Source organism: Argiope bruennichi, chromosome 4, assembly GCF_947563725.1.
Source record: "Argiope bruennichi chromosome 4, qqArgBrue1.1, whole genome shotgun sequence".
Taxonomy (NCBI): Eukaryota; Metazoa; Arthropoda; class Arachnida; order Araneae; family Araneidae; genus Argiope; species Argiope bruennichi.
The window spans coordinates 109,321,263-109,457,140 of record NC_079154.1 but is presented as its reverse complement, the minus strand read 5'-3'; the positions used below and the strand labels follow the sequence as shown (position 1 = coordinate 109,457,140).

The 135,878-nt window shown below is 29.4% G+C and overlaps 6 protein-coding genes across 7 annotated transcripts; 4 read left to right on the top strand and 2 right to left on the bottom strand.

The window, feature by feature from the left end:
- The first annotated feature begins 43,848 nt into the window (after positions 1–43,848).
- Positions 43,849–59,261, top strand: LOC129965921 (BTB/POZ domain-containing adapter for CUL3-mediated RhoA degradation protein 3-like). The gene is made up of 6 exons (XM_056080207.1): positions 43,849–44,106; positions 45,544–45,760; positions 47,376–47,635; positions 53,513–53,565; positions 55,328–55,526; positions 56,955–59,261. The coding sequence occupies exons 2-6, from the start codon at positions 45,595–45,597 to the stop codon at positions 57,189–57,191; spliced, it is 915 nt and encodes a 304-aa protein (XP_055936182.1). The 5' UTR covers positions 43,849–44,106; positions 45,544–45,594; the 3' UTR covers positions 57,192–59,261.
- A 2,954-nt stretch (positions 59,262–62,215) lies between these two features.
- On the bottom strand, positions 62,216–64,551 carry LOC129967107 (DET1 homolog). Its single transcript, XM_056081782.1, has one exon. The coding sequence runs from the start codon at positions 64,346–64,348 to the stop codon at positions 62,555–62,557; it is 1,794 nt and encodes a 597-aa protein (XP_055937757.1). The 5' UTR covers positions 64,349–64,551; the 3' UTR covers positions 62,216–62,554.
- A 14,043-nt stretch (positions 64,552–78,594) lies between these two features.
- LOC129966706 (uncharacterized) lies at positions 78,595–83,467 on the bottom strand. Its single transcript, XM_056081228.1, has 5 exons — positions 83,347–83,467; positions 82,775–82,895; positions 81,866–81,933; positions 79,575–81,513; positions 78,595–78,880 (listed from the first exon to the last, which is right to left on the bottom strand). Exon 4 carries the CDS (start codon positions 81,023–81,025, stop codon positions 80,042–80,044), a length of 984 nt encoding a protein of 327 aa, XP_055937203.1. The 5' UTR covers positions 81,026–81,513; positions 81,866–81,933; positions 82,775–82,895; positions 83,347–83,467; the 3' UTR covers positions 78,595–78,880; positions 79,575–80,041.
- A 106-nt stretch (positions 83,468–83,573) lies between these two features.
- LOC129966704 (protein slit-like) lies at positions 83,574–111,363 on the top strand. Of its 2 annotated transcripts, none has more exons than XR_008784290.1 (3): positions 83,574–83,731; positions 108,419–108,558; positions 111,121–111,363. XR_008784290.1 is itself a non-coding variant. In XM_056081226.1 (3 exons), the coding sequence occupies exons 1-3, from the start codon at positions 106,578–106,580 to the stop codon at positions 111,267–111,269; spliced, it is 966 nt and encodes a 321-aa protein (XP_055937201.1). In that variant the 5' UTR covers positions 106,259–106,577; the 3' UTR covers positions 111,270–111,363. The 2 variants fall into 2 exon arrangements, 1 of the variants encoding a protein (XP_055937201.1); XM_056081226.1 differs by lacking the exon at positions 83,574–83,731 and adding an exon at positions 106,259–107,254.
- On the top strand, positions 83,713–88,020 carry LOC129966705 (elongator complex protein 6-like). The gene is made up of 2 exons (XM_056081227.1): positions 83,713–84,729; positions 87,896–88,020. The coding sequence occupies exons 1-2, from the start codon at positions 84,046–84,048 to the stop codon at positions 87,998–88,000; spliced, it is 789 nt and encodes a 262-aa protein (XP_055937202.1). The 5' UTR covers positions 83,713–84,045; the 3' UTR covers positions 88,001–88,020.
- Positions 111,364–122,066: 10,703 nt separating the features above from the next.
- On the top strand, positions 122,067–129,280 carry LOC129967014 (phospholipase A2 inhibitor beta-like). The gene is made up of 3 exons (XM_056081644.1): positions 122,067–123,022; positions 127,011–127,153; positions 129,070–129,280. Exons 1-3 carry the CDS (start codon positions 122,352–122,354, stop codon positions 129,222–129,224), a joined length of 969 nt encoding a protein of 322 aa, XP_055937619.1. The 5' UTR covers positions 122,067–122,351; the 3' UTR covers positions 129,225–129,280.
- Positions 129,281–135,878: the final 6,598 nt, after the last annotated feature.

The window sequence follows — 135,878 nt, the reverse complement described above, 5'->3', positions numbered from 1 at the left end:
GTAAAATTTTAAATACGGTGACAATCTGGTCTAAAAGCACAATGCTAAGAATACGAATGAATTCTGCGCATGTGCGTGAACTAGACTCGTAAAATTTCGAATAAATATAGAAATATTTTGATATTAAATTCTATTTTTGACGTATATGATTTGGAATTATTCAATTTATTTCTAGGAATGATGGATAAAACTGGCTAAAATAAATTTAAAAAAAAACAAAAAATATATAAAAATATTTGTCCGCTTCGAGCCTCGATCTGAGGACCTGCAAAACTAAGCGCACCACTCTACCGATCTAGCCACCAAGTCTCGTAATCCGAGAGATTCTGAAGGGTCTAAGAGTCTCATTACGATTCTACAGTAAAATTTTAAATACGGTGACAATCTGGTCTAAAAGCACAATGCTAAGAATACGAATGAATTCTGCGCATGTGCGTGAACTAGACTCGTAAAATTTCGAATAAATATAGAAATATTTTGATATTAAATTCTATTTTTGACGTATATAATTTGGAATTATTCAATTTATTTCTAGGAATGATGGATAATTCTGGCTAAAATAAATTTAAAAAAAAAACAAAAATATATAAAAATATTTGTCCGGTTCGAGCCTCGATCTGAGGACCTGCAAAACTAAGCGCAACACTCTACCTATTTAGCCACTAAGTCTCGTAATCCGAGAGATTCTGAAGGGTCTAAGAGTCTCGTTACGATTCTACAGTAAAATTTTAAATACGTTGACAATCTGGTCTATAAGCACAATGCTAAGTATTCGAATGAATTCTGCGCATGTGCGTGATCTAGACTCGTAAAATTTCGAATAAATATAGAAATATTTTGATATTAAATTCTATTTTTAACGTATATGATTTGGAACTATTCAATTTATTTCTAGTAATGATGGATAAAACTGGCTAAAATAAATTTTAAAAAAAAGAAGAAAAATATATAAAAATATTTGTCCGCTTCGAACCTCGAACTGAAAACCTGCAAAACTAAGCGCAACACTCTACCAATTTAGCCACCAAGTCTCGTAACCCGAGGGCTTCTGAAGGGTCTAATAGTCTCATTACGATTCGCCAGTAAAATTTTAAATACGGTGACAATCTGGTCTAAAAGCACAATGCTAAGAATACGAATGAATTCTGCGCATGTGCGTGAACTAGACTCGTAAAATTTCGAATAAATATAGAAATATTTTGATATTAAATTCTATTTTTGACGTATATGATTTGGAATTATTCAATTTATTTCTAGGAATGATGGATAAAACTGGCTAAAATAAATTTAAAAAAAAACAAAAATATATAAAAATATTTGTCCGCTTCGAGCCTCGATCTGAGGACCTGCAAAACTAAGCGCACCACTCTACCGATCTAGCCACCAAGTCTCGTAATCCGAGAGATTCTGAAGGGTCTAAGAGTCTCATTACGATTCTACAGTAAAATTTTAAATACGGTGACAATCTGGTCTAAAAGCACAATGCTAAGAATACGAATGAATTCTGCGCATGTGCGTGAACTAGACTCGTAAAATTTCGAATAAATATAGAAATATTTTGATATTAAATTCTATTTTTGACGTATATGATTTGGAATTATTCAATTTATTTCTAGGAATGATGGATAATTCTGGCTAAAATAAATTAAAAAAAAAAACAAAAATATATAAAAATATTTGTCCGGTTCGAGCCTCGATCTGAGGACCTGCAAAACGAAGCGCAACACTCTACCTATTTAGCCACTAAGTCTCGTAATCCGAGAGATTCTGAAGGGTCTAAGAGTCTCGTTACGATTCTACAGTAAAATTTTAAATACGTTGACAATCTGGTCTATAAGCACAATGCTAAGTATTCGAATGAATTCTGCGCATGTGCGTGATCTAGACTCGTAAAATTTCGAATAAATATAGAAATATTTTGATATTAAATTCTATTTTTAACGTATATGATTTGGAACTATTCAATTTATTTCTAGGAATGATGGATAAAACTGGCTAAAATAAATTTTAAAAAAAAGAAGAAAAATATATAAAAATATTTGTCCGCTTCGAGCCTCGATCTGAGGACCTGCAAAACTAAGCGCAACACTCTACCTATTTAGCCACCAAGTCTCGTAATCCGAGAGATTCTGAAGGGTCTAAGAGTCTCATTACGATTCTACAGTAAAATTTTAAATACGTTGACAATCTGGTCTATAAGCACAATGCTAAGTATTCGAATGAATTCTGCGCATGTGCGTGATCTAGACTCGTAAAATTTCGAATAAATATAGAAATATTTTGATATTAAATTCTATTTTTGACGTATATGATTTGGAATTATTCAATTTATTTCTAGTAATGATGGATAAAACTGGCTAAAATAAATTTTAAAAAAAACAAAAATATATAAAAATATTTGTCCGGTTCGAGCCTCGATCTGAGGACCTGCAAAACTAAGCGCAACACTCTACCAATCTAGCCACCAAGTCTCGCAACCCGAGAGCTTCTGAAGGGTCTAGGAGTCTCGTTACGATTCGCCAGTAAAATTTTAAATACGGTGACAATCTGGTCTATAAGCACAATGCTAAGAATACGAATGAATTCTGCGCATGTGCGTGAACTAGACTTGTAAAATTTCGAATAAATAGAGAAATATTTTGATATTAAATTCTATTTTTGACGTATATGATTTGGAAATATTCAATTTATTTCTAGGAATGATGGATAAAACTGCCTAAAATAAATTTTAAAAAAAAGAAGAAAAATATATAAAAATATTTGTCCGCTTCGAACCTCGAACTCAAAACCTGCAAAACTAAGCGCAACACTCTACCAATTTAGCCACCAAGTATCGCAATCCGAGCGCTTCTGAAGGGTCTAAGAGTCTCATTACGATTCTACAGTAAAATTTTAAATACGTTGACAATCTGGTCTATAAGCACAATGCTAAGTATTCGAATGAATTCTGCGCATGTGCGTGATCTAGACTCGTAAAAGTTCGAATAAATATAGAAAAATTTTGATATTAAATTCTATTTTTGACGTATATGATTTGGAAGTATTCAATTTATTTCTAGGAATGATGGATAATTCTGGCTAAAATAAATTTAAAAAAAACAAACAAAAATATATAAAAATATTTGTCCGGTTCGAGCCTCGATCTGAGGACCTGCAAAACTAAGCGCAACACTCTACCTATTTAGCCACTAAGTCTCGTAATCCGAGAGATTCTGAAGGGTCTAAGAGTCTCGTTACTATTCTACAGTAAAATTTTAAATACGTTGACAATCTGGTCTATAAGCACAATGCTAAGTATTCGAATGAATTCTGCGCATGTGCGTGATCTAGACTCGTAAAATTTCGAATAAATATAGAAATATTTTGATATTAAATTCTATTTTTAACGTATATGATTTGGAACTATTCAATTTATTTCTAGGAATGATGGATAAAACTGGCTAAAATAAATTTTAAAAAAAAGAAGAAAAATATATAAAAATATTTGTCCGCTTCGAGCCTCGATCTGAGGACCTGCAAAACTAAGCGCAACACTCTACCTATTTAGCCACTAAGTCTCGTAATCCGAGAGATTCTGAAGGGTCTAAGAGTCTCGTTACGATTCTACAGTAAAATTTTAAATACGTTGACAATCTGGTCTATAAGCACAATGCTAAGTATTCGAATGAATTCTGCGCATGTGCGTGATCTAGACTCGTAAAATTTCGAATAAATATAGAAATATTTTGATATTAAATTCTATTTTTAACGTATATGATTTGGAACTATTCAATTTATTTCTAGGAATGATGGATAAAACTGGCTAAAATAAATTTTAAAAAAAAGAAGAAAAATATATAAAAATATTTGTCCGCTTCGAGCCTCGATCTGAGGACCTGCAAAACTAAGCGCAACACTCTACCTATTTAGCCACCAAGTCTCGTAATCCGAGAGATTCTGAAGGGTCTAAGAGTCTCATTACGATTCTACAGTAAAATTTTAAATACGTTGACAATCTGGTCTATAAGCACAATGCTAAGTATTCGAATGAATTCTGCGCATGTGCGTGATCTAGACTCGTAAAATTTCGAATAAATATAGAAATATTTTGATATTAAATTCTATTTTTGACGTATATGATTTGGAATTATTCAATTTATTTCTAGTAATGATGGATAAAACTGGCTAAAATAAATTTTAAAAAAAAACAAAAATATATAAAAATATTTGTCCGGTTCGAGCCTCGATCTGAGGACCTGCAAAACTAAGCGCAACACTCTACCAATCTAGCCACCAAGTCTCGCAACCCGAGAGCTTCTGAAGGGTCTAGGAGTCTCGTTACGATTCGCCAGTAAAATTTTAAATACGGTGACAATCTGGTCTATAAGCACAATGCTAAGAATACGAATGAATTCTGCGCATGTGCGTGAACTAGACTTGTAAAATTTCGAATAAATAGAGAAATATTTTGATATTAAATTCTATTTTTGACGTATATGATTTGGAAATATTCAATTTATTTCTAGGAATGATGGATAAAACTGCCTAAAATAAATTTTAAAAAAAAGAAGAAAAATATATAAAAATATTTGTCCGCTTCGAACCTCGAACTGAAAACCTGCAAAACTAAGCGCAACACTCTACCAATTTAGCCACCAAGTATCGCAATCCGAGCGCTTCTGAAGGGTCTAAGAGTCTCATTACGATTCTACAGTAAAATTTTAAATACGTTGACAATCTGGTCTATAAGCACAATGCTAAGTATTCGAATGAATTCTGCGCATGTGCGTGATCTAGACTCGTAAAAGTTCGAATAAATATAGAAAAATTTTGATATTAAATTCTATTTTTGACGTATATGATTTGGAAGTATTCAATTTATTTCTAGGAATGATGGATAATTCTGGCTAAAATAAATTTAAAAAAAACAAACAAAAATATATAAAAATATTTGTCCGGTTCGAGCCTCGATCTGAGGACCTGCAAAACTAAGCGCAACACTCTACCTATTTAGCCACTAAGTCTCGTAATCCGAGAGATTCTGAAGGGTCTAAGAGTCTCGTTACTATTCTACAGTAAAATTTTAAATACGTTGACAATCTGGTCTATAAGCACAATGCTAAGTATTCGAATGAATTCTGCGCATGTGCGTGATCTAGACTCGTAAAATTTCGAATAAATATAGAAATATTTTGATATTAAATTCTATTTTTAACGTATATGATTTGGAACTATTCAATTTATTTCTAGGAATGATGGATAAAACTGGCTAAAATAAATTTTAAAAAAAAGAAGAAAAATATATAAAAATATTTGTCCGCTTCGAGCCTCGATCTGAGGACCTGCAAAACTAAGCGCAACACTCTACCTATTTAGCCACCAAGTCTCGTAATCCGAGAGATTCTGAAGGGTTTAAGAGTCTCATTACGATTCTACAGTAAAATTTTAAATACGTTGACAATCTGGTCTATAAGCACAATGCTAAGTATTCGAATGAATTCTGCGCATGTGCGTGATCTAGACTCGTAAAATTTCGAATAAATATAGAAATATTTTGATATTAAATTCTATTTTTGACGTATATGATTTGGAATTATTCAATTTATTTCTAGTAATGATGGATAAAACTGGCTAAAATAAATTTAAAAAAAGAAGAAAAATATATAAAAATATTTGTCCGCTTCAAGTCTCGAACTGAAGACCTGCAAAATTAAGAGCAACACTCTACCAATCTAGCCACCAAGTCTCGCAACCCGAGAGCTTCTGAAGGGTCTAGGAGTCTCATTACGATTCGCCAGTAAAATTTTAAATACGGTGACAATCTGGTCTATAAGCACAATGCTAAGAATACGAATGAATTCTGAGCATGTGCGTGAACTAGACTTGTAAAATTTCGAATAAATAGAGAAATATTTTGATATTAAATTCTATTTTTGACGTATATGATTTGGAACTATTCAATTTATTTCTAGGAATGATGGATAAAACTGCCTAAAATAAATTTTAAAAAAAGCAAAAATATATAAAAATATTTGTCCGCTTCGAGCCTCGAACTGAGGACCTGCAAAACTAAGCGCACCACTCTACCGATCTAGCCACCAAGTCTCGTAATCCGAGAGATTCTGAAGGGTCTAAGAGTCTCATTACGATTCTACAGTAAAATTTTAAATACGGTGACAATCTTGTCTATAAGCACAATGCTAAGAATACGAATGAATTCTGCGCATGTGCGTGAACTAGACTCGTAAAATTTCGAATAAATATAGAAATATTTTGATATTAAATTCTATTTTTGACGTATATGATTCGGAATTATTCAATTTATTTCTAGGAATGATGGATAAAACTGGCTAAAATAAATTTAAAAAAAAGAAAAATATATAAAAATATTTGTCCGCTTCGAGCCTCGAACTGAAGATATGCAAAAATAAGCGCAACACTCTACCAATCTAGCCACCAAGTCTCGTAACCCGAGAGCTTCTGAACAGTCTAATAGTCTCATTACGATTCGCCAGTAAAATTTTAAATACGATGACAATCTGGTCTAAAAGCACAATGCTAAGAATAAGAATGAATTCTGCGCATGTGCGTAAAATTTCGAATAAATATAGAAATATTTTGATATTAAATTCTATTTTTGACGTATATGATTTGGAAGTATTCAATTTATTTCTAGGAATGATGGATAATTCTGGCTAAAATAAATTTAAAAAAAAAACAAAAATATATAAAAATATTTGTCCGGTTCGAGCCTCGATCTGAGGACCTGCAAAACTAAGCGCAGCACTCTACCGATCTAGCCACCAAGTCTCGTAATCCGAGAGATTCTGAAGGGTCTAAGAGTCTCATTACGATTCTACAGTAAAATTTTAAATACGGTTACAATCTGGTCTATAAGCACAATGTTAAGAATACGAATGAATTCTTCGCATGTGCTTGAACTAGACTCGTAAAATTTCGATTAAATATAGAAATATTTTGATATTAAATTCTATTTTTGACGTATATGATTTAGAACTATTCAATTTATTTCTAGGAATGATGGATAAAACTGGCTAAAATAAATTTAAAAAAAAAGAAGAAAAATATATAAAAATATTTGTCCGCTTCGAGCCTCGAACTGAAGACCTGCAAAACTAAGCGCAACACTCTACCAATTTAGCCACCAAGTATCGCAATCCGAGCGCTTCTGAAGGGTCTAAGAGTCTCATTACGATTCGCCAGTAAAATTTTAAATACGGAGACAATCTGGTCTAAAAGCACAATGCTAAGAATACGAATGAATTCTTCGCATGTGCGTGAACTAGACTCGTAAAATTTCGAATAAATATAGAAATATTTTGATATTAAATTCTATTTTTGACGTATATGATTTGGAATTATTCAATTTATTTCTAGGAATGATGGATAAAATTTGCTAAAATAAATTTTAAAAAAAAGAAGAAAAATATATAAAAATATTTGTCCGCTTCGAGCCTCGAACTGAAGATCTGCAAAACTAAGCGCAACACTCTACCAATTTAGCCACCAAGTCTCGTAACCCGAGGGCTTCTGAAGGGTCTAAGAGTCTCATTACGATTCGCCAGTAAAATTTTAAATACGGTGACAATCTGGTCTAAAAGCACAATGCTAAGAATACGAATGAATTCTTCGCATGTGCGTGAACTAGACTCGTAAAATTTCGAATAAATATAGAAATATTTTGATATTAAATTCTATTTTTGACGTATATGATTTGGAATTATTCAATTTATTTCTAGTAATGAAGGATAAAAATGGCTAAAATAAATTTTTAAAAAAAAGAAAAATATATAAAAATATTTGCCGGCTTCGAGCCTCGATGTGAGGACCTGCAAAACTAAGCGCAACACTCTACCTATTTAGCCACCAAGTCTCGTAATCCGAGAGATTCTGAAGGGTCTAAGAGTCGCATTACGATTCTACAGTAAAATTTTAAATACGTTCACAATCTGGTCTATAAGCACAATGCTAAGTATACGAATGAATTCTGCGCATGTGCGTGAACTAGACTCGTAAAGTTTCGAATAAATATAGAAATATTTTGATATTAAATTCTATTTTTGACGTATATGATTTGGAACTATTCAATGTATTTCTAGGAATGATAGATAAAACTGGCTAAAATAAATTTTAAAAAAAAGAAGAAAAATATATAAAAATATTTGTCCGCTTCGAGCCTCGAACTGAGTACCTGCAAAACTAAGCGCAACACTCTACCTATTTAGCCACCAAGTCTCGTAATCCGAGAGATTCTGAAGGGTCTAAGAGTCTCATTACGATTCTACAGTAAAATTTTAAATACGTTGACAATCTGGTCTATAAGCACAATGCTAAGTATTCGAATGAATTCTGCGCATGTGCGTGATCTAGACTCGTAAAATTTCGAACAAATATAGAAATATTTTGATATTAAATTCTATTTTTGACGTATATGATTTGGAAGTATTCAATTTATTTCTAGGAATGATGGATAATTCTGGCTAAAATAAATTTAAAAAAAAAACAAAAATATATAAAAATATTTGTCCGGTTCGAGCCTCGATCTGAGGACCTGCAAAACTAAGCGCAACACTCTACCTATTTAGCCACCAAGTCTCGTAATCCGAGAGATTCTGAAGGGTCTAAGAGTCTCATTACGATTCTACAGTAAAATTTTAAATACGTTGACAATCTGGTCTATAAGCACAATGCTAATTATTCGAATGAATTCTGCGCATGTGCGTGATCTAGACTCGTAAAATTTCGAATAAATATAGAAATATTTTGATATTAAATTCTATTTTTAACGTATATGATTTGGAACTATTCAATTTATTTCTAGGAATGATGGATAAAACTGGCTAAAATAAATTTTAAAAAAAAGAAGAAAAATATATAAAAATATTTGTCCGCTTCGAGCCTCGATCTGAGGACCTGCAAAACTAAGCGCAACACTCTACCTATTTAGCCACCAAGTCTCGTAATCCGAGAGATTCTGAAGGGTCTAAGAGTCTCATTACGATTCTACAGTAAAATTTTAAATACGTTGACAATCTGGTCTATAAGCACAATGCTAAGTATTCGAATGAATTCTGCGCATGTGCGTGATCTAGACTCGTAAAATTTCGAATAAATATAGAAATATTTTGATATTAAATTCTATTTTTGACGTATATGATTTGGAATTATTCAATTTATTTCTAGTAATGATGGATAAAACTGGCTAAAATAAATTTAAAAAAAAGAAGAAAAATATATAAAAATATTTGTCCGCTTCAAGTCTCGAACTGAAGACCTGCAAAATTAAGAGCAACACTCTACCAATCTAGCCACCAAGTCTCGCAACCCGAGAGCTTCTGAAGGGTCTAGGAGTCTCATTACGATTCGCCAGTAAAATTTTAAATACGGTGACAATCTGGTCTATAAGCACAATGCTAAGAATACGAATGAATTCTGCGCATGTGCGTGAACTAGACTTGTAAAATTTCGAATAAATAGAGAAATATTTTGATATTATATTCTATTTTTGACGTATATGATTTGGAACTATTCAATTTATTTCTAGGAATGATGGATAAAACTGCCTAAAATAAATTTTAAAAAAAAGAAGAAAAATATATAAAAATATTTGTCCGCTTCGAACCTCGAACTGAAAACCTGCAAAACTAAGCGCAACACTCTACCAATTTAGCCACCAAGTCTCGTAACCCGAGGGGTTCTGAAGGGTCTAATAGTCTCATTACGATTCTACAGTAAAATTTTAAATACGGTGACAATCTGGTCTAAAAGCACAATGCTAAGAATACGAATGAAGTCTGCGCATGTGCGTGAACTAGACTCGTAAAATTTCGAATAAATATAGAAATATTTTGATATTGAATTCTATTTTTGACGTATATGATTTGGAATTATTCAATTTATTTCTAGGAATGATGGATAAAACTGGCTAAAATAAATTTTAAAAAAAGCAAAAATATATAAAAATATTTGTCCGCTTCGAGCCTCGAACTGAGGACCTGCAAAACTAAGCGCACCACTCTACCGATCTAGCCACCAAGTCTCGTAATCCGAGAGATTCTGAAGGGTCTAAGAGTCTCATTACGATTCTACAGTAAAATTTTAAATACGGTGACAATCTTGTCTATAAGCACAATGCTAAGAATACGAATGAATTCTGCGCATGTGCGTGAACTAGACTCGTAAAATTTCGAATAAATATAGAAATATTTTGATATTAAATTCTATTTTTGACGTATATGATTCGGAATTATTCAATTTATTTCTAGGAATGATGGATAAAACTGGCTAAAATAAATTTAAAAAAAAGAAAAATATATAAAAATATTTGTCCGCTTCGAGCCTCGAACTGAGGACCTGCAAAACTAAGCGCAACACTCTACACATCTAGCCACCAAGTCTCGTAATCCGAGAGCTTCTGAAGGGTCTAAGAGTCTCATTGCGATTCTACGGTAAAATTTTAAATACGGTGACAATCTGGTCTATAAGCACAATGCTAAGAATACGAATGAATTCTGCGCATGTGCGTGAACTAGACTCGTAAACTTTCGAATAAATATAGAAATATTTTGATATTAAATTCTATTTTTGTCGTATATGATTTGGAACTATTCAATTTATTTCTAGGAATGATGGATAAAACTGGCTAAAATAAATTTAAAAAAAAAGAAGAAAAATATATAAAAATATTTGTCCGCTTCGAGCCTCGAACTGAAGATATGCAAAAATAAGCGCAACACTCTACCAATCTAGCCACCAAGTCTCGTAACCCGAGAGCTTCTGAACAGTCTAATAGTCTCATTACAATTCGCCAGTAAAATTTTAAATACGGCTACAATCTGGTCTAAAAGCACAATGCTAAGAATACGAATGAATTCTTCGCATGTGCGTGAACTAGACTCGTAAAATTTCGAATAAATATAGAAATATTTTGATATTAAATTCTATTTTTGACGTATATGATTTGGAATTATTCAATTTATTTCTAGGAATGATGGATAAAATTTGCTAAAATAAATTTTTAAAAAAAGAAGAAAAATATATAAAAATATTTGTCCGCTTCGAGCCTCGATCTGAGGACCTGCAAAACTAAGCGCAACACTATACCTATTTAGCCACCAAGTCTCGCAATCCGAGAGATTCTGAAGGGTCTAAGAGTCGCATTACGATTCTACAGTAAAATTTTAAATACGTTCACAATCTGGTCTATAAGCACAATGCTAAGCATACGAATGAATTCTGCGCATGTGCGTGAACTAGACTCGTAAAGTTTCGAATAAATATAGAAATATTTTGATATTAAATTCTATTTTTGACGTATATGATTTGGAACTATTCAATGTATTTCTAGGAATGATAGATAAAACTGGCTAAAATAAATTTTAAAAAAAAGAAGAAAAATATATAAAAATATTTGTCCGCTTCGAGCCTCGAACTGAGTACCTGCAAAACTAAGCGCAACACTCTACCTATTTAGCCACCAAGTCTCGTAATCCGAGAGATTCTGAAGGGTCTAAGAGTCTCATTACGATTCTACAGTAAAATTTTAAATACGTTGACAATCTGGTCTATAAGCACAATGCTAAGTATTCGAATGAATTCTGCGCATGTGCGTGATCTAGACTCGTAAAATTTCGAACAAATATAGAAATATTTTGATATTAAATTCTATTTTTGACGTATATGATTTGGAATTATTCAATTTATTTCTAGTAATGATGGATAAAAATGGCTAAAATAAATTTTTAAAAAAAAGAAAAATATATAAAAATATTTGCCGGCTTCGAGCCTCGATCTGAGGACCTGCAAAACTAAGCGCAACACTATACCTATTTAGCCACCAAGTCTCGCAATCCGAGAGATTCTGAAGGGTCTAAGAGTCGCATTACGATTCTACAGTAAAATTTTAAATACGTTCACAATCTGGTCTATAAGCACAATGCTAAGCATACGAATGAATTCTGCGCATGTGCGTGAACTAGACTCGTAAAGTTTCGAATAAATATAGAAATATTTTGATATTAAATTCTATTTTTGACGTATATGATTTGGAACTATTCAATGTATTTCTAGGAATGATAGATAAAACTGGCTAAAATAAATTTTAAAAAAAAGAAGAAAAATATATAAAAATATTTGTCCGCTTCGAGCCTCGAACTGAGTACCTGCAAAACTAAGCGCAACACTCTACCTATTTAGCCACCAAGTCTCGTAATCCGAGAGATTCTGAAGGGTCTAAGAGTCTCATTACGATTCTACAGTAAAATTTTAAATACGTTGACAATCTGGTCTATAAGCACAATGCTAAGTATTCGAATGAATTCTGCGCATGTGCGTGATCTAGACTCGTAAAATTTCGAACAAATATAGAAATATTTTGATATTAAATTCTATTTTTGACGTATATGATTTGGAAGTATTCAATTTATTTCTAGGAATGATGGATAATTCTGGCTAAAATAAATTTAAAAAAAAAAACAAAAATATATAAAAATATTTGTCCGGTTCGAGCCTCGATCTGAGGACCTGCAAAACTAAGCGCAACACTCTACCTATTTAGCCACCAAGTCTCGTAATCCGAGAGATTCTGAAGGGTCTAAGAGTCTCATTACGATTCTACAGTAAAATTTTAAATACGTTGACAATCTAGTCTATAAGCACAATGCTAAGTTTTCGAATGAATTCTGCGCATGTGCGTGATCTAGACTCGTAAAATTTCGAATAAATATAGAAATATTTTGATATTAAATTCTATTTTTAACGTATATGATTTGGAACTATTCAATTTATTTCTAGGAATGATGGATAAAACTGGCTAAAATAAATTTTAAAAAAAAGAAGAAAAATATATAAAAATATTTGTCCGCTTCGAGCCTCGATCTGAGGACCTGCAAAACTAAGCGCAACACTCTACCTATTTAGCCACCAAGTCTCGTAATCCGAGAGATTCTGAAGGGTCTAAGAGTCTCATTACGATTCTACAGTAAAATTTTAAATACGTTGACAATCTGGTCTATAAGCTCAATGCTAAGTATTCGAATGAATTCTGCGCATGTGCGTGATCTAGAATCGTAAAATTTCGAATAAATATAGAAATATTTTGATATTAAATTCTATTTTTGACGTATATGATTTGGAAGTATTCAATTTATTTCTAGGAATGATGGATAATTCTGGCTAAAATAAATTTAAAAAAAAAAAACAAAAATATATAAAAATATTTGTCCGGTTCGAGCCTCGATCTGAGGACCTGCAAAACTAAGCGCAACACTCTACCTATTTAGCCACCAAGTCTCGTAATCCGAGAGATTCTGAAGGGTCTAAGAGTCTCATTACGATTCTACAGTAAAATTTTAAATACGTTGACAATCTGGTCTATAAGCACAATGCTAAGTATTCGAATGAATTCTGCGCATGTGCGTGATCTAGACTCGTAAAATTTCGAATAAATATAGAAATATTTTGATATTAAATTCTATTTTTAACGTATATGATTTGGAACTATTCAATTTATTTCTAGGAATGATGGATAAAACTGGCTAAAATAAATTTAAAAAAAAAGAAGAAAAATATATAAAAATATTTGTCCGCTTCGAGCCTCGATCTGAGGACCTGCAAAACTAAGCGCAACACTCTACCTATTTAGCCACCAAGTCTCGTAATCCGAGAGATTCTGAAGGGTCTAAGAGTCTCATTACGATTCTACAGTAAAATTTTAAATACGTTGACAATCTGGTCTATAAGCACAATGCTAAGTATTCGAATGAATTCTGCGCATGTGCGTGATCTAGACTCGTAAAATTTCGAATAAATATAGAAATATTTTGATATTAAATTCTATTTTTGACGTATATGATTTGGAAGTATTCAATTTATTTCTAGGAATGATGGATAATTCTGGCTAAAATAAATTTAAAAAAAAAAATATATAAAAATATTTGTCCGGTTCGAGCCTCGATCTGAGGACCTGCAAAACTAAGCGCAACACTCTACCTATTTAGCCACTAAGTCTCGTAATCCGAGAGATTCTGAAGGGTCTAAGAGTCTCATTACGATTCTACAGTAAAATTTTAAATACGTTGACAATCTGGTCTATAAGCACAATGCTAAGTATTCGAATGAATTCTGCGCATGTGCGTGATCTAGACTCGTAAAATTTCGAATAAATATAGAAATATTTTGATATTAAATTCTATTTTTAACGTATATGATTTGGAACTATTCAATTTATTTCTAGGAATGATGGATAAAACTGGCTAAAATAAATTTTAAAAAAAAGAAGAAAAATATATAAAAATATTTGTCTGCTTCGAGCCTCGATCTGAGGACCTGCAAAACTAAGCGCAACACTCTACCTATTTAGCCACCAAGTCTCGTAATCCGAGAGATTCTGAAGGGTCTATGAGTCTCATTACGATTCTACAGTAAAATTTTAAATACGTTGACAATCTGGTCTATAAGCACAATGCTAAGTATTCGAATGAATTCTGCGCATGTGCGTGATCTAGACTCGTAAAATTTCGAATAAATATAGAAATATTTTGATATTAAATTCTATTTTTGACGTATATGATTTGGAAGTATTCAATTTATTTCTAGGAATGATGGATAATTCTGGCTAAAATAAATTTTAAAAAAAGAAGAAAAATATATAAAAATATTTGTCCGCTTCGAGCCTCGATCTGAGGACCTGCAAAACTAAGCGCAACACTCTACCTATTTAGCCACCAAGTCTCGTAATCCGAGAGATTCTGAAGGGTCTAAGAGTCTCATTACGATTCTACAGTAAAATTTTAAATACGTTGACAATCTGGTCTATAAGCACAATGCTAAGTATTCGAATGAATTCTGCGCATGTGCGTGATCTAGACTCGTAAAATTTCGAATAAATATAGAAATATTTTGATATTAAATTCTATTTTTAACGTATATGATTTGGAACTATTCAATTTATTTCTAGGAATGATGGATAAAACTGGCTAAAATAAATTTTAAAAAAAAGAAGAAAAATATATAAAAATATTTGTCCGCTTCGAGCCTCGATCTGAGGACCTGCAAAACTAAGCGCAACACTCTACCTAGTTAGCCACCAAGTCTCGTAATCCGAGAGATTCTGAAGGGTCTAAGAGTCTCATTACGATTCTACAGTAAAATTTTAAATACGTTGACAATCTGGTCTATAAGCACAATGCTAAGTATTCGAATGAATTCTGCGCATGTGCGTGATCTAGACTCGTAAAATTTCGAATAAATATAGAAATATTTTGATATTAAATTCTATTTTTGACGTATATGATTTGGAAGTATTCAATTTATTTCTAGGAATGATGGATAATTCTGGCTAAAATAAATTTAAAAAAAAAAACAAAAATATATAAAAATATTTGTCCGGTTCGAGCCTCGATCTGAGGACCTGCAAAACTAAGCGGAACACTCTACCTATTTAGCCACCAAGTCTCGTAATCCGAGAGATTCTGAAGGGTCTAAGAGTCTCATTACGATTCTACAGTAAAATTTTAAATACGTTGACAATCTGGTCTATAAGCACAATGCTAAGTATTCGAATGAATTCTGCGCATGTGCGTGATCTAGACTCGTAAAATTTCGAATAAATATAGAAATATTTTGATATTAAATTCTATTTTTAACGTATATGATTTGGAACTATTCAATTTATTTCTAGGAATGATGGATAAAACTGGCTAAAATAAATTTAAAAAAAAAGAAGAAAAATATATAAAAATATTTGTCCGCTTCGAGCCTCGATCTGAGGACCTGCAAAACTAAGCGCAACACTCTACCTATTTAGCCACCAAGTCTCGTAATCCGAGAGATTCTGAAGGGTCTAAGAGTCTCATTACGATTCTACAGTAAAATTTTAAATACGTTGACAATCTGGTCTATAAGCACAATGCTAAGTATTCGAAAGAATTCTGCGCATGTGCGTGATCTAGACTCGTAAAATTTCGAATAAATATAGAAATATTTTGATATTAAATTCTATTTTTGACGTATATGATTTGGAAGTATTCAATTTATTTCTAAGAATGATGGATAATTCTGGCTAAAATAAATTTTAAAAAAAAAAAAAATATATAAAAATATTTGTCCGGTTCGAGCCTCGATCTGAGGACCTGCAAAACTAAGCGCAGCACTCTACCGATCTAGCCACCAAGTCTCGTAATCCGAGAGATTCTGAATGGTCTGAGAGTCTCATTATGATTCTACAGTAAAATTTTAAATACGGTGACAATCTGGTCTAAAAGCACAATGCTAAGAATAAGAATGAATTCTGCGCATGTGCGTAAAATTTCGAATAAATATAGAAATATTTTGATATTAAATTCTATTTTTGACGTATATGATTTGGAATTATTCAATTTATTTCTAGGAATGATGGATAAAACTAGCTAAAATAAATTTAAAAAAAAAAGAAAAATATATAAAAATATTTGTCCGCTTCGAGCCTCGAACTGAGTACCTGCAAAACTAAGCGCAACACTCTACCTATTTAGCCACCAAGTCTCGTAATCCGAGAGATTCTGAAGGGTCTAAGAGTCTCATTACGATTCTACAGTAAAATTTTAAATACGTTGACAATCTGGTCTATAAGCACAATGCTAAGTATTCGAATGAATTCTGCGCATGTGCGTGATCTAGACTCGTAAAATTTCGAATAAATATAGAAATATTTTGATATTAAATTCTATTTTTGACGTATATGATTTGGAAGTATTCAATTTATTTCTAGGAATAATGGATAATTCTGGCTAAAATAAATTTAAAAAAAAAAACAAAAATATATAAAAATATTTGTCCGGTTCGAGCCTCGATCTGAGGACCTGCAACACTCTACCTATTTAGCCATCAAGTCTCGTAATCCGAGAGATTCTGAAGGGTCTAAGAGTCTCATTACGATTCTACAGTAAAATTTTAAATACGTTGACAATCTGGTCTATAAGCACAATGCTAAGTATTCGAATGAATTCTGCGCATGTGCGTGATCTAGACTCGTAAAATTTCGAATAAATATAGAAATATTTTGATATTAAATTCTATTTTTGACATATATGATTTGGAAGTATTCAATTTATTTCTAGGAATGATGGATAATTCTGGCTAAAATAAATTTAAAAAAAAAACAAAAATATATAAAAATATTTGTCCGGTTCGAGCCTCGATCTGAGGACCTGCAAAACTAAGCGCAGCACTCTACCGATCTAGCCACCAAGTCTCGTAATCCGAGAGATTCTGAAGGGTCTAAGAGTCTCATTACGATTCGCCAGTAAAATTTTAAATACGGTGACAATCTGGTCTATAAGCACAATGCTAAGTATTCGAATGAATTCTGCGCATGTGCGTGATCTAGACTCGTAAAATTTCGAATAAATATAGAAATATTTTGATATTAAATTCTATTTTTAACGTATATGATTTGGAACTATTCAATTTATTTCTAGGAATGATGGATAAAACTGGCTAAAATAAATTTAAAAAAAAGAAGAAAAATATATAAAAAATATTTGTCCGCTTCGAGCCTCGATCTGAGGACCTGCAAAACTAAGCGCAACACTCTACCTATTTAGCCACCAAGTCTCGTAATCCGAGAGATTCTGAAGGGTCTAAGAGTCTCATTACGATTCTACAGTAAAATTTTAAATACGTTGACAATCTGGTCTATAAGCACAATGCTAAGTATTCGAATGAATTCTGCGCATGTGCGTGATCTAGACTCGTAAAATTTCGAATAAATATAGAAATATTTTGATATTAAATTCTATTTTTGACATATATGATTTGGAAGTATTCAATTTATTTCTAGGAATGATGGATAATTCTGGCTAAAATAAATTTAAAAAAAAAAAACAAAAATATATAAAAATATTTGTCCGGTTCGAGCCTCGATCTGAGGACCTGCAAAACTAAGCGCAGCACTCTACCGATCTAGCCACCAAGTCTCGTAATCCGAGAGATTCTGAAGGGTCTAAGAGTCTCATTACGATTCTACAGTAAAATTTTAAATACGTTGACAATCTGGTCTATAAGCACAATGCTAAGTATTCGAATGAATTCTGCGCATGTGCGTGATCTAGACTCGTAAAATTTCGAATAAATATAGAAATATTTTGATATTAAATTCTATTTTTAACGTATATGATTTGGAACTATTCAATTTATTTCTAGGAATGATGGATAAAACTGGCTAAAATAAATTTAAAAAAAAAGAAGAAAAATATATAAAAAATATTTGTCCGCTTCGAGCCTCGATCTGAGGACCTGCAAAACTAAGCGCAACACTCTACCTATTTAGCCACCAAGTCTCGTAATCCGAGAGATTCTGAAGGGTCTAAGAGTCTCATTACGATTCTACAGTAAAATTTTAAATACGTTGACAATCTGGTCTATAAGCACAATGCTAAGTATTCGAATGAATTCTGCGCATGTGCGTGATCTAGACTCGTAAAATTTCGAATAAATATAGAAATATTTTGATATTAAATTCTATTTTTAACGTATATGATTTGGAACTATTCAATTTATTTCTAGGAATGATGGATAAAACTAGCTAAAATAAATTTAAAAAAAAAGAAAAATATATAAAAATATTTGTCCGCTTCGAGCCTCGATCTGAGGACCTGCAAAACTAAGCGCAACACTCTACCTATTTAGCCACCAAGTCTCGTAATCCGAGAGATTCTGAAGGGTCTAAGAGTCTCATTACGATTCTACAGTAAAATTTTAAATACGTTGACAATCTGGTCTATAAGCACAATGCTAAGTATTCGAATGAATTCTGCGCATGTGCGTGATCTAGACTCGTAAAATTTCGAATAAATATAGAAATATTTTGATATTAAATTCTATTTTTGACGTATATGATTTGGAAGTATTCAATTTATTTCTAGGAATGATGGATAATTCTGGCTAAAATAAATTTAAAAAAAAAGAAAGATATATAAAAATATTTGTCCGGTTCGAGCCTCGATCTGAGGACCTGCAAAACTAAGCGCAACACTCTACCTATTTAGCCACCAAGTCTCGTAATCCGAGAGATTCTGAAGGGTCTAAGAGTCTCATTACGATTCTACAGTAAAATTTTAAATACGTTGACAATCTGGTCTATAAGCACAATGCTAAGTATTCGAATGAATTCTGCGCATGTGCGTGATCTAGACTCGTAAAATTTCGAATAAATATAGAAATATTTTGATATTAAATTCTATTTTTAACGTATATGATTTGGAACTATTCAATTTATTTCTAGGAATGATGGATAAAACTAGCTAAAATAAATTTAAAAAAAAAGAAAAATATATAAAAATATTTGTCCGCTTCGAGCCTCGATCTGAGGACCTGCAAAACTAAGCGCAACACTCTACCTATTTAGCCACCAAGTCTCGTAATCCGAGAGATTCTGAAGGGTCTAAGAGTCTCATTACGATTCTACAGTAAAATTTTAAATACGTTGACAATCTGGTCTATAAGCACAATGCTAAGTATTCGAATGAATTCTGCGCATGTGCGTCATCTAGACTCGTAAAATTTCGAATAAATATAGAAATATTTTGATATTAAATTCTATTTTTGACGTATATGATTTGGAATTATTCAATTTATTTCTAGTAATGATGGATAAAAATGGCTAAAATAAATTTTTTAAAAAAAGAAAAATATATAAAAATATTTGCCGGCTTCGAGCCTCGATCTGAGGACCTGCAAAACTAAGCGCAGCACTCTACCGATCTAGCCACCAAGTCTCGTAATCCGAGAGATTCTGAAGGGTCTAAGAGTCTCATTACGATTCGCCAGTAAAATTTTCAATACGGTGACAATCTGGTCTAAAAGCACAATGCTAAGAATAAGAATGAATTCTGCGCATGTGCGTAAAATTTCGAATAAATATAGAAATATTTTGATATTAAATTCTATTTTTGACGTATATGATTTGGAATTATTCAATTTATTTCTAGGAATGATGGATAAAACTAGCTAAAATAAATTTAAAAAAAAAAGAAAAATATATAAAAATATTTGTCCGCTTCGAGCCTCGAACTGAGTACCTGCAAAACTAAGCGCAACACTCTACACATCTAGCCACCAAGTCTCGTAATCCGAGAGCTTCTGAAGGGTCTAAGAGTCTCATTGCGATTCTACGGTAAAATTTTAAATACGGTGACAATCTGGTCTATAAGCACAATGCTAAGAATACGAATGAATTCTGCGCATGTGCGTGAACTAGACTCGTAAACTTTCGAATAAATATAGAAATATTTTGATATTAAATTCTATTTTTGTCGTATATGATTTGGAACTATTCAATTTATTTCTAGGAATGATGGATAAAACTGGCTAAAATAAATTTAAAAAAAAAGAAGAAAAATATATAAAAATATTTGTCCGCTTCGAGCCTCGAACTGAAGATATGCAAAAATAAGCGCAACACTCTACCAATCTAGCCACCAAGTCTCGTAACCCGAGAGCTTCTGAACAGTCTAATAGTCTCATTACAATTCGCCAGTAAAATTTTAAATACGGTTACAATCTGGTCTAAAAGCACAATGCTAAGAATACGAATGAATTCTTCGCATGTGCGTGAACTAGACTCGTAAAATTTCGAATAAATATAGAAATATTTTGATATTAAATTCTATTTTTGACGTATATGATTTGGAATTATTCAATTTATTTCTAGGAATGATGGATAAAATTTGCTAAAATAAATTTTTAAAAAAAGAAGAAAAATATATAAAAATATTTGTCCGCTTCGAGCCTCGAACTGAAGATCTGCAAAACTAAGCGCAACACTCTACCAATTTAGCCACCAAGTCTCGAAACCCGAGGGCTTCTGAAGGGTCTAAGAGTCTCATTACGATTCGCCAGTAAAATTTTAAATACGGTGACAATCTGGTCTAAAAGCACAATGCTAAGAATACGAATGAATTCTTCGCATGTGCGTGAACTAGACTCGTAAAATTTCGAATAAATATAGAAATATTTTGATATTAAATTCTATTTTTGACGTATATGATTTGGAATTATTCAATTTATTTCTAGTAATGATGGATAAAAATGGCTAAAATAAATTTTTTAAAAAAAGAAAAATATATAAAAATATTTGCCGGCTTCGAGCCTCGATCTGAGGACCTGCAAAACTAAGCGCAACACTCTACCTATTTAGCCACCAAGTCTCGCAATCCGAGAGATTCTGAAGGGTCTAAGAGTCGCATTACGATTCTACAGTAAAATTTTAAATACGTTCACAATCTGGTCTATAAGCACAATGCTAAGTATACGAATGAATTCTGCGCATGTGCGTGAACTAGACTCGTAAAGTTTCGAATAAATATAGAAATATTTTGATATTAAATTCTATTTTTGACGTATATGATTTGGAACTATTCAATGTATTTCTAGGAATGATAGATAAAACTGGCTAAAATAAATTTTAAAAAAAAGAAGAAAAATATATAAAAATATTTGTCCGCTTCGAGCCTCGAACTGAGTACCTGCAAAACTAAGCGCAACACTCTACCTATTTAGCCACCAAGTCTCGTAATCCGAGAGATTCTGAAGGGTCTAAGAGTCTCATTACGATTCTACAGTAAAATTTTAAATACGTTGACAATCTGGTCTATAAGCGCAATGCTAAGTATTCGAATGAATTCTGCGCATGCGCGTGATCTAGACTCGTAAAATTTCGAACAAATATAGAAATATTTTGATATTAAATTCTATTTTTGACGTATATGATTTGGAAGTATTCAATTTATTTCTAGGAATGATGGATAATTCTGGCTAAAATAAATTTAAAAAAAAAACAAAAATATATAAAAATATTTGTCCGGTTCGAGCCTCGATCTGAGGACCTGCAAAACTAAGCGCAACAATATACCTATTTAGCCACCAAGTCTCGTAATCCGAGAGATTCTGAAGGGTCTAAGAGTCTCATTACGATTCTACAGTAAAATTTTAAATACGTTGACAATCTAGTCTATAAGCACAATGCTAAGTTTTCGAATGAATTCTGCGCATGTGCGTGATCTAGACTCGTAAAATTTCGAATAAATATAGAAATATTTTGATATTAAATTCTATTTTTAACGTATATGATTTGGAACTATTCAATTTATTTCTAGGATTGATGGATAAAACTGGCTAAAATAAATTTTAAAAAAAAGAAGAAAAATATATAAAAATATTTGTCCGCTTCGAGCCTCGATCTGAGGACCTGCAAAACTAAGCGCAACACTCTACCTATTTAGCCACCAAGTCTCGTAATCCGAGAGATTCTGAAGGGTCTAAGAGTCTCATTACGATTCTACAGTAAAATTTTAAATACGTTGACAATCTGGTCTATAAGCTCAATGCTAAGTATTCGAATGAATTCTGCGCATGTGCGTGATCTAGACTCGTAAAATTTCGAATAAATATAGAAATATTTTGATATTAAATTCTATTTTTGACGTATATGATTTGGAAGTATTCAATTTATTTCTAGGAATGATGGATAATTCTGGCTAAAATAAATTTAAAAAAAAAAAACAAAAATATATAAAAATATTTGTCCGGTTCGAGCCTCGATCTGAGGACCTGCAAAACTAAGCGCAACACTCTACCTATTTAGCCACCAAGTCTCGTAATCCGAGAGATTCTGAAGGGTCTAAGAGTCTCATTACGATTCTACAGTAAAATTTTAAATACGTTGACAATCTGGTCTATAAGCACAATGCTAAGTATTCGAATGAATTCTGCGCATGTGCGTGATCTAGACTCGTAAAATTTCGAATAAATATAGAAATATTTTGATATTAAATTCTATTTTTGACGTATATGATTTGGAAGTATTCAATTTATTTCTAGGAATAATGGATAATTCTGGCTAAAATAAATTTAAAAAAAAAACAAAAATATATAAAAATATTTGTCCGGTTCGAGCCTCGATCTGAGGACCTGCAACACTCTACCTATTTAGCCACCAAGTCTCGTAATCCGAGAGATTCTGAAGGGTCTAAGAGTCTCATTACGATTCTACAGTAAAATTTTAAATACGTTGACAATCTGGTCTATAAGCACAATGCTAAGTATTCGAATGAATTCTGCGCATGTGCGTGATCTAGACTCGTAAAATATCGAATAAATATAGAAATATTTTGATATTAAATTCTATTTTTGACATATATGATTTGGAAGTATTCAATTTATTTCTAGGAATGATGGATAATTCTGGCTAAAATAAATTTAAAAAAAAAAACAAAAATATATAAAAATATTTGTCCGGTTCGAGCCTCGATCTGAGGACCTGCAAAACTAAGCGCAGCACTCTACCGATCTAGCCACCAAGTCTCGTAATCCGAGAGATTCTGAAGGGTCTAAGAGTCTCATTACGATTCGCCAGTAAAATTTTAAATACGGTGACAATCTGGTCTAAAAGCACAATGCTAAGAATAAGAATGAATTCTGCGCATGTGCGTAAAATTTCGAATAAATATAGAAATATTTTGATATTAAATTCTATTTTTGACGTATATGATTTGGAAGTATTCAATTTATTTCTAGGAATGATGGATAATTCTGGCTAAAATAAATTTTAAAAAAAGAAGAAAAATATATAAAAATATTTGTCCGCTTCGAGCCTCGATCTGAGGACCTGCAAAACTAAGCGCAACACTCTACCTATTTAGCCACCAAGTCTCGTAATCCGAGAGATTCTGAAGGGTCTAAGAGTCTCATTACGATTCTACAGTAAAATTTTAAATACGTTGACAATCTGGTCTATAAGCACAATGCTAAGTATTCGAATGAATTCTGCGCATGTGCGTGATCTAGACTCGTAAAATTTCGAATAAATATAGAAATATTTTGATATTAAATTCTATTTTTAACGTATATGATTTGGAACTATTCAATTTATTTCTAGGAATGATGGATAAAACTGGCTAAAATAAATTTTAAAAAAAAGAAGAAAAATATATAAAAATATTTGTCCGCTTCGAGCCTCGATCTGAGGACCTGCAAAACTAAGCGCAACACTCTACCTAGTTAGCCACCAAGTCTCGTAATCCGAGAGATTCTGAAGGGTCTAAGAGTCTCATTACGATTCTACAGTAAAATTTTAAATACGTTGACAATCTGGTCTATAAGCACAATGCTAAGTATTCGAATGAATTCTGCGCATGTGCGTGATCTAGACTCGTAAAATTTCGAATAAATATAGAAATATTTTGATATTAAATTCTATTTTTGACGTATATGATTTGGAAGTATTCAATTTATTTCTAGGAATGATGGATAATTCTGGCTAAAATAAATTTAAAAAAAAAAACAAAAATATATAAAAATATTTGTCCGGTTCGAGCCTCGATCTGAGGACCTGCAAAACTAAGCGGAACACTCTACCTATTTAGCCACCAAGTCTCGTAATCCGAGAGATTCTGAAGGGTCTAAGAGTCTCATTACGATTCTACAGTAAAATTTTAAATACGTTGACAATCTGGTCTATAAGCACAATGCTAAGTATTCGAATGAATTCTGCGCATGTGCGTGATCTAGACTCGTAAAATTTCGAATAAATATAGAAATATTTTGATATTAAATTCTATTTTTGACGTATATGATTTGGAAGTATTCAATTTATTTCTAGGAATGATGGATAATTCTGGCTAAAATAAATTTAAAAAAAAAAACAAAAATATATAAAAATATTTGTCCGGTTCGAGCCTCGATCTGAGGACCTGCAAAACTAAGCGCAGCACTCTACCGATCTAGCCACCAAGTCTCGTAATCCGAGAGATTCTGAAGGGTCTAAGAGTCTCATTACGATTCGCCAGCAAAATTTTAAATACGGTGACAATCTGGTCTAAAAGCACAATGCTAAGAATAAGAATGAATTCTGCGCATGTGCGTAAAATTTCGAATAAATATAGAAATATTTTGATATTAAATTCTATTTTTGACGTATATGATTTGGAAGTATTCAATTTATTTCTAGGAATGATGGATAATTCTGGCTAAAATAAATTTAAAAAAAAAAACAAAAATATATAAAAATATTGGTCCGGTTCGAGCCTCGATCTGAGGACCTGCAAAACTAAGCGGAACACTCTACCTATTTAGCCACCAAGTCTCGTAATCCGAGAGATTCTGAAGGGTCTAAGAGTCTCATTACGATTCTACAGTAAAATTTTAAATACGTTGACAATCTGGTCTATAAGCACAATGCTAAGTATTCGAATGAATTCTCCGCATGTGCATGATCTAGACTCGTAAAATTTCGAATAAATATAGAAATATTTTGATATTAAATTCTATTTTTAACGTATATGATTTGGAACTATTCAATTTATTTCTAGGAATGATGGATAAAACTGGCTAAAATAAATTTAAAAAAAAGAAGAAAAATATATAAAAAATATTTGTCCGCTTCGAGCCTCGATCTGAGGACCTGCAAAACTAAGCGCAACACTCTACCTATTTAGCCACCAAGTCTCGTAATCCGAGAGATTCTGAAGGGTCTAAGAGTCTCATTACGATTCTACAGTAAAATTTTAAATACGTTGACAATCTGGTCTATAAGCACAATGCTAAGTATTCGAATGAATTCTGCGCATGTGCGTGATCTAGACTCGTAAAATTTCGAATAAATATAGAAATATTTTGATATTAAATTCTATTTTTGACATATATGATTTGGAAGTATTCAATTTATTTCTAGGAATGATGGATAATTCTGGCTAAAATAAATTTAAAAAACAAAAACAAAAATATATAAAAATATTTGTCCGGTTCGAGCCTCGATCTGAGGACCTGCAAAACTAAGCGCAGCACTCTACCGATCTAGCCACCAAGTCTCGTAATCCGAGAGATTCTGAAGGGTCTAAGAGTCTCATTACGATTCGCCAGTAAAATTTTAAATACGGTGACAATCTGGTCTAAAAGCACAATGCTAAGAATAAGAATGAATTCTGCGCATGTGCGTAAAATTTCGAATAAATATAGAAATATTTTGATATTAAATTCTATTTTTGACGTATATGATTTGGAAGTATTCAATTTATTTCTAGGAATGATGGATAATTCTGGCTAAAATAAATTTAAAAAAAAAAAAAAATATATAAAAATATTTGTCCGGTTCGAGCCTCGATCTGAGGACCTGCAAAACTAAGCGGAACACTCTACCTATTTAGCCACCAAGTCTCGTAATCCGAGAGATTCTGAAGGGTCTAAGAGTCTCATTACGATTCTACAGTAAAATTTTAAATACGTTGACAATCTGGTCTATAAGCACAATGCTAAGTATTCGAATGAATTCTGCGCATGTGCGTGATCTAGACTCGTAAAATTTCGAATAAATATAGAAATATTTTGATATTAAATTCTATTTTTAACAAATATGATTTGGAACTATTCAATTTATTTCTAGGAATGATGGATAAAACTGGCTAAAATAAATTTAAAAAAAAAGAAGAAAAATATATAAAAAATATTTGTCCGCTTCGAGCCTCGATCTGAGGACCTGCAAAACTAAGCGCAACACTCTACCTATTTAGCCACCAAGTCTCGTAATCCGAGAGATTCTGAAGGGTCTAAGAGTCTCATTACGATTCTACAGTAAAATTTTAAATACGTTGACAATCTGGTCTATAAGCACAATGCTAAGTATTCGAATGAATTCTGCGCATGTGCGTGATCTAGACTCGTAAAATTTCGAATAAATATAGAAATATTTTGATATTAAATTCTATTTTTGACGTATATGATTTGGAAGTATTCAATTTATTTCTAAGAATGATGGATAATTCTGGCTAAAATAAATTTAAAAAAAAAAACAAAAATATATAAAAATATTTGTCCGGTTCGAGCCTCGATCTGAGGACCTGCAAAACTAAGCGCAGCACTCTACCGATCTAGCCACCAAGTCTCGTAATCCGAGAGATTCTGAAGGGTCTAAGAGTCTCATTATGATTCTACAGTAAAATTTTAAATACGGTGACAATCTGGTCTAAAAGCACAATGCTAAGAATAAGAATGAATTCTGCGCATGTGCGTAAAATTTCGAATAAATATAGAAATATTTTGATATTAAATTCTATTTTTGACGTATATGATTTGGAATTTTTCAATTTATTTATAGGAATGATGGATAAAACTAGCTAAAATAAATTTAAAAAAAAAGAAAAATATATAAAAATATTTGTCCGCTTCGAGCCTCGAACTGAGTACCTGCAAAACTAAGCGCAACACTCTACCTATTTAGCCACCAAGTCTCGTAATCCGAGAGATTCTGAAGGGTCTAAGAGTCTCATTACGATTCTACAGTAAAATTTTAAATACGTTGACAATCTGGTCTATAAGCACAATGCTAAGTATTCGAATGAATTCTGCGCATGTGCGTGATCTAGACTCGTAAAATTTCGAATAAATATAGAAATATTTTGATATTAAATTCTATTTTTGACGTATATGATTTGGAAGTATTCAATTTATTTCTAGGAATGATGGATAATTCTGGCTAAAATAAATTTAAAAAAAAAAACAAAAATATATAAAAATATTTGTCCGGTTCGAGCCTCGATCTGAGGACCTGCAAAACTAAGCGCAACACTCTACCTATTTAGCCACCAAGTCTCGTAATCCGAGAGATTCTGAAGGGTCTAAGAGTCTCATTACGATTCTACAGTAAAATTTTAAATACGTTGACAATCTGGTCTATAAGCACAATGCTAAGTATTCGAATGAATTCTGCGCATGTGCGTGATCTAGACTCGTAAAATTTCGAATAAATATAGAAATATTTTGATATTAAATTCTATTTTTGACATATATGATTTGGAAGTATTCAATTTATTTATAGGAATGATGGATAATTCTGGCTAAAATAAATTAAAAAAAAAAACAAAAATATATAAAAAATATTTGTCCGGTTCGAGCCTCGATCTGAGGACCTGCAAAACTAAGCGCAGCACTCTACCGATCTAGCCACCAAGTCTCGTAATCCGAGAGATTCTGAAGGGTCTAAGAGTCTCATTACGATTCGCCAGTAAAATTTTAAATACGGTGACAATCTGGTCTAAAAGCACAATGCTAAGAATAAGAATGAATTCTGCGCATGTGCGTAAAATTTCGAATAAATATAGAAATATTTTGATATTAAATTCTATTTTTGACGTATATGATTTGGAATTATTCAATTTATTTTTAGGAATAATGGATAAAACTAGCTAAAATAAATTTAAAAAAAAACAAAAATATATAAAAATATTTGTCCGCTTCGAGCCTCGAACTGAGTACCTGCAAAACTAAGCGCAACACTCTACCTATTTAGCCACCAAGTCTCGTAATCCGAGAGATTCTGAAGGGTCTAAGAGTCTCATTACGATTCTACAGTAAAATTTTAAATACGTTGACAATCTGGTCTATAAGCACAATGCTAAGTATTCGAATGAATTCTGCGCATGTGCGTGATCTAGACTCGTAAAATTTCGAATAAATATAGAAATATTTTGATATTAAATTCTATTTTTGACGTATATGATTTGGAATTATTCAATTTATTTCTAGGAATGATGGATAAAACTAGCTAAAATAAATTTAAAAAAAAAAAGAAAAATATATAAAAATATTTGTCCGCTTCGAGCCTCGAACTGAGTACCTGCAAAACTAAGCGCAACACTCTACCCATTTAGCCACCAAGTCTCGTAATCCGAGAGATTCTGAAGGGCCTAAGAGTCTCATTACGATTCTACAGTAAAATTTTAAATACGTTGACAATCTGGTCTATAAGCACAATGCAAAGTATTCGAATGAATTCTTCGCATGTGCGTGAACTAGACTCGTAAAATTTCGAATAAATATAGAAATATTTTGATATTAAATTCTATTTTTGACGTATATGATTTGGAATTATTCAATTTATTTCTAGGAATGATGGATAAAACTAGCTAAAATAAATTAAAAAAAAAAAAGAAAAATATATAAAAATATTTGTCCGCTTCGAGCCTCGATCTGAGGACCTGCAAAACTAATCGCAGCACTCTACCGATCTAGCCACCAAGTCTCGTAATCCGAGAGATTCTGAAGGGTCTAAGAGTCTCATTACGATTCTACAGTAAAATTTTAAATACGGTTACAATCTGGTCTATAAGCACAATGCTAAGAATACGAATGAATTCTTCGCATGTGCTTGAACTAGACTCGTAAAATTTCGAATAAATATAGAAATATTTTGATATTAAATTCTATTTTTGACGTATATGATTTAGAACTATTCAATTTATTTCTAGGAATGATGGATAAAACTGGCTAAAATAAATTTTAAAAAAAAGAAGAAAAATATATAAAAATATTTGTCCGCTTCGAGCCTCGAACTGAAGATCTGCAAAACTAAGCGCAACACTCTACCGATCTAGCCACCAAGTCTCGTAATCCGAGGGCTTCTGAAGGGTCTAAGAGTCTCATTACGATTCTACAGTAAAATTTTAAATACGTTGACAATCTGGTCTATAAGCACAATGCTAAGTATACGAATGAATTCTGCACATGTGCGTGAACTAGACTCGTAAAATTTCGAATAAATATAGAAATATTTTGATATTAAATTCTATTTTTGACGTATATGATTTGGAATTATTCAATTTATTTCTAGGAATGATGGATAAAAATGGCTAAAATAAATAAAAAAAAAAAAGAAAATATATAAAAATATTTGCCGGCTTCGAGCCTCGATCTGAGGACCTGCAAAACTGAGCGCAACACTCTACCTATTTAGCCACAAAGTCTCGTAATCCGAGAGATTCTGAAGGGTCTAAGAGTCTCATTACGATTCTACAGTAAAATTTTAAATACGTTGACAATCTGGTCTATAAGCACAATGCTAAGTATACGAATGAATTCTGCGCATGTGCGTGAACTAGACTCGTAAAATTTCGAATAAATATAGAAATATTTTGATATTAAATTCTATTTTTGACGTATATGATTTAGAACTATTCAATTTATTTCTAGGAATGATGGATAAAACTGGCTAAAATAAATTTTAAAAAAAAGAAGAAAAATATATAAAAATATTTGTACGCTTCGAGCCTCGAACTGAAGATCTGCAAAACTAAGCGCAACACTCTACCAATTTAGCCACCAAGTCTCGTAACCCGAGGGCTTCTGAAGGGTCTAAGAGTCTCATTACGATTCGCCAGTAAAATTTTAAATAAGGTGTCAATCTGGTCTAAAAGCACAATGCTAAGAATACGAATGAATTCTTCGCATGTGCGTGAAAAAGACTTGTAAAATTTCGTATAAATATAGAAATATTTTGATATTAAATTCTATTTTTGACGTATATGATTTGAAAGTATTCAATTTATTTCTAGGAATGATGGATAATTCTGGCTAAAATAAATTTAAAAAAAAAGAAGAAAAATATATAAAAATATTTGTCCGCTTCGAGCCTCGAACTGAAGACCTGCAAAACTAAGCGCAACACTCTACCAATTTAGCCACCAAGACTCGTAACCCGAGGACTTCTGAAGGGTCTAATATTCTCATTACGATTCGCCAGTAAAATTTTAAATACGTTGACAATCTGGTCTAAAAGCACAATGCTAAGAATACGAATGAATTCTTCGCATGTGCGTGAACTAGACTCGTAAAATTTCGAATAAATATAGAAATATTTTGATATTAAATTCTATTTTTGACGTATATGATTTGGAATTATTCAATTTATTTCTAGGAATGATGGATAAAACTGGCTAAAAAAAATTTTTAAAAAAAGAAGAAAAATATATAAAAATATTTGTACGCTTCGAGCCTCGAACTGAAAATCTGCAAAACTAAGCGCAACACTCTACCAATTTAGCCACCAAGTCTCGTAACCCGAGGGCTTCTGAAGGGTCTAAGAGTCTCATTACGATTCGCCAGTAAAATTTTAAATACGTTGACAATCTGGTCTAAAAGCACAATGCTAAGAATACGAATGAATTCTTCGCATGTGCGTGAACTAGACTCGTAAAATTTCGAATAAATATAGAAATATTTTGATATTAAATTCTATTTTTGACGTATATGATTTGGAATTATTCAAATTATTTCTAGGTATGATGGATAAAACTTGCTAAAATAAATTTTAAAAAAAAGAAGAAAAATATATAAAAATATTTGTCCGCTTCGAGCCTCGAACTGAAGACCTGCAAAACTAAGCGCAACACTCTACCAATTTAGCCACCAAGACTCGTAACCCGAGGACTTCTGAAGGGTCTAATATTCTCATTACGATTCACCAGTAAAATTTTAAATACGTTGACAATCTGGTCTAAAAGCACAATGCTAAGAATACGAATGAATTCTTCGCATGTGCGTGAAAAAGACTTCTAAAATTTCGAATAAATATAGAAATATTTTGATATTAAATTCTATTTTTGACGTATATGATTTGGAAGTATTCAATTTATTTCTAGGAATGATGGATAATTCTGGCTAAAATAAATTTAAAAAAAAAGAAGAAAAATATATAAAAATATTTGTCCGCTTCGAGCCTCGAACTGAAGACCTGCAAAACTACGCGCAACATTCTACCAATTTAGCCACCAAGACTCGTAACCCGAGGGCTTCTGAAGGGTCTAAGAGTCTCATTACGATTCGCCAGTAAAATTTTAAATACGGTGACAATCTGGTCTATAAGCACAATGCTAAGAATACGAATGAATTCTGCGCATGTGCGTGAACTAGCTTTGTAAAATTTCGAATAAATATAGAAATATTTTGATATTAAATTCTATTTTTGACGTATATGATTTGGAACTATTCAATTTATTTCTAGGAATGATGGATAAAACTGCCTAAAATAAATTTTAAAAAAAAAGAAGAAAAATATATAAAAATATTTGTCCGCTTCGAACCTCGAACTGAAAACCTGCAAAACTAAGCGCAACAATCTACCAATTTAGCCACCAAATCTCGTAACCCGAGGGCTTCTGAAGGGTCTAATAGTCTCATTACGATTCGCCAGTAAAATTTTAAATACGGTGACAATCTGGTCTAAAATCACAATGCTAAGAATAAGAATGAATTCTGCGCATGTGCGTAAAATTTCGAATAAATATAGAAATATTTTGATATTAAATTCTATTTTTGACGTATATGATTTGGAATTATTCAATTTATTTCTAGGAATGATGGATAAAACTAGCTAAAATAAATTTAAAAAATAAAAATAAAAATATATAAAAATATTTGTCCACTTCGACCCTCGAACTGAGTACCTGCAAAACTAAGCGGAACACTCTACCGATCTAGCCACGACGTCTCGTAATCCTGGAGATTCTGAAGGGTCTAAGAGTCTCATTACGATTCTACAGTAAAATTTTAAATACGTTGACAATCTGGTCTATAAGCACAATGCTAAGTATTCGAATGAATTCTGCGCATGTGCGTGAACTAGACTCGTAAACTTTCGAATAAATATAGAAATATTTTGATATTAAATTCTATTTTTGTCGTATATGATTTGGAACTATTCAATTTATTTCTAGGAATGATGGATAAAACTGGCTAAAATAAATTTTAAAAAAAAGAAGAAAAATATATAAAAATATTTGTCCGCTTCGAGCCTCGAACTGAGTACCTGCAAAACTAAGCGGAACACTCTACCGATCTAGCCACGACGTCTCGTAATCCTAGAGATTCTGAAGGGTCTAAGAGTCTCATTACGATTCTACAGTAAAATTTTAAATACGTTGACAATCTGGTCTATAAGCACAATGCTAAGTATTCGAATGAATTCTGCGCATGTGCGTGATCTAGACTCGTAAAATTTCGAATAAATATAGAAATATTTTGATATTAAATTCTATTTTTGACGTATATGATTTGGAAGTATTCAATTTATTTCTAGGAATGATGGATAATTCTGGCTAAAATAAATTAAAAAAAAAATATATATATATAAAAATATTTGTCCGCTTCGAGCCTCGATCTGAGGACCTGCAAAACTAAGCGCAGCACTCTCCCGATCTAGCCACCAAGTCTCGTAATCCGAGAGATTCTGAAGGGTCTAAGAGTCTCATTACGATTCGCCAGTAAAATTTTAAATACGGTGACAATCTGGTCTAAAAGCACAATGCTAAGAATACGAATGAATTCTTCGCATGTGCGTGAACTAGACTCGTAAAATTTCGAATAAATATAGAAATATTTTGATATTAAATTCTATTTTTGACGTATATGATTTGGAATTATTCAATTTATTTCTAGGAATGATGGATAAAAATGGCTAAAATAAATTTTAAAAAAAAAGAAAAATATATAAAAATATTTGCCGGCTTCGAGCCTCGATCTGAGGACCTGCAAAACTAAGCGCAACACTCTACCTATTTAGCCACCAAGTCTCGTAATCCGAGAGATTCTGAAGGGTCTAAGAGTCTCATTACGATTCTACAGTAAAATTTTAAATACGTTCACAATCTGGTCTATAAGCACAATGCTAAGTATACGAATGAATTCTGCGCATGTGCGTGAACTAGACTCGTAAAATTTCGAATAAATATAGAAATATTTTGATATTAAATTCTATTTTTGACGTATATGATTTCGAACTATTCAATTTATTTCTAGGAATGATGGATAAAACTGGCTAAAATAAATTTTAAAAAAAAGAAGAAAAATATATAAAAATATTTGTCCGCTTCGAGCCTCGAACTGAAGACCTGCAAAACTAAGCGCAACACTCTGTCAATTTAGCCACCAAGACTCGTAACCCGAGGGCTTCTGAGGTGTCTAATAGTCTCATTACGATTCGCCAGTAAAATTTTAAATACGGTGACAATCTGGTCTAAAAGCACAATGCTAAGAATACGAATGAATTCTTCGCATGTGCGTGAACTAGACTCGTAAAATTTCGAATAAATATAGAAATATTTTGATATTAAATTATATTTTTGACGTTTATGATTTGGAATTATTCAATTTATTTCTAGGAATGATGGTTAAAACTGGCTAAAATAAATTAAAAATATATATATATATATATAAAAATATTTGTCCGCTTCGAGCCTCGATCTGAGGACCTGCAAAACTAAGCGCACCACTCTACCGATCGAGCCACCAAGTCTCGTAATCCGAGAGATTCTGAAGGGTCTAAGAGTCTCATTACGATTCTACAGTAAAATTTTAAATACGTTGACAATCTGGTCTATAAGCACAATGCTAAGTATACGAATGAATTCTGCACATGTGCGTGAACTAGACTCGTAAAATTTCGAATAAATATAGAAATATTTTGATATTAAATTCTATTTTTGACGTATATGATTTGGAACTATTCAATTTATTTCTAGGAATGATGGATAATTCTGGCTAAAATAAATTTAAAAAACAAAAACAAAAATATATAAAAATATATTCCGCTTCGAGCCTCGATCTGAGGACCTGCAAAACTAAGCGCAACACTCTACCGATCTAGCCACCAAGTCTCGTAATCCGAGAGATTCTGAAGGGTCTAAGAATCTCATTACGATTCTACAGTAAAATTTTAAATACGGTGACAATCTGGTCTATAAGCACAATGCTAAGAATACGAATGAATTCTTCGCATGTGCTTGAACTAGACTCGTAAAATTTCGAATAAATATAGAAATATTTTGATATTAAATTCTATTTTTGACGTATATGATTTGGAATTATTCAATTTATTTCTAGGAATGATGGATAAAAATGGCTAAAATAAATTTAAAAAAAAAAGAAAAATATATAAAAATATTTGCCGGCTTCGAGCCTCGATCTGAGGACCTGCAAAACTGAGCGCAACACTCTACCTATTTAGCCACCAAGTCTCGTAATCCGAGAGATTCTGAAGTGTCTAATAGTCTCATTACGATTCGCCAGTAAAATTTTAAATACGGTGACAATCTGGTCTAAAAGCACAATGCTAAGAAGACGAATGAATTCTGCGCATGCGCGTGAACTTGACTCGTAAAATTTCGAATAAATACAGAAATATTTTGTTGGAGATAATGGAGAAATCTGGCTAAAAAAATAAAAAAGAAAGAAAGAAAAATATGTAAAAATATTTGTCTTCTTCCAGCCTCGAACTGAAGACTTGCAAAACTAAGCGCTGCACTCTTCTGATCCAGCCACCAAGTCTCGTAGCCCGAGAGCTTCGGAAGGGTCTAATAGTCTGATTACGACTGTCGAGTAAAATTTTAAATACCGTGACAATCTGGTCTAAAAGCACAATGCTAAGAATACAAAGGAATTCTGCGCATGTGCGTGAACTAGACTCGTAAAATTTCGAATAAATATAGAAATATTTTGATATTAAATTCTATTTTTGACGTATATGATTTGGAATTATTCAATTTATCTCCAGGAATGATGGAGAAATCTGGCTAAAATAAATAAATAAAAAATATATATAAAAATATTTGTCCGCTTCCAGCCTCAAACTGAAGACCTGCAAAACTAAGCGCTACACTATACAGAAACAGTCACCAAGTCGCGTAACACGAGAGCTTCTGAAGGGTCTAAGAGTCTCATTACGACTGTCGAGTAAAATTTTAAATACGGTGTCAATCTGTTCTAAAAGAACAATGCTAAGAATAGGAATGAATTCTCCGCATGTCCGTGAACTAGACTCGTAAAATTTCAAATAAATATAGAAATATTTTGTTATTAAATTCTATTTTTGACGTATATGATTTGGAATTATTCAATTTATCTCTAGGAATGGTGGAGAAAACTGACAGAAATCAATTAAAAAAAAGAAAAATATATAAAAATATTTGTCCGCTTCGAGCCTCGAACTGAAGACCTGCAAAACTAATGGCTGCACTCTACCGATCTAGATACCAAGCCTCGTAAACCGAGCGCTTCTGAAGGGTCTAAGAGTCTCATTACGACTGTCCAGTAAAATTTTAAATACGGTGTCAATCTGGTCTAAAAGCACAATGCTAAGAAGACGAATGAATTCTGCGCATGTGCGTGAACTAGACTCGTAAAATTTCGAATAAATATAGAAATATTTTGATATTAAATTCTATTTTAGACGTATATGATTTCAAATTATTCAATTTATCTCTAGAAATGATGGAGAAATCTGGCAAAAAAAAAAGAAATATGTAAAAATATTTATTTTCTTCCAGCCTCGAACTGAAGACTTGCAAAACGAAGCGCTGCACTCTTCTGATCCAGCCACCAAGTCTCGTAACCCGAAAGCTTCTGAAGGGTCTAAGATTCTGATTACGACTGTCGAGTAAAATTTTAAATACGGTGTCAATCTGGTCTAAAAGCACAATGCTAAGAATACAAAGGAATTCTGCGCATGTGCGTGAACTAGACTCGTAAAATTTCGAATATATATAGAAATATTTTGATATTAAATTCTATTTTTGATGTATATGATTTGGAATTATTCAATATATCTCTAGGAATGGTGGAGAAAACTGGCTAGAATCAATTTTTTTAAAAAAGAAAAATATATAAAAATATTTGTCGGCTTCCAACCTCGAACTGAAAACCTGCAAAACTAATCGGAACTCTCTGCCGATCCATACACCAAGCCTCGTAAACCGAGCGCTTCTGAAGGGTCTAAGAGTCTCATTACGATTCGCCAGTAAAATTTTCAATACGGTGTCCATCTGGTCTAAAAGAACAATGCTAAGAATACGAATGAATTCTGCGCATGTGCGTGAACTAGACTCGTAAAATTTCGAATAAATATAGAAATATTTTGATATTAAATTCTATTTTTGACGTAATATGATTTGGAATTAATCAGTTTATCTCTAGAAATGATTTAGAAAACTGGCTAAAATAAATTTAAAAAAACAAACAAAAATATATAAAAATATTTGTCGGCTTCGAAATGAAGAAATACAAAACTAAGCGCTACACTCTACCGATCCAGCCACCAACCCTCGTAACCCGAGAGCTTCTGAATGATCTAAGAGTCTCATTACGACTGTAGAGTAAAGTTTTAAATACGGTGTCAATCTGTCCTACAAGCACAATGCTAAGAATAAGAATGAATTCTGCGCATGTGCGTGAACTAGACTCGTAAAATTTCGAATAAATATAGAAATATTTTGATATTAAATTCTATTTTTGACGTATATGATTTGGAATTATTCAATTTATCTCTAGGAATGATGGAAAAATCTTGCTAAAATATTTTTTTAAAAAAATTAAATTTTAATTAAAATTGTTACTATGCTTTAAAAATTAATAATTTACGAAAATATTAGCTTTTGCATTTTTTAAAATCTCTTTCTGAATATTATTTTTGCTTTGATAAGAAATGGTTACAGATGCTAAGAAGATTTTATCATAATGAGACCTCGATGATTCATCTGTGACTAGACCACCAATAACTCGTTGCTTTACCGCCCCAACATGATTCTCCGACCCAGTCTTTGCCAATTAATTCTATGACGTGAAAATTCTCGCTTCTCTCTATTTTTCTTACATATATAAAATAACATATATATATTATTTCTGATTTAGCACAACCTTCTTAATATGTAATTTCATTTCTAAGCCACTTTTCTTCCATCCAATTTTTGTGACCGGAGGATAAGATCCTTTAAATGAAGAACTCTGCCCTTCCTCCACAAACTGGCAAAATTATTACAGATTCATTAATATCTATAATTTGTTTCTTTTTAATTAATGTGCCAAAATTTGTAGAAAGTATTTTTATTGTTGCAATGAAATAAAAACCTTATTTTTCACTTACGGGTTCTAAACGTTGCTGAAGTTATGATTACATACTCTAGATTGTTTTTCTTTTATTTTATTGTGCATCTATCTTTTGAAATTCACATGCAGTGAAATATCTTCTAAATATTTCCAATGAAATTCGTTTGAATTGTTCAGAAATGAAGAGCATGGAAGCAACGGTCTGAAAGGGTAATTTTTAATTGTTGGACACATGCAGCTAAGTCTCGTTTTTATCTACCAGATAATTTACGAATTTTCATAAAAGATCATAATGTTGCAACTTAATAAAATGGGTACAATGGGAATTTTGATTTCATTGATGGAGTAAGATGAAAGAAAGATTCTTCGCAATATTTGTCAGCAGAGAAATGCATGGATTTATGAAAATATTTCTGCACTGACTATGAGTCATTTTTACCAAGATTTGTGACAAGATTAGGAATGATATAAGAAATTGACATTCAAAATATTCACTTATTAAATATATGAATGAAATGATGATTTTTATCAGATATAAGCCTCGTGAGTAAATGGATACATTAATATGTTTTCTTATTTAAGTATTAAAATTAACTTTAAAAATTTATTATTTCAACTTATTTTTTTAATTATTTTAAAATAAGATAATAAGTCAAAAATATTCAAGTTAATAATATTTTCATCAACATATTATCAATAAAATATTCACCTACTATATATTGACAAAAGATTGTTTTATTATTTTCAGAACTTAATAAAATGGAATGAAAAACAAAAATCTAAAAACAAACAAACAAAAATAATACAGATATTTGTTTATAATTTTCAATAACAGATTTATATCCGAAATGAATGTAGTATTTTTAGATTACTAATAATAAATTTTTATAATTTATTTTAATCAGAGAACTATATATTCATCCATTATATATATAATATGCGAGTAAAATGCTTACAACCAAAAATTAGAAAAAACTTAATTGAAATTCACTGAATGTCAGTAAAAAGAATGTATTATATTTTTAATGCAATTTGATGAATGATAATTCCTTTTAAAGAATTTATTAAACAAATTTTTCTATTACTAATAAAAATTTATAAAATCATATTGAGGAATTTTTTTAAAATTTATTTTTGAACAAATTCTATTTTCTGTAAACATTGCAGGTTAAAAGACAAGTTCTTAGTTCTCAGAGCGAAAACCAACTTCTTAGTCGAAAAACCACATGGCAATTGCCATGCGTCGACAGATTTATTACTTGATTGATCAGTCAGTAAGTACTATTCAAAATCCCCGGTGTTTAGAGGGTGGTGATGGTCGAGACGCGGGAAAGTTTACCCCCTGTAGTGAACGGTCAGGGGAAAGCAAAAACATACCAGGCCGGTTTACGAACGTTCTGCCAATTTCTTATCTAGTAAATTGTATTCAACCTTTATTTTGACTGAGGCCGTTTTAAGAACATTCTTAAGCTAGACAGTCGGTTCTCGATGGGTTAAACGCTGGTCTAGCGACATACGGGAGATTACAGTGATATTAGAAGACAACCTTGTCGTGCCTTTCATTATATTCTAGACGTTTCTTCTTCAGTACTTCATTCGAATTGATAAATGGCTGTTTGTTTCGTTCGCCATTGATTGTTTCATTATGTAACATTTCCAAATCTATATCTTGGATTTTTATTTTGGTGATTTAACCATTCTGTTTATCATATATATTGAATTCATAATAACCAAAATCACTCTTTGCAACTCTTAATCGTTAGGTCATGATCATCATAAATATCCAACAACATCTTAACTAAAGTTTTCTTTACAATGATTTCTACTAAAGTTTTCTTTACAATGATTTCTACTAAAGTTTTCTTTACAATGATTTCTACTAAAGTTTTCTTTACAATGATTGGAAGTAATACAACTTCCCCAAAATATTGTTTACTTGGCGCAAAACTCGTCTATTTGGAGCATGGAACTCAATAACTTAAATAGAGAAATTTTATCTTAGGCTACTGAAAATGATCTAAAGTGGAAATTTGAAAATAGGTTGGCAACTCAGATGTCACCTTCTTCATCATTTCAAAATTACATGGTCTATTCCAAAATAATTTTAGTCTAGTTTCAAAAAGAGACAATTTCACATAAAACAATTTTAGAAGCTGTCGTTTGAATAACTTGTATACCATCTTAATAAAAATACCTCGGCATTTTTTTTTTTTTTTTGTAAAATTGTTAATAAAATTCTATTCTATGGCTCGTTTAAAATTACATGCGAAATCTAATTGAATTGTAAACGCAGGATCGAACATAAGAAAAAAAAAATACATGGAAATCCAAAGCCCTAACCATTACTCCATATCTGATACGCTTAATGCAGCTCATGCATAGCAACATGTCAATATTTAGTTACAAAAAAATGTTTTTTGTGTGTAAAATCGCGATTTTTAGAAAGACACCCATTTAAATAAACTTAAAAAGCAAAATCTTATCTAAATATAAAATTTGATCCAAATCGATAGAGCCTTTTTCAAGATACACGAAATAAATTTTTATATATACAAGAATTGCTCGTTTGAAATTATAAGATATTTTCAATTCATTGATTGCAAATTTACTGTAGATCTCACAATTAATAAAATTTTCGTACTATTTTTTTTGTTTATAATTTTAAAATTTATTGAAATTTTGAAATTCTAAAATTACAGTACAGTTTGATAAATTCTCAAAGAAGATAACAAAGACAATATATGCGGCTCTTCAGATAAACCCGCTTAAAGATGCTTTTCTACTGTCATAGATTCTGCTTTCCTCTGTATGTATATATCTAAATCATTCTTTGAAGATATAGACGTGAAGTTCTTTAAAGATTTCAATTCTTCATAATTTTAAGAAAATAGCCCAGTTTTTATCTATTGTCAATATTCTTTGATGAGAACAGCGTAGAGAACTTCAGAAAACGAGGTGGAGGGGTGAGAGAGAATTTTGAACTTCTATAGTTTCAAAAAGGAATTTGCTGGCATTGTATTTTGTTTCTGTCAGAAAATTACAACCCACACAACTTAGAACAGTGTTGCCAGGAGATCGGGAGAACATGAAAAACCGAGAAGACACAGGGAATTGAAAAATCGTCTAAAAAAGTAGGGAAATGCAGAGGAATTTGAAAATTTTCATAAAAAATTGGGGAAATACAGGAAATTTTAAGTTTCTTAAGTATTTTTTCCCATCTAAAAATTGTCGATCTCCAACGATTGCAAGAATGCGAGATCGTAGGACATAGCTTCTAAAAAGGAAACACTACCATTCGCGATTATGTTAAACGGATTATGTAACTCCTTTTCTTTCTGTATAAATTATACAGTTTCGATATGCGAGACAGTTGTTCTTTTTTTTTCATGAGATTCCCGAATTGCAGCTAATGAGCATCCGCGAGACTTCCGTAACTGCGTGAAAAAATAGAATACATTTCTCTGGCGGGATTAACAACATTCAACCTACTGAAGTAGCCCGGTGGTGTATAGTCAACCATACTTGAGTTTATTTAATGTTATTATTATTATTATTTGAGAAACTGTGAGTTTATTCAAAGTAGATTAGAGAATCTATTCAAAACAATGAGCTGCTCAAAATCCGTATTAAATACGAATTTAACGGATAAAAAAAAATCAACCCTGATTTTGCTGAAGGGATTCGCGAAGTTCTACAAAATTCATTTATTGCGTACTGCTTGTTTATAAGAAAATAATTAAGCTAAGTAATATGAGAAAATAGGCACTTATTAGTCATACCAAAAGTGGAAAATATAAAAATTGTGTCGCAATACAAAAAAGGTCATAATTAATATCAAACTTTATATTTAAAAGGAATGAAAGAGATTTTGTCTAATCCGAAAGCATCAAATTTGATGTCCGAAAATAAAACGATTTCGGAATTTTTAGTTCAAGAACAATCATTTAAAGTTAAATTTTTATGGGCACTAAAATTTGTTGCGTTATATTGTGTTTCCTTTAATGCATTCTGCGACATAACGGAAATATTTACACATATGTTCACTGAGTGAAATAGCTAAAACAATGTACATTAGGCCGTACAGAAATGTTATACCCTAGTTGTTACGGATTAAGTTCATTAGCTCCATGAAACCGATGGATGAAAAATCTGCAGAAATTGATGCCCAAGAACTTGAATCGGCAAAATGAATAAATAAATTTTAAAAAAGTAATCTTGCTTTGTAATGTTTTTTTTATAAGTAATCATTAAATTACTTGTATCATAATGACAAAAATATTGTGTTTTATTTCACGACTTACAGTTGAAGAGCATGAGAGGTAATCTCTCCTCCCCCTTTTAATATATAAATTTTATCTAAATTCTAGATAATAAATGAAGATTTTTTTTTTCTGCATGTAAATATAATATGCTATTTCGAATAATGTTAAATTGTTGCTTCCCTTACTTGCTTTCTGCACTTCTTAAAACCATATTCCATTATTGCTAGCATATGAATACTATTAGCGCATTTCCTCATATCTTGAATATACGTACAGGAAATTATTTTTCGATTTTAAATGGCATCCCTATTACCTGTTAGAGATTAATATGAAAAGGGAATTCGAGTGATTAGGAAATTATTTTTAAAAGGATAAAATAAAATTATTACATAGAGAGAATAAATGCTCTGAAAAATAATTATTTTCTAATTATATGAGTCAGAATTTATATTAATTTCTAAGTTGTATGTAGCTCTGATTTTCCTTTCTTCTCGAATATAATTTTTATAATTGTAAGCATCCATTATAAACTACAGTATTGCGTAAAAATCACGCTGCTAAAATAAACATTTGACCAGCTGAATTTTAGCAAATTCTCTTTTGAATGCATGTAAGATTTACTGCCAGCATTTCTTTTTCTATGAAATTCTATATTGATTTAGAACCGATCATGATTTGATACGAGAACTTTTCAAAATAGCATATGTTTCCTCATCGTGGAAGAAAAGTACAAAAACAATGATTCAAGTTTATTCCTCTCCAGCTTATTTTAATAGAAATTTAATTTCATATTTAGACATAAGGAAATAGATAGTATAACAAATGTTAGCTTTGAGGTATTCATTCATATATCCTTAAAAATAAGGAGAAATTGAATCTTCATAATAAATTCTCAAGTGCTATGATGAGCAATTTGCATTTTACAAATAATAATATTTTTGCTTTTCCTGAAGGTTGAAATTTTAATAATTATGAATTAAATCAAATCCCTCAAACAACAAATGGTTTTGGAAAAATAAAAAAAAATATCATCTACCCATACGCTTAAAAGCAATTTCTTTGAACTTAACTTACTTAGTTTATTTGAAAAGTAAATCTGAGTCATGAGATAGAATAATTTTTTCCCTTTAATTTCGAATTATATTCTTGAAACAAAATTGTAAAATAAATAACTAAAGAGCTGTTCAAAATTATATGTGGGTGCGCGATATTTCTTTTCGAGCAGCACGCTTTAAAAAGATCTCATTTCCCAAACTACGACTAATGATCAGGTCTCAGCCATTGGATGAAATGCCGAATAATTAGTCAAAAGTGATAAATTCGAATTTTAAGTTGATAAACAAATTGGGTTTTAGGAGAAATTATAGCGAATACTAAAAGTGTTGAATTTTATTTTCTGCAGTTATGTCAGATGACATGCGAAAAGGAAATATTTGATCCCCCCCCCCTGTACTTTTATGAGTAGTTTTGGTAGTATTTATAATATTAACAAAGAAGGGGGGGGGGAGAAGAAGAAAATACATAATATGGAAAATTTCTCTTAAATAACGTTGGAAATCATGTTGTACAGTAATAGCTTTAAAAAAATGATCGACATAATAAAATCTTTATTCACTATTGCTCCAAATTATTCATTATTGTTTTTCACATTTTGTAATATTATACACTTTCCTGCACCACTTGGAATTTAATTCACTGAAACAGATCAAACTTCATCTAGATTTTCAAATGCAAAGGAAGTATTCAATACTCTCTTTGTTTCATTGTCGTCAATCAGGATATCTCAAGAATGTTTTATAATATTGGCTAAATAAGAATCGAATCAAACCGGGGAACTTTCGCGTGATCCGCCATGGGTTCATACGGCATTAACTTTTCTTTGTATTTTTTCGTACGAATGGCAACAAGTTGTCCCCATCTGATATACAAAAACAAATTTCCCCCATTTTGAGAAATCGACAGACTTCAAATGATATACGTGAATCATAATAAGTCATAGTGATCAAATCAGTAGAATTTTAGCCAAAAAAATGCAGAGATTACTAATACATCTGTGCAAGTATCTTACGTGACTATTTCACGCTTCATTAATCAATCGGCAAATTTGGTACAATTTCTGGTTTCATGCAGCGAAATTTTTGTTTGATTTAAAATTGAAACTAAAGTAAGTTTTAGGCACTAAATATAAAATATCTTTACATCTATAATATTCTAGTACTTTGTTCATTAATAGAATTTTTTAAATCTTCACGTTTCCTATTAATTTTTTTACTTTTCTACATCCTGTCAATCGCCATTTTAAGAGTTCACGCCCGATTTCTGATTTGCTTTTCTCCATATGTGATGGTTAATACACAAATTTAGATCAATTTATCTTTCATATTTAAATGAATTAATGAACATTGAATATTCTTATGATTTTATAACTTTTACGAATAGTTTAATTTTCTATTAAGAATAATTTTTAAGTGAATTCTTTTTTGACTTGATTAAAATAAGTTTTTCGATGATTTAATCGGTTAAAAGGGGAAAAAAATATTTTTTCTAACTAAAGGAATAAGAAAGTATGACTTATTTCATGTTCAATTTAAATAAAAATGCTAGTTTCATTCATGTATTATTATTAATAGTATTGTGCAAGTGTAAAATGTCTGTTACCATATTTTTATTATTCTCTTATTAGAAAAAAATTCTAGTCAGATCTACAAAAATTGTTATATGGAAACATATAATGTAGATATATGTATATAGATAGATATATTTTATATATGCATATATAAAATATATCTTTGATATATTTTGGAAATATAATTTCATTAATAATTTTTAAAGAACTTTCTGTGTGTTATATTAACAAATCTATTCATTTGTATGATTTTCTAAATTTTAAATTTGAGGATTGGAGTAGTCTTTCAGTTACTTACTAATAACTAATTTTATGTTATTAAAGATGACAGAAATATGGTGAATTTGTTATGCATATCATGCCTGTATGTATTTATGACTTGTTATATTATATTGCATTTCAAATAAATAATTCATTAAATTTTGGAAATGGGGGAACAAAATTTATGAAGTTTTAAAAATTCAGGCACTGAAAAATTGTGAAATGAATTCTATATCTTTCAATATACAAGTCTATTTAATAAATAATTTATTAATTTTTATGTTTTCAGTGACAGAAAAGGTTTTAAATAGTCAATATACTCCAAATTTTTTCTCCTGTGTCTATAAAATTTTTATCTCAAGGAACATTCTGAAAAATATCAGTTTAATCTTTATTGTGAAAAGTTTGTACCTAATTTAAATAAAATTTATAAATAAATTATTTTTCTGTTATTTATATGTGAATTTAAATTTCATACCTTAATTCCTGCCATCCATTTTGCAAATATATTTTGTTTATGTCTATTTTATGCTATAAAAGAGCTATTTGTGGAATGTTCATTATTTATATCATAAGGGAAAACAAAATAATTGAGATGAATTCCAAGTTTTAATATTTTTTTATATCAGTTTACTTTTAAATAATTCTGATTTTTTTTTTTTTATCATGTAATGTTGTCTTGAAAATTAAACACAAAGTTATGTTTTATTATAGGTAACATCATTGACTATAACAGTCATCCTGGTTCCAAAGAGGAAGCCTGTTATGTCTGGGGACCACAGAACTGTTATCAAAGGAGCTCCTAGTCAATATGTAAAATTGAATGTTGGTGGATCTCTCCATTACACAACTATCGGCACATTAACTAAACATGATAGCATGCTACGGGCCATGTTTAGTGGCCGTATGGAAGTTTTGACTGATTCTGAAGGTAAGAAAACAGTGCATTCTTATGGAGCTGTAGTTCACACTTTTTCTTGTATTGCATTTTTATTTCAAATCTTATAAATTTATAAAATTTCATTATGATTATTTGTTTCTTAAAACATTTGTGCAATCAAAAAGTTGTTTTTAATATAAGCTTTTTAATAACTCTTTATTTTTCAACAATTGAATTTGCCCGATGTGCTTACTTAAAATTGTGTTGCATATTTTTTAAAATGTTAATGTTTTTTGCATTAATAAATAAATCATAATGATGCAGTGTTTATTCTGTTAAGCATTATACATTGTTTACATTTTATTGTATTGGTAACATTAAAAATGCTTTTATTTTTATGAGATTACATATGCATGTGTATATAAAAATATAAAAATTTGGCAATTCTTACATAGTTTCAATTAGTGAACTCATTTTAAGAAATATTAAATTTATATAATTGTATATCTATGATGAAGTGCACTTCTTAAAATAAAATTTAAAGTTCAATGTTTATTTAAATTAATATAATGTGGTATACTTTTTTCTGTATGCAGTTGTTTTCTAAAACACAGACATGTAGTTTCTTCATTATGTCTTAGTTCTCTGTTAATGTCTTCACAAATCTTGATTGGATGTTAAAATGCATGAAATAAAAAATGCCACTTAATTTTCTTAGATTAAAATTTTTTTTTTCAAATAATTATAATGACTCTGACTTCAGAAAATTTCAGATAAATATTTAAATATTGTAGGGTGGTGCACAGAGAAGAATGTGCATGTTGTAAAATAACTTTCCAAATGATTTTTTTAAGAATCATACAAAAGGCCCATGTTACAAGTTCACAAGTTACTATAAAATAGTATTTGTTTACTTAAAAAAAGAGTTTTAAATCTTTCTAATAAGAATGCTACAAGTTAAATTTTTATTTGTTTAATTATTTTAATTAAAGTTTAGTTTTTCAATTGATTGAAAAATACTTATTGCATTTTAATTAAGCTAATGGTTTATTACTTTTAATTTATGATAATTTGGTTCACTTTCTTATAGCTGTCCCATACTTTAATAATCAGGTATAAAGCTTTTATATTTCTTCTTTTAAAATTTAATGTTTTTTAACATAAAATTAATACTTCTCTTTCACTTTTAATGCTCCATATTCACAATCCACATTCCCCTTCTCTCTATATTCACAATCCTTAAAAAAAAGTTTTAAATCCTATTTGATTAATTTAAAGGATTTATTTGTTTAGAACTTTTATTTCATTCTAAATTGGTAGAATTACTAGTATTCATATGTTATTGTAATAAATTTAATTCAATTATTTAATTTTTTTTAAAATGGAACTTCAAACTGTTAATATCTTTCTTAAGAATTATTATTTTATAATAATTTTTTGAATGATAGTAATGTGAATGAATGAATGATATTATTCTATAATATATTGCTTATTTTTTTATTATACACCTTAAATTTGCATCTTGGTGTTTATATATAAAGCTATGAATAATATCTTCAAAAAATGTTCTTGTATCTGTTTTTATTAGGTGTCTATTTTTATTATTTATTTTGTTTACTTTGTATTTATTTTTATTATATATCAAATAATTATATATTTCTTATAGGTTGGATATTGATTGATCGCTGTGGTCGTCATTTTGGTACTATTCTCAACTTCTTGCGTGATGGTTCAGTTCCTTTACCTGATTCAACTCGTGAAATATCTGAATTATTAGCTGAAGCCAAATATTATTTAATTCAGGAACTTTCTGAGTGTTGTGAATCTGCTTTAAGAAAGAGAGAAATGGATTTGGAACCAATTTGCAGAGTTCCTTTGATTACATCTTCGAAAGAAGAACAAATGTTAATCAATTCTTCTACTAAGGTAAATTTGCATTTTCTTATTAATTCCATTCTAAACTAAATAATAAATGCTATTAATTTGGTGATTTTTCTTAACTGTTTTGAATAGTATATTAATGTGATCTGGTTTCTTAGAATATTAATGTTATTAATATTCTATTCATTAACAGTAGCTATTTTAGGAATCTTAGCTATAAAATTTAATAAACAGTAAAATGATATGTAGTTCAAGGCACAGTTTCTGTACAGAAAAAAAGATGTTTTTTAAGCCCGATAATATTTATCTTCATGTTTAACCCATCGAGCGTCGGCTGTCCAGCTTAAGAATGTTCTTAAAACGGTCGCAGTCAAAATAAAGGTTGAACACAATTTACTAGAAAAGAAATTGGCAGAACGTTCCTAAACCGGCCTGGTATGTTTTTGCTTTCCCCTGACCATTAACAACAGGGGGTAAACTTTCCCGCGTCTCGACCATCGCCACCCCCTAAACACCGGGGATTTTGAATAGGACTGACTGATCAATAAAGTAATAAATCTGTCGACGCAGGGCAATTGCCATGCGGTTTTTCAACTAAGAAGTTGGTTTTCGCTCTGAGAACTTCTCTTTTAATCTGCAATGTTTGCAGAAAATAGAATTTGTTCAAAAATAAATTTAAAAAAAAATCCGCAGTATGATTTTATAAATTTTTATTAGTAATAGAAAAATTTGTTTAATAAATTATTTAAAAGGAATTATCATTCATCAAATTGCATTACGAATATAATACATTCTTTTTACTGACATTCAGTGAATTTTACTTAAGTTTTTTCTAATTTTTAGTTGTAAGCCTTTTACTCGCATATTTGGTATTCGAAATGAAAATAGCATGATTTATAGCTCCCTGATTGAAATAAATTATAAAAAATTGTTATTAATTTAAAAATACTACATTCATTTCAGATATAAATCTGTTATAATCTGTTATTGAAAATTATAAATAAAAATTTATAAAAAATTTTTGTTTATTTTTTGATTTTTGTTTTTCATTTCATTTTTTTAAGTTTTGAAAAATAATAAAACAATCTTTTGTCAATATATAGTAGGTAAATATTTTAATGATAATATGTTGATGAAAATATTATTAACTTGAATATTTTTGACTAATTATCTTATTTTGAAATAATTAAAAAATAAGTTGAAATAATAAATTTTTAAAGTTAATTTTAATGCTAAAATAAGAAAACATAGTGTATCCATTTACTCACGAGGCTTATATCTGATAAAAATCATCATTTCATTCATATTTTTAATAAGTGAATATTTTGAATGTCAATTTCTTATATCATTCCTAATTTTGTCACAAATCTTGGTAAAAATGACTTATAGTCAGTGCAGAAATATTTTCATAAATCCAAGCATTTCTCTGGCGTTAAATATTGCGAAGAATCTTTCTTTCATCTAACTCCATCAATGAAATCAAAATTTCAACTGTACCCATTTTATTAAGTTACAACATTATGCTTTTTTATGAAAATTCGTAAATTATCTCGTAGATAATTTACGAAAAATGAGACTTAGCTGCATGTGTCCAACAGTTAAGAATTACCCTTTCAGACTCTTGCTTCCATGCTCTTCATTTCTGAACAATTCAAACGAATTTCACTGGCAATATTTATAAGGTATTTCGCTGCATGTGAATTTCAAAAGGTAGATGCACAATAAAATAAATGAAAAACAATCTAGAGTAAGTAATCATAACTTCAATAACGTTTAAAACCAGTGAGTGAAAATTAAGGTTTTTATTTCATTGCAACAATAAAAATACTTGCTACAAATTTTGGCACACTCATTAAAATAAAACAAATTATAGATATTAATGAATCTGTAATTATTTTATTATTTTACCAGTTCCTTATTTTTCCAGTTTGTGCAAGAAGGGCAGAAATTCTTCATTTAAATGATCTTATCCTCCGGTCACAAAAATTGGATGGGAGAAAATATGCTTAACAATGACATTACATATTAAGAAGGTTGTGCTAAATCAGAAATAATATATATATATATAAGTTATTTTATATTTTTAAGAAAAATAGAGATAAGCGTGAATTGTTACATCATAGAATTAATTAGCAAAGACAGGTCGGAGAATCATGTTGGTGTGATAAAGCAGCAAGTTATTGGTGGTCTAGTCACAGATGACTCATCATGGTCTCATGATGTTAAAATGTTCTCATAATGTTAAATGTCTCATGATGTTCTTATCATCTGTAACTACTTTTTATCAAAGCAAAAATAATATTCACAAATAGCTTTTTAAAAATTCAAACGCTACTATTTTCGTAAATTATGAATTTTTAAAGCATAGTAAAAATTTTAATTAAAATTTTTCCGTGGTAATTCGAAGAAAAGTAAATTAACTAATTTGACATTTGTATATTAATTTATCGAATTTAAGCATATTTTACATCAATATATTTCATTATGGAAGTGAAATTAAATTGTCTTCATTGTTGCTTCTATCATTTCAACCTAATTTTTTTCCATTGTTGATATCAAGATATGATCCAACTAATTATTTAATGCTGAGTATCTTTCAGTGGTATGCTTTTGTTAAAAATTCTGTTATACTTTAGATAAAGTTCAAGTGCAGAATCAAGCATTGGTGAAACATTTTTAGCTCATTTTTGAAAATTGCTATTAGGATTGCCCTTAGGAAGAAATTGCTATTAGGATTGCATTAGAAATAAATTTCCTAAAGGAAGCAATTTTTCTATTGGAAACAATCTTCAGTAGTATCTGATCAATAGCCGAATTTCAACTAGAATATAAACAAATTTAGTAAGAAAACCCACTTGCATTGTATTAGTGAACAGAGAAATCGAATTTTTTATTTTATTTTTTAGTCATTACTTATTATTGAATATATTAAGAAATACGTCTTTAAATCTTCTATGAAAAAAAAACTTTAATGGATATGAAAATCAAAAATAGTAGAGCACACACTTTGTTTGATATAAAATCTAAAACTGATTAAAGAGCAAAGCTTAAAAACTTTTTTTCATAGATTATTGCCATAATACCCACGTTAACTTAATAAAAAGAACACCGCTTTCAGGAGTGATGAATTAATCTTTTGAATCCAAGACTCATAAATTTCAAGAATGGTAAAGATTAAAAGAACTACTCAAAACCTCTTTCAAGAATTAATTCTTGTCTTGCTGAATGCCTAGCAAGGGAAAATATCCTCCCTTTCAATGCAAGATTCGTATTAAAAGTACTTCTATTGTACAATCTGCCTGGCGCATGTTCTATATAACCCATTTTGAGACACTAATTTTCCTTGAATAGGCTGTTGTTCACCAGATGTAACACTTCTCTTTGTAATGTAACTTGGGCAACTTTAAGCACTAAACCTACCGACATTTTACTGCTTGATTTGATCGTAAAACTTCTTTTAACAATGCGAACAAGCCGAAAAACTACTTTCACATAGAGAAACACATGGATTTTCTTACCGAATACTAGCAATTGAAAGGAACCGAGATCCATAGATAAAAAAAGTTCTGAATCCACAGCCTTGTGATACGTTCAAACAGTTAGAAATCGTATCAGCCTTTAATGCATTTATTTAATTTCATTAAATAGTTAATGCTGTTTTATTGCAAAGCAATAATTATAATTGCACAGATACATTCATTAATTCTATTCTTCAAAGCAATATCATACACATCATCCAATTTTGAAGAATATAAATAAATGTTTTCCATTTATTAAATATATTTTCTTTCTTTCATATGCCAAACTTTTTTTAATAGTCCTTATTATTACCAAGTAATTTTTTTCATTTACGCTTTTCGCAGCCCGTCACAAGACACAACTCTTCCTCCCATTTGAATGTGCTTTGATTTTTTTATAGAGATTTTAAATATATATTTATAATATAATTATATATTTTAAAGATATAATTTCTAAAAAAATATTTTTTATATTTATAAAAAAAGCGGTTTTTTTTATAACCTGAGCCCTCTCTCCCCCCCCCCAAAAAAAACGAAAGACAAATATGATTTGCAAAAACCAGTGAACAACGCTTGTATTTAAATAGTGAAATAAAAAATAATATTAAGCAGTATAAGAGAATAATAGTAACTACATTTATCAAGATACTTTAAATAAAAACGTCTATAAAAAAAATTAAAAACGCTTTTACTAAAAACTCATTCTAAACAGTAAAAAATAATTAGATCCAAAAATTTTCAAATTTGCCTTTCATTACGTATTAAATGCTTGGCCAAAATCTATATACAAAGCTTAAACAATAGTTAAAATTACATTTATAAATAAATATTTGTCTCGCTTAATAATTGGGATGAAAATAAATTAAAAAATTTTATATAAGGATTTGTTTTTTTATATTTTACAGCATTTTAATAAAAGTATTATTAAAAGTTCAAACGTACTTTTTTGCGAACTAATCACAATCATTAACTGTTATACATGATTATGACATGTAAATATGAGGGATTCCCTACCTTTAATAAGTATAATAGTTTTCATTTGGATATTAAATTTGTGGCGAAATAATGAAATATCCAAATCAGAAATGAAGTATACAGCTCATATCACCAATCGATCCTGCAATCGCGAATTCTTACGAAAAGCGTTATTTCCCCTTTTCGGGAGTTCGTTCCCCTAATTGGAGGGACCACCCAAATTCTAACTGTCAGCGAAAACCACAAAATGACCTTAACAAGCAGATGACCCACCCCGTTTATTGCATTTAAGGGGGAAAGCATTGACGACTTTCTACGTTGGAGCCGGGTTAATAGCAGTTTGCGGAAAGCAACTTCCTACGTTCCAGCCGGGTTCAAAACAGTTTTCGGAAAGCAACTTCCTACGTTCCAGCCGGTATTCAAGAGACACGTTGGAGCGACTTTCTACGTTCCAGCCGGTTGAAGGGTTAAATGTTGATACAAAATGTCACTTTACTTCTGTTAGCACATGAATTATAATACAAAAACATTAAATATTATACTATAAAAAATTTGTGCCATGGTTTGCTCATATCTTGAAAGAAAATTTCTATGCTGAGTACATTTGTCGTATATTTTATTAATGCACTAAAAAGGAAAAGTGATGTATTTGAGATATATGTTTCAGCTGCAGTTTAGTTGAGCAAAAAGTACCAAAATTAGAACAATATTTTTTTATGTGTCCAGCTGTCTTTTTGTTAAAATTTATACTACAGAAAAAAGTGTATGAGAGGCTGATCCAGAAGCTCTCAATTCTCTTTAATGTAGATTAGTTGCATTTTGATGTGCTGCTGCTATTGTAGGTAGAATGTTGGAATCCTGGTGTGTAGATATTGGTTCTGTTTTTATTTTCTAATTTTTTTTTGTGTGTGTTTTAATTTTTGTGTCATCTTCTTTGAATACCATTTTGCATTGAAGGCATTTTTAGTTGAAATATAATGTGGTAGAGGATTAACTGCTTCATCTAATATTATAAGCTCAAGTTGTATTAAAATTTCATCTATGGAAAGAAACATGTAAAAGTAGTGAAGTGTTGCATAGAGTGTGAAATATTATAATAAAATAATTTTCTAGTTTTTATTTTGTTTTGTTTCTTCCTTTCCAAATTTTATTTTAAGTTTTTAAATTTTATTTTTCTCAAACCAGCTCCCCCGCCCCCCTTCTTCTTCTTCTTCTTCTTCTTCTTCTTTTTTTTTTTTTTTTAAATCATGATTGGAAAATAAGTAAAAAAATGTTGTTTCATTTCAGCATTATTGGTTTAGTTATAAGAAATTATACAATCAGAATTTATTACTTCAATTTCTTAGCGGAATTTTTTATTTTTAAATAATACAGATCCATTGTAATTAAATTATTAGAAAAGTAATTTAATTATTATTTTTTCTTTCAGCCTGTTGTGAAGTTACTTATTAATCGACACAACAATAAATACTCCTATACAAAGTAAGAATATATTTCCTCGATTTTGAATATATTTTCTAGAAACTTGTGGTTATGATCCTAGTTGCAAGAAATTTGTTAATTATTTTTTTGAAACTGAATGAATTAATAAAATGTTTGAATGAAAAATACTTCTAGTCAGATAATAAGTGTTTGGGTTAAAAAAAAAAAATCTGTTTACTTATTTTTTGTTATGTTTTTATTTTTAGTTTGAATGCTTATATCTTGTATTGGTTCATATTGACTGCTGAATTTCAACTATTGATTATGTGGCCCTTTTATTAATTTCTTGTTTTAAAAAGTTGTTTGGCCAGTAATGTTTTAACCAAATAAATGTATACATTTTGTTATCATATAAGTTTAAAATGACACATTACCATCTAAACAATTTTTTTCAATAATTTTTAACATTTTTTTAAAGTTGATCCATTGATTTTAGCTGTATTTAATATGATCTAATATTCTGTAACTATCCTACACAAAAATTTGAGATTGGTTGCTAACTTTAAAAAAAAAAAAAAATCCTTAAAGATTTCTTAAAAAAAAAAAAAAAAAAATGCATATTTAAAACTGTTTTTCCAAAAGTACTGTATTAATAATGAAGATGAATGCATGTGTTTGTATTGATGCTCTACAGGCCAAACTGACTTATAACTACCACGGAAATTTGCACCTGGATGTGATATATTTGATATTTAAAATAAAGTTTTAATGAATTAAAAGTTAAGCTGAATTGTGTTGCTTTTTTTTTTTTTTACTTACAAAAATGTTGTGCAGAAATTAATTTTATATTGTTTTTAAATTTAAATAATTGTCTTTTTAATAATATCAATTTAATAGTTGTGCAATTTTTTAAAAAATATTTACTTTCTAGCAGTAGATTAGATTGCTATCAGAAATGCAGACCATTTTCATTGTTTCAAGAAATATTTAATCGCATAATTTTCATTGTTGAAACCTAAAGAAGGATTTTATTTAATATCTGTATACTTTATAAACAGAATTAAAAAAAAAAAAAAGTTGAATTATAGTACCTTGAAAAAAAAACAGGTGAACTGGATAGTTATTTTTTAACATAAATATCCAGTTAGAACATAATTTAGACACTTCAAATAACATGACTTTTATGCCTGTCAATTTCATGAAATTATGGATATGAAAATATATCCAATTGATTCAACTAAAATTAAATATAACTAGTATCTAGTAAACCAGCTGATCATTAAAGGTAACTAGTACTACATAAAAGTGATTCTTCTGATGTTTACTTCTTATTATATATTTTTGTTATATAATATATATATAAATTTTGACTTTGAAATTTTTGAAGATAATTCCTGCACATCTTTGAGCTAACTCCATTTTCACAAAACTTATATTTCAGCACATTCCTAAAAAATTTCATACCTCTACTTTAATTGTTAAAACAGTCTAACAGGAGTCTGATTAATAATATGTTAAACAGGAGTTTGATTAATAGTATCTGAGCAAAAATATAACATAGAAAATATCAATTTAAAGTTTTCATTCCTCCAATAGTATCATATACAATCCATAGAATAGCCTGTAACATTTGTCAAATGTTGATTAGCTTATTTTAAACAGTTTACCACAAAGAAACTGTAGAAATGTTTAGAAATAAAATATTGTACTTGCATAATGAATGTGAGAAAAAGTAACAAATAAAAGATTTATTCATATTTACTGTTTATTTTTATTATATTTTATTTGATATTCTTTATCATATTTTTTTATTTCTTTCCAGCACTTCTGATGACAATTTATTGAAAAATGTAGAGTTATTTGATAAACTTTCTCTTCGGTTCAGTGGACGTGTATTGTTCATTAAAGATGTGATTGGTAGCAATGAGATTTGTTGCTGGTCATTTTATGGCCATGGGCGGAAAGTTGCTGAAGTCTGTTGTACATCCATTGTGTATGCAACTGATAAAAAGCATACGAAGGTTTGTATGTCCTCTTATTTAATGGCAGCAATCTTTTCAATATTGAGCTTATATTATTTATTATTTTAAAGTAAAGAAAGACTTTCAATTAATTATTTGGACCATTTTAGTGTTTTGCTGTTTAGTATATAAAATAGGTAAAACATTTTTCTGTTTTTATCTAGTTATTTTTGTCAATTTTCTGAGTTATTTTAAATATTTTTAAACTCTTATCACTGCTTTTCATGCTTAAAAAAATTATTTGTTTTAAACACATAGAAAGTGTTATAATATATTTCTAATGAATTATTTTCCATAATTTTTTTAATGTTTTAATGTAGGATTAAAAAATTGTTTGATATTTTTTCTTTAATATTATATTTATTCAATTTATTTGGTTGTGATTTAATTCATTTTAAAAATTTCTTTAGTTTGATGTGAACTCGATTAAAAATGTATATTATTATATTTAGAATATAACTTATTTTACTAGTTGCTTCGGGCAACCAACTGGTATGCCAACCATATTGGTTATATGTGATTTATAATTTCATGTTTGTAATTCTATCAAATTGTCTGACATTAAAGCTGTATTCTTTTAATTTCCTTAGTTAAATTCTGTTTATTTTGTGCATGAATCTTTCTAATGGAGATGAAACATCATATCACTATTAAATATGTATATATCCAATTAATCTATTTTCTGAATTTCTCTATTCTCTAACCACTTTTTTTTTTGTCTGTCTTTTAACAACTGGGATATTAAACAGAATCCCTTATATTAAACTATGTAAGAAAATCGGTCATTAAGTATTTGATGAAACAATGAAAACAGTCGAATTTCATGTCAACAATGTAATCTGTTGTTAGAAATTGAGTTATTTTTAAAAAATTGCAAATATTTTGCAAAAGTTTACAAGACTATTTAATTGGTAGAATTTAAAAGACATTATTTTAAAATTTTGGAATGGCATAAAATAATTTGGAAAAGGAAATGTTAGTTTTTTGCAATTATATTTTTAGAAATTATCACAGAAAAACAACAGAATACAGCTTAATTTTTTAATTAAGTAGAATTCTAATTAAAATTTCAAAACAAAATCTCTTGGAGGTACATATTTTTATCCACCAAGGTGTATATATACCAAATTTTGGTAATTGTAAATCAAATGATCTGACCTTTAGAGAAAGAACTAACATGTACATTCATATCTATTAGTATAGATATTGGGTGATGTGAAATAAATGTATAAAGATTTCTTTTGGTTCAACATTTTTGTATATGTAATAGAACTACAGCAATTGATATTTTTTCAGAAATTTATCTTGATTTTGGAGATTTAACTTTCATGTTGATTTGGTTTGTTTCATATGAACTTTATATGTATTCATCTTTTATTACCATAAGAATATATTAGATTATAATGCTTATATGGTATTTTTTTAAAGGTTGAATTTCCAGAAGCTCGAATTTATGAAGAAACTCTTAATATTCTCTTGTATGAAAATCGAAATGGACCTGATATGGATCTGATGCAAGCAACAAGCACTAGGGGTGCAGTTGCTATGGGAACAACATATACTAGTGATGATGAAGATGATAGACGTACACCTGGATCTTCTTCCAGAGAGAGCAGGGACAGTTGCCATTTAAATCGAATACGAAATACTAAGCAGACAAGTTGACGCACATGAGCAGTTTTATTTTGTCTATTTTCTTTATTTTCCATAGTCATATAAGTTCTGTGAAATATCAGATTTGTTCCTTATTATGAATTTATATTATTAAGGCTTTGCTTCTAAAATATTAAAACTTTTTTGTTTGTATAGTGTTCATTTAATTGTTTGCATGTTTTATGCATTCGTTTAATGGTGGTTTTCAATTCACTGTGATGGTAAAAATAATAATTTTTTATTTTATCTGGGCCTACTAATGTTCCTCTAAGAATGTTGCCAATAATTTGTTATTGAGAAAAAAAAATTATAAATATTTCACCAGTTAGTATTATATGTAATATGGTTTATTGGATTTATTTTGTGCCATGAAAAAGAAATGTCAGATCTGAATTTATTATTATTGATACATTTTATTTATTTTGTTTCCATTTTATGTTATACTATCAGGGAAAACGGCTTGGTATCCACATAATTACAATGTTTATTTATTATTAGTTGTATGTACAATCTAAAATGTAAATTGTACTTTGCTATAGGTTTTTTAATAAAATTACAGAAATATATGGATATAGGAAGGATAAGCCGGGAAGAAAATTTAAAAGAAAGAAAAACATTTATATGCCAAATTTCCTGTTCTACTATATTTGTCTCGATTTTTTTAAAAAAAAATTAGATATGTGTTTGAATGTTATTACTACTGTGTTGAAAGAAACTGAATAATTATAAACAATGTGCTTCAAACTTGTGTCAAAAATATTCTTCTTGACTTCTCAGAAATACCTATCATAATTCATTCTAATACGGAGATCATCAGTATTGTGACTATTAACTATTATAGTTTTCATCTGTGGTTTCCTGAACACTTTTCTGCAGATCTCTCTTTTTCCAAATATAAAGAGAGACAAATTTACAAATACTTGTAATCTATGGACATGCAAGAATTCTGAAGAATCAGCAAGTGACTTCTCTTAAAAGCTTTGTTCTTATTGCTGAACTAACAATAAAGAGTTTTACTGTTTACTCATATGAATATTCAGAAATTTCAAATTTACGAATGCTCTGTTTCTGTACAAACTGCAAGTGGTAAAAATAGATATTGATAGACTTGTATTGGAGGCAGTTTAATGGACTACTATTGAACATATTTGGATTTTGCCGTTTCTGTGTTAAACTATGAATAAATTGTGATGTTGCTGTGACCATGATATATTGAGCATCTTTGCTTACAAACTGTTAGCAAAAGTATAAACATAAAGGAAATGTTTATAGTAGAATAATAATAAAATTGTAGTATACAGTTAGAATGTAAATCATGCAAAAAATGTTATAAATGTAATAGAAATATTTAGCTGTGATTGCAATTTTTAAAGAAATGGATGCTCTGTTTTTGAAATAAAATTATTTTGTTCAAAATTTATAATTGCAAGATTTCTGCAATTATTAAAAAATTAGCTTATTCATTATTTTATCATATATTTAGATCACCTATAATTCATTCATCAATGCCTATGAAGAAAAAAAAACTGTTTCATTTCATAAATATTTTATTATTTCAGATGAATTTTCAAAATTTTGAATATGCTTGCATGATAATATATGTCGGCATAATAATGAAACATTCTGAATCATGTATCTTCCACATTTTTTAAAAATTTTACTGCAATTGATTGTTATGAAATACCAATGTAATTGTAACCCAGTTATATATATTCTAGAGAAGTTGAATAGTTTTCAGATAAAATTTTGTGAAATAATTTAATGTTATTTTTTTTGTGCTTTATTCTGTAAAGTTTAATATTAAAATCGAAAGACCATACATCCTTTCTGTAGACTGCCATTTTATTGTGTTCGATTTCCTTGTGGTTTTTTTCAATTACTAATATTAATACGTGAAAATATGCTAAAGTTATATATTTTCTTTTTGCATACAGAGTATTTTTCATTGTGAAATAATCATATCAGTTCAGCAAATCAAGTGGTCTTGATTCTTATGATTAATTTCTGTATTCTTTGTTTCATAAATAAATATACATATAAAAATTACAAGGAATAATTTGAAATTGACTTAAAATATTCTCATTTGCATTTCTTTTCTTGATGAGAGGAAATAAATATTTCTTGAAAGAATTTCTTTGTTTTGCCTACATTTTTATTTTCCACTGTCTAAATATTATTCTATTTATAGTAATTGCAGTTGATATGTTCCCTTGAATCCAGGTGCATGAATTGCATTTCTTCAAAAAATGGATTCTAATTAAAGTTTCTCTATTACTGTATTCAAAAATACAGTGCAACAGAAACATTGCTTCATATATTTAAGCATTTTATCTTCAATTATTATTTTTTATTAAATTAATTATAGACAAAATATACTTAATACAAAGTAATATAACAGAACTTTGAAAAGTATTTTTGAAGTCCAACATAAATTTTTTATGACTTGATGGAGAATGTGAATGCTTGCTTGGATGATTAGTTTTAAAAATCTAGTTGAAATTAAATTTCAGATCTTGTTAAGAATTCTGTATAACATTGCAATATCCTTTCTTATGTGCATGAATGCCACTCTCTCATAACTTTTCTAATAACTAGTTGCATCTGGTGATTAGCTGGTTTGCTTGGAAAATATTGATTATATTTAGTTTCAGATATATTGTTCAGATGTAACTTCATGTCCATGATTCCTTTAAATTGTCATATATTAGTGCTTTAAATTTGCTTATTGTGCTCATCAACCCTTCTAATAGAGACCAATTCTATAACTTCATAGCATTATTAAACTAATAAATATCTAAATAAATTAAATTAATAAATGTCTGATTCACCAATCTTCTAAATTTCATGATATTGTAACTTCACTTTTCTATTCTGTTTGTAAACTGCACAAATATTCAACAGAATATTATAACTTTCAACAATGAAGGAAATTTATGAGATTAAATATTGGACTAAACAAACAAAACAATTTCAATTTTAAGGTCAACAATGAAGGAAATTTATGAGATTAAATATTGGACTAAACAAACAAAACAATTTCAATTTTAAGGTAACAATATTGTCTATTGTTGGAAATTATACATTATATGGAATATCTTTTAATTGAAATCCTATTTAATTTCCTAATTTTTATTTTAAATTAGCCCATGTTAATTTTATTCTAAAATGTTTTCTTATTTCCCGATCCAATTCCCACTTTTTTTCAATTAATTATGTTTAATATGTGCTTAATAAAATTGCTGATTCCATCATTCCCACACCAGAAATGAAGAGATTAAAGTCATAAAATGAACATTTGCACATCTTTTTAAAAATATACCTAAAATACCTTTGCTTAAATCAACAAGTGGCAAAGAAATCCCTGTCAGAATCTCCTAGTAAAATCACTAAAGGGAAAAATTTGTCACTTTTGCTCTTAAATAGCGATGTAAACAGACCGGCATTTTAATATTGCCTCCTTGTACAAAAATCATGCTTCCTGGAATGAAATAAATTAAAGTTTCAAAAAAAAATTTTATCGTGCATCTACAAAATTATGCTAACATATGTATATTCAAAAAATGGCATAAATTCAAGAAAGTTATGTATGTATATTAAATTGATATAATTAAAATCATTTTTTTAAATAGTCCCAAGACTTATTTTTTGTTGTAATGTTTTTGTTAGTTACTTCAGAAAAATGCTAATGTTGGAATGCTTTAAACATATCTTATGGGCTATACTAGAAGAATCCATAAAATAAAGGAACAGCTATCTCATGTAGTTATTTGCAGATACTGTAAAGTTAAGGCTTAAGCTGAAGTTTATAATATGATAATTGTTGTTTCATATTAATTCTATTGTAGATCAAACATTACACTAGTAAGAAAACAGGTTTTCAACCTTATCAATTGATAATTAAATATTATTAGGCTTTTCCTAAATTGCCATCATATAGTTTCAAAATGAAATTTAACAAAAGTGGAAATATTATATTAGTATGAATAATAAGAATATGATAACACTAATATATAAAGTAAATTGAGATTTTGAATTTGTATACATGAAATTTTCCAAAGTTTATGACATTTGATAATTTATAATGGAATATATGTTTCTATGTCAAGTTTTGTAATAGTCAAATCAAGTAAAATAATTATAGAAGTTCATACCCCAATTTAACAGAACAGAAAGAGGCATATAGAACAGAAAGTTAATTCAACAGAGCAAAATGTATATTTTGTAATAAATATTTATTTCAAACAATCATATTCACTATATATGGGAATACACAGTATTCAGTGATAAATATTTGTTCTGAAGCCCATACAATATACATATATATGCGTACATAAATTATTAAATAGTTATTTTATTCACAGAACTATGCAAATTACAATAAAGTGATTGATATTTTACAAATACTGAACTCTTACAAAGAAGATGGGCTTCAATAAAATTCCATTTGTTACAATCAAATTACCAAAATACTTCTTAAACACTTTTAAAAGTGATTTATAAAAAACATATATATATATATATGTAGATATCTGTTGTCACATTCAGCAATTTAGTTCCAATGATAAAACTAATTTATATAAAGTATTGCAATTCATACAAAATTTAAATAATTAAGTTAAAGAAAAATATTATTCCTCATAGATATTTATGAGTTGTTACCAACTTTCAAATACATCATCTGAATTTTTGTGATAGCTCTGAATATTAGAAAGTTCTAAATATTATCAAATTCTTTTGCCCTTTGTAATGTTGTGCCAGCCCTGTTCATGTCACAGGAATTTTCTTTTTAGAATTATACAATTATTATTTGTTTCTTCCTTTTATTGTTTATATAAAGTTCTATATATAAATTGAAACATGAAATAATATTTTAAAAATATCATACCCTCAGAAATATAATTTTAATATATATAGTTCATTTTTGAAACACTTACATTTTAAATTCTCTAATAATTATTTTCTCTAAAAATTCAAATTGATAGCACAGGAAAGGAAGTTACATAATATATCATTATTTCAAGTTAAATAATCATGAAGATTATTTCAATGCATTTAAAAATGATTGCTTATTCAAGCAAAATTCAATCTGAATTGCCAGCAATATACATAATAAATTATACAGATAAGTACATAGTAAATGATGTTTAAACCTGAAAAATTACTCAGTTTTATGTAGTTCATTTATCATCATATGATATGTTGAAAAACATATTGCATCATTTGTTAATAATATGATTGATCATAACTTTACATATACTACCAAGTTGAGGTAAACCTTAATTGAAGGGGTAAAAATAGAAACTGGAACAGTAGGCAGTAATAATGAGAAATGACTGCGAGTATGAAAGATTCAAGTTTCTTGACTTGTAGATTCTTCAGTCTGACTCTACATGTCTAACATGAAAATTGACTACATACTCAGAATTAGTCCTTTGAACACTAATAGCAAATGGATCGAAGGGATGAAAAGTAAAGGCAACCAATCTTCTTGCAGAAACAGGATGATTTTTTCCATGGACACCAGCATATATTTTAAATCTCAATAGTCCAGAATCTCTGGCATAAAAGCGAATAGGCTGGTCACCACATGCTTTTGGCCTTTCCATAACTGATACCCATTTGTCATCATAGCTAAATAAAGCCAAGTCAAGATATGGACTGACACTATAAGATTGTGAACTAATAGGCAATTGAGCTAGAAGACGTTTTACTGCTTCTGTTTGACCACCAAATCTTGCATTTATAATAGTTTGTTGGAATCTGTGCTGTAAAGTTCTAGCATATGTATTATTGGATGGAGAACAAGACAGTTGTGTTGGCGCTTGTAATGCAGCATTTCGGAAGTAATCACAAAAGCTTTCAAAGATGTTCAATAATTTCTCAGAAGTGTTTTCATAAACAGCTAATACTTCAGTAGTGACCATGTTATAAACTACAAAAAAGGATGGTTGTGCATTGGGGTCAGGCAGTCGAAGAGTTATGACATCCTCACTTGCATATTTAATTAGAAGGTGAGATTTATCAATTAACTGCATTTTCCACATTCTGAGTTGACAAAAATGCTCAAAATTTTGGTAGTATTCACAAAGAGGTTTGGGAGAATCTTTATTTTTACATTCTTCAACAGCCCTTTTATACAAAAATACAAGAATTCTATGTTTTAGGGCATTAATAGAAGTTTCACGATAAGGTTTAAATGGTGTTTTGCAAGGTTCCCATTCTGGATATCTTACACTTGACAAATATAGTTCATCATCTTCATAGCAAAATCGGCCAATGTTACGAACATTAATAAAAGTGCCATTATCTTTTACTTGAAACACATGAATTGTCTGATGCTGAACTGACAAAACACATAGGAAATCATGATATAAATATAAACCTTGGTTGTGAGAAAGAAAAATTTTATCTGTTTTAAATGTACGTCTATCACAGAGAATTCCATTTTTCATATCAATTAAATGTAAAGTATAATTTTCTAAATATGATCTTGGATTCGGAGATACTGATTCATTATTTCTATAAATTTCAAAAAAGGGTGGCATATTATCATCACTGATATATGCAGCAGAACCAACAATAATGTGATTGCCATCATCAGTAAATAAACTACATTCTCTGTTTAATTGCTCATCATTCACTGCCACATTGACAGTATGTTTCAATTTGAAAAATTGTTCAAATATTTTTGAACGAATACCTCGATGATCAGGATCATTTGCATTAGGTTGTCCAACACATAATTTACTCAGTAATGTTTCACCTGCTGCAGGGCCTTTATATTCATAGATTTCAATCGAGGTTTGATCTAATGAAAATGCAACAAAATGTTGACCATCAGGGGAAAATTTCCGCAAGAAACATGGAGGTTTTTCAATATCAACCACTGTACAATTCGGAACAATATTTTGATGAAACTGTCGCACGGCATAATGTGAAGAAACTGATTGTTTCACAAAATGTGTTTCGCGTTTTATTAGTCTCGCGACAATGTTTTGATTAGGTATTTTACGGCGGTAAATTTTATTTTTATTATTATTAAAGTAATAATTACAATTTGGATTATGTAGAGTACCGTAATCCGGTTTAGTCACATTGTTATCTTGAGACCGGCATTTATTAACAACAATATGTAATTCTCGATTGTCCTGTTTTGAAGCGATATTCATATTTATCTTTTAAGCTGACGTCTCAGCAGATTATAAAATAAGAATTCAAATATCAACAACTATAAGATTTTAAGAATAAATATAGAATAAGATACATCAAAACAAAAATATTTACAAGGTGATAATCTTTCCTAGACAAGAATAGTAAGAGCAATCCAAAACAATGTAAACGAAACTTCAAAACTTTTTTCCCCCAGTTTTTTGTTTTGTATTTGTTTTGTTTAATGAAAGTAACAGTTACAGTTAAAATGTCTTTATTCAAATCTTGATGCTTCATAACTTCTCTAATACGAAAGGAAAAAATTTTAAAAACTGATATGCAAGAGATATTTTTTGAACAGATTAATAATCTATTGAATTTTGAAGTATTTTTGACCAGTGCATTTTATCTGTTCAAATTCAGTTATAAACTTGGCATTATTTTGTTTCATAAATTCGCAGGATCAAGGAAGTGTTGCCGTAATAAATAAATAAATAAAACTAGGAACAACAACATAGAGATGCATAATCCACGATTTTTTGAATAACAAATAATATTGCTACTGTTATTTTTAAATATGCGTTCCAAATATCTGTTATTTCAATCATATTATTAATTAAAAATTATTACTTAATATTAAATATAAAATTTATTAATTGTAATTAATACTTAATTTACTAATTTAATTAACGTGTGATTGAATTAATTTATCTGTTTCAGCTTACTTCTTAATTTTTTTTCTCAAAACTATTTATTTAATTTATTTATTAGAGTGAACCATTTTCTGGAAAATATGTTAAAAATATATGTCATTTCTTTAAAATGTTTACTTTTGTCCTATATCCCAGCAATAAATGGCGCCAGCAGTAAACAGAGTACATGTAATCAAAGTCAATCATGTCACGAGCAATAAAAAATGATCTGTATGGAATAGTGCATCATCAAATATGAATATCGGTCACTCACGTAAAGTGGAGCGGTGACTTCGCACTTTCCAGTGAAGCCTCGCACTTTCCGGTGAAATCCCCACTGCGATAAATTTCAGTGATGTGCAATTCAATGATACGATAAGATAATTCCAATAACCGGTCCGTTCACTTTTCAATCCAATCACAGATTTCTTTCGAGAGCTTCCATTGGACATATCGTATCGTCACCGCTCCGGCAAATTTCAGTGATATCGTATCGATTGTTAGTTTCTATCGTGATCCAAAACTTGTAATCGAAATATCGTCAGTAAGATCGTATAAAGGATTTGAAAATCACACCCCTCTTTGAAAAGTATTGATCACTTGTATTTGTGACTTTTTGATATTGGTTACGTAATAACCGCTCTGAAAATATTCGTCATCCCTACAACAACAACAGCAAAAAAAAAAAACACACACACACACACACTTGAATGGAAGATTGAAGATACATCTATCACCATGCTTGGTATTTTATTTAAATAGAGAAATTATTTTGAAAGTGTCTTTGGACTTAATGGGACAGACATTGCATTGTGCACTCTTCCAATGTGAAATTTCAAATAAATTTTGTTGTTATATGATGGACAGAAACAACTCGACTCAATTTTCAGTTTCTACTATTCATTCTGATGACAAATCGTTCATCTATTCATCTGCTCTTATAAATAGTTTATTATTATTTGTAAATAAAATACGTATTGTTCTTATAAATTAACAATTTGAATATATACAACACCAACTTCTCAGTCTCTTTTCTTGTTTTGAAAGAAAAGGTAAGATTATCTGCTTTATTCCTGTTTACTTTTTGAAGCTTCAAAGTTTTATAAACTGAATCCCGCAGGCTTTAGTGTTTCAGACATAACTTTGTAAAATGATTGTACAATAATGCAAGATTCGACAACCATTAAAATACATCCTGGTTGATAAAAAACTTCTTTCAAAGTAGACATTTAGCAACCAATTTATTATTCGTATAGGCTAAAGACAATATGAAGAGATTAACATTATTGCATAAAACAGACATCCAAAAATATTCAAATTCCCCGAACAAATCCTTTTCTTGAACAAAATTATACTAAACAACATATCACTCTACTATATTTCTAATATAAAACTCACAAGACAAAGTAAAATTATCATCGCAATATCGAATCCCGTATACGCCGCTCAATATTGTTCTTATCAATTATCAATTTGAATATATACAACACCAAATTCTTCTCAATCTTTTTTCTTATTTTGAAAGAAAAGGTAAGAAAATCTGCTCTATTATAGTTTGGACAAATTCCTTGATCCTCCCGTTTCTGCAGCTACCTGTGGCCTAATTCAATGCGATTCCTTTTGAATGCATTTTCTTTCTTGTTAGTGTTTTTCTGTTTATTTTTTCAAACAAGAAAAAGTGTTTATTTTTTCAAATTTTGGGTTCGAATTTATGAACCTCTTTTTTAAATCATAGTGTTTCTATTCCTTTTTTGCCGCAATCTGAGCATCTTATCTTTAATTATATTAAAGCGCCTATTTGATTTTTTTTTTTTTTTTTTTTTGCAGCGGAATTGTTAAAGATTTGAAAAGGAAAAAAACATTTCCTTTTTGGGTTTTACAGGATACATTTTTATCCGAAATAAAAACCTTAATACTTTTTAAACAAAATATTCTTCTGCACCCTCAGATAAAATTTACCAGATGAGAGTTTTGTATTACAGATTCCTGCAAATATGTTAGCTAAATAATTCCCAATAACTCCAAAGAAGACATGAATTTAGAATTTTCGGCAGATGAGGTTCAGTTTCAGGGAACTGAATTTAATATTTTCAACTTATATGTTTTATAAAGTTTAGATATATAATAAGCAAAACACTTTTTTTGAATATTTGTCTCGGCCTATTTTTATTTTTGGCGATTCTAATTTTCAGTACACTCTTTGAAGAGGGTCCTATACATCAGTCCTAAATAACAATGTCCTTGATTAGCTAATTACTTCACGCTATATAATTCTTAATGCAACTGTTCCCACGTACCCCCCATCCCCATAATTCCCACGTCCCCATAATTACCATTATATCTTTTTTCCGCTGATATTTAAAATAAAATCACTTGATACGTATTAGAATTAGGGATCACGAATATCTTATGAGCGGTTATTACGTAACCAATATCATAAAGTCACAAATACCAGTGATCAATACTTTTCTTTGAGGGGTTTGATTCAAATCCTTGATACGACCTTACTAGTGATATTTCGATAACAGGTTTTGGATCACGATAGAAAATAACAATCGATACGATATGGCCAATGGAAGCTCTCGAACAAAACAGAAAAGGAGAAATATGTGAATGGGTTGAAAAGTGAACGGACTGGTTATTCTTTCCAATTCCATTCATCACTGAAATTTATCGGAGCGGTGATTTCACTGGAAAGTGTGAAGTCGCCGCTCCCTTCATGAGAGTGACCTTGACTTTCCAGATTCGCATTTGATGATGCACTATTCCATACAAATAATTTTTAATTGCTTGTGACATGACTTTGCATATATTCTGTTTACTGATGGCACCATCTGTTGGTAGAATATAGAACTAAAGTAAACATTTTAAAGAAATGACATATATATTTAATTCAAATTTTTTAGAAAATGGTTTACTCCAATAAAGAAATTAAATAAATAGTTTTGAAAAAAATTAAATTTAAGAATTAAGCTGAAATAGATAAATTAATTCAATCACACGTTACTTAAATTAGTAAATTAAGTATTAATTACAATTAATGAATTTTATATTTAATACCAAGTAATAATTTTTAATTAATAATATGATTGAAATAACATATATTTGGAACAAATATTTAAAAATAACAATAGAAAAATTATTTGTTATTCAAAAAATCGTGGATTATGCATCTCTAATTGGAATCAACTTTCGATAGCAATTACAATCTATTATTGCTTACTGGTTAGCATTAGAAAGCAACAGTCGTAGTTTGAAAATAATTCGGAGATCGCGAATTATGCAACAAACCCATGAAATATTTAATAATGCCAACCAGTTTTTCATAAACCAAAGAACGGTGAATGTCAGGAAGATAATAATCCAAAATACTCTTTTTTAATTTTTATCGCGTAGAATTTATACGACTTAAAATTGTGAAAAATTCTTGCCATTCCGCTATTCTTGCGGTAATTATGAAAAAGTAATCATACATGTTCATAAAAAAATGACCATTTTTGTGACTGACTCTATACAGTACAAAAAGTTCGCAATTTGCTTAAGTTATCATGTTAAAAAGACAAAGAGAACAGTAGAGAAAAATCTGCAATATATCTCGCAATCCAAAAATGTGTATTAAAATTTTAAACATATTTCCGAATCTCACGAATCCGAATTCCAAATTCAACACCATTGTTTTAAAAAGCAATAGCCATTTTTGTGATTCAGCATATCAAAGTGAATTATTTGTTAATAACTATTCGAATAAGTTACAAATATTGAACATATTCCCCTGAATTTTTCTGGAAAAGTCTATTGGCTTATTTGATCAAGTACTTTTTTAGGCTGTCAAAAAATTAATATGGAATGTAAATTTTTTTTAAAAAAATATTTCGCATTCTTATTTGATGCGACTGAAAGACGTGACTTTAATTGAACCAGTTTATTACATATTACTGTGAATGCTAATTAAAAGTGAGCAAAAAGTGAAAAGAAATAAAGGGGAAGTGGAAATTCCCCTTCTGAGTTGATATCTAAAGAAATTAATTTTTTTAAATATCAAATAGAACATTGGCAAAATCACACGATTGAGTGTTTTGATAGACGAGTTCAATTTCACCATAACATTAAAAATCAATTGTGTACGAAATCATATTTAAACTAGTGTGAATGGTAGTCCCCAAAGTTTCTCTCATCTGCTCTTATAAACTTGTCATACCAGAGAAAGCTTTGTATGACATTGGCATACAATAATTACGAAACAGGAATTTTTGGCATGAGCTTAGTATTTTTAACGAATCCACCACTTCAACTTTGGCGAATTCTTTTGGCAATTAATCCTTGGCATACGTTTTAATAGTATCTGAAAATCGAATGTGTGCTTTAGACACATTTTTCACAATCGATTGGAACAAAGATTTGATACAAAATTGAACTTGTAGCCACAAAATCCAATACTTAATTCGATATATTTAAGTCATTGCGTTTTTCAATTATCACGTTAACATGTTTCTGAAAGTGCAAACCCTTGACATTCAACGCTTTGTTGGTTTTGTTTCAAGCTCTGACAGGTATCTACATATTTGTCACAGACAGACGAACACTTTCCAAAAATATGTTTTTCGAATTCAGGGAGATCTGAAACGTGGAGTATCGTCAAAATCTTGAGTTCAAATTTTTGGACGATTACTAATTTTCTTTATATTATGTATATCAGAAAGTAAACACTGTACAGATGTGAAACTGATGTCATTAAATAATATTTTTTTTTAAATTTTAAGGTAATTCAAAAGTCATTTTGTGAAATAATAGTTTTGGATAATATGAATATCGATTTCAATAAGCAAGTCATAGTATGTATTCTTCTAGCAACGATTAAGCCTATCTTAACTTTCGTTAAATTTTTTTGATGTCTATTTCTATAATTTTGATTTCTTTTTATTTTTTCCCATTGACTGAATGGAGATTTTGGTGGCATGGTGTGTCTGTAAAACAAGCAAATCGTCTCTAGTGAATTCGAATAACATTTTGTAACTCCATAAATGAACTAATGGAAGCTTGTATTAAATGCAGCTTTAGAAATATTCAAGGAAGAGTTTGAAATGTTCACATGACGATAAGTAATAAGAGCGATTTCTGCGTCACATCCACAGAACTAAAATCCCGCTCCTGGAGCCGCCAACATCTCAGCCATCTGGTTTAAAAATATTAAAACAGATTAAATATCTCTATTCAATCATCTAAACTCGTTCATCGTGCCCCTTACATCCTGGCACAACGTATTGCATATGCTCATCCATATATTCCATATTTTATTTAAAAATGGAGTTATGTTGTTTAAAATTTTTTAAAAAGAGTTTCTCAAAATGCCACACTACACCACATATTTATAGAAAAATTAAACGACTATTTTCCAACTTTCGGAGATAATGTTTCCATAAATTGCATAATGTATACAATTTTTTTATAAAAGAATTTTACAGTAGATGGAGCATGCACTAATGGAACTGTATCATTCACTATTAATGATGCCAGTTGGATGAGGCATGCACCCTGGGTACCATTACTAAGAGGCGCTGAATGGAGATTTTTATAGCTTCTAAAACGAGAGATATTTTTAACTATGCATCTCATCCATCTTCTTGTTTTAAAAGTACCCGTTTGTTATTTGGAAATGCGATATGACTAGATTAAATGTTCAATTTTGAATAACTAAAAAAAATGTAATTAGGTTAATAACTATTTGAATCATGTCTCTTCAATGGTATATTCAGTATAATTTTTTCCATAGATATATTTCCTTTGTAAAAATGTAATGCTTTTACATATTTTACAATTTATGAATGTTTGTATATGTTTGTGTTTTTTATTATGAGCATGTGATCATAAATATTTCAGAATAATATTTGGTATAGGATAATTTTTAATATGTGATTGATTTAGTTAGCAACTATGATAAAAAAATTTTTTTCCCTAGATGTTTGTATTTATGCGTTTCATAAGATGATTAGTTTTTTTTATTTCAGGATGAAAGCATCTGCGTAAATTAATTTATTATTTATTTGTAATGCAGTTTAAATATATATTTTAAAATTAGTTATGCAATGTGAAATTATATTAATTGTATGCTTGCTCCAAATGATAAATAATCTTAGCTAAAACTGCACATTTTTACAAAAGCGTTTTGCTTTCTTCTTCTTCTTTTTTTTTTTTTTTTTTTTTTTTTGCTAAATGTAAGGACCTATTTCATTAACTTACTTAGCTGTAAATTGTGTGGAGCATTTTTATTTTGGTCATGAATCAAAATTTAGTTCAAATAGTAATGTAATTTTTTTACGCTTCTCCTGTTTTGTATTTTCTTATTTAATTTCTGATTGCTTGCAGTACTTTATGCTTTCAGAGCCAGGCCGGCCTTCTCTATTTAAGGGACCTGGGTGCAAGAAACTATTTGGGGCCCTAAATGTTTTGTAAAGTAAAAGAAAAGTACAAACACGAACATATATTACCAATGCAAGTTTATTTTTGCTATTAATTATTTCAGAAAATTTAATTTTTTCAGATTACAATTCTTTTTTTTTTTCAATTTTCTTTTCGATGCTTAATATAACAAGTGCATTTAAGCCTTCTGTACACAATGCTTGATTTGTTGACTTTGACTTGCTTGAATTTGACTTACATTTAATTTGCTGAAAAAGTGCTCAGCACTCTCTCTAATGACTGAAATAATTAATTTAGAAATATATAAATTAAGTTGAAATACTCTTAAATCTATCTTTTATTTGTGCAATAACGGTATACTGTTAAAAAATAGCCTCTAAATTCCTCTATCGGGTTTTCTAACTTTAATTTGCTGTTTCAGAATATAATCTTTTCCTTTTCTAGGAAAATGTTCTGAAATATTCCAATTACATACTATCACTTTCGCTTCTAAAAATGTATTAAATTTTGGATTTCAATTTTAATTTTATTGAATAAAATTAAACCAATTAAGAACAATTGCTTTTAATCGAAATAATTGATCGATTTTGATAAATTTGGATAATATTGCAAACCATGCTATAAAACATAAAATCATTGGAATTTCTGGTATTGAATCCCACAGACTTTTAGCTTCGGGAACGGTATTTGCATCAATAAATTATTTTAGGGCATTGCAAAATTGTTCAAACTGTGTATACACTGTTTTTACCGAATCTGTTTTGGCTTCCCAATGAGTGTCGTATAACGGTCTAAGAATAATATTTTTGTAGAATTTCTCCACTTTTTGTAGTTATAGAAAGAAAAGCAATATAAACCTTACAATATCCAAAAAAAATGACAATATGCATTTCTGGAAGTGGCACCACAAATTAATAAATTAAAAGAATGCAGTTGGGAAGGCATATAAATTGCATTAGGATTCTGAATTCAAGATTGTACACCTTATATTTTCCTTTCATGTTTGTTACCGTTTTCATATACCTGATCTCTACAATTCATAATATTTAAATTAGGTTTACTTAATCTTTTCAACAGAATTTTTTCTAGTCCTTCTCCGGTCACATCAGTTATTTCTATAAACCCTGTAAATGAATCAATTAAAGTTAATCTTTTTTTTCGAAATTTGAAAGCCTAATAATGACTGAAATTTGTTCCTTATGGGAAATATCAGGAGTACATTTAGATACTCTTGTACATGGAGGCTTTTATACAGTTTTTAATTTTATTAAAGATTTCATTTCCTAACGTAAAAATAATTTTTTCTTGTGATTTATGTATTAAATGATGCGCAATTCTATTTTTTGAATTTTTTTATTTTGTTTATATGATTCATATAAACAGAAAAATAGTTTAATTTTCATTGAAAAAAAGGGAGAGGGAGATTAATGCGAATTATATTTTTTAACGGGGAAGGGGATTGCTGGTGCGATATTTGCCTTGGGTGCCGTTTTATGCAGGTTATTACGTAACCAATATCAAAAAATTACAAAAACAACTGATCAAAGAGGGGTGTGATTCAAATCCTTGATACGATCTTACTGGTGATATTTCGATTACAGGTTTTGGATCACGATAGAAAGTAACAATCGATACGATATCACTGAAATTTACCGGAGCGGTGACTTCACAGGAAAGTAACAATCGATACGATCTGTCCAATGGAAGCTCTCGAACATAACAGTAAAGGAGAAATCTGTGAACGGACCGGTTATTGGTATCATCGTATCACTGAATTGCATATCACTGAAATTTATCGGAGCGGTGACTTTACTGGAAAGTGTGATGTCGCCGCTCCACTTCATGAGAGTAACCGGTCTTACTGGTATTCGTATGTGTTGATGCACTGTTCCATACAAATCGTTCTTAATTGCTCGTGGTTTGACTTTGCATATATTCCATTTACTGCTGGTGCCATCTATTGGTAGAATATAGAACTAAAGTAAACAATTTAAAGAAATGGCATTTATATTTAATTCAAATTTTTCAGAAAATGGTTTACTCCAATACATAAATTAAATAAATAGTTTTGAAAAAAATCAAATTTAAGAAGTAAGCTGAAATAGATAAATTAATTCAATCACACGTTACTTAAATTAGTAAATTAAGTATTAATTACAATTAATAAATTTTATATTTAATATTAAATAAAAATTTTAATTAATAATATGACTGAAATAACAGATATTTCGAACAAATATTTAAAAATAACAATAGCAAAATTATTTGTTATTCAGAAAATCGTGGATTATGCATCTCTGCTCTAAATTAATCCGATTAATTTAATATAAGATTTGCTGCTACACATTATCATTTATTCTTGCATTATTGAAATATCAACAAAAACAAATGAAAACGAATATTTTCCGTATTTTTTTAATTTTTTTATTCCTACATTGGTAATCTTATTATTCTTATCACAGTGAATATTATTTTTGCGTTATAAATTCTAAGATTAATATTATATAAATAGACGTTACACAATGATTTCGAAACTCAAGTTTTATCGGTAAAAAGCTGTGATCACAGTTAAATAACTTCATTCCTAAAGTAAATTTATCCGATTTAATAAAACTTAATCAAATTTTGTACTTCGTAGTCTTCAAAATCCAATCTAAAAAATGAATTTCAAAGTTCGTATTATTCGATCGAAAGCATTGTGTGTGCTAGAGTATATTTTTTTTCACAACACGTAAAAGTAGGAAATTTGGCCATAAACATTTCACCCCTTTTTTTGAAATGGAAATAGAGCCTTTTACGCCTTTTCTTTTCCATGGACACCCGAAGAGTATAAACAATAAACGACGAGAAAATAATCGACCAGATCAGATCATCAAATTGATGTTTGCATTATTTATGACTAATTTAAATTTGGAAAAAAATCTTAAATAGAAATTAGATACATTTTGTATTTAAAAGTAAACAGTCTGTGGTGGTAACTTCATAAGCCAGTTAACAACCTCCGGGAAAGACTGTACACTTTTGTCTAGTGGCATTGTTTCTCGGCTTGAACCCTAACGTTGCGAGTTCGAACCTCAACTTGCACATTGGTGACCCTGGTTCTGAACAACCGCATCCTTCGTTCAGCTGTCTTGGCTCCATCTACCGGTAGCAACCACTCACACACGCTCGCCGTCGGCCGCCATAACTTTTGGCGCGATAATAACTTTCATCGCTCGCCACAACGGTTGGCGCGATAATCACGTTTGTCGTTCGCCATAAATAGCGCGATAAAACTCCACCGACTCACTGGTGGGGGAGTATTGTGGTAGTAACTTCATAAGCCAGCTAACAACCTTCTAGAAAGAGTATACACTTTTATCTAGGGGCTTTGTTTCTCGGCTATGAACCCTAATGTTGCGAGTTCGAACCTCAACTTGCACTATAACAAAAGATTATCAAACAAAATTAACAAAAGATTAACAAAAGAAATCAACTTTTGTCTATAACAAAAGATTATTTACTAGATTCAATTTTTAGGAGAATTCTTTAAAAATCCATATTTCTAATATTTTCTTATATGTAGAATAAAAAAGAGAGAGATTTCGCTCATCTGCTTCATATTTTTTTTTTTTTTTGTTTCTGATTTAGAAAGAAGTATTTTATGTGATATGTGTAGTACTGGTACAATAACAGAAGATGAACGGGAGAAAAAGTTATAAATTCACCAATCATTTTAAAGTAATAAATTCATTAATTTAATTGGAAATAATGCCTATACCGATTTTTTTTCTTTTAATGCACAATAGTTACATTAGGGAAACTATCTGTAATTTGAAATTGCTAAAAATTCTGTTAAGTACACTATAATAAGATTATGTTCTAAACTGCTTAGTATTATCGTAAGATTATTTCCCGATTCCTTGAAAAACATATAAATACAAAGGAAATAAATATATAATTTAACGAAATAAACAATAATAAATAATATTTTTTTCATTTCTTGCTTTCTTTTTTGATGTATTTAGTTATCAACTATTCTTTATTATAATTTCGTATTTACACTCAAAATATTTCTTGTTTGAATCTCAAGAAAAGTGATCATTTTTACTGGATTTAAATAGAAAAATATACATGGAAGTAAGCATTTAAGTGATAATCGTGCAAGTGAAATGCCTTTCCACTTCTTAGTTATTTTAATTCATTTATTTATATTGTCTTATACATTATATCTTATTCTCAGTATAATTTTAAAACTTCAAACTATTTTTATTTCCACCTAGAGCTAGTTTTTGGTGCAGTAATGTAAAACATTCCACTTGTTAATGATAAATCCCGCGAGTTCGCAAATTGTACAGACTAAAGGTGGGTTCACACGAGGCTTTTTATTGCGCGCAAACATTGTCTATCTACTGTTGTCCCTCTATTGTCCCCGTGTGAACAGTTGAGACAACGTGTCGGGACAATGGCTAATAGTTGTCCCGACGGGACAACCATTTGCCATTGTCCCGTTGCAGTCACGTGATTTTCCTGAAGTAGGCGTGACCTTCTATTGCCGGCAATAATAAGCCTCGTCTGAACCCACCTTAAGTCTATGGCAAAGGATACCGACGTGCTCTGATTGGTTTAAGCCTTGGCATCTCTTTGGCAATGTTTTGCACTCATAATAGTGTAGTTTTCGCTTATTTGGCTCAAACCTTTTACCTTTCATTAGTTTTATGAAAGATACGAGTGAATATCAATACGATCTAATTTTTATTAATATAATTGTTTTTTCCAAATATTACTAGTAATGCAAGTAATTAATGTTGTTTATGTACAGAAGTATAAAAAGTAAATGAAAGTAATTACTCAACATATGATGCAGCAATTAAATAATTCTTATTTTTCTATGATTTGAGTGCCTTTATTAGATAATTTATGCAGTCATTGAAACTTGTTATTGAACATTTGTTACTTTCCCATCAACTAAATATGGGGAGATGATTACTTAATGCCCAAAACATATAAATATGTAAGCTTTAACGGAATATGTGATTTTGTAGCTAATTTTTTTAGTTATATCAAAATAATATTAAGAAGAAACACACAAAAAATATTTTAATAAATTGTAATTTTTATATTTCCTGAATTTAGCTTCCAGGATCAGCTGTATATGTGTTTCAGATTAATATTACATGTAAACCGTAAAAAATAGGGGGGGGGGGATAATTTTATATATTTTATTTATTTTTATAAAAATATATTTCAGAGTAATAAATAATATTAAGAAATTTAATATAATTTTCAAAACTTTTATTAATTATTCCAAAATTTTTATTAAGAGATGTTAAAAAGAATTGTTTTAATATTTATTTTTCAATAACTAAAGTCATATATCCCCAACTCCATTTGAAAACAATTTCTTTGGACATTCAAACAATTAAAATTTTATAAACATGTGTCTTTAGTATTTGTGACAAATATATTAGTTAAGTTCTTACAATATTTTTTCTATTTCCACAAGCGAATACAGTTTGAATTTTATCTAGAGCAACTAATATATCTTCATTCCCTCAACAATGAAAACAGTTTAATAAAATTACAAAAAATGGCATAACATGTCAAATCATTGCTATGTACTTTAAACTGAAAAATAAAATTTTTATTTTTTAGGAACTTTTTTAAAAACTCTTTTCAATTGGAAATTTTTTTATATTTTGCAATTTATTAATTTCAGTTGGAGTAATAGTAGATACTAACTATCACAACAAAATAGATTTAGTACAGATTTTACTGTTCACATAAATTATTTTATTGAAAAAATATATGCTGACTTCAAACATGAAGATTCTAAATACTTAGTCTATTTTTGCCTCCTTTGTGAACTATATTTATGGAGTATATCTAAAAACCTCAAAATGAAAAACTTATTTAGGACATGATCTCTTTTTACAAATAAATTAAAACATTCATTATAGTTTGAAGACTTTTGTACCCATTTATGTTTTTAAAAATGATTTTTTTTTTTGTATCTCTCAGTAAAAATAATTCATATGTATAAAATGTTTATGGTAGACTTACTTTTTAATATTTCATAATAATAACATAATACTGATTATTTTTACAATTCTTAGAATGAAAGATTTTGTGGATTAGGAATACATTTTTCCTAATGCTTTTTCTCTCTTTGTTTAATTGATAGATTTATAAATGATATAGAAATACAGGTTTACAGAAGATAATAAAAACTATAAATACTTCATATATTTCTTTTTCTTATATTTGAAATTTTAAAAAAATTAATATTCTTGATATTCTAATATAAAATGTTCTTATCATTTTTAAGTTCAGGCGCTGTGTTAAATCCCTTCTTCACTTCACTTTTCATCCGTTGGCATGACTAGTCAATTTAATTATATGGATAAAATTTTTTTTAAAAAAACTCTAACCAATTACATTAAATAGATTTTTAATTATAAATATCTAGTGTTTTATATTTTAAATAAGTTCAAACTATGTTTTATGTAAATAACTACTTCAATTTTCAGCAGGAAAGGAAGATGTAAATCCTTTGAGGCTATGTGCTTCCTAATGCTTTTTAATCCCTAGGAACTAATTTTTCAACTTCTATTTTTTATGATAACAATTAGTCTTTTTTTTCTTCTATACACTGCTTAAAATCATGTACTTAGAAAACAGTTTATTCCAGAAGTTTGAAGTATTGCAGAAAAGAATAAAAACTAAGGAAAAGAAAGTGCAGGAGAAGAATGAGTAAGTTTGTGAATGAGTTCAATGCATAGGAGTAATTTTTAGAATGCGTATGTAAACAATTACTTTATAAAAAGTTTGATATATAATAATTTTATGAAAAGTTTGATATATATGAATACATATAACATCAATAAAAAAATTCAGGACTCTTTGGTTTCAAAGGTATGTTTTATTCATCTTCTAAAAATGTTTCAATATACAACAGAGCAACTTGTAAATACTTTTTCAACTTCTTTAATTTTTAATATATAATAAGCTGAAAAATATTTAACATACAACAGTTTCACGGAAGTGCTATTTAAAACCCTAATAGCATTAAAATTTTATATCATACAAATCCTGTTAAAATGTTCTAATACATTTTTAAAGCATGTAGAAAAAAAAAAAAAAAAAAAAACAAGGAACATATTTTTTTTAAAGCATGATAGTAATAAAATAAATATAAATTAATTTGGAAGAGATACATTCTTTTCAACACAAGGCGTCAAACTATGTTTTGTTTTTCGATGTTTTTTCGGTAACTCAGAGAATATTCCTTAAGTATGATCTTTTAGGGCAGGTGGTAATGCTCGTTTAACTGGCCTTCCACCAACTTGAGTTTTCCTACCAGAATAAATAGATTTTCTTCTTGCAATTGCTGTAGGTTGAACAGGAATTTGATTGCCTCTCCTTCTGCTGCACTTCAAAACTCTGCTTGAGTAGTTAAGGTTTCTAAAAGGAAGGGGAAACAAAAGAAGACATCTAAGTAAATTTCTGCCAACATCATCATACAACCGAAGAGTTTAGTGGAAGAAAGTCCTACATGACATTTTAATAAATTAAAGAAATTTAACTTTAGAATGTATAAAAATACAAGAAAGCTACTTACAAAACCCCTTTTCATACTGAAACTCTCTTATTAAATTTTCTATAGAAAAATATCCTACCATATTATAAATGATGAATGTATAAGTTTTTAAATTGCTATTTGACACTTTCTTTCGCTAAACTCTTTAAATGTGGTGTAAAAAAAAGTTGTTAGTATTAACCCATAACATAAACATTAATTATACTTTAGAGAACATTAAAATAAAATTAATAAAAACCCATACACTGTTTAGCTAAAATTTTAACAATACATTTTTAGATTCTTTATTGAATGTATATTGTAGTAAATGTATCACTCTTTCAGTTTCAATTTTTACAGCAATAAAAATCAAAAGAAAAACATCAAACAATTAAGAAATCTAAAGCTAAACACACTTCAAAACTGGATTTATAAAAGTTTAGTCTTTAAAAATAATAAAATTAATTTGCTACATTATAATATAAACATTAAATTGTTACATATTAAATCTTATTTTCTATCTTGCGAATTTTCTAATGTAAACTTAACAAGCCTACAAAAATAAGTTTAAAAAAGTACCTTCCAAAGTTATGCAAGGCAGAGACACCAATCCAGTTTCTGTTTTTCCAAACTTGTTAGCATTCTTCACCATTTTTTTTATTGCTGGCTTAAAAACATCAGGATTATTTTTGTAACCGGATTTAATCCGATTAATTATATCATCAAATTTTTGTAAATAATCACCATCATCATCATCTGTTTCACTGTCTGAGTTTTGACATGTAGCTGCAATGGGCTGTGAAGTAGTGCTTATAGTTGGTAGAACCATGTTGTTATCATTGCAAGGCTGTGAAAATGCATCAATATCTCTAGGTGAAAGCGTGTCATTTGAAGAATGTTTAAGTGTATTATTATTAAATTGTGAAAGTATATCGTTAGATGAATGTGGAAGTACCGTAGAAGAAAATTGTGGTTGTAGAGCATCATCAGATTGAGAAGAAGGAAAATTGTGTGATGGGTTAAAACTTAAAGGTAGCAAGAGGGTGCTATTTGAATCCAATTTTTTTCCCAGTAGCCACTTCATACATTAATTTTCTACTTTCTAGAGAATAGACAAATGTTGATTGTTTATTTTGTTTCAGAATCACAGCACTTAAAGGCTTGCAAAGCTTTCCATTCATGCCAACAAAGCAAGTACAAATGGAACTTTCCAAATCAACAAAATGTTGATCAATTTCAAAATAAGTGTTATCTTTATTTAGTGATCTGATGTTCTGAATTATTCCTTTATCATCAGGCAAAAACTTTTTTACTAGTTTTTTGTTAGAACGACCAAAACTAAAATCTAAATATCTACTATGTAGATACTTCTCAAATTTTGTGACAATGAAGTCCAATAATTGAACTAAACTAAATGCTTTCACTCGTCCAAGTATGGTCTCTTTTAAAACTTTGATCAAACTTTCAACATAGTTTGTTGTATTGTTTCCCCTGGTTAAAAGCATTTTTCTATGACAAGTGCACCATAATTGCTTTTTGGAGAACAACTTGCTCAAATATATGATGAACTTGTCATATTTCCTGATTGTGCTATTCTCCAACATATTTTGAAGCAACTCTTTCAGTTGCATTTCAGTTTCTGCATACATCAATGATTTAAAGAAAAAATATAATTCTTGACGGTGCTCTTTTAGAATTTTATTTTCACTGTTCATAAGCCATCGCCACACTGCTTTTAGCACATGAAACTGACAGAGTAAGTAAGTAGAATTCGGCCATATTTCACTCAGAACTTCTCTTTCCTTCAGATCATCATCTATCATTACAATCAGTGGCCCATTTTGCAATAAACAGCATTTCTCAGGGAAACACTCACAAAGAAGTTTCACTCCTTCACGAAAAATATTAGTTTCTTCTGCATTTGTGATGATGTAGCCAATAGGTATTCCACCAGCTACACCTGGAGAAATAAAAAAATAAACACGATGATTTAATCTGTCCATGTGGCCAGATGCATCAAGCATTATCATTTCTTGAACGTTGCTAAGTAAATCTATACTTCATTATCGGCGTCACTACAGCAATCGCCAAACTGTTCTTTACTTTTGAAAAAGCAGCTTTACAGAATGGCTGTTGATTGTATGAGGAAATATATTTTTCAACTTCCCTGTCAATATCGCTTTCTCTTCGAGATCCATAGATTTTCCTAAATTCATTATTTAGCAAGTGATTTACGACAGATAATGAAGGTAGCTTAGAACTGTCCATGCATGCTTCTGCATAATCTTCATTACTCTGAAGTTCCAATTCCATTTGCAACATCTGTCTTGCAGTAGCTGCAGTATGTCCCAATTCAAACAATTTTATCAGACGATTTTGTGTTAGGTTTGATAATGGCCTGAACTTTTTAACAGCAGCACTGTCAAGCAAATGATTATGCAAGTACAGAAGCTCACATAATGCAGGAAACTCTATAACTTCTGGGAGTGGATCTTTGTGTTTTGGCAGTGAAAAATACCTGTAATCAAAATAATTTGAATATTTTACCATGCATATATTAAACATCTAAAATAAAAGCAAAGAAAATTTAAGCTTTCCAAAATATGATAATTCATAATAATATTAGAAATAAAAAATTATTATTGAAAATATAAGAAATAATTATTGATACTGAAAAATAAATAAGTAAATGAAGATATTAGGTATTGACACATATAAAGAAAAATGTAATCTATTTTTTAAATTAGTTTTATAAGTATGTAAGTGACAAATAAATCCAACAATCACACTAAATAAAAATATTTGATTACACATTATTATATATGTTATTTGTTATTATTATTAATCAAATTTAAATAATTAAAACTTACCTTTGAATAGTAATTTTAAGAACTGCAGGGCATCCAGTATTTTTACTTTCTTTCACATGTTTTGATACCTGTAAAAATAATCTTTATATAATTATCAATAATGAGAGCACTGTGCCGATGAATTTCCATAGAAGAGAATAAATATTATTTATAAAGCTATGAAGTTCTGCTTTAAAAATTTTAAATAATAATAAACCAATCTAGTCTTTATTTTTTATTTGAACAATATTTAAAATGTGTTTAAAGATCATAAATTTATTAAAATTATTAAAAAACAAAACAATATTTTATTTCAATTCTTAACCCTTTATTGGGTGCAACTGGCTTATCAGGTACAGCTTTTAAATTCAAGTTAAATTAGTGCCAGAACTGTAATTTTTTTCTTAACATAAAATACGATCTTATTCATGGAATGTGTGTTATAAAGATCACAAATCAAATTACACACACACACAAAAGATTTTCTTTTGTTTATCAAACTGGTCAGAAGATTGAAAAGAGAATAAAAAGAACAGATATTTCTATACTAGGAAAATACATATAAACTATGCAATATTTGCTAAGTGCTTTGTAACAAGGCAGCCAAAAAAATCAGTCTTGCCTTAAGCAAAATGAACTTTTAGATCACACCTTAGTTAAAAATACATGTCAATATATGATACAGAGTATGGAAGCTCTAAAACTTAGTAAAACAATTTAGCAAAACATGTATAATATAAATACTTCTTATAATGGAATTTGATACAATTAAATATATTTGTAGCTAAATAGATATAAATATGTCTCTTGCCACATGCTAAATAAACTTTAAATCTAACCTTGTCATTATATAAATGATAAAACATAAAGTGTCTAAAATAACACACATAATGCATTTGAAGCAGTAAAATATAAAATATTTGTTATTACCTGTTGCACATTGTGCTGGCATCTAAAGTCACCTTTATAAACATTAAGGCGCCCAGTTGATTTATGTGTTCTCTGAACACGCCAAACTGTTTCCGATCTTATCATATTCTTCAATCCATTCCTAAAATATGTGTTACAGAAATGCAAGAAATAAGTATTCAAAAGAAATGTATAAACTATTTATATATTTATAAATCTTAATATTAAGTTAATAACAAATATCAAGATTAATAATTAGATTGTTAATAACTATATGAATCTAAATATCTTAACAAATATAGCACATTTCCAGATAGACATCTTATGGTAATAATTTGAATACAAAATTAAAAAATAAATATCTCCTTGTGTTATTTTATTTTACATGAATATTCAATAAGAATTATAATGATTTCTATTCTGTTTAATGTCATCTAAATATCTTAATAAATATAGTTTATTTGCATATAAATATTTTATGGTAATGATTTTAACATGAAAATTTAATTAAAAAATTGGCCAATCATTTCCCGTAAAATAAAAGCTTGATTTTCAAGTCTTATTTTAATAATACTTCACAGAAAAATTGCTACCTGTGCTGATTCTTTATTTACAAGATCAGAAATGCGAAAAATAGCTCTATTCTCATCAATCTCAATTATTTTATAATTGTATTTCTCTGGAAGATTTAATTTCTCCATTTTGAAAAATGGCAGGCAAAAAAATACGTACAAGTAAACAACAATGCAACAGGGTTACTACAGCATAGAAAGTCTGTGCGAAAGAAATCGACCAATCAGAGCACGGCGGTATCCTTTACCATAGACTTAGTCTGTACAATTTGCGAACTCGCATAAATTCCTAGCAAATGCATGCTTTCCTACTCCATAAAGACGTTAATGCGCATGCTGTATTACGCAGTATTTACCAGCGAGAGCCGTTCGGCAATTATCAGTAGATAGATAGGTGATGTGAAAGGTAAACAAATTGGCGATATCTTGACTATCTTTTTAGTACGTTACCGGAAGTTTTTTTTTTTTCGGGTGTGTGTTGTGTTGTGTTGTTTTGATGAATTGGTTGATGTACGTTCTAAATTCATCGTTTCAGTGTAATTATTTTCTTCAAAGGATTACTAGCAGAGCTTTCTTACACAAACTGCATAAGTCATTACCATTTAACTTGCAGATAACACGTGATTGCCATTACCCTAGATATTAAAGTGTTCAAATATTTTTCTGTATTTAGACATATAGATTTGTATTTTAGTATTTTATTAATTTAAGTGCAGTAGAATGCCGTCAGATATTGTTTCAGCTTTGAATTTAGATAATCACTTAATAGTAAACAAATTTTTATTTGCAACCAAAGATGCCTGTAGTGACTTAAATTTCTTTTTCAGCGATTTTTTATCATATTATTTGAGAAAAAATTATTCTGTTATTATAGTTAATTTAGCTCAGTCGCACAGCCATTACACGCATTTGTTATTAAAATCAGGGATAAATATCAAAGTAATTCGTGATAGTCAGAAAGTTGCATTTGTAGATGTTATGCTAGAAGCAGGCAATTTGATTGAGTCGACTGTAGAGACTGATTCTGAAAATACAGACTTATTTAATTCTTTAAATAATAGCAGTCTTGATACACATTGCTTAAAACCTTTGTATGAATGTATTAAGAAAACTATTGCAAAAATCAGTGCCTTGAAACCAGATGGCATTATTGTATTTATTGATGAAATAAGTATGCTTATGAATTTGGGGACATCTCTTCTTGCTGTTCAGCCTTTTGTTCAACAGTGCTTTGTCTTGTGCAGTAAATTTACTGACATTTCTGCAAATTTGGTGATTGGTAGTTTTTATGATGAAACTGACCCAGAGAATCAAAAAATGGTAAATTATTTTACACATATGGCAGATATCAGAATACAAGTGCAGAGTCTGAAAACAGGTTATAGTAAGGATACAGATGGAAAAGTAAGTTTTTGAATCAATATTTTCAATTATTTCTTGCTGTTCATAATGATAAGACAATGTGAAAAAAATTATTCAATATATTAGTGTTATCTTTGAATAAATTTTTTCTCTTTTTTTTTTTTTTTTTTTTTTTAATGAAAGCATTTTAATGTCGTGAACTTTTTACTCTGCTTATTTTACTACATTTTTTGGAATCTAATTACAATTATTGTACATATTAATAAAAATACTGTAAAAAGATAATTACAAATATATCAATATTTGTAATACAAGTTATTTTTTAATATAACATATTACTAAAATGGATTTCTTTTGTTTCATACCATTGTTACTTTTTAGAATCTGATTTAAAGTACTAGATGTGGCTTGATAAAGATTGTGTGATAAAATTTCAGCCAGTTATAATGTCACTTTTCTTCCATAAACAAGTTCTTGGAATTTTTTCATGTGATGTTATTTAAAAGATTGCATGTATTAGATGTCTTACACTAATTTTCAGAACTGTATTGTAGCTGCTACTCCCCAGTTCTTGCAAATACATGTCATAAAATTGAGTATCATTTAGATACTCAATTTTATGACATGAAATTGAGTATCTAATGAAATCTAATCTGGATGAAATACTAGTTTCAGCATGTACTTAATCATACTGTTATATTAATTGTGCACAATTAAGAGTTTGCACATCAAGATTTATTGAACCTTAGTTCTTTTATAAGTTAGGAAAAACATTTTGTTTCTATGCTTTGTAGTTTCTATTTTATTCATTTTTGTTATGTGTCCCAAGATTTCTTTGCACTTTGGAGATGCTATAATTTGAAGCTTCCATGAAGCACACATTATTTATGAATGAAAGGGTTATTTATTTACATGCTGTCAACTTGAGTTGTCATTAAGTATAGTTACTTCTAATTTAATAAGTTGAAATCAGTATTCTGGATGAAATACTAGTTTCAGCATATACTTAATCATACTGTTATATTAATTAGTATAAATATTACTATACTATTAATATTAATACTATACTAATTAGTATGATATACTTAACAAATTAATTTGAAAAGGAAAGTTCCTTCCTTGATGCATTCACCTAAAAAGATTAATTCTCCTTATTAATGTATATCAGGCATTAAAAAAATATATCACAAAAATTTTATTTTATAATAACAACCTCCAGCCTTACAGTAACTGCATTGAAGGAGAATTTGATGCTGATAGCAAACATAGTGGTAGTATTTTTTGCTTCTAAAACTCAATGTATGCCCTCACTTTACATTATTGGATTGTTTAGAAGGAGGTTGCAAAAAAGTTTTATTTCAAATTTAGTAATTTTTTTGTTATGAATAAATAATAATTTCAAATATTATTTCCATTTTTTGTACTTTAATTTTATTCCATTTTTTTTCAGTTTTTAAAGGGCAGTAATCCTTAAAATTCATTTCAAAACTTCATACATAACTTATTTTTAAATGTGAATGTTAATTATATTTATATGGGAACTATTCTTTTCTATTTTATACATTGAACTTTCATGCTACTAATGTTTTCTGTTGCATAAATGCAATTTTCTTTGTTTTGTTTAGAAAAAAATTTCTTTGAGCCTTTGAAGCCCAGTATGTATCTTTGTGGGTTTAAATTATGACTATTCCTCATTTTTATTATTATTTATTTATAATGAATAGTTTTATGCTTATTTTACTACTTGATTTTCAAACATTTCTGAATAAAGGTACTAAAATAGTTTTTAAGTTGGTTAACAGTTAAACTATTTGAATTTATGGAAGTTGATGCAAATTAAATTTATATCTTTGAAATAGGCTGGCTTTTACCCATTTTCTTAATTTATAATTGCTTCTATAAATGATCTTTAAATTCTAAAAAATGAATGTGCCAATGTGATTGTAGATTTTATTCTTTGAACTTATATTAATGATCATACAGAAATTTTACACATCATAAGTATTACATTTTCTTCTGAACCTATTTCTAGTTTTTATATATTTTGATACGTCTTATAATGTATATGTCCATTGTAATTTTTTTTTAAAACCATCATTATGACTGAGACAATTTACAAGTAGCAGACACAGATTGCTAGGCTTTACAGCAATGGGTTCATTAAATAAAATTATCATTTTTTTTCATAATAACTATTGAATTATAATATGCATTTAATATATCTATAAAGGCATTAAATTTGGGTACTTGTTGATATTTACAGTTTCTGGTTTACTTTGCAATTTTCTGATAATGCCAAATTCCATTTTATATAAGATACCTAGATTTCACCAAGATGGTTTCATTATGGTTTAATTTTTTGATAATTTATCATGAGCAACCTCAGTTTCATTGTGATTTAGATTGGAGATTGTAAATATCAAGAGGTATCTAAATTTGTTAATGAATTACTATTAGAAGAGGGGAAAGTATAAATAGAAACTTAAATAAATTAGGAAAAATTTTAGTTTTCTTTAATGCTCTATAGAACCTGTATCTACATGTTAAAATTATGCGATATTCTCAATTAAAAAGATATTCTCCTGTATGATATTATTTTTTAATTGCTTTTGATTTTTAATGCTATATACTGATATATATAATGCATTACATTGTTATTATTTAACATTTGATTACTTTTTATGTATTTTTTCATTCTCTTACCTTTACCACATAAATATTTTGCATTCCGGTATAATTAGTTAGATATGGTGCCTTCCCTTTTATCTCAAAATGATTCTGGGGCATCTCTATTTTCTCTTTGAAATTAAAAAAATATGAATCAAAATTATTGAATTTAATTTGAAAATATTAATGTTGTTTGGAAATGTTAATGTTATATTTATATCTGAGAATTATGGAAGCAATATTAATATGAAAGATAAGAAAAACAATCAGGATAGTTATGATAATCCAATATAAGAGAAATAAATGTTATCATTCTGAAGGTATTATTTTTATAGTGAATAAATTTTTTTATTACAAGCAGTCCCTCCCTTCCCTTCTGTAATTCTGCAGATGAATTTGACAAAATTTAATTACTTCCCTTACTATTATTCAGATATTTCATGACTATAATTATTATGAAAACCAGAATAATACAGATCAAGAGATCATTTTTGATGTAAATATTTAAATAAAATATTAATTTCTCTTTTTTTTCTTTCAGATTTGCTTTGAAGTGAAAAACAAAAAGGACTGTACATATATTAAACAAAAACTTTTCTTCAAAATTCATGATAAAGGTGCAAAGTTGTTAACATTGGGGCTGTGAAATAAATTTGTTTTGAGAAATTATTTTTGTAAAAAAAATTTAATTAAACAAAATTTATTTTTCATTAATTGATTTTATTCTACTTTATTTTAAAAAATATATTTGATTAATAATAAGCATATTTACTATAAATGGAAACAGCTTATTTTAAATGCAAAATTTCATTACACAGATCATTGACTAAAGTTTAAATTTTATTCAAATACATAAATTACTTTTAGATATAATGGCAGTATATTCTGAAATATTTATTTTGCATTGTAATTATTGCATATTATAACTTCCCTTGTTTTGATACAAAATGTAGTTAAAAATTGGCATTTAACTTGAAAAATAATTGAAACCAAATACCCTAATATTTGCTCGAGCATAAAAGTTTAAAAATTTATTTTAAAAAAGTAATTTTTTTCTCATTCTTGTTTTATAATATGAAAACTTATGATTACATTTATATTCTAAAAAGAAGCGAGTGGAACTAAGATTGCCATTTATTTAAAATTTTGAAACATTTTTAGAAATTGTTTCTTTTTAAGGAGATGATTAAATTGAATTTATTGTAAAAACAAGACATTTTATAAAGTTAAGGAATTTTTTTTTATTATGTATAAATGCAATAAAGTTTTCAAAAATATATTAACTTTAAAAAAAGTATGTTATGAACATTACAATAATCAGAAATTTATATAAATTTCTGTTGCACCTATATTATACATATTGTAATGAGAGAAGCTAAAAATTTTTATATTTGTTTTTTACTCTTTCTTTGTTAAATGTAAAATTTTCGAACTTTGATTCTAAAAAGATTTTTATTTGCATCGATATGTTTAATAATTTTTAATTTCAAGTTTTTATTTATTAGTTCAATTCATATTAACTGAAAAATTCATTTTTTTGAAAAAAATTAACTAAATATTATAATTTTTTACCTTTACTATTTGAATATAAAAACTGATATAAAAAGTCAAATTTAATGAAGCTTCATGCTGTGTATCTATACTCCCTAAAATTAAAATATTTTGTCATTGATTTCTTAATTAGTTTTGATTTGTAACATTATACTCATCAAGATCTCAAACTGATAGTACAGATACAGAGAATAAATGGCTGTAAAATGAATATATTGTTTTAAATGTAATTTATATATTTGAATGGAATTAAGTTTTAACTATCATATACAGTAGCTTTTAAACTGTAACAGCGGATGTTATCACAAAATGAGCCACCCCCGCCATACCAAAGGGTTCAGAATAATATGAAGATAGGACCTCTATGAAAGCATAATCAAGTACTATCTCTGAATGCAGAATAACTCCCAATACAAAGCAGCTCATGCGTATACCACTCACGAAGAGCCATCGGTATGGGGTAGTTTAGTCTCGCACCATTACTTTAACTAATGGGAAGCAGGTTTTCTCTTTCACAGTGGTGGTACTGTAAACTATACTACACTTGCAAATTGTTGTTCTTTTTGAATCAATAAAAATTTTTTTTAATCAAATTGAAATAATTTGATTATTAGGCAATTAAATCTAAATTTTTGATTTGGTGTAGGTAAAATTAACAAATAAACTTTAGTAAAACAGTTGCTAATATTTAATTAATTTTATGAAGAAATTAATAAATTAACAAAATAAATTAATTTCTTTAATTATCAGAATTTTTCGTGGTTGCCTTAGTTGCAGCTAGATAATAAAATGTCATGGAAATATGAGGTTAAAATGAATTTACATTTTAAATGTTGCCTTTTTAGTATAATGTATTTTTTTTTATTTATCATTAACTATATTCATTTTTTGAAATTTGTTTTGAAATTTTAGACTCGTAATTTTTTTTACTTTAGGAAGATTTTTGAGACTCCGTTTGTGATGTTTCTGAATGCGAAGTAGGTGCTGTGATTTCGGTATTACGTTTTTTCCTTAAAAATTATGAAATGTATATTCTTTGTTAAGGCTTTTGCATCTCAGCAAAAAACAGTATTTTCTAAAATGAGAGTTTCGAAATGGCTGCACACATCCCATAACGAAATCTTCGGACGATCCACTAAGCATTATATTTCGTTAAAAAAAACAGTTAATTTTTTCAAATCTTCAATTGTACATAAATAATAATAAAGATTTTTTTTTTGTAAGGCGATTTTATCAAGATATATTTAATGGAAGATTGGAAATTGTTTGCTCTGGAAGTGCTTTATGGAAAAAAAAAAAAAAAAAAAAAAAAACCAGTTTCAAAACACCTATAGGATCAATATTCTGAAAAAATTTCAAACCTTAGAACTGAATTTCAAACAAGGTTTAGACATTTTTAATCCTTGGAAGAAAAGTCTTCTTTGAGTTACCCCATTCTTAAATCTATCTATAATATAAAACTCTTAAGTGTACGCAAAATCTGGCCGAATTTGTTAATCGCCGTTTGGCAACACTTCAACCTCGCCTGGGAACATCAACACGCGGTTTGATAAGATTTCAAGCAAACGCTATTCTTGTATCAATTTGAAAAATTTTTAAACAAAAAAATTTACGGTAAAAAAAAAGGGATAAAATTTTTTACGATGGGGTTAATTCGCGCCGTATCGATTTTAAAACAAATTGTAAAAGAAAACACAAGTCGAATGAAAATGTTCAAGAATCGTTCAGAAGATCCAGTCGTAATGAATGAGATAGAGTTAACGTTTATGTGTACGGAGCGAAGTTTCCGAACTACAGGAGCATAGTTGTGGGGCTATGGACTCTTTTCTTTTCGCAGGCAAGTTACTGAGAAAAAGAAGTAAATTCAATTGGCAAATATGCGAAATGTTATGATAAAAATAAAAAAAATGTTTTGGAACATCTGTTAAATTCACCGGAAATATGTGCTGTAAAATATGGCGACACATTGTCGTTAAAAGCACAGTTTTTTTTTTTTTTAATTTGTTTCTTTGGTGGATGTATATAGTTATTTAAATGAAAGATTATTTGGGTTTACAAAGACTTTTGATGCAGGTGATTTTTACGAGTGCATTTTTTGCTTTACATTTTTTATTTCTTTCATTGTTTTATCATATTTTGGAATAAATTGAATCTGAATATATCTGTTGTTAGACTAAAGTGATTTAGTAGATGACGAGCGAGCGAAGCGATCTGGGAGGAACCGCATTAGCAGTTCCTGGGGATTGGTAAGCATAAACGAGCAGGGAGCGGTGCCCCTAGTATAGATTAAATATCTAATCGTATATATTAAATAGAAAAATCCAATGTTGTTCAAATTTCAAAGCAAAATTCACTGAAGTTGGAATGTTTGCCAATGAGGTTTCACAACATTCTAAAAATGGCATATGACATTATTTTTATATTTGGAAATGTTATCTGATAGAGAAATTATTTTCACTTACACATGTTTCCTGTTAAATTCTGACTGCCAACAAAATATCTCCTAAGATGCGAAAGGGTGCGTGTTTAGTGGGTAGGACTTATTATTAGTATTCTATAATACCATTTCCCTGATATATTAGGTCTCGAATTTGGAAAAAAATAGTTACAAAGATTCTTAGTGGTTGCTAAACTATTGACCTCCGATTTTGACTACAAATGAAGGTTCTGGAAAATATAAGATTTATTACCCTATTTGTATTAGGAGCCGAGATCTAATCAGTGGAGAAATGCCCTATCACGTCATGCTCAATTGGAAACCTATAGATGTCCCAGATTTTTGAGCAAATTAATTTCTCTCTGGAGTTGTGTTTGCAGATTGAGCGGGCAAGTTACGGCCGCTGAGGGCTATTACTGTTATTTAACTAGCGATTTGCTTTATGTTTGTGTAGCTCGTTTCTACAAATATTGTTCTTTCTACACATCTTTGCTGTTTTTTTTTTCACCCCTTTTTTGTGTTTTGCTTCCGAAATATTATGGAATTAAGGATTATTTTTCATTACCCAACTTGTTGGACTATTCATTGGATATTCACTATACAACTGCGACTGATTTTTGTAACAGTATATAATCTGCACATTTTATTTGAAAACAGCAATGTTTATAAATAAATTCTGAATCCACCTCTTTTATCATTTTGTAAACTTGTTTTCTACTCTAGGCATTAACATCTAAAATCTTGAGGTTTAAGGTCGTTCAGATCCTTTCCCTCGAATTTCAGTGGGGTTGCGCATTCGCCGTACAAGTTCGGAACTTTCTTGAATGTTAGCCATTGGATCAAACAGTCACATCTGAGAGGATTATCTGAAAATAAAATTCATTTTATCTAATGTTTTGCAGTACAACCTCGTGTTATACCGTAAATCATATATCATTTATCATTAATGTCGTTTGACTCATTTTTTTTCATTCAACTGTTTTGTATAGTAATAATTTACAAAAGTACTTTGAAATCATCATCAATAACTAGTCTGGATTTCTGGTGGCAATTTAAGTAAACGTTTGTATGTAAAATAAATAAATAAGTGAATTAAAAACAGTATTGGCAAAGTTACTCTGGAAATGAAAACAGCTGTTTTAAAATTAGTTCAAATCCTCCCAGTCATTGGGAAAGGACAAGAATTTTTTTTTTTTTTTAAACTGTGGAAATATTTTACGATTTAGATTTGAACAGAAATTTAGATTTGGAAAAATATTTAAAATATAAAAGACGGAGTATTTAAAATTTGCATATCTCAAGAACTTAAAAAAAAAAAAAAAAAAAAAAAAAATTGCAATTTCTTTAAATGGAACTAGTGTCATGGCTTTGATCTCTGATACAATTACCGAGTGAGTGTTTAATTCTTTGATGATTAAAAATATTTTTTTCAGGGAATTATGGATATTATATTATACTTAAGGGTTCTAAATGAACGTAAGTACAACTAATATTTTCTGGGAACCAGCTACTTACCAAAACTGACAAATTAATAATAAAAGAAATTGTGTTCCTTTGTGTGTTTTTAGCACTTTACAAAACATATCATTTGTCATGAAACTCCCAAATTTGGTACAAAAATGCATTCCGAATTTCAAGTGCCCACATCAGTACAATTGTTTAATATTTTAATTAAAAATTTCTTGAAATCTTGATGCTTTTCTGCGATAACTTTCAAAAATTTTATTGCACAAAAATAATTTTTAAATTTTTTTAAAACAAAGAACTTTTGGGAAGAACAATCTAGTTTCAATAAAACCGAATTGTCTTGCCCTATAATTTAAATATTATCAGGGTTGCCACGGCACCGGGAGAACGGGAAAAATGCAGGAAATTTAAAAATCATCTGAAAACAGGGAAAATACAGGTGAATTTGAAATTTTACCTAAAAATCGCGAAAGTACAGGAAATTTAGTGCCCGAAAGTACAGGGAAGTACATTATTTTGGAATAAGAGAATGAAGCTACGGCACTGTAAAAAACAGCCTGCAATCAGAAGATAGATCACCATGTATTTTTTTTAATGATATTATCATGTCATGGTATTTTGTTTCGTTAGGAAAGTTCATGCATACAATAGACCGAACAAGTGTAAGCAATATTTTCGCAGGTATGAACACAGTTGAAATAATGTAGCTTTTATGTCCATCCTAATTTCATGCTTTGAAATGCTTCGTTGAGGAAATCATGATTATTAAGTCATACATAAGAGATTTAACTGAATATTCCCTGCGAACTAGTTGGTCACTATAGGTGGCTAGTTGTAGACTATGAAAAAATGGCTTGTTAGTATATTCACTGAAACCTACCGACCAACCTAAGATAAGTCAAATGATCGATGACTGGTCTGTATGTTTCGATTGGCAGAAAAGTCAGTTGATTGTGGCTCAGACCGAGGAAGTCTAGATATGGCATGTCTTCAAACATGTTTGCAGGAATGCTGGAGATACGATTATACCTAAAAATAAAGATAAGTAACTTCTTTTATTCTTTCTAACCTTTGTTTGTCTTGACTGTTTCATATTTGCAAAGTTTTCAAATCATTTTTCGCTCACTTCCTTCCGAAATTTTGTTCCGTAGTATATATTTTCGACGACTACAATATTTTATTGTTTTAGGTAATAGATTGCTTAGATATTAATTTTGTAAGTAATAAATAAGGTTAGGTAGTAGATTGCTCCTATTAAAATATTATTTCACATGAAAGGAATAAAAACGTTGGTCTTAAAATTCCGTAATATTTATAAGGATACATTGTGAAATATATTCACCTATGAAATAAAGGAAAGAATTGAAGTAAAGTTATTTAAAGCATACTTTTATTAGCGTATTATTAAGAAGAAAATTAAAGAAAAGTATTTTCTACTTCGCAGCACGATATTAAGTAGAAAATAATTTTTAATTAAATATATGGAGGTCAAAATCAGATCTTAAAAGTGTTTGGCGTTGAAATCAATACTGTAAGGAAATGGATTTACAATAAATATTATAAGGAGGAAAAAATAACCATAACTTTTTATTAGTTATCCAGTTTATTTAGAATATGTCTGTTAGTATCTCATGTATCTACCTTGCTCTATATTTGTTCCTTAAAATAAAAATTCAAAGAACTTCTAGACTAATGATTAGTTTCAAAGAAAAATGAAGGCCTCTCTCACATCACTGATGGCAATGTTCTTCGAAGAGGCGCTCAGAAACCTGGTCTACAGATATGACAACTACTTGAATCTTCACTGCGACTATGTTGAAAAGTAAACATAAATGTACATAGCCTTTGGTTTATTCATTTGGTATATTCTTTTCTCTTGTCTTTTTTCGTAGTTCATCAGAGTTTGAAAAAAGAATATTTTTATATATGCTGATATTAAAAATTAGTCCTGTTACGTTATGATTGAGATTACTTTACCGTTTCGACAAGACAGATTTTTTTACTTGATTTATATCTGATTATTTTGTATCTCCGTTGTAAAACAGATTAAAAAAATATCAAACAGGATAGGATTCAATTGTCTGATTTTACGTATCTTGGATCAATGAAATGGTATCTGGAGTTTGTAAGCAGTGAAAAATTAAGAATTAAGAGTAGTAATGATATTAAATGTTAAAAATGAAATACTAGGGAACTGCAAAAAGTTGCATTTGCACATTTTGTGACTTTTATTTACCTGAACATGAAACCTTTTTTTTTTGCACTTGAAATAGAACCATAGGCAGGAATCTTCAAAATTTTCTTGTATATTCTCTAATGAAGGTGTTAATTGCATAAAAATTGGGTACTTCGCAGTTCCGCATATGAGTGTTTTTACCTGGGTTATATCGATGAAAACTGAGAATGCATTTTGACGTTTTTTTGTCAACCGATTGAAATCAAAATTTGTGACAGAACTAGAATTTTTAAAGCAAGATCGCATATTAAATTTCGTTTTGCGTTTTTGAGTTATGACGTCAGTCGAATGTACAGACCGATATATGGTCAACCCATAGTTTTGGTTTGAAATTTAATTCGAATCTGTACTTTTAGATGCTAAAAGTATGTACTGAGTTTTATTCATCTAGTTCTATGCACTTTGTAGTTATCGTGTTCTTTTGCACTCGGAAAGACAGACAGACAGACAAAATTCCAGTGCATGAAGATTGTTCAAAATTTCATTAAAATCTACAAATAGACCACATACGTTTGATCCTTTCAGTTCAAAGTGCTTTTGAGTTGTCACATTCTTAAACAGACAGACAGACAGGCAGATAGATGCAATTTCAATTTTTTTTTTTAAGTCAAAGAAGTCAAATTTTATTATCCGTCCTCGTTCTAATTTTTAAACTCTTTTTAATATTGTTTATTCTAACTAGCACAATGTTTTCTCTTTATACTTATTTAATCTTTAATCTAGGTAATCTAAAGGTTTTTGAACTTCTTTAACCTATGCTTCCCTTGGCACTTTTATTGTCCATCAAAATCATCCCGTAAGGATGTTTTCATACATGAATATGAAAACGAGGATTTGGCTTTTTGGCACTTGCTTTTTTATTATTTTTAGTCTTTGATTATTTGCAATTATGAACGTTACATAGCTAACTATAACATGCTATAATCAATGTTGTTCTTAAAATTAGCGATACATTATTTAAGCAACAAAATTAGGAAAAACAATTTTTACTCATATTCATTATATTGGATTTTAAGCATCCATGATTCGCTAATATATTTCAGAATGCATTCACCGTTACATTTAAATATAAAAATATAAATCTTTTTTAAATATTGTTATAAGAAATAGAGGACCTATTAATAAATGATAGAAATAGAAATGATTGAAACAGAAATAATCATTTTGGGTAATCTAAAGGTAAAAACCGGCACTGCCATTATGTGATTTTAAGGATTATTTACATAGAATACAGACAAATCTTATTCCGTCCATTCATTAAATGTTTTAGTTTAACCGAATACTTTTTCCTATTAATTCGAAAACTCGCTCCCCTCCCTCCAACGAACATTTCGTACTTACTCCAAACCGAGTTCTTTCAATTTGCTCGGCCTTGCAAACATTGTTCTTTTCAAGGTCGTCAGTTCATCGTGAGTTGCTACGAATACTTCGAGATCTTTGAACTCCTGAAACTCATCGTCTCGCAGTTTTTTGACTTTGCACCACGACAGTCTGAGTTTTTCTAATTTTTTGCTGATGTTTGGTCTGAAATCAGAGGAGAGCCGTTTCATGGGAATATCTGATATCGTCAAGTCCCTGAGTTGTTTAAAGAGGGATAGTTTTGACCAGTCCCAGCCGCCTATTACTCGAACCTATAAAGAAATGCATAAAAATTTATTATTTATTTATACATAATAGTGTAATTCTGCTTTTACCCTATCATCGACCATAAATCAAATTGGTAAAAAATGTTTCTTTTACAAAAAAGCATATATATTATCGATATATATTGTAAACAGTTGCGAATATGTGATTGAAATCGCTTCTAATTTTAGTATCATTAAATTAAATATGCTATTTAATTAGTTTAAGTTTTTAGTGACTTTAAAATAAAACTATTAAATTTTTTTTTATTTGTAATTGTACATTATTTTTACTTTTATTGTATGCTGTTTATCATATGTGAGTTCATAAAATTTGAATTGCTATATTTAATTAATGGTTAAAGAGCAAGTTAAAGTAGATGTTCTCTATTTCAAGTTTGGTTGATTATTTGTCCCTTTTATGATAAAAATAAATGTAATGATGTTTTAGTAACAAATTATATCTGGAAATATTGCATAAATTATCATTGTATATGGGCACTATAGCATTGGAAGCGCAACTACCTAAACGGATAAATGAATGACTCTTAATTCTTTCCCTAAAATAATAAAAATGTGACAACTTTCGGACAAAATTTGTTTAATTAACTAATAATTTTTCTAATTTTTATCGTATTTTTAAACTTATAAATTGGAAGTCATTCAAAATCGTTTATAGAAGCATAAACTTTTTAGATAATAGAGGGAACGAAATAGCTTAATGGTTAATGCTTGACGGGTCCTTACATTCTTCCTATTTTTGTTTTCTATGTGTTTAACCCCTTTGTAACCCAGATCTTAATCCGCTCGACCTTTTATAAAGTCATTCAAAGAATAGACACTTTTAAAAATATCCACATTTAAGTAATAAATTTTAAACTACAACGATAGATTTTAAACTAGCTTCAAAGGATAGGAAGAAAACTGTCTTCATGTCTTTCGAGCAATGACGTTTTTATAACATTCTGTTAAGTACATAACTCCCCAATGTATTTAATATTTTATAAGGTTTCTGCGTATGTGTGTTGGTTGATTTACGAAATATAATTTTCAAATCCCTACATTTATTCTCAAGGGACTTGAATATCATATTTTGTTAATAAGAATTAACCATAGTATATATATTAAGGCAACGTTTTCAGGAGTTACAAAACAACAATAAAATTAATATATTTTATTGTTAATTTATGTCCCGTTTTGAAGTTTAATTAAGGTTATTTCTGAGATGGAACTTCTAATTTTAAACCGTGGTCTGATAAAAAAGAAATTACATCCACCCATCCGAACTTTCACACCAGTGAGAAGACATTCGACCCACGGCTTTGACTTAACCACACTTATATGCATAGTGAACTTTTTCGTTCTAATAAGGTCTGCACCTTCTCATCCGTAAATCTCGAAACTCTCTTATCAGGTCATTGTAACTTTATAGAAAAAACAAATTTATGAAAGATAGTTTATAAGTAAAACAAGTAAAATAAAACGCACATTCCACATTTATTAAACAAAAGAGTAAATAATGCATGCATTCTTAGAAACACTGATTTGAAATAGAATTTCAAATTAAACAAAGCTTTGTTGCAAATTCGCAAATGCTATTTGCAGTTGCGAATTTGACTGCAGTGTTTCTTTTTTGAGTTTTTTTATATAGGATAACGTAAAAAATATATATATATATACTTACCTCTGTAAGTTTAATGGTTACTACTCCAGGATTTTCCGGAATTTTGTCGAATGTTTTCACGAATGTAACCTTTTCGAATTCCAGGTTTTTCACCTTCACATCGTCAAATACCTCGTGTGGAATGTATTGTAAAGTTGAATTCACCAATGTGAATTGAGTGAGGCGGTACCTCCGTGCATTTTGAAAAACTGTTTTCAGTGTATCTACCTGAGTTATTTCTTTACATGTCAGTTTGGGTTGGCCTAAAAACATTTCTCTGCAGGTACAAGGGGAAATTTCTTCCCTTTCGGGACATCCTTTTTCTCCAATAACCTTGTGAACTACCACAGCTAGAAACAACAGAATGGCACCCTTCTGAAACATATTAAAGGATCTGTCGGTTCCTTAAATTTCAATAAGGATATTAAAATGGAAGTTTCTTTTATAGCACTTACGCAACTGCAAAATGTTAATGGACTGATATTTTTCATCAAAGAGCTATAGTTTCAAATTTTTGATATGTATCCCTTTTATTTATTATAAAATTCATATGATTATGCGTTCTTTGGGATATATTTAAAATGATGACGCAATGTCTGGAAGTTATAGAATCAAGTTTACATCTTGCTTCAAAGATAAACATCGATAATCGTAATACTTTGTCTACTTGGACTGTCTTTCGTTTATCTTTCTGACAATCAAAGTTTGTAAAATGTCTAGAACATTGCTTTCTAATTCCATTGATGTTTACCAACTCCAAGGGATACTTGATAAAAGTGCAAGATGAAAGTGCAAGATTGATCAAACCTATCTTCCGTCATCGATAGTTGAAAATGCACACTTTCAGAACCTGAATGTTTCATTCTCTACACCAATTACTTTGTTTGACGACACTTTAACCCTCCACCTGCTTATTCCGTGATTTCCGTGGGTTGGCAATCAATCCATTTTCTATTACATCTCGCGTTTTTCGCAGTTCAGAGTGTTTATTTTTACGATTACAGATTTTTATTATATTATATTATTATCTTGTAGCATATAGTATTAGTTCAATTTTTTTGAAAACTATTTGAACTTATTTGCAAACATGGCATCTAAATAATGGTTTTAAAAAATTATGCAGTCAGAGGGTTAATCATATTTTCAAAACTCAATCTGCATGTCTATGAAGATTTTTAGAGTTTTAGAATAAATGACAATCGCAAAATCATCTTTACTGGAGCTGGGAATAGGGATTGCAATACCGGTATTCCGGGATACCGAATACCGGTATTTTGAGCCATTTGTACAATTTCTTAATACCGGTATTCACAAGTTTAAATACCGGTTTTTCGGTATTTACTAGAAATTTTTTAAATTGTCTCCACTATATGTTCAGGTATCGCGAACATAGCAAAATAGTATACGTTTTGGTTTTTATGTCTCCATAACGGGCGAAATTAATTAGCTAATTAATGGCTTAATTAACTGCTTAAATCTAAATTAGCGAAACATGGATTATCCCTGAAAGAAAATATTGTATCCTTAACGAGTGATGGAGCAACAGTTATGAAAAAAGTTGGAAAGTTGATTGGTGCAAATCAGCAGTTGTGTTATGCACAAGGAATTCAACTAGATGTGTTATACCGAAAAAAAAAGAACAGAAGAATCCAAATACTGTGGATATAGAAATTTCGGATTCCAACTTTGAAAAGAGTAAGAGTGAGAGTGATATTGACAATGAAGATAACGGCAATGTAATTGTTGAAGAAGATATTGCTAATGAAGATGAAATATTAACTCATCAAGAATTGCTTCCTATAATTTATAAAGTTCGAAAAATTGCTAAGATATTTAAAGCTTCCCCTATAAAAAGGATATATTACTAAAATATATGCTAACTGAAAATAAAACAGAATATATGTTAATATTAGATTCTAAAACACGTTGGAACAGTTTACTCCTAATGAAGGAATGATTTTTGAAACTGGGAAATCCAATCAAAAAAGATATAATCGACTTAAACCTGTAAATTAATTTTTCAGAGAGAGAATTCGAACTTAATATCCAGAACTATATCAGCTCTACTTCCAATAAAACTGACTATTGAGGCATTATGTCGGAGAGATTTTAATTTATTAACAGCTAATGCAACAATAAATTTCATGTTGCAGTCACTGAAGAACAGCACACATCACTATCTGAAGAATTATATATTACATTGAAAAATCTCACAGAAGAAAGGCATACCGAAATAGAAAATGTCTTATGGTATTTACATAATGATAATGATTTTAAAAATGAAAATGAAAAAGAAGAAAAGAAAATAACCAATTCAAATCTGATTAAGTTTAGAGTAAATTTTTTTAAAATTCTTTACCCACAAACCTATCCATATTCGGAAGAATTCGGTTCAATTATCGAAGATTATGATGTCACTACTGTCGATAGTGAAAAGGAATTGTCTCTTAAACAAAAATTAGAATTAGCGATAAATAAAATTTCAACGAACCAAAAATGCAATACAGAAATCAGTTATATCCAAAACCATCCGACGGGAAATCGATTTATTTGAAGATGAGGGATTTAGAGGTAAATACTTGGAAAAAATATATCGCGCATTGCTAACAGTACCACCAACTACCGTAGATGCCGAAAGAGCGTTTTCGACAGCTGGTAATTTTTACACAAAATTACTTTTCAGGCTTAATGACAGTACAATTGATGCATTATGTTTTTTAAGATCACATTTCAAATATTTGTAATAGTACCACAGACTGAATAGTGACATTTACACTTTTTTTGTGATTTAAATAAATAAGATGTTTCTTTACTTTTTTGTGATTTTATACTGTTATAATTTATAAGTTACGAATTATTTTTGTGGTATTTACACTCTCTAACAAAACTGGCAAATAAAACAAAGAAACACCTGTGTTTTCTTTCTTTTTCTAAAATTTCTAATACCGGTATTAAAACCGGTATCCCGGTATTAAGATTTAAAAAATACCGAATACCGGTATTGAAATTTTGGTCCGGTATTGCAATCCCTAGCTGGGAACTATGAATATGAAGATTATAAAATTTGACAAAGTGAACATTCCAGACAAAGTATTATGATGATTTGAGGACACTCAAGTCAATAGTACTAAAAATCAAGTGTTTTTCCTATGAAAACTAAACATACTGGTTCTCAGAAGAAGAAATTTAAAGAAAGTGCCAATAAAATTTTCTTGAGACCTTCTGTTTCCCAAATTTTCAACATGATGCTCTAATATATTTCACCATTTTTAAGTGCTAACATAATGTTTTGTTGAGTATCATTGGTTTTCTATTGCAAAAATATTTTTTATAAAACTGTTCCCTCCTTAACTCTTTTATACAAAATATTTCCATTGATGTAATGAGGAACTTTAAAGATATAGTCTCGAATTCCTTCTTCAAAATAACGAGGCCCATTGCAAAACAATTATCCGGTAACTTCCAAATTAGAAAATATAGTTAAATTAATCAAAATTTGTGAAAAAGCCCAGATAACATTTTATATCTTATTTTGTTTCATTTAACACTTAAGTTACTATTAACATATTAAAGACTGAAGACACTTGAAAGTCTTTTCCAGCTGGCAGGTATTTTTGCAGCAGGTATTATTTTTTTAAAGTAACTATTAATGAGTTGAGATTTCATCATTTTTTGTTATTATTAATTTTTGGCAGCATGTTTGGTAAACAGCTTCATAGTCCAAATATACCTCCATCTAAATTCTTATTGGCTCATGATAATATGAAATTTCCTCAAGCCGATTTTCTTTTTCTTCATCAGATCCCATTGTTTATTATCAGAAATAGCATCTGCCAGCAAGAAACACACTCATTTCCCGACCGATACCCTGGCGTGTCAGAGCGTTCGTTTTCGCGTTCATTCCCGGCCGTCACACATTTGTATGCCAGTATCCTGGAACGCTTTAAAAACTATAATTTTTAGCACACGATGGCATTGACTGTCCATGTGGTTTCAGATACATGTAGATTTGACCTTCTACTCAAAATGAGAATAGTATGACTAGCGTGCACGTGGTTTGGTTTTTGATTATATAAACATAAGGAGGAAGGAATGTTTCCGAATGATATGCTTTATGACGGCTCTTTAAATTCGCACGTGGTATTTGTTTATAGTATACAGGGGAGTTCTATTTTCGTTACAGCTTTGGGTATTTCGGTTTGCAGTCCATTTTTTAGTGGATACTTAGATCTTGTAGATGTTAATTTTTTCTCTTTTTACCGTTAGAATGTCGAAGCGTCGAAAATGTTTAACTGAGCTTGAAATAGCAGAAATGAGGCAAAATATTTCAGATATTGATTATGAAACAGATTCGGATAGTAGTGATAGTGACACTATAATTATTTTTAAACGACGCGTTGATATTTCAGTAATTTCATGGATTTAGGTTAAATAGCAAAAACAATCCGGCCCTGGACAGACAATTGCGAAAGAGACTGCCGGCCTCAGCGATAAACGCGTATTCGCGCTTCCCGTCGCAAAAGGATTATAGAATAAAATTTCTATTTTCCAACACATTTTCAATAAAAAATACTATATAATATAAGTAAATATAATATAAAAAATATTAATCAAATAATTGAATGCTTGAAAATGACTTAGCGCATAAAAGTTGTACTGATATATTTGCATCTGTAAACTAAAATGTTTATCCAATTCTTATTCGTAGTATTTGTGAGAAAGTTGAAAGTTAGGAGATTGTTGTTCGATTTGAAATTATTGATAAAATTTGAATTTGACTTTTCATTTGTAGTTAAATAATTCAGTGTTAAATAAGCCGAGAGAAGCCTGTTGTAAGCATCTCGAATTCGAAGAGAGATTGGGCTTAATAAGTTGTAGTTTAAGAAAATAAAAATTTTAACTAAAAGAAGATTTATTTCAAAATTAGTACAAAATAGTTATCTTTACTAATTAGTGTTATAGTTAGGATTGAGGAAAAAGCGCTGTAATTTTTAGATTTCTTGAATAGGACGATGAGGATGTCGTGTCCGCGTTGCTACGGAAAGGGGGTGCAGTAGCTTCTGAGGGTAAAGACCCCTGAGCACCCGAGGGCAGAAGTCTGACTTCTAGCTCATATGAAGATGAAACTCGCACATTCGCTTGCATAAACCCTTTTTACAGGGGGGCCCATTCACACACCTTACAGATAGAACACAGATGAACAACCATGCCCGAACCGGGTTTCGAACCCGGGACGCCCAGATCACGGGGAAGATGCGCTACTCCTATGCAAGGACGCCGGCTGAATAGGATTTTTTTGGAATTAAGGTTTAATTTACTTCCTTTTCAGATATTGCCTTTTCAATAATTTGAATTGTATATAATTTTATCAAAGCTATTAATCGGTAATTATTAATAATAACCAAAATTAGTATTAATAATAACCTCGGTTAGTATTAATAACAAGGGTGGTTAATGCTAATAATAACCAGCAATTATTAATAATAATGGGTCAATGACGATTAATCACTTTTATCAGTTATTATTAATAATAACTAATCAATCATATTGAATGTAATATATACCAGTTACCAGTGTTGTCTCCCGCTTCCAAACTCTTATTTGTGGTGATGGCGGACACATAGAACAAGTATTGTAGTACTGGTGTGATACGCATGTAAACAATTGCTTGCATGCAAATAAAAGTATTTTTCCCGTAGAATTGTATGTTTTGCTTGTGTTTAGCGCCCTCTATCGACAAATTTTTGAACTATTTCTTTTTTTTTTGTATGAAAAATTCCCCCTTCATGAGAATAACAGTTTCGCAAACCGCATTAAAATATACTCATTCCTTCAATTTTTATGAATTTTTAAAGTATTTACAAATTTATGGGACACCCGGTATATATACAGTGGTTTTGAATTTGATGCTAAAAGATTCTGTGTCTAAAATGTTTATAAGGGATTGTCTAAATATTTAAAACTGTACAAACTTTAAAATTTCTTATAGAAACGCCCATTTTTTGACACCATGAATGCATTCTTTATAGAACACTATCCGAGGTATAAATTTTTGTTAATATACCATGATTACACCGGGAGATATTTGATGTTTTCTATTTATTGGCCGTTTTCATAATTGAAGATTTAGATATTCCTTAAACGTCAGTTACGGTATTTTTAATTTTGAAACGCTTTTAAATTTTTAAAAAATTACAATCTATATTTTGTAATCGATTATTGAAAAATTAATGTGAAGATTTCTAATAGAAGTTTGATTCTTTTCCTCAAAGAAATATTCAAGAGCGTTGAAGGTTTTGTCCAATTTGCACCCGAGCCTGAATCGCCAATATGCTTATAGGGGGGGAAAAAAAATTAAAGTTTTTTTTGTAAAATTGAAAGAAATAAAATTAAGTAGAAACTTTTTTGTTTGAAAGGAATATTAATTTTAGAGTTAATATCTCTCTGATAAAGAGAAAAAAAAATTAAGTGATTTTTTTTTTCATTTTGTATTTTATTTCTTCATTAGTATATATTATGTTAGTATATATATTTATTTCTCACTACTTATAAATAGATATGAATGCCACGCCACTTTTTTATGAGCATATACGGGTAAAACTATGTGCATTTCCTTCATTAAAGAATGTGAATCACTTTCCTTGAATGTTTTAAAGGGAATTTAATGTTCTACACAAATGGTTTTTTCATTGCAAAAGAGTTACTTGTATAAATGCACGTAAACAGGATATACGCTTATACAAACATGGAACGAAAATCGCATAAAATCACTTTAAAACTCATTCATTTATTCTGCTTTCTTTAATTTCTGATATCATTGCATTTTTGTAAGCTGTTAGCCTATTGATTCATTACATATTTTTCTCCTTCAGATATAAATAGAAATTTGAAAACAAGTATATTTATAGGAATAATTATCATATTAATAGTTACTGTAATTATTATTATTATATATAATTATAAGAATAATTATGCCTCAGGGTACCTTTAAGAAGCAACTCGTGTAATAATCAAAAAAATATTTTAGAATCTTTTTGATTAAGCACATTAAAATAAAGTCAATTTAATCGGTCATAAAGAATATAACAATTATTAATTAAATATATTAAATAGAACAATAAAATTTTTAAAAATTGCCAGAATATACTTAAATGTTATGTACTAGAAACAATATAGTTATACTTAAATTTTTTAGAATAGATATAAGTTTAATTTTTACGTTTGTTGTTTAAAATTCTTCTCAAAAATAAATAAAAACAACGATTTAAGTTGCAACAGAATTATTTGCCAAAATCACTTTTGTTCCTTTAATTGAAGTCAAACAAAATAATTACAAATATTCTGAAAATCATTTATAATCTTTTGAATGAATTTCATTCGAAATTTCATATATTATTTTGTAATAAAATATTTTTTTTATCTCAAAAAAATTCTTATAAAATCTTAATTTATACGAAGTTTAATCATTTTGATATTTAGATAAATTGATATTTAATATTTTTAAATATTATTCGAATCGCTTTCATACAAGTGTAATGTTAGAAATGTATAATTTTTTACTGGACAAAAGTAGTGGCAATTTGAGATATTAATGAATATCTCGTAAATCATTAAAGTTTATTCAAAACTATTTTTTTTCCATAAGTATATGAAATAAATGTAGGATAGAGTTTGAATCTAAAAAATTAAGATTAAATACGTAATCTACTAATATTTAGATGCCTGAATTAATTTCATTTATTGAAGAAATACAAAAAATATTCAAAATGTCTTAAAAAGTTTTGGTGTGTAAAAAACGAATAGTTATGACTAATAAACTTACATAGAAAAATTATAAAAAGAGCAATGGAATTTGTTGTATAAAGTTTAAAGCTGAATATACATTATTCAAGCACATAAAAAAAAAATCTTTCTTAATAGTCTGAGACAAATATAGAATTTTCAATACCAATGCTTGTGTAAATACAAATATGTAACATCTCTTGATCAATAAAAATTGGTTAGGAAATAATTTCATTCTAAGAGTTCCTGTTATAATCGTTTTCTTTTATATTTCCGGTAATTAAATACATTAGAAAATATTTTGTTGACGCAGCGTCTGGAGTGAATCTTGTTTTACTGATCATATTTCAACATGCATCTGATTATAACAAATCTGACGGAGGATTTTGACTGCGATAAGCATTAATTCAGTCTATGAATTATTTCTAACAAACCTCATTCTTCATTCACGTCTAGAGGCAAATCATGAATTTTTTACCAATTCTTTTCTTTTGTACCACATTTGTTACTTATGTTTACAGCAATGTAATGCCTGCTGGAGATGCAGAAGAAAAATTATGTCCGCCACCAGAAAACATTGCGCCCTGTATTTGTTTTAAGGCTCCCATTACTGAGAGAGTAACAGCACAATGTTCCAATTTCACAAATGCCTATGATATAAAAGCCATATTTGATAAAAATCCAAATTGGAATCTTCAGGATGTCTGGATCGACAATTCCGTGATGGCCTTTCTTCCGGCAAAGATGCTTGAGAAAGCTCAGTTCCAGACTCTCAATGTTTCTTCGACAACTTTAATTACTTTGTTCGACACCACACCAGTCACAACCCCAGAGCTCAATCTTTATATGACTGATGTGAGACTTCAGAGAGGATTCCAATGGAAGTCCATTGCCAATTCCACCTTACTGGAATTGGGAATTTGGAACATGAGTGTTAAAAGCTTTGGCCAAGAATTTAAAGACAATGTTCCAAAAAAAGTGCAGAGATTGTGGTTTGAAAACACTGGAACGGTCAGCATCAGAAATCAAGCATTTTCGCTTTTACAGAATTTGCAGATTTTAGTTCTCAAACGAGGGTCTTTGAAAAAAATATCAAGAGACATGTTTCCAAGACCGTGGAATGTAGTCTATTTGGACCTCAGGTAACAATCTTCTTTTTTTGTTTTAAGAAATTAGTTTTTTTTAAATATATTTTGTTAACTATTAGTTTTTGGAGATATTCTCATTATTTGGAGATATATTCGCCAAAAGTGCACAATTTGAAGAAATCATTCCAAAATTTCTAAAAACTATAAATGACATTTTTTAATATATTTAGAAATTGCTCAGTTGTTTATGTTAATTATGTTAATCGTGGGTAGTTTATGAAACTCCGATGAGTTGTTAAATATAAATGAATTGTTACCAAAAGTTGCTTGCAAATATATCTACTTTTAGACATAATTGCAGTGAAGATTTAGACATTTGTCATATCGGTGGACTAGGTTTCCGATTTCCCCCTTTCGAACAACGTTGATTCCAGTTATTATAGATGGGCCTTAACATTCCCTTGAATTTCTTCATCAGTCAGGAAGTTTTGGTCTCCAATTCAATTCTATGTAGGAATGAAAACCATTCGGCGTTCTCAACAAACTGGGACAAGGAAGCAAATTTGTCGCAACAAAAGATTGGCTTGCCAGAAATTATCTGACACATTTCCGCCTTTATAATCTGACTTGAAACCACTTGACTTTTATTTATGCAGTCACTTATGTTTTGCCGTGCATAATAAGCCTCTTGTAGATGATCTTTGTCAACGATTTCAAGAGCCTGTCTTGATATCAAAGTGATTAACTAGATGGTATGTATTTTTCTATTTCACTTTTTTTTTTTAAATAACGTATGGTGTTATGTGTATTATCACTGAAATGTACAACGAAAGATTAATTCAAACATTGGTCGGATGTATTAAAAAGTGGTTTAAGTTAATAAATTTACTTCTCAATATCTCAGCAAATTTTGCAGACAGGATTATTTTTATGAAGTTGCTTCCCTTATTTCATAAAACTTTGTCACTGGAAAGTGTATGTCTAATTGCGATGCTTAAAGAAATAAACACATGCTCCATTTTTTGAGACACTTTGTATATTGTATTATAGTATAGTTTGCGGGTTTAGATGATTTTTATTACAAAAAAAAATCGTATAGCATGCAATTTAAAATCTCGAAATTTCACAATGATATATATTTGTGCCATTTTTGTTGCAAATTATTAAATTACAGCTGATTTACTTGATGTCTCTGATGATTTTTATATTTCTACACAGCTACCAGAAAATTGCAGATTTGCCAGAAGATATGTTTGTGGATCTTCCAAAGCTGGGATTCTTTCTTTTCGAAGGAAACATGCTTACGACTATCTCGGAAAAAGTGTTCATTAAGCACAAAGTGTTTTACTCTTTTAATGGTAAATATCTAAAATGCATTTTGTTTTTTATTTTGTTTATAATCACTAAATTTTAAGAGCTTATTGCAAAAGTAAATTTTATGATGCATGGCTATTGACTATCTAATATCTAAATCTAAATGGTAACATGGCTATCTAAAGTATTTATTTCTAATGAACGACAATAGATAAAAATTCAAGCAATTCAAGGTTTTATTTTTTTACTGTCTGATAATCCCATATAATTTCATATAATTTCCCATATAATTTCATATTTCTTTATAATTTCATTGCCAAAAAAATTATAAAAAGCATTTTGTGTTCTGCAGAATACAAAGAAGGAGTTCATTGCTGCATTGTAGCATGTATTTACTCAAAAATTCAGCAATGAGCTGCTTTGTCATGAATGAATTTACAGTTTGTGTAAGAAATTCGTAGAAAATAGTTGTATGTATTAAGGAAAAAGTATTAGTCGTCCTCGCATTTTAGATGAAAATGTTGGGATGTTGCTTAAAACTTATACCTACTGCTCTATAAGATTTGCAAGATGAAATTGTTTTTGAAGTGAATTCAATAATCAGGAACCAGTTTACCAAGTGGACTTCCGATTCGTTTTAATCTGTGAACTCATGTTGTCTTCATTGATTAAAACCTTGAATCTTGCTCTTCCTTTCAATAATACCTGATACCTTCTCTTTCTATAATCGTTTTTTAGCCCTTTCGTGACGGGCGTGTCATATATGCATCACCAGTGAACGTTTCCCACAGCCGAGCTTATCATCCGTACATTTCTAGAAATCGAACTTATGGGACGGTAATGCATATGTGCATTTTAACTGGAGTAATTTTTAATCGCCACTAGATGGCTCTGTGTATCCATTACTTTTGAAATAAATAATTTTAGTATTCTGACCTTCAGTTTGATCCTATTCAACCTTTGGTATTTTATTCATCAGCTGTTGCGAGGGTGGGGATGTAAGAGCAATATAAATAAACAGAGTGTAACTTTCTCTTGATAGAATCATTCGCGTTTCTTCTTTTTCTTTCTTCTTTTATTTGCTATTATTGTGTAAATCTTCGATCTTTATCTTCAGTTCTGTTATTTTTGCTTAGATTTTGGATACATTTCACGCACTTCTTTTTTTTATTACGGAAAGCCTTGGTTTCGGTTTATTACGACAAAAAAAAAAAAAAAATGCAATTTGTCAGTGGAAGTATGTGCTCATATTATGAATGAACAAATAATCTAAAAAGGTAGAAAAAATGATGACGTTAGGTCTTAAACTTTATTTTGGCCTTTTAAAACTTTTCTTTAGGCCGGATGATACCTTCCGCGTACGTTCCGTTTCGTGCGTGCGTCTTAAGATATAGTCCCCCCTCCCGAAGGGGTTAGCAATAAGTATTTTAAATCTGCTCAGTTTTTGAACACTAAGTTTTTTTTGCAAATAAATTTTCATACTCTCAAAAATTTAAAAGAAAATTTAAAGAAAAAAGTTTTTTTTTTTTTTTTTTTTTTTTTAAATTCCAGATGTTTGTGTCGGAACATAATAGACTTTTTTTTTTGTGTGTGTGCGTCTATACCATTCCATATATTTATGCTGCTTTTTAATTTTTTTTAGAAATGTGTTTAGCTTTTATTAATTAATTTCTTAAGTTAAAAAAAAAGAGAGAGAAAATATGGCGATTTTAAGAAAATTTGACCTTGAGATTTTAAAGAATCTGCTTGTTTTAGATTTCACAAAATCAAAAATTTTTTTGGGACAGTATTTATTTTTCAGTCTAACTGTGAATTTAATAACTGAAAAATTCAAAGATGAAGGAAATTTAGCATGTAACAACAATATTACAGAAAAGCAAAACATTATTACAGATATCAACTATACAATTTTACAGATTTGTAACAATATTATGTGTCTATATTTAGCTCCAAGTAATTGTAGCACAGCGTTCTGTTCTGGGGTGAACCGGAGTTTAACCCCCTTCTTCACCAAGTTGCGATAACGCACCAAAGCTGGCAATCTTTATTATGCGCTATGATTGGACATCTGCTCCCTCGCTTTTGAACATTTCGCAAGACCGTTGTTGGCGATTTTTGAAAATTGCGTCAAGCAGGGGGTTAAACTCCGGTCGTACCACGTTCTGTTCGCAATGATAGGGGCCAGCAACTTTAATAAGACTAAGTATCAAGAATCTTTCAGCATCAAAAATATCATCCACAGGGCAATTTACAAAATCCTTGAGTACTTCATATATTAAATCTCACAAATTTAAATATATCAACTCTTAATCCTAACTAAGTAATCTTATTTAATGCATTGCCTCAAAAATATTGTATGCCATTTCGACTCAGTGGTATGATTTATTTAATGGTATTTTATAGAGCTATTCATCAAATTTTTAATTTCAATTCTTATACCAATGCTTTTGTTTGTAGGCATGTTTTAGAACTTTATTTTCTGTTCTGTTAAAATGAACTATACATTTAACCGAATGTTGAGCTGTATAAGAACAAGTCGATTTTATTCTTCATATTTTAGAAATTTTTCCTTTCAGATGTTTATAATTGTTACTTTTTCATTCTAGGTAATCCCATCAATTGTGACTGCAACATAAAATGGGTTATCGAAAAAATGAACCCGTCGTTTTTGATAGGAAAATGCGTCGAACCCGAATCGCTCAAGGGAACAGAGCTGAAAACTCTGACACCAGAAAACTTTAGATATTGTCACTGACATCTCAGTGTTAGATATATACATATAGTGTTAAAATAATGAAATTGATATCTTTTTCTTCAAATATAAACGTATTTTAGGAAAATAATTCTTCTTAAATACGATTCTTGTGAAAAATAAATGTGCTTTGTTTTGCTCTATTTTTTATCAACAAATTTCTTGTTGGCAACGCGATATTTTTTGTTGAATCTTAAGGGATTACAGATTTTGCTTTGAAAATATACATTTATAAAGTTAAATCTGAAGAAGCATTTATATAAGAAAAAAAAAAAGATAAAAAAAATGGGGGAAAAAAACTAATTTTAGGTTATGAAGGGATAGCATGAATTTAGACGAGTTATAATTTGTGCTTTAGTTTTTTTTTTTTTTTTTTTTTTTTTTTTTGCCGCACTGCTTGACCCTCGTAGGAGAATCCAAGAATTTCCTACCATGTATGTAATAATATTTATTTAATTTGAATGCATGTAATAATATTTATTTAATAATTGTTTACGTCCTCAATGCTTGTAAACGATTTTTTACTTATTTCCAAATAAGCTAGATTTTTGAAATTTTGTACATTTGCATGCTCTTGATAAAAACATAATATTTTAATGTTTCTGAAATTTTTTTTATCAAGTAATTGAATTAAAATTTATATTCAATACGAGAGCTACCAACTGTGGTAAAAACGAAAAATAAAATGATTTCAAGACCTTATAATAACTACATTAATGAACTTCTAAATAAAGAGTAAAGAGGAGAGAACACTTAAAATAAATGATTATATATTAATGAACGTTTTTAAATTGTTTTAATCAAACATATTTAATAATTCATATGTATGAATTCTAATACTATCTGAAGCTGTTATAAATACAGTTGGAAAATAGGTAATCTAACAACGTGAGTTTTGAAAGAATTTTCGAATAGCTTCATTGTATATTTTCGCTTATTTTTTATACTTTAAGACAAGAACTGTATTATTTTATATTTTAATCCATTTAATATATCATCATTATATAAAGAAGTGGCCAATGATATCATATAGACTCAAAAAAAGATCTCTACTTTCTGCCAAGCTTCCACTTTGTTGGCGTCTGAAATGCGTAGTCGCTTGAAGGCAGTTTTTTTGGTTGCTTGTTGTTCATGTACTTAATTAAACTTCAACGATATAGTTATTAGTACGTTGGCACGTTAGTTTGTGGCCATTTGTCCGATATATGAGTGGTTAGTCAGTAATTCTTTAATACAACCAGATGATAGTATTTTAAATCCACAAGTGCTTTCTGATCCTTTGATAATAAATTTCTGTATGGGAAAGAGCGACAAGACTTCCGTTTTCAAATTTGGAATCCTACAAAAAGGAGCGCTAAGAAAAATGTTAAATTTCCCACGGTTCCTTTAGAAAAATACAAAGAAAAGTTAATCGCTATTCCTTTCTGATATTTTATTTCCTTATTAATTTTGTCACCTCAGAAACGGACAGTGCTGAAAAAATATTTCACTAGGAAATAATAAATGTAACATATTGTTACAAACTTGTAATTTGCTTCCCATCACGGCTAGTATCACCGTAAGAAAGACCCTTTGTAAGATCTGTCCTGTGCGTCAATGACCTGTGAGCTTGGCGACCATTTGGCGACTTGGCGAGTTTGGCGACTAAATGGATACTACTGGAAAGTTTGAGAACTTTCACGATCCATCCACTAAGACCCAAGATACAGCCAGGTACGCCCTGATTGGTCCGAAGATTCCAGCCCCGCCTCCCGGAACTATAAAAGACGGGAACTCTGAAGCGGCGGAATTCGTGTGGATCGTAAAAAGTTGTGTGTGTGAGAGAGGAGTCGGAGTCGCCGACAAATAAGAGAAATTAGAGGATGAGACAGCAAGAAAGCTGCTGAACTAATGACTAGTGATTAAATGTGCTACGATTAATTGACGGTATTTGTAATAGAAGAAATATTTTGTAACAATATGGAGGGGGGGAAAAAGGAGAACCAAATAAAGTAAATAGAGCTAACGATATAAAAATTTGAAATTATGTTAATTAAAAAAGATCTAATTTTTACATATTTTAGAAAATTTATTCACAAGGTCAAATGAAACGTATCGCAATAAGAGCGAATAGCATATTATGTAGATTTTCAAAGCAATGAATGTGTGAGTATGGAACATGGGTAAATGCTTGTATAATACCAGAATATTTGGCATATTTTCTATCATGTAGGGTATTTTTTTGTATTTAAACGGAAAAGTATTTTCATAGAAACAATTTATGTTTGTCGAATATAGATTTGTAATTCAGTTTTTAACCTCTCAAATTCTAAGAGATAAATCGTCAATTATATAATATTTAAATCTGAAATATGGAATCTATTATAAATTTTTCATTGTTAAATATATTTTATTTTTGTTTTAACTAAAACATCAAAGTATGTTTATTGAGTTTATTTTTTCATCTTGCACTGTGTCCGATATATTGTCAATAAGCACGCAATTGTTCGCAAACTATGATTTACCATAGATTTAGTACAGGTAGGTAAATCATTTTTTTTCTCAGCCACTATTCAAAATTCTACCTATTTCAAATTTTATGATATTAGTTTAGGAGCATATTTATAATAAGAAATTTACAACTAAATTTAGCCAAATTATAAAAGGAATATCCAACACATAAAACAGGTTAATATTAAGACGACACACACACACACACACACACACACACACACACACACACACACACACACACACACACACACACACACACACACACACACACACACACACACAGAGAGAGAGAGAGAGAGAGAAAGGAATATCCAACACATAAAACAGGTTAATATTAAGACGACACACACACACACACACACACACACACACACACACACACACACAGAGAGAGAGAGAGAGAGAGAGAGAGAGAGAGAGAGAGAGAGAGAGAGAGACGACACTTTAATTGGCGCCTCGATTCCAGATTTCCGTACCACACAAATATTAACTCTTTGCATTTAGAAAAATAATTCGACGCATAATTAAGGGCATAAAAATAATTCGACGCATATTCACTTAATACAAGGGCATGTTTATTGCTTCGGAAAATAAATATATACAATTATTTTAAGTTGAATTTCCCCGAAAGGTTAATCTACATCTTCTTATCACACCGTAGATATTTTTAACAATGAAAATTTAAAAAAAATAAGATACCATAAAGAATCACTACTTTTAATAGTGTCTGAGAGGAGTCATCCGAGTGCAAAAGGTTAAGTTGTTTACTCCTCGACAACGGAGACAGCTAATCTGTTAGGTCGGATCCCATATCGACAGTTAAACAATCCATTAGTAATCAATAAGCCACAGACGCCTATCAGAAGAACTTAAATATCGATAAAATTCTTGCAGATATCCATCTTATCATACCAGCATCAGACATTAATTAAAGAATGATAGGTTACTGGCTTTTCAATGCCAATGATGTGGGGGGTTGTTGGGAAGCGCCTAGGCTCTGTGGCCTTTAATCTTCCGCTCGACTGACTTGATAAATGAATAACAAACAACTTATGCTGAGCATGACTATTGAGCGTAATTAACATTTTAGGATTTAAATCAGCTTCAGTACTGGCTTTTCAGTTTCTACCGTTGTCATTGTCTTATTAGTCCTTTAATCAAGAAAGTGACAATATTTTCTTATCATTGATAATTCTTACGATGGAAGATCATTTTTTTTGCTTATCCAGTCACTTTTTACTTGATATAAGTCGTTAAATACATTTTAACAAAGAAACAGAAGCATAAGTATTTTTTTGCATATACTGATAAATATTTAATCATTTTCTTGTTAAAATACTTTATTTTTTCACACACTTTTATTTCACATAATTTGTTCCATGATTACAAAAACGGAATTTTGAAAATCATTTTTCATTCACATTTTATATCGTGATAGAATATCGATTGATAACAATGCATTATTATTGATAGCAGTGTATTGTTTTAATATTTTTAGAGTTTAAATTATAATTTGATCTATTTATTATTATAAAATTATAGAATAATTAATTTATAATTTATTTTATGTGTGTGGTACCTTCTAATAATGCTTTGAGAATAAAATTGAATTCAAGATCATAATTTTTATAATAATGAATATTAAAGATTAAAAATTACTAAATAACTAAAATAAAAATGGTTTTTATTTAGTGATGTGCTATTTCTGAGCACACAAGTATAGGTAGGTATTGAAAAATTGTTTTGAATTAAAATTTTTCTTTTGATAAGTTCATATACTTAATAAGTAATATTACTCATGTATAATGGAAGTTTTAAGTTAATAGTTTTTATTTCATAAAATTTATATATGCATTAAGAAATCTTTAGTCTTTGCTTTCCACGTAAGGAATATTTCTTTGAAAGATATTTTTGATTTTTTAAAAAATGAATATTAAGGATAACATTTAAAGACAAACAAACAAAATAAACCTACTCAATTAATAATAAGAGACTAAAAAAAAAAGGAGCGCCTATTATTTTTCCAACACATAAATTATTTTAAAATTACAGAGTTTGTTCCTATAAAGAGAAGTAACTTGGTATTTTACATTAATCTTTTACATCATGCTGATTAAAAACAAACAAACAAATATCGTAAATATGCAAATAATTGTACATGCCACTTAAAATAGGGTGCATTAAATTACTGATCCAATTATTTTTTACTGCTCTTTCAATTGCTTTCATTGAATAATAGTTTCCAATTTTTACAAATAGATTTATTTTTCCTTTTTATAAAATTCTTATTAATTCGAAACTTATTTCACTCATCTTCATTTTAATTATCATTTTGTAGCTGAAAACGATGTGTAAATACATTTTAATTATACATGAAAGCATTTACGTTATTTGATTTATGAGATAAAGGTATAAATTTCTGGTAATATTTTTGACATCTAAGACATTTGAAAAGTTAGAATTCGTTAATTAAAGAAGCTGAACATTATATTGTGATAATTTCTGATCAGGAGTAATAAACTCTCATTTTGAAAAATTGGATTTTTATTTTAATTAAAAAAATGAAAATAAATGGTGTAACAATTTTGAGAATTGATATAATACATACGAAACTGATACGTAAATTCAAATAAATGCAAAGATATAAAATTTTTCCAAATTTTACTTATTTGTTGAAAAGTTCTAAAAAAAGTTACGGTGGTGATATATATTCTCTTAAAAATCGGGAAATCGAAGTCTTGGTAAGTAAATTAGTGAAAATCTTTAAGAGTTGTTACGAATCTGGCGTTGAGCCATTGAAATCAAACAAATAGATATACAAATCATTGATAATTAAGCTCAAATTTTAGCACGAGATTGCAAATTAAATTGTGAACAGCTTGACAACTCTATTTCTAAGTAGTATGTTACAATTTTCGACAAACTAATTGGATAAATATGTAATAGAAAATAACAAGATCAAAAGAATCGATTCATTTTTGAATTATAACTTTCAATTGGTCAGTCTATCTAACTTTTTTAATCTATCGTACATTATATAATTGCTTTTTACTTTCTCTTATACGAAGTTTAAATTATTGTAGACGTCAAAAAATTCAAACTCAAGATTTTGACGAATCTCTATGTTTTTGACCTCCATGAATTTGAAAAACACTGTTTTGAAATTATGTCTATCATCTATCCGTCTGCCGTTTTGTGACAAAGATCATTCAAAAATGTTTCGAACTAGACGGATGAAATTTGATATGTAGACTTTACATCAAATTTGAAGATTTCTATCAAATTTTGAGAAAATTCAAAAGAAATCTATTTGTCCAGCTTTTCGAATATAAACTAGCATGATAACTATAAAAGCGAAGAGATCTTGATGGATAGAATTCTGTACACACATCTACAGTGTAGACACTTATCATAGGACTAAGTGATACATTTGACAGTGTAGACACTTATCATACGAACTGAGTGATACATTTGACAGTGTAGACACTTATCATACGAACTGAGTGATACATTTGACAGTGTAGGCACTTATCATACGAACTGAGTGATACATTTGACAGTGTAGGCACTTATCATACGAACTGAGATTTTTTTTTTCTTTTTCAAATTTGTATTTAATTGCTTTTACTTTCTCGCATACGAAAGACAAAGAGAAAGCATAGACACTTATCATACGAACTGAGTGATACATTTGACAGTGTAGACACTTATCATTCGAACTGAGTGATACATTTGACAGTGTAGACACTTATCATACGAACTGAGTGATACATTTGACAGTGTAAATACTTATCATACGAACTGAGTGATACATTTGACAGTGTAGACACTTATCATTCGAACTGAGTGATACATTTGACAGTGTAGACACTTATCATACGAACTGAGTGATACATTTGACAGTGTAGATACTTATCATACGAACTGAGTGATACATTTGACAGTGTAGACACTTATCATACGAACTGAGTGATACATTTGACAGTGTAGATACTTATCATACGAACTGAGTGATACATTTGACAGTGTAGACACTTATCATTCGAACTGAGTGATACATTTGACAGTGTAGACACTTATCATACGAACTGAGTGATACATTTGACAGTGTAGACACTTATCATACGAACTGAGTGATACATTTGACAGTGTAGATACTTATCATACGAACTGAGTGATACATTTGACAGTGTAGACACTTATCATTCGAACTGAGTGATACATTTGACAGTGTAGACACTTATCATACGAACTGAGTGATACATTTGACAGTGTAGATACTTATCATACGAACTGAGTGATACATTTGACAGTGTAGACACTTATCATACGAACTGAGTGATACATTTGACAGTGTAGATACTTATCATACGAACTGAGTGATACATTTGACAGTGTAGACACTTATCATTCGAACTGAGTGATACATTTGACAGTGTAGACACTTATCATACGAACTGAGTGATACATTTGACAGTGTAGATACTTATCATACGAACTGAGTGATACATTTGACAGTGTAGATACTTATCATACGAACTGAGTGATACATTTGACAGTGTAGACACTTATCATACGAACTGAGATTTTTTCTCTTCTTTTTCAAATTTGTATTTCTTTGCTTTTACTTTCTCACATACGAAAGACAAAGAGAAAGTATTGCAATCGTCAAAAACTTTGAACTCGAGCGTTTGAAGAATCTGCACATTTTTAGATCTTTCTGAGTATGAAAAATACATCTTTGTAATTGTGTTTGTCTGTGAATATGACAACTCATAAACGGTTTGAGATGGATCTATGAAATTTGGTATATAATCTATAAACCAGTTTTGAAGATTTCCGTCACATTTGAAAGATATTCATTAAGTGAACGTCTATCAGTCTAGCTGTCCAAATGCAAGTGAGCACGATAATAACAAAATTTAAAGAATATGATAGATATAATTTGGACATCTATAATATAAATCCGTGTTAAATTCAGTATCAAATCTAGCAAAGGGTTAAACGTTTGTCGATCGCATTTTCTCATGCTTGTAATTTTGATAATTCAAAAATGCAATGACTTAAACAAATGAAATTTGGTATATGTCCTTGTGATCACAGTTCTAGTTCTATGCCGAATTTTGTATCCATCGAGCGGAAAAAGCTGTTGGAATTTTTTTTTTCGATTTGAGTTTGGTTTTTGAGATTAATTGCCCTCGCAATCGCCAAAGATAGCAAGCTAGACTATATCAAGGATCGACATTTAATAATTACTTTTCAATGATGTTTTGTAGCTAATACACAACTATCTATTTTCTTTACTATACTACAAAATATACGACTGTCATGTATGAAATTGAAAGTCTTGAAACTCGCGGCGTTCACTACATTGTGAAAAGTAAAGTTTACGATCTATACCAATTTTATACAAGAGGAAGGAGAAATAACACCTTTATTAAATAATAATATGAGAAAAAATTTGCTAAGTTTACACCAGATTTTTTTTTTGGAAATCAATCTTTATGAAACAATTTGAAGAGCAACACTTTTAGAAAAGGATTCTTTTTCAGTGCGCGAATTCTGATTGATAGAAAAGTATTTATACCTTTTTTTATATCAAATTTCAAACTTTTCAAAAAAATCATGAATATGAAATTTTTACCAATTATTTCCTCCTATGTGACACATTTTTAAGCAGAATTACAAAAATTTTGCTCAAATTTTTATGGAAACAAAAAATATTTTTCCAAATTTGCACTTAAAGAAAATTTTACTCTTGTCTTTCTTAAGTTATCATAATGTTTAATAGCTCATTTTATAAGCCTATTAAATGTCAATAAATTTTTAATTTAAATGTCACCGTCCAGAATACTTTTTACTATTTAAATGCGGAAAATCAATGTTTCAACCTCCGTCACTTTCCCTCTAACCATATTTGATAATAAAAATTTAAAGTCTTATTTTGGACACCAATTCAATTCTTAAACCAAAAAAACTTTTGCTATGTGTTTTCCTCCATATTTTGATACTTTTCATGATGACTGAATTGGACTATTGATTTAACATCATAATGTTTATAAGCTGATATTTTTTCTATAAATTGCCTGATAGTTGTGCATAAAAACCAATGTCTCATGCAGTTATTTCAGAAAAAATAAGTCTAAAATATTATCACGCTGTTTTTCGTATTAAAAACTCGAAATTTAAGCCTTTTTTTAATTTTACGTTTTCCTGGTAATATTCCCTTTCTTAAATGAAAACAGGACGGCTGCATTTTTAATAGCACAGTGATGTCATGAAACTTGATTTAATAAGAAAGGTTCCTTCATACAATAAACGGAACAAGTATAACAACACGGTTCTAATAGTTATCACAATTTGAGGTTTAAAATATGTTTCTGAGGGAACCACGGACATCAATCATAAGAAATTTAGTTGATATTAAACACAACCTGGTATTTCCGAACTTACCAGCTGATCGCCAATGGCAGCTAATAAGAAATATAATCGCGTTTTTAACACTTACTATACATTATACTACATTATCTTATACTGTATAGTGATTTCACTTTGTTTTTAATAAAAAGTGTAATGCCTTTCAAAATGGCCGCCGTGTATGCACACTAATTGAATTAATATTCATTACTATTTTGAATGAAATTATTAATTACAGATTTAGAATTATTTAATGCTCACTTTGATTTCCGAAAAACTAAATATTTGAATGATATTCATGTCGAAAAACTCTAGCTGCTGATACGATATTCATTCTGATAAAAGTCTTAAATAAACGTTTCTGTAGATTTTTTTGGTATCCAAGATAAGAGATTGTGGCGAAAATGACAGTAATTCGATACAGCAAAAAGAGTAGATTTTTCAGATTAATTATTATTAGATTGTTGCAAATTTCTTCCATCTTGTTTAGTCAATTCCATTTCTTTCTTTCTTTCTTCAAAGCTACATTTATTACCAGTTTTTTTTATGTAAAGTGATAATATTTTACTGAGTCCACGTAAACTAATAACTTGCTGATAGATACTAAAATTATTTCCTATTTAAGAATAAATATTATATCATTGATACTATCAATTTTTTTTTTCTGAAATTTAAATATCGTATGGCTTGCTGATTTCTAATTTAATAATTCATATCATTAAATTGCGCGAAATAAAAAAGAAAAAAAATGTTTTTCTAGCATAAATTATTAGTCTTGATTCTTTAATTTGTAAGCAGTATCGTGCTTTTTGATTCCGCGAAGGTTATTTATTTTTTCAAGCTTTTTTTTTCCTCCAAAAAATTGGTGAAGAGCTTTGTTTTCTTTTATCAATTTATTTGGGATTTTAATGATTTTTCCGCTTCTTTTCAGCTATTTCAATTTATAATCAATATTAAGCAGTTACAAAATATAGAATTCTTTTATAAATAAAGCTACCATTGTGCCTTTTAATTTTCTTAAAATTAAATGTCCAAAACTTTTAAAATGGAAAATTATTCATGCGTTATTTTGTAAGATATTTACATTGTTTGTAATGGATCAATATTTTTTTGTTTATTTTGTGAACCATTATTTGTTGTTTTGCATATTTTAAATCATGCGAAACTTTTAATGTTTTTAAAAAAATATACATTTAAGTTATGTTTTGGAAATTTCTCTTATAAAATCTAGGGATAGTGATAGCGAGACACATTAATGACTTATTATGGGGTCACAAACTTTCATTTAAAATAAAAATTGCCGAAATCAGAAGAGCGGTTTAAGCTGGAGAACTCTATTTTCCCCATAGATAATATACTAAAAAGCAGTAGATTTCTCTGAAAACTGGTAATGGGTGAGGACTGGGAATCATAGGTAACATATTAAGGAACAGATTAATATTTCAGATTATTTTTGACAGATTTATTTGCATTGATATTTTTTTAGTCAAAAATTTTTTAACCCATCGATAAATTTTCTGATCGTCTTGAAATTTCCATTTTGCCTTTCAAAGTCCTTAAGATTAAAAGTCTAAAACATAAACGCGGAAATTATTTATGGCTTATTTTGTTAGATATTTATTATTTTTGTTAGATTGTAATGTGAGGACATATTTAGAAGCTATGAGATTTCATAGGAAATAAAATTTAAGATAAAGATAATCAGTAGCTACGGATGGAGACCATTTCTTTGGTTCACTTAATTATTTTAAGGATAAGAGAAGGTCTAAGACAGAATAGTCCTGCTGGCTTATCGAGTTTCATTCTTGTGATTTCCAGAAGTTGTTGATAATGATCGCTGTCGATGATTCATTAGGAAGTCATGTGATAAGATAAAGTCATAGTCAAACATATCCCCTCAGTAGATGTGACAGTTGAACAAGATTCTATTTTTTCACTCTAATTTTTATTGCAGGGGTGCATCTTATGATGGCACACAGTCTGATAAGTAGGTAGGGAGAAACTAGTTCGGCATTTTAATTATTATCTGTGCATCTTTACTTGTTACACCCCGTTTAAAAATATGGACTCCAGGCAAGGCAGCTACTATTTGAATTGAAAAAAGACTCACATGATTCTAATGTTCCAGAAGTACAAAGCACTCTATTTAAATTGTTGAATAAAGAAATAACCGAGATGAAATTGTTACTGTTAGTTGCCTTTCTTTCAGCGATTGTTATTTGTAGTTACAGTCATTCGGCATTTATAGCAAGCGAATATGACAAAATGTGTCCGCCTCCTGAACTTGTGTATCCATGCGTGTGCGTCGATAATCACCATAAAACCACAGCAGTTTGCAGCAATTTTACAAATTCAGAAGACTTGAAGAATATTTTTGATAGGACTCCGGGTTGGAAGCTTCAAGAAGTTCTCATCGAAAATTCTGTCATGAATTATATTCCATCGGCAGTGGTGGAAGATCCTCATTTCAAAATTTTGAATGTCAGATCTACCATATTAATCCAATTATTTAATGAACCACCTGTAACGAACTCTAGAATCGATGTAAACTTGCATAATGTAACGTTGTTAAGAGGACTCGATTGGCATTATTTCTCAAACATGAATATCAGGGGACTGAAAATTGACAACTTTCGGATAAAAAGTTTTGGGAAAACTTTTAAAACCGAAATTCCGAAATCTGTATCATCCCTGAAATTCTACAACAGCAAGACGGTTAGCATCACAGATAATGCATTTTCTGAGTTGGATCATTTAGTTATTTTAGGTATCGAAAATGGTTATATAAAGACGATATCAAGAGATATGTTTCCAAGGCCTTGGTGGATCCATATTTGGAGAATGAGGTAACAAAAATTACTTCATATGTACTTGTATTATACTTGATTCATGTCTGTAAATTTTGTGTTTGTAATGATAGAATTTCATAATTGAATTTTGAACTCTCTTCATGATTGAGTGAGTGTGATGAAATTCTGAAGAAGCTGTTTGTTTCGTATGACTATAAAGTATTTAAAAAAATTCAGAATTTAATTTTCAGTTAACCGCTTGGATTTTGTTTAGCTTTGATTGAATACGAAAGGCTAAACTTGTAAGTAAGTTTGACAAAAATTATTTCAAGATTTTATAATAATTATAATGAAGATTTTCTAAATATAAAATAATTATTAAGACTTATAAAGAAAGAAGAAATATAAAATATAAAAACTAAAAAAAAGGAGAAAAAATTAAAAAGTTTTGAAAAGCTCACTATTATTAAACTACTAAAAAATAAAATATTTATTTCTTTTTAATATTAAATTAATTTTTAATATTAATATTAATTTATTAATTAAAGAAAAAAAGCAAAATGGAAATATTTGTATTGTATGCCAAAAATATACAATAAGAAAATTAATCAACAAAGAATTTTATAAGAAGGAAAATTCCTTCGTCAAGGGTTAGAATATATCTATTTATAATAAAGATTAATGTATATATCTGTACATGTCTGTGTATTGGTGCTCTACAGGCTAAATCGTTTGATTTAAAGCAACCAAATTTTGCATATATATACCTCGGAGCATTTTTTTTAAAATTTTAATTAGACTTTTAAATAATTAAAAATTAAACTAGATTTCGAAATCTTTTATTTCCGTAATAATTTTCTAAAATATTTCAGCAAAAAAATGTTTTTTTTTACACCATTTTAAAGTTTTCAAAAATTATCTTTTTAATGGTGCTAATTTAGTTGCGATAAATTTTTTTCGTCCAAATTTAATCAGATGTTTTTAAGTATATTTCACAACAATATTTACATTATTGCAAATGAAACACAAACCGTATATTCAATATTTATATATCATTGTATATCAATAAAACATTTCAATATCAATAAAACATTGTATATCAATAAAACATTGTCTATCAATAAAACATTTCAATATCAATAAAACATTGTATATCAATAAAACATTGTATATCAATTAAACATTTCAATATCAATTAAACATTTCAATATCAATAAAACATTGTATATCAATAAAACATTGTATATCAAATATTCAATGTTTTATTGAATATTTGATCGCGTTATTTTTTTCCATTGTTGAAACTGAAGAAGAATTCTGTTTAATATTGATGTAGTAAAATAAAATTACATTTAGAATACAGATGAATCAGTCATTTATACTTTTAATAACGTTATGATGTTATGGAACTGGTTTCTACTAGAAAAGTTGAATCCACATGTTAAACAGAAAATATGCAAGGCAATTAAAATAACACGATTTTTATGTCTGTTCCTTTGACAGAATCGGGGACATGAAAAAACGTCTATGCAAACTGACAGAAATTAAGTTTCCCAATATCTCTGGCGAGATTTCAAGTTTTTAGTTTTTCATTCAATAAGATTAGTCTAAGAGAAAAATTTTGCTATCTAATTCAAAATCTCATTCGAGTAAACACATATTTGATGGGAGCTGACCGATTAGTCCCGACATAAACATGTAGAAATCGCATTCGAGACAAATCTAAAATTCCTTGTCTTGATAAGAATTAGTCAAATCAGGCAAATATTTATGAAAATTGTATGTAAACTATTACCATATAGTAAAAATAACATTTCTAAAGAAATAATACTATTAATTGATTATCCCATCGTTTCCAGCTGGCAAACGATTATATAATAAATATTTTCTGATATGACGAGTTTTAGCAACAATATGCTTGCCGATTATTTTTAATTTGTGATGAATAATTTAAATTAAATTATTTTTCCGAGATCATATATCCTAAACTCTCTTCCTTTTTTGGTGTTAATGGTTAAATCAATGAGATGTGGAGCATATTTAGCGATTTGTCTATGCTTGAGCCAAAATCAGTAATTATCTATTGAAGGAGATGTCAGCATCTTTTTTTTCGTGTAAATTAGAAATGGAAACAGAAATTTAATATTCGCAAATACGAAAATAATACGAGTGGAAATTAAGAACCGGCGGGAGTTTCATAGATTCAAATGAATTAATGTACACTATTTTCAAATGTTTATTTCAAGTATTATTTATTTACAATACTATCATATATTGTATTATTTGCTTGGTTCGCAAAATTTTTTAATATCATAGAATAACTGGCGGATAAAAATAAAACAAATAATTAAATAATTAGCGAGAAACTAAGAATTACAGAACTAAAAATTCATATTATAATCAAAATAAATTTTAATCTGCAATTTAAAGAAAAATCCTTGCTTTAAAAAATATATAATTTAGGATGTTGTAGCTTTATAATAAAAAAAGCCTTAATTAAAAAAATTATGAAGGAAGAATCTAAATGATATTTAAGGAAACAGGAAAATGAAATAGTATAGAATTATTAAAAATATCCCCTTTAAATTATTAAATTGCAACAATTAAATCCTTAAAAACACCTGCTATTTATGCTTATGTTTGAAAGCCAACAAAATGTAGTGAGATTGCCTGTAAAAGGTAGATAATTTTTTTATATAAACTAGAATGATACATTATGAAATTTCAATGCCAGGCGATATTGTTATTTTTTAGTAATTGTGATCAAGATATTCATGTGATTTGTCGTTCATTCAATCATTTGACTTATTATTAAAGTCATTGCTTTCCATCGGTTTATTTCAACACTATTATTGTGTAATTAAGCTGGGTTGATGATTGTGAAAAATAAAAGTTATTTCAATGCCCATTAATATGCGAAATATTGGACAGACAGACGGTATTTTGCTTGTCAGATTTTCTTCCAAATCTGATACGGATTTACATACGAGAAGGTACAGGTATGTAATTTTTGCGAAATTTATATACCAAAATTTAATCACCCAATTCTTTACTTTTTTTATTAAGTTTATTATTTTATTATTATGTTTACTTTATTACAGTTATTATGTTTACTTTACTCGGACAGTAAATTCTATTTTTGGATTTCGTTCAAAATCTTATAGAAAGCTGCAAATCCTTTGTAGAAATCACATACCAAATTTTATTCATCTAGAGCAACGCGTTTTGAGTTACTCTGTTCAAAAGCAGAATTTAAAAAATGCATTTGTCGAAATCAGATAGATCTGAAACGTGCTGACTTGTTAATTTTGTAGTTCGAATTTTTTGACGATTACAATACTTTCGCTTTGAAGGTAAAAATATGTAATTTTTTAAAATCTTTTGTCTATAATTAAAAAAAAGAGAAAGAATGTTTTCGTCATAAAGTTCAAAAGTTTACATTTAACAATTCTAAATTTTGAAAAGCATGGATTAGAATTCATAATGAGCAAGGAAATTAGTTGAGAAGTTTCTATATTTACTTCTTATTTTTATTAGATAGAAGACATATTTATTATTTTATGTAAAATATGTATGTATGTATGGATTAATTACAATAATACTAATGAACAAGGATTACATTACTGTAAATAGAAACCGATATAAAATAAATAACACAAAAAATAATTATTGAAATGAAAAAAAAACTGCTTAGAAGTTTTATTATAAGTTTCAAAGAAAGAATAAAAAAGGCGATCATTTCTGAAAAAGAAAGTTATGTTTGTAATTCTTAACATAAAATGTAAAATGCCGAATGGATTCAAAATTTAAAGAGGATATTCGTTTCGCCCATCTCGTTTTCAGATATTATCTACTTTAATTCATTTGAAATTAATATTTAATTTGGTTTACCAATGATTACTTTGCATTGAACATATCAACATTGTTAATTTTTCAACTTTAAAAATTTTAGTTGAAAGAAATGACACAATAAATTAAATTTAAAATGGATATCATTATTCTTTACCTAATAATTTCTATTGAATATTTTTGTTTCTAATTTTAGCAATCAAAGAATATCGGTACTACCAGAAGACATTTTTTCTGACCTACCAAACCTTGCCTTTTTGGACTTTTCAGACAATTTATTGACGACAATTTCAGAAAACTCATTCTTGCAAGAAAGGAAAGTATTCTTCTCACTATCTGGTAATTATCTTGGTTATCTTTAATATTTTCTTAGTTCCATGAGATTTAAAAAATCTAATTAAATGGAATTTTAAAACTGTTTGCTTTCTAATCATTTTCTTCATTTTGTTACTACTATTGCCGATGAATAATTTCGAATGAAAATACTGATTTCAAGGTTCGGCTGTTCAAATTGTAATCTGGGCAAAAAACAGTACATCGGACTGTATGAATGTATCAGATGCTTACTATACAAGCCAGTTTAGTGTACAATTGGTGACTGTCATTCTAATGATTACCAAAAAATATGCCATTCTTGTAAATGGGTAGGATAAATTATAGGAATTCATTTTTACAGCAAGTTCAAAAAGGAGGAAAATTTTCATAATGATGTTCAAATACAGTGATTATGAATTTTCTGTACCGTATAATTAAAACAAATAATGACCCTATAATTAGCAATATTTTAGGTTAAGTGTTGTAATATAATATTTTTAACATTCGTGTTTTACTTATTTGAGATTTGATTTAACTTAATTAAATGTCACTTTATCAATCATTCTAAAGTCACCAATTATGATATATTGTCACGTAGGTACTTTAGTATAGAACTCAATGAAACTCACAAGAAGTAGAGCGAAACCAATTTATTAACTCAACTCTGAACTCAGAATACAGTGACTGACAGATCTTCTGCTTTTATACTAACAGGGAAAGTTCCAGAATACTTTTCTGGAGACAGTAAGAAAAGTCCAGAACACTTATCTGGTAAACTAAAGAAAGTTCCAGAATCTGCTGGAACATGAAATAAAGGAAAACATAAAATCAAATAATTAAATATTTACACAAACTGTGAATCGCATTGTCTCTAGCGGAATTCGAACTTACGATCTCTTGATTATGAGATCTTTGCCATGACCTTTCGGCCATGGAGAGTCGAATGCCTCTTTTCAATGCAGCAATATAATTGGCGAACAAAGAAATTTGGCACACAAAGAAATTAATTCGATATCCTGATCCATTTTTCTTCTGTAAAGCAACGAAATGTCTAAGGCAGTTGACTAGAAAATGTTACTGGTTTTTGATAAAAATTTATAAAAAAAGTGGATATTTAGGATCTGACAAGTCTAGGAGGGACCACATTGTTTTACAAATTAACGTCCGTTTTTATGTCAAATTCAAGGAAATAAGTAACTGAGCCTGAATGATGCGTTAGAAAATGAATATTTGTGATCTCCCTTTTCAATATAAACTGCAAAAATGCTAATTGGAGAGATTATCTTAGATAAATCTCTTATATGCAGAATGTTTTAAAGTTTTGGAACAAAATTTAAAGAGTAATAGAATGTATTCAAATAAGCACAACCACTTTTCAACGTATGATTGTATTAATTTCTAATGTGGCTAATTATTGTGTTATGAAATGATAAATTTGAAGAATTGCAGACAACTGAGGAATTTAAAATTAATTAACACTTTATAAAAATGTAGAAAAGGCCGAAAAGTAAGATTAAAGGTTCAATTTTGTCAATTTATTTTATTCGTCGACTACAAAATTTACAGTTTGAATGATGTAAATGAATATTGCTTGAAAGTTTTTATAAGATCTAAGAACATTTGTGCCAAAATAAAATTTTCCTGCTGGAAGTTTCTTTTTCCGACACAGAATTTATACATAAAAATGTTATCAATAAAATATTTTTATAATAAATGATTTATTTGTAGTAGATATTTTTTTTTAATGAAATCTCATTTTGATGAGTGAGTCAACCTGAATCATTTGAATAAAAATATGCAGATAACCAACAGCAATGGATTTAGTGTTAAAATAGTACTCGGGGAATGGGAATACTAAAACATTAGTTGATTTATTCATTTTATAATTTACATTAAATGTTTTTTTTTGGATTGTCTTAATAATTTTTGATTCATTTCAGGCAACCCATTCGTCTGCAACTGCAAAATGAAATGGATTCCAGCTTATGAAAGAACTAAAGAAAGTTCAATAATGGGAAAATGTGCAGCGCCAGAAACTTTCAAAGGAGAACGTTTTACTTATTTGCAAGATTCTGATTTTTGGTACTGTGAGTAATAATTATAAAAAAAGAGACTGTGATCGATTATAACGATGACAATGAATTAAATAAGGTGTGGCAGCTAAACATTGTCCTATTTGAAATGACTATAAAATTATTAGTTCCAGAAAAATAAAATAAAACAAATGAAAATTTTGAGAAATAATATTCGTAGTTTTATATAATTTAATGATATTAACCCTTAGCACTCGGATGGTGACTCTCACTCACCATTCAAGATGTTTAATCATTTTGAGGTTTTATTTATTTATTTTTAATTGTTAAGAATAACTGCTGAATAGTAAGAAGATGTAAATTAATTAAACGGGAGAATTCAACTTAAAACAATTATATATATTTATTTTTTGGAGCAATAAAAGTATTTGTATTAGGTGAATAATTATGCATTGAATTACTTTTCCGTTTAGCTTAGTTATATTAACGTCCCATTGCAAAGCAACACTAGGGCTATTTTGGGACAGACCTCGTAATTTTGAACTATGGTCGGATGACAAGGACGACACCTGAGCTGGCACCTCCCCTCTTCACACCACACTAGTGGGAGGACGTTTGGCCCTGATGAATTTAACGTGCAACAGAACCCTTTACACGACGGTTCTTCGGTAGAATAGGGTCTTGAATCTGAAACCCTACGTTTCACGCGCCGAGACCTTACCACCAGGCCACAGTGACCAAATTATTTTTCCGAGTGCAGGGTTAAGGGTTAATAAACGATAAACCATATTTTTGAAATGATGAACATTTTCCCTTATGTATGTATGGTTTTCTGCAGAAAGACTCCGAGTGTCGCAGATGGATTTCTTAACAACGATATTCTATTCCTTTCCCATTTTTTTTGGAATAGATATGTTACTTGCATGACCATTTGGTACTGTTTTTATTTATGAACCAGTTGAAAGTAGATTAATTCAACCGGTGTTTTCGCATAGGGGTAGCGCGTCTTCCCCGTGATCTGGGCGTCCCGGGTTCGAGTCCCGGTTTGGGCATGGTTGTTCTTCCGTTGTTCTATCTGTGAGATGTGTGAATGTGCTCTCCTGTAAAAAGGGGTTGTGCAAGCGAATGAGTGATGCGTGAGTAGCAAAGTCGTACCCTTGGCCCTAGTTGGCGCTACTATAAAAACAAGAGACGCTCCTCCACCGACTTAAATCGCTGTCTTTGTAACAGTGGGCTTGTCCATGGCAAGTGCAATAAGAAACAACAAAAACAGATTAATTCAACAAGATTTTATAGAGAGATGGATAGTTACTGTACATATAGAATCTGACAAAACGCGATAATCATTTTGAATTCGTTTTGAAACGACACTGGAACTATTTGTGAATAATTCTTGTAATTTTGAACAACGGTCTGGCGACGAGAATAACAGCTGAGCTGGTAACCACTCTTAAAACTTCCACGGCTCACCAACGGGAGGACATTTGGATCCCGATGCATGTAATGTGCAATAGACGCCCTTCCAAGGCAGTTCTTCGGTGTAATCAGATTAAAAATCTTAAACCTTCCGACTTCGAAGTCGATACCTTACCACTAAGCCACTGCGGGCAGTCTCGAATTTCAGATTAAAACTGAAATTGTGGCGAGATAACAGATAAAGAGAGGTATTAAGATGCCTAAAAGCGAATAGAGCAAGTGAAAGGTTTCTGAAATAGTATAAGCTATATAGTATCAAAATTTGGAGTCTAATAGTATTTTGATGGGAAAAGCTTGAAGACTTCGTTAAACATGGAAGATTTTATTGAATTTATTCGTACGCCGTCATCCTTGCGAGCCAGCTGATCGTCAAAGGTGGGTGCTTCATTATAAAACTAACATTTTAGTAAAAAGAATAGAATAAAAGAAGCACAGCAGGATAGTTTTCTTGATAATTCTTGAGCTAGTAATGTATCATTGCGAGGCACGAAGTAGACAACCTTTTCATGGTTTCTAATTAATTGTATGCAGAGAGGGATTTTATTCAAGATTGATTATTTTATATTATTTATTGCATTTAAATAGCTGTCACTGCATAGTATAGTATTCCAAGTAAAACTTATAATTTCTCAAATTCGGCTCTAGTGAAGCAGCGATAAGTTTCAAATGAATGCATAGTGATTACTTCTTATTTTAATAATTATTCGGCTGAAAAAATATAGGCGGATATCTGTTTCTCCTACGATGCCGTTATTATGCTAATCCATTGCAATGAAAATATTATTGTTAGCATAAGAAATGATAAAGTTGTAAGGCTTATACAACGACTGATATTTATTTGGAAAATTGATGCTTTAATAAATATCTGTAGTCGAATGATGAAAATGATTCGAACAGAGCGGGTTATGTTTTCGCACAAATAATTCGAAACAATGCTTAAAAACATATTTTTATCAGTGCACTAAATGATTACAATTTTCTAAATTTTAATTATTTTTAGTATTGAGATCATATATTTTTCAAATTTACTATAAAGTATTTAGCAACACTGGTACGGAATGTACTATTACCGAGGACATACAAATATATAAAATTTCAAAACTCTAGCACATCCAGAGATCAGAAAAAAAAAATTATTAACCATTTGCACTCGGAAAGATAATTCGGTGCATAATTATTCACTTAATACATGAACCTATTAAAAACCCGAAAAATAGGACCCGAAAAAATAAATATATATATAATTGTTTTCAGTTGAATTTCCCTGGAAAATTAATTTACATATTTTTACCATTCGTAAGCATTTTTAGCACTCAAAATTGAAAAATAAATAAAACGTCAAAATGATTCACCGTCTTGAATGGTGAGTAACAGGAACCATCCGAATGCAAATGATTAAAAATTCTATCTACATAAATATAAAACAGTTTAATTAAATAAAAATATATAAAAATGCGAAAAATACATTGATTACTTCATACACATTGTATAAAAAGTACTTCTTAACATCAAAAGCCAACAAATAAATCACATCGTTATTTTCCATTCTGTACAGTAAACAAAATTCTTTCCCTTTATTGAAAATGCTCTGTTGATATTTCTCAATTATATTACAATCATTTCCTTTACTTTTTACATATTGCCGCATTGAAAATAACCAGTCGACTTTCCATGGCCGAATGGTCATAGCGCTGACTTCATAATCAAGAGATTATGAGTTCGAATCTCGCTGGAAACAATGTCATTCACATTCTGTGTAAATATTTCAATACTTGATTTTATGTTTTCCTTATTTCATGTTCCAGAAGATTCTGGACATTTCTTTAGTTTACCAGACAAGTGTTCTGGACTTTTCTTACTGTCTCCAGAAAAGCATTCTGGAACTTTCCCTGCTAATATAAAAGAAGAGGATCTGTCATTCACTGTATTCTCAGTTCTGTGTTCAGTTAATAAATTGATTTAGTTCTACTTCGTGAGTGTATCATTGAGTTCTATACTAAAGTATCTATGTGGAAGTACATATTTCGTGGAAGCTTAGAGCTGGTAGTTATGAGAGCGGAAATGGCAACAATACTTATAACTGCATCCATCATGAAATTGGCTTAAAACAAGATGATATATATGTAATGATATTTTTAACTCTTAATTTAATCCAAATTAATTTCCAAAGGTTTATCTTAATTTAGCCCATAGTAATTTCATTCTCTTATTTCTTGATCGAATTCCACTTTCGGTTTAATAAGTTCAACTGAAGCTGTCTAAAAAGAACTGCGCCATCAATCTACGTATCAAGAGAAAGTGATACCTTCGGTGTCCTTGAAAAGGTGTCAAAGGTTATGTATTAGAAGAGATCATGTATTGCTCATGAATTGCCCTTGAAAAGGTTTCACACATGTATTGAATTGACTCGTGGCCGGAAATCCCATGTTATATAAAACTAGTGATCATTTGTTTCGTCCCTTTTTTGCTCTTCCTTCTTTCTTACTTTTGCTTTTGTGCCGCGCTGCATCTGCTTGTAAATAAATTGCTTTCCCGAGATGGACATTAAAGAGATAATAAAACGAAATTAAAAATACAACGTCTCGTCTATGTCTTCAACCTGCATTCTGCTTCAAACAAAATATGTTACATATATTTATCGAAGAAAAATTTCACAGCAATTAACGAATGAAATAAATATCTTAAAAATATTTCAAAGAGTAGTATTGATAGTACATGTTTTAAAAGACGCGCCTTTTCTTCAATAGTTTTGTTGCCTTTTAAAATATCGGTGCATTTTTTAGATCATTTGTAGATATCTCTTTATCCTATACTATCGTACAGTTGAGAAAGATGAATCCCGAAACGATGCAATAAAACACAAATTGGTAAGATGTTAATAGAAAGAAATTGGACATGTACTGTGAAATATGCATATTCCTCAATTAGATTTGCAGCATATTGAACAATCCACTTGGGAATTGTGTATCCGAATATCCAATATTGAGAACATTACTTTTCATCCATCACAAGGGCAAGAGACGCGAGAAATAAGGGTCTCGTGCAACGAATGAACAAGAGAAGGCTTATGTGAGGCTTGCACACTATTTTGTAGAGAGCTTTCTCCGTATAAAAGTTCAATGAAATTTGAAGGTGTCTTAAAATTTTCTTTTGACATAATATTGACAACCATAAAATTATATAAAGTTTGAAAACTGAATTACGAGTGATATTTTAATAGTTTTTAAAGAATATTTCTCAGAAATATTTTATATATTTCTGAGAATTTCGTCTGTGTCCACCTAATTTATTGAGTTTAGTTTAGTTTAGTTATATTAACGTCCCGTTGTAAAGCAACACTAGGGCTATTTTGGGATAGACCTCGTAATTTGAACCGTGGTCAGATGACGAGAACGACGCCTGAGCTTGCACCCTCCTCTCCACACCACACCAACGGGAGGACGTTTGGCATGACGGATTTAACGTGCAATAGACCCCTTTATACGACGGTTCTCCGGTGGAATCGGGTCTCGAACCTGAAACCCTACGGCTCACAAGCCGAGACCCATCAGGCGACTGCAATCTCTTAATTTATTGAGGAAATAATCCGAAGAGGAGCAAGTATGGAATAGACTTTCTTTGAAGACAATCTATTCATTAATGAATCTATATTTTTCAAAGAAACCTACTTATGAATTATTACTGAACCTCTTCCTACACACTTAAAAAAATTACAAAAATGTGGCTTTCCTAAGCTAAATTAGATTTACCTTTTAGGCAACATTAAACGCAACTAACGTAACATAGTTATATTTAGAGTAAAGTACTGCTCCTTAGAAGCAGGTTGGATAATTCGATTCTCTCAACGAGTTTTCCAAGTCTTATTTTCCCAATAAATTGAGCTGTAAACAAATGAAATAAATTTAAATGTCATGTTCGCTATTTTTTTAAAATATATCATGGGCAAACAACCTTAGTATTTTACAAAAAAAAAAAAAAAAAAAACTTCTTTTATTTCTATGAATTCTTTCCATTATTTTTATTCTATTTTACTCGATCATTGATACATAATATCATTAGCGTTATAAATTGCAAAAACGTTTGAATTAAATTATAGCTTTCGTGAAAATTAAAAATTTGTATCACATTTTAAATTAATGTCATGGCATTATTGAAAAATATACAAGGAAACAAAAAATTCAAATCAGTGAAGTTCACTTTTGGAAAGTAACTTCAATACATTTTCTCAATATTCTTAAACAATAGGAAAGATTCAATTTCTAACATTCTTTCGAGTATAATACATATTTTAGAACAGTTCTTGGATACTCAATGGCTTGAATTTTATCGAATAGAGTGCAGGTAGATAAAATAAGGTTCTTTTGAAAATATTCCATTGAAATCACTTTTTAAAAGTTCAATGTATAATTATTTATTTGATATATTTACACATTGTACATGCCATTGTCTCCTTTTGCTTTGAGGAGCAATTAGATATCATAGAATAATTTTTTATTTATGCTTTAAAAGATCAATAACCAATTAAAATTTTACTTGTATGAGATAAAAAAATTCTTTGGTCTGATGGGTATTCAATAAAGGTGGATAATTTTTATAGGTCATTAAAAACCATGGAAAACATTCTATGTCATCTGTTTAAGAAGAAAAGAACTAAAAATATACACCATGGAACATGATTCTCAATAAATATGAAGTATCTGAAATAGCTGAAAGATAACCAAGCTTAGGATAAAAAATCAAGAAATTAAATAAGAAGTATAAAATGGGCACTGAATTTTAAAGAGTTTTTATTCCAGTATTGCGTCTTGGATTGAAATTTTTGATTTCTTTTTAACGCGTCAATTTTATAATTTTAATCAAGATTAAGATACAGCATTAAGCTAAGAAGCATACTGTAGGGGAAAAAATGCTTTTCTGCATCAACAACAACGATGCAATTAATTTTTAATTTTGTTTGTTAACGAAAGTATTTAAAAATTCTGAAATGCTTCATTTATTGTCTCAGCTGTTACAGTTTGTCAAGTTATTGTTTTTATCTCATTTATCATCATCTGCAATGTTTGTTTCCCGACCGTTTGTTGGAGGCTTTATCATCATGAATATAGTCTGTAAAATAAATAGAATGTTAATGTGCCACCACTCGTTTTGACTTGGTGGGGTAAGTCAGCCATCTGACTCTCCGATCCGCCACGAAGGCAGACGGATTTAAACCATAAAACTGAATGACCGGAAAGTCGCAA

What these genes read in the sequence shown, in the direction of transcription:
- LOC129965921 (XM_056080207.1), top strand. Translation starts at nt 45,595, where the DNA reads ATGTCTGGGGACCACAGAACTGTTATCAAAGGAGCTCCTAGTCAATAT. An exon ending in TAATCAATTCTTCTACTAAG is followed by an intron (nt 47,636 to 53,512) that starts GTAAATTTGCAT and finishes TTTTTCTTTCAG; the next exon opens with CCTGTTGTGAAGTTACTTAT. An exon ending in AATAAATACTCCTATACAAA is followed by an intron (nt 53,566 to 55,327) that starts GTAAGAATATAT and finishes ATTTCTTTCCAG; the next exon opens with CACTTCTGATGACAATTTAT.
- LOC129967107 (XM_056081782.1), bottom strand. Translation starts at nt 64,348, where the DNA reads ATGAATATCGCTTCAAAACAGGACAATCGAGAATTACATATTGTTGTT.
- LOC129966706 (XM_056081228.1), bottom strand. Translation starts at nt 81,025, where the DNA reads ATGATAATGCTTGATGCATCTGGCCACATGGACAGATTAAATCATCGT.
- LOC129966705 (XM_056081227.1), top strand. Translation starts at nt 84,046, where the DNA reads ATGCCGTCAGATATTGTTTCAGCTTTGAATTTAGATAATCACTTAATA. An exon ending in GTAAGGATACAGATGGAAAA is followed by an intron (nt 84,730 to 87,895) that starts GTAAGTTTTTGA and finishes TTTTTCTTTCAG; the next exon opens with ATTTGCTTTGAAGTGAAAAA.
- LOC129966704 (XM_056081226.1), top strand. Translation starts at nt 106,578, where the DNA reads ATGAATTTTTTACCAATTCTTTTCTTTTGTACCACATTTGTTACTTAT. An exon ending in GTAGTCTATTTGGACCTCAG is followed by an intron (nt 107,255 to 108,418) that starts GTAACAATCTTC and finishes ATTTCTACACAG; the next exon opens with CTACCAGAAAATTGCAGATT. An exon ending in AGTGTTTTACTCTTTTAATG is followed by an intron (nt 108,559 to 111,120) that starts GTAAATATCTAA and finishes TTTTCATTCTAG; the next exon opens with GTAATCCCATCAATTGTGAC.
- LOC129967014 (XM_056081644.1), top strand. Translation starts at nt 122,352, where the DNA reads ATGAAATTGTTACTGTTAGTTGCCTTTCTTTCAGCGATTGTTATTTGT. An exon ending in ATCCATATTTGGAGAATGAG is followed by an intron (nt 123,023 to 127,010) that starts GTAACAAAAATT and finishes TTCTAATTTTAG; the next exon opens with CAATCAAAGAATATCGGTAC. An exon ending in AGTATTCTTCTCACTATCTG is followed by an intron (nt 127,154 to 129,069) that starts GTAATTATCTTG and finishes GATTCATTTCAG; the next exon opens with GCAACCCATTCGTCTGCAAC.